At 41.6% G+C, this 144,179-nt stretch overlaps 1 protein-coding gene across 1 annotated transcript; it reads left to right on the forward strand.

Annotated features, from left to right (window-relative positions):
- Positions 1-14,729: 14,729 nt before the first annotated feature.
- SAMD12 (sterile alpha motif domain containing 12) lies at positions 14,730-113,340 on the forward strand. The gene is made up of 6 exons (XM_075144529.1): positions 14,730-14,760; positions 33,578-33,756; positions 62,579-62,708; positions 101,413-101,553; positions 112,705-112,776; positions 113,228-113,340. Exons 1-6 carry the CDS (start codon positions 14,748-14,750, stop codon positions 113,338-113,340), a joined length of 648 nt encoding a protein of 215 aa, XP_075000630.1. The 5' UTR covers positions 14,730-14,747.
- Positions 113,341-144,179: the final 30,839 nt, after the last annotated feature.

Here is a 144,179-nt window from a genome sequence, read left to right on the forward strand (position 1 = left end):
CTTGGATGTAATGTGGACTTACAGACCAATGAAGACAGAGCAAGATAAAAAAATGTGTTAGAAAACATAAAGATGATGCCCTAGGAGATCCTAGAGTGAAGAAGAAAAATCCATCAACATCATATTCCTGGCAAAAGACTCCAGATGCTGATGCTTCACCATAACAGCCCTACAAGCACCAGACTGAACCCAGGGATCTGAGGACCCAGAAGGTCCCAGAAGGAAGGGTAAGCGTAACACCAGGAAAAGGGGTAGGAACTGGGAAATGTGTATACAACAATTTAACTGTATTATTATTACTATTATTGACACTTCCTTTCTGTATAAAATATTAATTTTTTATTATTCTTTCTTTCTTTTTCTGCAATACTTAAATCTGGGCCAATAGTGATTCTTGGATGAATCTATTAAGATTTCAATTGTAAAAACAATAAATTACTGACTTTACATGTAAGGTGTGTTTCTTCTTTGTCCATAGACAAGGTTTTGAATCTAACTAATTGCACAGCCTTTTTGGACAATTGTTTGAATGCTTCTCAGAAATGGTGTCCATGTTTTTCAATAACTAGTCCAAAATCCAGTATTGCTTGGATGATTTTTATTTTATTTTATTTTATCTTATTTTATTACTTTACTTTATTCGAAAAGAATGCAGAAGCACAAGCAGTAGAGGCACAGATCATCTTATAATGCATCAACTCAGCAAGACAGAAGCTGAACTTTGCCAGACGACACTTCAGATGGAGAAAGTCATTTTCTCTTAGGAATATAATTTTTCCAGCAGGACCAGAATCTAATCTTGACATTGCAAAGAAATAGCTTCCAGATATACGTTTAGAACTGCCAGAAAAATGACAGGCATACTGTTTATTTCATAGGCTTATTTCTTGCATGTTGTTAAAGAAACTTTATCCTTATCTCTGCTTGAGGTGTAGATCAGCACCACTTCAGAGAATCTCAAGTCCGCCCTGGGCAGCCCTTGCAGAAACCTGCAGAAACAGTGAAATCCTGGATCATAAGTAGCACAACACCTACCTTATTTCATCTTGTGCTACTGCAGCTCTGATTCCTGGTGCCTCAGACTACGAAGTCTGAGCTCTGCTTACTTAAGCCCTTTGGGATAACAGTAAGGCCACTATATTTGAGGCAAGAACACTTAATAAAACCAAGAGAGAGTATATTGCTGTTGAAAGACTCTTGTACATAAAAATAGAGAAACTACCCTTCAAGCCACAGATGCAAACAGCATACAGATTATTTTGTTCTTTGAACAACAGAAGGATTCAAATGAGCAGAGATGTAAAATGCCTAATGGTCAGTGAGATAACTTGAATTTACAGGCATAAATTCAGATCTTTACTGACATAAAAAGCAGGTCAGAAACTGAACACAGGACAGCTGTTTCACCAGTCTTTATCTTCACTAGGTGCCTGCATAATGACCTAATAATTGTCGGGAGTACTGGAATGGTTAGTACAATTATTTGAAAGAGATCCCTCGTCACATCTGATACAGCAGAAGTTAAGTGGCTTTCTGGCAACAAGGTGGCCTAACTATCCTAAGCACCTTAATCTGAGATTGCAAATGAATTTTCCCCAAATGCAGTTGTGCAGTGTAAGTTACTCACTGTCCCGGTTTCGGCTGGGATAGAGTTAAATTTCTTGTTATTCCATTAAAATGAAACGCAAAATATGTACAATTGGCTCATGCTAAACCTCAACTCATTTTCAGAAGAAAAACCTGACAGTGGAGTGTGTATTGGATGCTCTAGTTCAAATTAATATGAAATATTTAATTACTTACAGAATTCTTAAGAAGATAACAGTGACCAATACGCTGCCCTTCCAGCCTGACTTACATGGTTCAGCACGGCTCGGTTGACATGACGGGCCCATGAGCTGATGCACCATTTAACTGCTCTCCTCCTGATAGGAAATGCCCAGAAATAGCCTAATGTCACCAGCTGCACCTGCTACTATAGCTCACTTTTCTTTCTACTGTTTTCAGCCAGGAAGAAAATCTCAGAGAATCAATATCTGACCAAGGATCACAATTCACCGTCGTAGGGTTTGAACTTCTTCCTAAGGGAGAAATGCACAATGCAGGGGCATCACTGGAAGCTTACCTTCAGGCAAACCAGAGAACCTGAAATCAGTCAGTAGAATTTTGAAAGAAACTGTTAACTGAAGGAAAGCGGGAAAATCTTCACTGGATACTTTCTATAAACCCTTTTATGGCATAACAGTAAGAGCATGTTAAGATGTGGCTTGCCAAACATTTTTGAAAGATCTATTCAGCCCTCAGTCAGTGAAAGATTCCTTGCTTCTGACATGGGGTGAACTCACCACGGGGCAGAAGGCACCACAAAGCAGTATTGATAGCTCGTTTGGAGGCCTTATTAAAGGCATGTCCTTGCACAGGCTCTCTGCAAAAGGGTAAATTTCATTTTGCGGAAGATATTGCACCTTTCTGTGTTCATGAGATCTGCACACACCGCATTGCCGTGTACTGCTTTGCCTTTCTGATACGGTGTCTTCAGATAAGAAAAGACACCGTTGTAAAAAACAGGCACACCAGCAAACATCATCCATGTTGTGGTAGGAAGCTTGCATCTATGTTCTGCAGCTAATAAGTATTTAGCTCTAAAGGCTTTTTAGTGTAGTTCTGGAATAGGCAGAGGTGAAATACAGAATAAAGGACTTAAAACTTACGCTAAGAAGACTTAAGAATTCTCTCAGAGTACAACAGCAGCAGCAACAGAGGAGCAGTTCAGAGGACAAAGGAAAAATGAAGCAGTCTTATGAGAGAAACGGAAGGAGACAGATGGCAATTAGGTGTCAGTAAATCCTCATTAAAAGTGGATGGTTTCCAGACTCAATTAAAAGAAAAAGATCTTTGAAAAGATCTTTCAGAGCAGTAGAGAGGAAAAAGGAGAAGTATTAAAACCCTTGCAAGGCTGTTGTGTATTGCAAAACCTCATCTTTTCACTGTTGTTTGGGAAAAGGGTGAAAAAGTCATATTTGGAATCGGTAGTTCTGTCACATAACAACTCAGATTTCTGATGCTATAAGCTTGCAAAACAGATGTGTTCAAACTACTAGAGAAAAGGGAGTAAAGTGGAAAAATAAAAGCATAACTAGAAGATTGTGCTTTGTTTTCTTCCTGTGTATGAAAAATAATGAACTCATTACAGCTTACATTCCTAAAACCAACCTACAGTAGGGATATTAGAAGAATGCGCAGATTTCTTACAGGTAAGACACACAGTAAAAGCATACTTTTGCCTGTATTGTGGAGAAATAATGCTATGAAAGCCATTAGGCTCAGAGCTCGGTTGCTTACTGCCCTCAGTACTCACACCAGTCACACCAGCCCAGGCTACAGTTCCTTGAGTCGCGTGGGTTGAACCAACAGCATCTCCGTGGATGACCGCAGTGCCTTCCTGTCTGCACGCCTGCGCTCAGAACGTGTTCATCGGGGCTGAGCGCGGGTCAGAACTGCGCCCGTGTGCACCGTGACCTCCAGCAGGTTTTGCCCGTGAATGACCACACCGAATGCGTCGCGCTGCCCGGCGCTGGGGATGAGCGTGGCCTCCAGCTCCTCTGCGACGCACGCAGGGTGGAGTGCAGGCTGACGAGGCTGAAGGCTACCAGCACCTTCCACACAGGGCTGAGGAGGAGGGGGCTGAGCCATTCCCCAGTCTCTGTTATTCCTGGCAGGCGTTTCCATGCAGCTGGGACAACAAACGGTAAGTACACAACTGCTGGGTGTAGCCTCATCCCAGGTTCCAAGAGGACAGTCACACCAGCTCCTGCTGCTCAGTAGGAAGCCAGACTGTCATGGAAAAGTCCACCACAAGGACTGTCAGAGATGTCACTGAAAGAATCTCAAAGGGCACCAGACACTTGTGTTTAGACAGCTGAGTTGATGCTGGAACATCTCCGCACCAGAGTCACAAACACCATTTGCATTTCTGGGCTTGCTGCACGTTTCAGAGCTTCTCCATTGCAATGTGTCAGAGCAGGGCACTCGGGGACGCCTTAACCCAGTTTGGTACAGCTGCATAATGTCTGTGAGGGCACTTAAGTAATGTACTTAGCCTGCGATGCTGTCTGGCACTGCTGTCTTCCATAATTTCTTTCTTTTTCCCTCTTCTTTTCCTCAAGGCTTCTCAGCAGCTCAGGCAAAGCCACTTGCAAAGGCGAGCACAAAATAACTTACAACTTATTTTGTGCTTACCTTTGGGGTGGCAAAACCCAACTTTGCAATGGAATGGGGTTTTGGGGTTACCGTAAAACACTGGATTAAGAAAGCAAAATGTCAAGGGATTGTGGGAGGTTTTATGGTCATACAGATGGAAATGGAAAAATTTAATATTCTTCTCTCACTAACAATCCTCCATCTGACTATCAATTCTGCACTGAAGAAACCATGTTCAGCTCCACATAACTATGTGACAGAGAGAGACAGCAGGCTTCTGCAGTCATGGGGAAGCGTGAAAAGGGGCCAGAGAGCTGGAGTGACAGCTCAGAAGAGACTCGGTGAGCTGAGCTTGTTGCTTCTGCTGTTGGGTGACAGTGGGAAAGGTGCACTTCTCCCCCAGAAACCAACACCTCTCATATCCCCATTCCCACCTGGGCAGCAGTAGTGCCTAAGCTGGGCATGTAGTTATGTGCTGTTCCCCAAACTGGTCTTTTCTCCTGCTAGGACAGGCAAATAAGTATCACAGGACACTATTTGGGTTATTTAACTACTCTCAGCAGTCTGTTACCTACCCTCGACCCTGACAGCAAGACCCATGTACAGCCACTTCAGCCAGTGTGAACAGAGATTTCTGTTTTCCTGAGCTGTGGTTGAACTGAACCAGGCTAAATATTGCAGTCAGATCCTCTTCTTGCTTCTCCCCCCATCTAACCCAAAATAAATCCATTCACTTTCTTGCAATGACGCTTGTGGATGCGAGAAAGTAGGAATTGAGGACTTGGCACTCCCAAAGCTTGTCTTCATTTGCAATCATTAGTTTAAGTTAATACACCTGAATGACTTCATTTGTGCTTGGCTTAATTTTAGCGAGCGCTGGCATTCAGGAAACACCACTCCAGCTACTGGAGTGATTTGATTAGCAGTGCTGAGTGCTTAGATTAGCAGAGTGGCTGGACAGAGCCGTTAATTACTTGCTGTCATTCCAGCTGATGTATCCCCACTGCACCGATAGCTTGAGCTATGCATTTGCATAGATAAAACCTGTGCATGCTTATATCCTGTTGTTTATTTGTAATTTACAACCTTGCCTCCTGTCAGTGCTTCCAGTCCCTTAGCTTACGCGGTAGAGGTCTGTGCTAGCTGTAAGCTCTGTTAGCCTGCACCGGAGATCATTGTATGGTACTGAAAATGTCAGCGAGAGAAACTATTTGTTCTTTGTCATAACTCCAGCAGAGATGTATGGCAGATTCGCTGGGTAACGCTCTTTCTGGAGTGGTGTTTCTTGGCATACAACAGTGCCTCATTGCAGAAATACTGTAGCTTTGTGATGCTGTTGCAAATAGCAGTAGTTTTCACTGTCTCTTAAGCTCTGTTGTGTTCCACATCGTGGCAAAAAAAGCTTCCTAGGAAATAACCCTAGTTTTAAGGCTGAAGCTCCAGAGAGGTGGGTGCCCACTTGCTATTTGTGAGCATTTCTGTTCAAGGACAAATGAAAACAAAGCAAGTAGGCAGTGAGAGTAGGTTTTCTCTTTGTAAACCTATTCCTCTATGAGTTACACTGGTCATCTGTTCTACTGCTGCTGTCAGGAGAGAGGATGACAAGCACCTTCAATGAATGCTGCTTTTTCTCCCCTTGGGGACTTCTAGGAAATGTAGTCTTATTGAGTGCTAGATGCTTTGATAGCTAAAGTTCAGTGAGATGAATCCTACCCTTCCTGCTCCCTGCCAAGAGGAAGCAGACCCATGCTGCTGCTCCTCTGCCAAGAAACAGCAGACGTTGTGTTTGCCCATATGGAAGCAGCACTCTGAATTCTTGTGCTTGGAAAACATGTGGAATTCCCTTTCTATTAAAAAGCAAAACAAAACAACCTGCTCAGAAATAAGTGGAAGGCTTTTAGGAACGTGGAATAGGTGTTCTTTCCTGGATGCCAGGGATATTTATGTTCTGTTGGGTCACTATAAATTCCCTTGTCTCTCTGGGTAGTAAAAGCATGCAAAGTACAAAGGGAAAACATAAAGTCATGCTGTCTGAATGATCTCAAAATATAACACTGATGAGGAAAAGTAATATAAGAAAGGGGATACGGCTGTGATGCTTTGCATTGCTGATAACTTTTCACTGCTGATGTTTGCATAGTAACGGCATCAAATCTTTCAATACTGGACCTACACCTCCTCTTCCCACCTAGGAATTTTCACTGTATGAGCTGTAAGGCTATGAAAAATCAGGGTCATAATATCCCACTGAGTTTCTGAGTCATCTTATTGCACTGAAATAAAAGCACTTTAGAAAATACAAGCCATCTGTGATGTTAAATGCAATTATCTGATTTGCCTTAATAAATGCTCACAAATTACTGCCAACCACTTGAATTTTTCAACAGTGTTCTGAGTCATTCATAAGCAGGTAAAGGTCATCATGCTAAGACATTATCAACTCTGATCATTATCAAGTTATTATCTGCAATAACACAATTGTTTCCATCCAAATCCAGCACATAAAAGATTTTTAAAGAAAGAGGCAGGTTATTTTTTTAGCTCTGACCTTCAGAGGATCACACTAGGTATGTTATTACACTATACACAGTATTGATTATTACTTATAACTTCATCCTACTGGCACTGAGGTAGGTGACAAATACTACTTTTGTTAAAGGTCAAATCCCAAGCCCTATGCTCTAGATTCCCCATGGCTGGAGCTTCTGTTCATCGGGAATTCCCCGGATAGGTCCTTTTTTCCATTTGCCTAGTAATTTTGCCCAAGAATGATAGGGCCACTGTGATTGTTCAAATTAAATATTCTGGTTGTAAGTGCACTGTGCTCAGGATGTAGCAGCCCTATGTGCATACACAGATCATGTTCTAGACAGGCTCTGTACAGATGCACATGTCCCACACTGCACAGGTTCATGTGTTTCTCTCTGGGGAGACCCACAAGACCTATGATAATGCTATATAAGACTTTGTTTCTCAGATGTTATTTACATCTGTAACAAAAGCTACCAATATGAATTTAAAACCTATTTTGCATAAGTGTAAGTGTTTCTAGCTGCCCACCAAGAAGAGTTGCGTGCATGTGTTTTACCCAAATCTGAGCACACTGAGGCTCCACAGTACAAACATCAGTGCACACACCAATCAATGTCTAATGCATGAGTGTAGCAGGAGTGGTCTGAATGCTCAGCCAGTAAAAATCAGCATAGAATTGCCAAAATAAGGACCTTACGGAAGCAGAATTGATTTAGTTCCACAGCAAACCAGGATCCAGAGGTCCAGGATCCTCAAAACAGTGGAGAAGAAAATTGTTATAATTGAGAGGAATACAGAGACACTGTTCAAGCACGCAGGGATAGTGTTAAGAAAGCCAAAGCCCACCTTTGGCTTTGTATCTGGTGAAGGACATGAAGGGCAACAAGAAGAGCTTCTACAGTTATGTCAGCAGCAAATGGAAGACTAAGGAAAATGTGGGCCCGCTGCTGAATGGGGCAGGGGCCCTATGATGAAGGAAATGGAAAAAGCCAATGTACTCAATGCCTTCTTCACTTAATCTTTACTGGTAAGATCAGCCTTCAGGAATCTCAGGCCCCTGAGAGCAGTGGGAAATTCTGGAGCAAGGAAGACATATCCTTGGTGGATGAGGATCAGGTTAGGGAACATTTAACAAACTGAACATATATAAACCAACAGGACCTGATGGGTTGCACCCAGCAAGTGCTGAGGGACCTGGCCGACATCATTGCAAGACAACTCTCAATTACCCTTGAAAGCTCATGGTAGTTTGGGAAGATTTTTGATGACTGGAATAGAGCAAATGGCACTCCCATCTTCAAGAAGGGCAAGGACGATCTGGAGAACTACAGACCAGTCAGCCTCGCCTCGACCCTTGTGAAGGTGATGGAGCAATTAATCCTGGAAACCATTTCCCATATTTAGGATGGAAATGCCATTAGGATGGAATCCATGGTCAAAATGGATTTGCACAGGGGAAATCGTACCTGACTAACCTGAGAGGCTTTTATGATGAAATGACTAGCTTGATGGACAAGCAAGGCTTTCAACACTGTGTCCCATAACACCTTCTTAGAAAAATTGATGAAATACAGACTAGATAAGTGGTTGGTGAGGTGGACTGAAAACTTGATATGCTGGGCTCAAAGGGTTGTGATCAGCAGCACAAAGTCCATTTGGAAGCCAGACACTAATGGTATACTCCAGGGGTCGATACTGGGGCCAATACTGTTCTTTCATCTTCATTAATGATCTACTAGGATGATGGGACAGTGTACACTCTCAGCAAGTGTGCTGATAATACAAAACTGGGAGGAGTGACTGATATACCAGGTGGTTGTGCTGCCATTCAGAGGAACCTGGACAGGCTGGAGAACATGGAGATACTGGAGTATGTACATTAAAGGGCCCTGAAGATGATTAAGGGATCAGAGTATCTCTTGTATGAGGAGAGCCTGAGAGAACTGGGCCTGTTCAGCTTGTAGAAGAAAAGGCTTGGGGGGGATGTCATCAATGTGCATAAATACTTGAGGAGGGGGAATAAAGAAGATGGAGCCAGACTCTTCTCAGCAATGGCCAGTGAAAAGAAATGAGGCAATGGCCACAAACTGAAATACAGGAAATTCCATTTAGATGGAGGAAGAAACTGTGAGGAATGATCAGACACCGGAGCAGGTTGCCCAGAGAGGCTGTGGAGTCTTCACCCTTGGCAATATTCAAACCTGACTGGACATGACCCTGAGCAACCTGCTCTAGTTGCCCCTGCTCTGAGCAGGAGGTTGGACTAGATGATCTCCAGAGCTGCCTTCCAGCCCCAATGACTCTGTGATTCTGTGATTGTGAGTTACTGAGAGCACTGAATTGTTCCAGCCTAGATCAAGTTGCAGTTCAGCAAATAATAGCAGAAGTCAGGATTGTTTAAACAAGTTATCCAACTGTTTGCCAACTGGTCACATGGACCTGCCATGGTTGATTGTTTCTGGACCTGCTATGGTAGACTCTTTCTCTAGCTCTGTTTACGTATACATACTCTATTAGGTATGGTTCTTTCATTTTCTATGAAGAATGCTTATGTGGTAAGGCTCAGTGATTCACACTCTCCAGTCAAGAGCAAGGAGGGCACTCAATGTTTTACTTTTCACTGAAGAAAAGGGACCCAAGCATTTTTCAGGAAACCATAAATCTCATTCACTGCTCTCAGATCTCCAGTACAAACTCATCTGAGGCTGTCACTGAAACAGCCAAATTCTGCATTGGTGACACTACCCTCACTTGCTTGTTCCCACCTCATACTGCCCAATTCCTTGTGCTACCATGTGCGTTTGGGCAGTCACCAGTGAATGAGAGCAGGTAACTGACGGGGGAAACGCTCAACAGGCTTTGTGCCAGGTTAGTTTTCAGTAAAAAGGAAGGCTGTTTGAGGCTAGTGATAGCAGTAGAGAGTAGGAAGGTAAACCACTGCTTTAGATAGCAGTGCTAGCCCAGGGTAGCTAAAAGTGTTCATAAGATCACAGGATGATTCAGGGTGGAAGGGACCTCAGGAGGTCTCTAGCGCAACCTCCTGCTCCAAGCAGGGTCAGGTGTGAGATCAGAGCAGGTTGCTCAGGGCTTCATCCAGTTGGGGCTTGGAAATCTCCAAGGATGGTGACTGCAAAACCTCTCTGAGCAACGAATCTGGGCCAATCCATGACTGTCCTCCTGGTGAAAATGGTTTTCCTTATACCCAGCCTGAACCTCTCTTTTTTCAGTTTATGCCTAATTTCTCCCAACCTCCCACCATGCACCACTGTGAAAAGCCTGACTCAAACAGCTGTTGTCCAAGGCAGCCACAGCTGTGGCCTATGCATGCAGCCCCACTGCTGATTTTGGATTGTCCTGCTGGGCAAGTTGTCACAAACTTGCTTTGGGAGGAAAATGTGTGGCATGTTTCCACGTTTGCATAAAATTTCTCTTTAGTTTACCACTAAGGAATGAATGAAATAAACAACTCATCAGATCATTTGGTGACAGCAAAAGTCAGTACCACTCTCTGCGCATGACTTAAGACATAGGTGTTACTGGAGAGTGGAATTAACGTCACACTTATAACAGGATAGACATTTGTCTATACCGCTGTCCACCCCAGACATGTACAGATCATATTAACCCACCTGCTTCCCTTCCCCAGTATTCTATCATATGAAATAAAACATAATAAATTCTGTGGATCTTCTGAGTATTTTAACACCCAAATTCCATTTTTTTCCTTGCAGCTAAGAGCAGAAGACATTGGCTATTTAAGAATATAATTTTTTGTTTAAAAAAAAAAATCGATTACTGAACAGACAGAATAAGAGAAAACACCAGAAATTGCAACAGTAATGATAAAATACACCTTGAAGACATTCTATGATCTTTTCTGAGTCTCCTACAGACCCCCAAATGCACTTCCTGTAGTATTATGGATTATCATGCAAGATATTTTTGACAATAAGGGAATACAGGTGTGTAAGATAAACAACACTAAAAGTATACTTCAGCAATAATATAGACAAAGAATATTAATTATACAATTACACTACCACGCTGTTAAAACCTGCTTTTCAATGGTTTAATGACATACTGTTGAAATCATGTTCATTCTTGGTTCATTCTGTAATGGTAGGATTGGATCCACACAAGCGTAAGAATCTGTTTCTGTGGATCAGAGCATGGAACTTAAGTTTAAACTCAGTTTCTCCCCTTTTCTCAGTATATGCTTAGTTGAGTTATAGAACACCTTTTTCTCTTCAAATCAAAAGCCTGCAGAACATTAATAACATGAAGTTGGATACTGAAAAAAAAATCAGCAATGAACCCAGCATTTTCTCCCTGTGCCTTTCAGGTATTTGCATGAGACTCAGCAGATCTTCTCAGGAAATGCCACTTCCTACAGCAAGAAACAGAATGCACAGAAACTCCCCACCCTCCTCCTCTCACTCCAGATCTGGCACCCAATATCCCTGAGGCTGTTTTTCCAGCCATGTGGCTGGCTCTAACGAAGGGAGGGGAATTGGACTTGGACGGGAATTCTCTACTTACCGCTTTCACACCTGAATTTCCAGCTACCTCCTACACTGTAGTGTCCATAAAATTTCTGCTGAAACTTCCTTGTTTTTCATTACTAAACCAGTGCAGCTCGCGGCCTAGGGCGTGTGCTGAGAGTGTGCCTGAACCACCGTAAGCCCTTCCCTCTTCCTCTTCCAGCCCTCAGTACTGGCAGAGGTACTGAAGTGGAAAACCCCACTTCTTCTTCCCCATCAGTATCAAATCTGTATAGTCCTATGCACGTTCCTCCCACACCTTCCCGCAACCTAAACGCACTAATCATCAGTTACCTTTGAAAAAACCCACCCATTTCCATGTACTGATTCCCAGCAATAGGCAAGGCAATGCAAGAGTCCAGATACTGAGTGGTTAGGCAGGTGGGATGGTCCTGTGATAGGGCTACTTCTGTCACACTTGAGCTTGATGACAAACTTTGAATGCTTTTAATCTCACCATCACAGCCTAGGCCCGTTCAGCTAAGCGAATCACGGCCAAAAATGTTCAGTCATGGCTGTGATGCTGTTCACCACCGGAGACACTTGATGCCTGACTTGAGGTCAAAGATTTTCAGATGTTTCTTCCACTGTCCTTGAAAGATGGCTCTGTGTGTGTGTTTGGGCACCCAAAATAATTCATTGTGTTTGAAAATCCTGGGTCACAACGATATGGCAGAAGTACCTCGCTAACAAGGTCATCAGATGAAGATGAGTGAGAATTTCACTATGTTTTACAAAAAGAACTTAAGAGCACAAAGGGATGCTTAAAGCTTAATGACTGTTGAATTTCTGAAAGGTGAAAGGGGAATAAAAAAGGAAAAATGATGATGGATGATAGTGTACTGAAGTATACAAACCTAGCATCTTGTTTAGACTTCAGAACTCTTCTAGTAGAGCTATGCTGTTGATGGATGTACTTTCATCTAATGTTAGCTGGCAGAAGTCCTACCTAGAAATAATTCGAATGGCTAAGGAGCCTCTGGTCAGTATTGTTTATTTCATCTGGTGACCTAGGGCAAAGTAGAGCAAATTGACTTTGGCTGTGACAAACCAAGTCTGTTTAAAGGGAGTTTGCTACACTTTTAAGAGAAAGTTAAGAAGAAACCTGTCTGGAGAGAGGCAAGGTAAAAAGAGAAGCAAGAAAGCAAGGAAGCGTGATGAGATAGCTCTTTCTGAGCAGAGAAAGCTGGTTTTTTTCTACTCTATAATTTAGCAGGGTGTTTTTAGAAAGTTAGCTCACTCTCTCTGAAGTTTTGAAAGCTCTGCTCAAAACAGATTGTACTTTACCACAGATTAATTGAATCAATTTACAGCCTCTTCTCTCTAATGAGTGACATGCATTAAATTACAATTTGCCTAGTCTTGACCAGAATTTGAGAAGTTTCTGATGTTTTAGATACTGTTAAATACTAGGTTTCACTACCTATCATGTAACATTAGGTATCAAACACTACACCTTTTAACATCTGTCACGCCCTATTTGCTATCTAGTCACAGCTGTAATTTGCTGTTCTTCAGCAGGCACAAAGTTGTAATTAAAAACTACAGGGCTGTTTAAAGGGCTTAGCAAAATTGTACTCACTGGGGATGTCCTCAGGGCCCACAGCTGAAATGTAGTTACCAGTCAGAAATTCAGCATCCTAACAGGGATAGGACTCCAGCTCTCCACATCCATGCCACTTGAACTCTGAGCCTTGATTTATTCACTCTATGGCTTCTAACTTATTCTAACCAAGAAAGCACTGCTTCACATATGCATTAGCCAGGTAAAATATGAGAAAAAACTGCTGAAGGTTGTATGTGTGTATTACATATATTTGAAAACTGTGAAATCCAGGAACACCCTATTTTCTTGACAAAAAGTATGTGAATATCAGCCCATTTCACCCAGTGTATGGGATCAGGTGTGTGATTGTATTGTGCTCGGGAATACCAGCATATCCTCTCAATTGTTATTACTGATAATACACTGTGAGTATGCCTACCGCTTTGCAAACACGTGAAAGACAAGGCTGCTGCTCCAGGGAGCTTGTATCTTGACTCATATACAACACAAAGGCTAATAGTTCAAATGCATATGAGAGGAAAGAACAAGTGAAGTCTTCAGGGCAAAGTTGGTAATAGAAGGCTTCAGGAAAGAGTTGGGCTTTAAGGCCATTCTGTATAGGTTCTGGTTTTCCTTCATAAAAGAAATAATGAAGACCCCATTTTAATTTAATTACTTTAGATATTTCAAGAATGTCAAAATTCCTGGTGTTTATGAAAACCTTATGCATCTGCACATTGTATGTTGTTGCACTCTAATTTGAACTCATGGAGGTTTGTTTTGCAAAAATAACCTGCCACGAATAATACTTACTAGCAGCAATAACCACTGCTAACAAACAAAAAGAAACACGTGAAAATGTTTTTATGCCCTATCTATATTTGCCTTTGTATACTTGGTCCCTCTGCTGTTCCTCTCGATTTTAGTAATGACATTGGTGAGTGAAGGAACTCAGACTCTTTCTGGGTAGGTTAATATTTGTTGATACATTTGAAACAAAAAAATGGGTATTTTTGAAGGAGAAAAATCTTCGAAACTTAATTTTGATATCTCAAAATGAAACTGAAAAGGGTACAAATCCACAGCCGTTTTTTGGACAGCAAACATTTTAGGACAGATCTTGAGGGTGCCAGGTTGTTTGGCGTAAGATTTGTGAGGAGTTGAAGTAAAGGCTCAGTTACCGTGTCCCTAATTGCCTTCATTTTCTGGATTTTTGGACAGTTTGTCAGAGTTGGACGGGATAAAGCTGGTGAATGGAGAAAGACTGAGGCCTCGCTCCGGGGTGAGGTGCTGACGGGAAGTTCCCGATGCTCTCTGTGTGCCTTTCTCCTTCCCTGCGGAAAATCTCCGGCCGCGCTAGGGAGAGCAGTGGGACGGGCTGGCACCCGAGCCGTCTGGAGCTGCCAGGCTGGAAGTCGCAGGGACTGAAATACCACGACAGAAATACCCTGTGCACCTGTGAAACGGCGTGTTCTGCTGGCAGGGTACCTGCTCAGCCCCTTCTTCCCACACCTCGTGGTGGTCACCATCCCTCCAGCCTCCCACAGCCCGACCGACGCCACTGGCCACTGCCTGCGCCCCGCGCCGCTCTCCCTTCTCGGCAGGTAAACGCGGAGGCGTCCGACGCCGCCAAGTCCCCCCAGAGGCCTGCGGGGCCTCCCCGGCCGTAGGGGATGCCGGTGCTTCGGCCAGGCGCTCACAGCCCCCCGGGGATGGCGGGCCTGGGGCAGGCCGGCCGGCCCGCCCGGGACTACATTTCCCAGGGTGCCGCGGGGCGGGCGCGCGGCCCCGCCCGCCTGTCAGCGGGAGCGCTGCAGGTTGATCGCCGCGGCTGCAGATGAGCGGAGCCCGCGCGCGGGCGGGGGGGCGGCCGGGGCAGCGCCGCCGGGGCTGGGTCGGCGGCCGGCGCACTATGCGAGGCCGGGAGGATGGCGGTGGAAGGTAAGGGCTCCGCGTCCCCTGCCGCCGCCCCCGGGGTCCCTCCCCTGTCTCCTCCCCCGGGCACTCACCTGCGCCGCGGCGGGGCCGGCCCGGCTCGGCGGGGAGGGGGGAGACTGTCCCCGCCGGCGGGGCCTGAGGCGGCGGCGGCGGGGCCGCTCTGCCGCCCGCTGGCACCGGCCTTGCCCGCGGGGCGCCCGGCCGCCTCCCGTCCCCCTCGGCCCGGCCGCCCCCAGCGCCGCGCCTGCCCTTGGGCCAGGTGGTGCGGGGTCGGGCCGCGGCGGCCCGTGGGAAGGGCGCCCGCCGGTGGTGGCCGGCGGCGGCGGGGGAGGCAGCGGGGGCTGCCCGCGCAGCCTGCGGCAGCGGGAGGCTTCAGTCCGGCAACTTCCCGGCGGGCCCGGAGGTGCCGCCTCTCCCGGCAGGGGCGGCAGACCTGCGCCGTCTCCCGCCGAAGTGGCCCCGGCGGCCCCGCTCAGCTTGCCGGGCGTCTTCTCCGCCCCGCCGGCGGTCTCCCGCAGGAGCCGAGGCGCCGCCGTCCCTCCGTGCCGCCCAAATCCCCGACGTGGCCTGAGGCCGTCATACCCACGAAGCTCAAGCACCCCCGGCAGTCCTCCCGCGTGGGCGCAGAGCTGTGGGCGCCGGGGTGTGCCTGGCCCCTCCTTCACCCCGTAGGAGATGCAGAAGCCCGAGGGCCGAGGTGCCGCGGTCCGGGGGAGCCGGGAGCTGTGAGGTGTTCGTGAGGTGCCCGGCTCCTGGGGAAGTACCGGTAATTGAGGTGGTGCCTACCAAGAGCTGGAAAGGTGGATGCTTTGCTGAGGTCTCCCAATAGATGCTGGGGGCTCCTGCGGCAGTCTGATGTTGACTGTATGTTTCCTTTCCATGGGGCTTTTGGGAAGTTGGAGGAGGGATGCGACTAGGTGTATGGGAAAAGGCAAATCCACTTTCCTGCTGTCCGCTTCCAAAATTCACTTTTTTTTAGTGCTTTAGAGCTAGACATTGAGAATCCTGGGGTTCGTGTCCCATCTTGCTTTCTTCTGTGCCCTTGGGAAAGTTTCAGAAGTCCACAGTATGAAAACCAACCATCTGACCCCTCTCTTATGCCTAATTTGGGGTATGTTGGGTTTTTTGGCGTGCTCATCTTGAGACTGCCTTGAGCTTTGTTTCTCAGATGTGCTGAGATCTATAGTTCCATCAGAGACCACTTGCTTTATTGCTGAAAATCATGCTGAAGCTGTCTTTTGCTGAGTACCCAAGTGAGCAGCGCAAATGACAGTCCAGCAAAAACTTGGGCTTACTGAAGGCAGTGGGCAGCTTAACATCCCTGAAAACCAGCTTCCTAGGCAAACTCAAATAAAGGTAAACAAAACCACTATGTCTCAAAAGACGTCTGTGTACATCCAAAGTTGTCCATCCTAAGCCGTAAGCCTCTCCATGAGTCAAACAGATTTCTTATGCACAGGCTGCTTTACTGAATGGCAGTTTTGAAGACTGTAATGATATAAAGAAGGCAGGTAGTGGTCCTGAATAAAAACATTGCTTCTTCGGTGGCAAAAACTTAGCAACATGAACTGGGCATGCGTGCCCAGTAGTGGGTAAGTAAGTAAATAGAACGGACTGCCATACACCAGATGGTTCATATGCCAGCAGCGACCCCTATTTCAGTGTGCTCTCTAATGTCACCCTCCTTTATTCACTTGAAGTCCTTCTCAGTCTGTTTGCTAGATCTTTTCAGGTCTGTAATAATTCCTGTCATATCTGCAGTGCCTTCCATCTGAGAATCTCTAAAAGCTTCGTAAATATTAATGAAGGAAAGCTCTGCTAAAGCTTTGGGAAGCAGTGCCTTTCCCTTCTTCTGAGATGGGATTTTTTTTCCTTAACTCCTTCTTCCCATTTCCTTCCCCCAGGATGCATCCTGGCTATGTTCTCTCAGAACAGGCTTTCTTGTCTGTATGTTCTGCTTTCCTCCCATTTTGGGTTTTTCTCCCTCAACTTTCTTGCCTTTGCATAATTCTATTACCCTTGCACTAGCACAGCAAGATGACTACTTACTTCTTCAGCACAAATAGCCGTGTGGCTGTGACTGCCTTGTGTGAACATACTACGTGCACATTTAAGGCCTTTTCTTATCCATCATTTTCTGTTGGAATTATATTTCTTTGTGTGACTGTGCTTAAAAGCATGCTTTTATCTTAACGCATCTTCTGCCGATTGGAGCCCTGGGTGTGAGCCGTGTTCTTTTCATGAACTATGACTTTTGGCAGGTAACATGTAGCATTACAGCTTCTGTTTGGGAAGCTGAGAGGTTGCTTGTCCCTCATGGCTCTGGTCACCACAGTGTGTGGCTCCTACTCTAGTCAAAAGTAAAGTTGCCGTTGAATCTTCTAAACTGATAGTTTTGTAGACAAATGCCAATTTTCTGAACTCAAAATGTCTTGGACTCAGGAAACACAGACTGCTTTTTTTTTTTTTCCCCTAGTTATTTGATTTGTTTGTTTTCATCAGAAAAACATTTTCCTGGTTTGCTGCTTGGGATCCTGAGAGCATAACCTGCTGTATATCAGCTCTGGAAGCTTGCAAATAAGGAAAGCCCTGAAAACCTGGTTTGAGCTGAGGTTGTCTGGCCTTCCAGTCTCTGCGGTAGTTGGCTGGGAGCTCAGCTAGGATGGGCTTCCTGGGTCTTCAGACCTTTTTGTAGAGTGTAACAAGGCTTCTGGACAGCTGGGCCAACTGGCTTCTTGTGCAGACTCACAAGTGTGTGGCTCTGGGATGCAACTGGCAGGGAGTGGAGAGGTCCCTGGGGCGCAAGGGAACCACAGATCCTGGAGCATGGGAGTTCCTGGCGGAGCCAACATCCGCTGCCCCACCAGCTCCGCCACGGCTGTTGGTCTGTGGAAGCTACCCGTTTGTCAGTCTCAGCCACTAACCCAGAGACTCTTTGTTTCTCCTTTCAGAAATGCTCTGTGTGGCTAAAGTGAAAATATTTTGTAACTTCTAGTTTGTGGAGAATCTTTGAAAAATTCTGATTTCATTTAATCTAACAAACTGTTGAAATTTTCCTCAAATTTGATTATTTTAATGCTGTCTTAGCATGGTGTGCTGGAGTTTAGTTATGGCAACTAATGTCCAGTGGTTTACTTAAGGAAAATATCCCAAATTTTTTACTGGGATAGCTGACAGTGATGGATTTGCAAATATGAAATAGGAATTTGGAGGATACTATAGTTCCTTGCCAGTTATATATAATACATACCTGAATGTCCCAAAAGAGATTATGTGGCCTGGGAGGTCCTTTGGGCTGCGTAGTACCAGTGCTTCCTGATTGATGAAAGGATTGGTGTGTTTATGGGGAAAGTGAGTTTGCACTCCTTAATATGAGCCCATCTAGATGGGAGCACTGCCAAGGTAAGTCTATTTTTAGACCTAACAGTTTTGACAATGTTCCTTTAAGTGTTTTTTTTTTTCCCTCTAGTAAGAATGAAAGAACTAGGTCAGAGCCTGTAGAAAAAGGCTTTTGATCTCTGCAACAGTGTTCTCAAAAATTTTTTTCGTTTTGCTCTTCTGCAGCAGAGGTAAAGGGGAAGAGAGAAATGGTGATTTCTTCCCCCCCAGTGTTTATTGCACAGGACAGTGAGAGACTGACAGCACCCACCAGATAATGTATGCATGCGGGTAATCCCACACAGTTCTGTTGGATCCCCTGCAGCTCAGACCTGTGGTGTCTTTGAGATTCCTGAGCAAAAAAGTGCTAATTATATCATGGAGTTCTTTCATAGTAAGTGTTTAATGAAGTTTGGTCTAATGCCTTTCCTGCTGTTTATAGGCTTTGGAAAGTGCATACATACATTTGTTGCTGGTCTCCTCCTGCAAGTTCTACTGTCCTATGGCTCTTCTGTAGTGGGCTCATGCTATGAGACCCTGGATCTACCTACAGGAGAATATTTTTTACTAAGAATTGGAGCCTTGCTGACATAAAATGACAATGACTCTGGCCTTATCCCTTGGTAATCCTCAAGGGGACTAGAGACACAAAGGAGGTTAGGGCATTCTGGGGTGTGGCATCAAGGTTAACTGCCATAAGACTGATGTTATTTGTAGCTTGTGACCAACTTCTATCAAAGCAATCCTCTGAATTTCAGCAATGTTATATACTTGGGTGGAAAGCCTTCAGTGCCTACCCAACTCCAACGGATATTGAATGCTGCCATGTGTTTCCTCAGAGACTTGAGAAATGGTGAGCTCATAGATGTGCTATGCCAACTCTGCCAGGAATGTTAAAGTGAGTTCAGGACCATCCAAAGGACAGCTTTGAAGTGGGTTTCAGTGTAGGTACCTATCATGCTGGTGTGCTGAAAAGTATAACTCTTTTGACAGGTATTCAGTTATTCAACTTTGTCTTATTCCTACACCCACTCCAGGCTCAGACTAGATGTCTCCACATCTAAGTTTCCAGGGAATGTGATCTAATAGATGGGTTTTCAGCACACTTAATTGCCTGTGGAGCAAAGAAGTAACAAACCCTGTCATTCAAAAATAGTGTGTGCTTCCATCAATGCTCTTGTTTTCTTCAATAGCTCCTTAGCTTGAGGGACTCAGACATGCGGCTTGGAAAGAGCTGCCAGTTGGAAGCAGGGCAGAGATATGCATCTACCTCTCCAGTTGAAACTGTCACATCGGGTCATAGCAGAGGAGATGGATAAGACCAGTGGTGGAGGTGCACACAGGACAGAGAGGAGTAAGACCTGAACCCCAGCCTTTGGTCTTGGTACCAGTTCTGCATGTTATTTAGTGAACATTTACTGCAAAAATGCATCAGCAATTACGGGATTCCAGACTGGAACGCAGGTCTCCCATCCCCATTCATGTGTCAGCCTTCTTGTTGGGCTGTAACATCTATAGCCTTCTTTCTTGCTCATCAACAGCACAACTTCGGAAGATGGGGCTTCCCTTCTTGACGCACCACCACCGTCCCACCCCCGCAGCTGCATACAGCTTGATGGCAGTGTGTGCTCCTCTGCTTTCAACCACTGCTCAGAGCTTTCCTGTAGTACCTAGATTGCTACATTTGAAAAAGTCACAGTTCATTGCATCTGTCTTTAACAAGATAGGTAGTCAATGATCCCTCTCCAAGGGAATAATATAGCTATCTAAGGCGAGGAGTCTGTTTTGGACTGCAAGTTCTCATTTTGAACAGATATGCTACGCTCCTCAGGCATCGTATAGGGAGACTGTGAGCTGAGTTCAGAAGGTGCATTCCACTGTGGGAATTGGAGACCCCAAAACGAAGCTATGGCAACAAAGAATGTCACCGCACTGAAGTATCTTTGGGTGTATTCAGACTAAGTGGAGAGTGGATATGATTGAAGGTTATGTGGTTGTTTTCCCCTCCCTGCTTTTAGAAATGAACCCATATGAGGCAGGAATCAAGATACAGTATAAACTTGGTGTGTCACTGCATTTCCCTTGGATGAAATTTGGTTGTAGGATAAGAGCGTACCTGGAAATTCAGAAGTGCTTTCAGGTCAACCAATTTAGATACAATCCCATGAGTGTTTGGCCTTATCCTTTAAAATACTTGGAAGACTTAGAAGCTCAGGGAGGACATTGATGAATATAAATTGGCTGTTTCAATGCAATCAAATCCCATCATAGGGATAAAACTTGTCAGGTGGTGGTGATGTATGGGCAAAGGAAAGGAATGGTGCTTTGGAAGTTCATGTGCTTTCTGCACCAAGAAGAGAAGGCAAGTGAGCAAATGACAAGAGTTACACATTAGATGCATTTCCTAACATACTACTGGAAGGTACTGACAAAGTCTGTAGTGATGTTGTAAGATCCCATGTTTACTGCCTAAATGGAAATTATAGAATGGAGTTCTTGAGAGGTTTTTGTGTTTTTTTTTTTTTTCCTGAGATGTCCAAGCACGGTGGGTAACACCCAAGGAGGCTGTGTAGCTTTATTCCCCTCCTTTACAACTCAGTGTATGACGCCAGGGCAAGCTGTTCGGAGGCAGTCTCTTGTGCTTCCCAGTATCGCTGTGTCACAGGGGTTATGGGAGGAGAGCAGCAGTGAGAAGCTCAGAGTAAGGCACTGAGGTGGTGTCAGAGTTGCAGAGGTGCAGGTTGTTCAGCTGATAACCCTGGAGAAGTTTTTGTCCAAAACATCATCTGTGCAGGCTTGCTAGTGAGTGCAGACCTAGGTATCTGGATAGTACCATAAGGTTTTGTTTTGCCCATTGGACTCTGAAAGTGCTACAGAGATAGTAGAGCTGTTGAAGGGCTACTGCTCAGTACACTGAGTATTGAGTTTCTGGGTTTGTTAGGGATACTGTGTCTGGTTCTGGTGCCAACTTTCTCTGCTGTCCTGGCTGAGACAGCTTTACCCTCTTGTGTCCTGTCCCATCTCTCTGGTGTCTGTCTTTTTGTCCAAACTGTATGATCTGTGAGGCAAGGACTCCCTTTTCTGTGCACAAGAGAGTGTCAGAGGTTGGGACTGAGCAATCCCATTGTGGGTTATTTCTCATGAAAGCTGTTGCCTTTGAATGGATACAGGTATTTACCTTTGCAGATTAACAGTTGAACAACTCAGCCCTCAATTATTTGCTCAAAGCACGCAGAGAATGTGGAGGGAGTAGTTCTGGGGTGCCAAAGGCAAAGGTGGAGAAAAGGGCTAGAAAATGGAGTAATTTTGAAGTCCTCTGAAACTGTCTGGTTGGTGGTGGTCAAAATAGCAAATAGGAATTCAGGAACTATGAGGAAGAGCTCAGAACAAGGCAAGAAAGACCTTTGTTTCTATATCATTGCATATTGCTCTTGTATTTTGTATGCTCCCTGCAGTTTTGCTTGCCACACCCCAAAAAAGGGACAGGACTGGAAAGAATAATAAAGGGCAGTCTGCTGGTCAGAGACGCAGTGTGTCCTCTAAGGGCAGGTTACAAAGATTCTGATTCTTTAGCTTGGAAAAGAGATGACCATGGAAAGAATCCTTAGACACTGATGAATGATTTGGAGAAGGTGAAAAAGGAACTAGGTACAAGGCAATGAAGCTGTACGGTTTTGTGTTTAAAATAAAAAAAGGAAATAGTTTTTCATATAACACACAGTTCCGCAGGTGCAGCTTTGAACCTTGGGTCATTCCTAACCTGCCAAGGAAGGATCAATTCATGTACGCCTGCTCTCATAGAACCATAGAATCATTAGGGTTAGAAAAGACCTTTAAGATCATCAAGTCCAACTGTCAACCCAACACCACCATGACCACTACACCATGTCCCTAAGCGCCTCATCTACACGTCTTTTAAATACTTCCAGGGATGGCGATTCAACCACTTCCCTGGGCAGCCTGTTCCAAGGCCTGACCACTCTTTCAGTAAAGAAATTTTTCCTAATGTCCAATCTAAACCTCCCTTGGTGCAACTTGAGGCCATTTTCTCTCGTCCTATCGCTAGTTACTTGGGAGAAGAGACCGACCCCCACCTCGCTACAGCCTCTCACACTGTTTCTTAAGCAGTGGCATAAAGGGCTAGACTTTTAGTCTGACCCAGCCTGATCACTTTTATGACAAAGTCTAGCTCATCTTATGTGCATCCAGAACAATTCCACTTACCACAAGAGCTTGATTTGCATCAAGTAACTGAGAGGAGAATTCGGCCAGGACAACCCAGAAACAGAGAGGAGATGGGGAATTGGGCACTGAGCTATAAAAATGTTAACAGACAGGGTCATGATGTATAAGATATGTAGCTCTCTTTTTCCCAATATATAAGAACTGATACTGTTCTGTAAGAGGAATTGTCTGCTATGTCAGGTCAATGGGATTGGGGGGGAAAGGAGGGGCCCCACATTAGGCTGCAGCTGTAGAAATGCCATCCTGGAAAATACCAGTTCCCCACAGCAGGTAGGGTTGGAAACTGCTGTACTGACCTGCATAAATGAGGTGAAATATGGTCTGAGAGATACCTTCAGGAGAGCCTGAAGCAGATTAGATCTACAGATCTCACCCGTAGTGGCTTTTGCCTTGGGTAGGTTGTATGTTCCCTCACCTTTGCGTAGGGTCCTCTTTCTCTCTCCAGAAGGGTCCTGTGGCAGAAGGACTACAAAGAGAATGATGAGGGAGTTGCTGTCAGTAGCTGCATGCTCTCCGTGCAGCATGAGCTAAACTTGGCATTAAAGAGCAGGTTCATTACTCGGAGCAGCAAGAATTCGCACTAATATGTGCTGCTCCTGGATGAAGAAAGCAGGTGGACAGGGGAACTGAACTTGGGCAGAAGTGAACTCTGCATTCAATTACAGGATCTAATATGCTTGCAGGGAGTATGTGAGTGAAAAGGAAAAGGGCGTGAGGAAGACATTTGGTGTGGATTGTAGCCTGTCTCTAGTGCAGTCCTATCTGTCTCTATATAACGTGGAACCTTGCTAGCTCATGCTCTTCAGCTGAACCTTCAGGTCATTACTTCTCTCCATTCTCCCACTCGTTTGCTCTCCTCTGCCCTGTTTTTGTGGCTTTTTCTTTCCTTTTTTTTCCCCTCCTAGAGGGGATTTTAGCTGAGTTGATTTGCTTTTCTGCAAATAACCTAGTAAAAGCAAGAAAGAGGCTTTTAATAATGCTGTTTCAGAAACATAAAGAAAGACGAATTGTAATCTATGTAAATAGAAGCTTTCTCTTGGATTTTCCTCTAGCAAAATAATTGCATGCTCTCAGCTAACGGTTTGTTGCTACACAAATCAGCTGAGGTACTAGTGTGAGTAGGATACAGTGGTATGAGTAAGCAGTAGGAGGTGAAGAATTTTACTGGAGGAAGGAAAGAAGGCATTTCCAGGCTCTTCAGTTAAATGTGCAAGGGAAGGGGTAGCCTCGAACAATGATAAAGGAGGTAACTTTTAGGCAGTTGAGAGAAAGCCAGGACTGAAAACAGAAGTTAACTGCCAGATTGCAAACTAGTTATGATAGTGAGAATGAATAAATATATTTTCCTTTGCATTTTGATGACTTTATGCATCATTCATGGGACAAGAAATAAAGCCTGGATCCTCAGTTGAATTGCAGCCATTTCTGTGCTACATGTTCAGCAGACACCAGCTTTCATGAGGAGGGCAAAGGCAGAGATCTGTGATGCATGTCTGGGACAGCGCACCTCTGATGCTGTAATAAAGACTTAACCTGTGTGTTTCTGAGCCGTTCTTTGTATGCTGGATAGGCTCACTAGTGTTTAGAAAAGGTTTCTGATGTAATGCTGGCTGATTATAGAATTGAATAGTAGTGCTATTAGGACTTGAGATGAGGCATTCTTAGAAATATAATTTGCAGTGGAGCATGACTAGCTAATCTCCTAAGCAGTGACTGCAAGACAAGTTTCTTCCCAGGAATAGTAGAACTAATGAAGACTTGTTTCTTACCCCAGTGCGTTCTTTATCTTTACTATCTACTTCCTCTCCATAGTCACTGTGAAATCCTCAGAGGGCAACAGTGGTACCTAGTCTGGAGTTTGCCTAAGTCAGTTGGTGACTGACAATTGCAATGTATGGTGGATACTTTTCCTTCAGAGAGAGCATTATTTTAGATCTCTTCCTCTCTATCTACCCATTGATTTTTTTGTTTTTCATGCTTCTTATCTCCTGTAGCACCCTCTTTGATTGCAAGTCTGTGCATCTCACAAACCTGAAATCCAGAGGAGTTGCTTCACTTTTCAGGAGAAGCTTTGTAGATGCTCGCACAAGCCTTCTTATTAACAGAGGGTGAAATTAGTTTGCAAAGCAAATTACCAACTGTTTTGTACTGTAATCCATTCCTCAAATTATGTTCCTATTTACATGGGATGCGTGTTACTTACTGACCTTTATGACTTTGTTCACTAAGATCCATTTTGCTCTGAGCTAATTGCATAGCTTGCTAGTCCCTTGCTTTGCAGTATTCTCCCTTCCTCTATACCCGTACAGGATTTGTGGTAGACTTGCCTTACTTATTCACTGAACTGGTCCATTTTTCAATGAGCCTCTCTGTTGCTAGTGTGAATTCAAGAGCTGCTTGTACCAACTGTACATTTATTAAAATGGAATGAGAAAATGCTTCAGAAATAATTTGGCTGTCCAGTCATTGTGCCTGCTTTTTATCACGAAATCCCATTGCTGTTACAAAGGCAGAACTTGCATTGCTGAGGCTCCAAGGTCTATCTAGCATAGTGATAATATGCAGTCAGTCTCCTGAAAAGCAGGTGTAACAGAAACTGTCTTTTATGTTTACAGCATTTGCTAAAGTCTATGAGATAAGAGATGGCACGTGGATATTGCCATACATAAAATAAGTAGTTTCCAGTAGGGAAATTGTCAAAAATGCACAAGTAAATTTCTTCACTGAGTAAATTTAAGTACATACGCATCCTGGTGGGATGAGGGTCTTAAAAGGCAAACTTAACCCATACAAGAAGAGAATTTCTTATTCTGGCCTTAGAGTTTCTGTTCTGTAGACAACTAAGGAGTCTTTCTTCTCTCTATACACTCAAGATTTGCATTGCCTTCAACCAAATTATGCGTTTAGTCTGATTCCAGATGAAACTGCTAAGTTACTTAGTCTGGTTTCTTGATATATTTCTGATGCTGTACAAGACTCTTTACCATCAACTACCTCTTACAGCTGAGGTGCGTAAGAGATATATGTGGAGTGTAGTAGATTCACGTTTTTTCTTTCTGTGTTTGTCTTTGGCTTTAGTTTTGGGCACTTTTTCATTGTTTCTGGAGAGAGCAAATGGCTTGTAGTAGTAAGTGGCTTGGTACCGTGGGACGACTACCCCGTTGCCCAGCTAGAGATGTTCAGGAATAGTTGCATCAGGAGTACAGTTACTTTAAATTTTGTCTTGCTGATGATAATTCTAAAGGAGTAAAAAAGGCAAAAGCCCCATGATTTACAGTTACAGACTAAAATGAACACCCGTTCTCTGAACACTTCATCCCCTTCTGCCTCTATCCTCTTCCTACACCTGTCTCCCCTTTGCTCTGCCCTCCCTGCCCATCTTGACCTGGTTCAATGTCCTCTTCCTTGCTGCAGAGCTGTCTCTTCTCTTGCCCTTCAAGATACCCTCCCAGCTGGAGGGCATGTCCTACTACTTGAACAAACTCTTGATTGTAAAATTCATATGATGTGAGAAGTTTATTGTTTGTTAAATTGATTAATCCAGTAGATGATTAATAGTCATGATAAAGAGAGGTTAGAAAGACAAGCAACTCTCTGGAGGGACCTGAAGGTATGGCAGTCTGCGGCTCTGTCTGCCAAGCCTTGCTGTCTATGTCTATCTGAGCTTTGAACTCAAACCTACTGGTACAGCTCATCAGCAGCAGCAGTTTACAAAGCACCCCACAGCTCAGCACTGGCCTGGCTTTTGGCACAGCCTATTTGTAATCGCTTAATGCTGATTTTTGATGCTGACCAACAGAAGCAGATAGCTAGATGCCAGTATTACTTCAGTTAATTACTTTGGGACTTCAGCCTTAGAGGAGGTTGCTGATAAATTCGTGTTGTCTGTACTGAAGTAGAAAAGGTCCTGGCTGATTTGGTGGGCTTCTTTGCTCTGTGTGAATGCTGCTGATTTGGTGGCCATTAGATAGGCAGATTCGAGAAACAGAGTGGGCAAATCTTGAAGCCACTTCCTCAGCAGGTTGCCAGCAGCATTTACTAGGTGACAACATAAGCAGCAAGTTGCATTCATATGAAGCTTTGACTGCAGTTTCAGCTGGTCCACAGTGATGGGTTGGGGGAACTGTGCCGATTTACGTTAGCTGGAGATAGGACTTCATGGAGAAGTAATTCCTATAGGCAAAAGTCAGACAGTTTCTCAAAACTAGAAACTGATTGGTGAGGCAGATGGACCATCCATGGGGGTTATAGAAACTGATTACTGTGGAAAAACATTCTGCTAGATAAAGTAGTCAAAATAATCCTAAATTTTATGGTACAAATTAAGGTCACCTTTATTAGCTGTTTTTAATCTTGTTTTTTAGTATTGTAAAAGTGGTACTAATTGCTCGGGTCAGACATAATCTTTGAAATAATCCCACGTTTTCTAGGGATGTTGAGAGTTACTATTGAAGTACAAGGTTCTGGAAATACGGGAAGGGTTTTGCAGTGCGGATCCTTCTTGCTCGTTTGGTCAGTTTGAGCAGCCATCTCAATCTAGAATGAGATCTCAATGTTCTGAATGTGAATTCTCCTCTGTGATCAACCCACTTAAAGCAGGTTTGTGAATGATGGCAAGCAAAAAGCCCCTGGGATGTTGTTTGACTACTCGGTATTGAAATGCAGCATCTGGAAGTGTACAGAAGTCTGACTGAAAGCGCTGACTGCAAAATTTGATGTGGTTGGAGATTTGATTTGCTTTTGACAAAGAACTGGGCAGAGATGGAAGGAACAGGTCCAGTGAGAGCTGCTGTCCAAAGGTCTTGTAGGATCTCCTTTCCTGGAAATACCTGTTAAATCTTTATGACCTTCTTGAAGACTTGAGATGACTGAAAAGATATTTGGATCCTTTTTATAAGGTCCCTGCTATGTCCAACCTGAGTTTGTTAATGATCCAGCTGTACAGACTAACTTCTGTCTGTCTTTTTCAACAACGTGGCATTTTATGGTGGGAGTAGCAGGTGGATTGTATGGACTTACCTCTTAGCATTGTGCAGCTAAGCCTGTGGCACGAATACATAAAATGGTGCTTGCATGTTTGCCAGTATTTGACACATGAAAGTTTTCTAAGGATTGTTAGAAGTTGGATGGGTATCTCCCATGCCTGCTTTCTGTCTCCGAATAGCAAAAGCTAGCATATGACTGTGATGCACATAGAACAGGGCACATGAGTAAGAAGATGCTATTTTTACTGGATCGCTTTTTAGAATAGAGCAATTGTTATTGCATGTAACTCAAGTACTTGCCAAATATGCTTTAATGTAGTCTTAATTGATTTGCTTAAAATTTTAAGCAGCCAGCAGTATTCCCACTGAAACAAGCAGTTATGAAATGTTTGACACGGTAGGCAGTAGAGTGCACAGAGGTAGCGATTGATCATAGATTTGATCTACTAAGCCTTGAGCCTACAGATGGAGAGACAAAGACTTTGCATCTGCCCATGCAAAACTTTGGCTATATCAAGGCTGTGTTTTGAAGAGTGCCTTCAGGCTTTTCTCAAGACAGGATTCACAGAGTACCCTCTAGTAAAAGGCAAGGCTTGCCCCCAGATGCCAGTAACTTATTATGGCTCTTGGTGACTTTTGTGTACCATCAAGCGTGCTCAGACAAGCTGTCTCTTGGCTGCTTGCCATCTGGGAGGCAGGCATGTATGGGGGGAGGTAGCGAGGGGAGCAGAGCATTCACATTGCCCTGCGAGCTCTCCTTTCGAACTGCATACGCATGCTGTAAGGGATCTGCGTGGGCACAGAGCTCGGCTCACATGTGTCAGCTTCTGCAGGGCAACAAATTCTCTTGCTCTGTATACATGGAAAGGACTTGGGTTTGTGTTCTAGCATGTGGAAAAAATACACTGTGTATTGCATTAATTTTGTTCCTTCCCTAGTTTTTTAGGACAGACGTGGTCATTTTTCCATTTTGGGTGCTCCACTTACTATTTTCTCACAGTTTTTGACTCTCATAACTTGGCAGATCTCAGCAGTCTTCTCTTTAAAGTTCTGGAAAAGTGGATATTTTCCTGTACACTCAGCTCTACCATTGAGCTAGGAGTACAAGAGCACTTAAGTACCTTTGTTTTAAATAATAGTTTGTTTCGTAAATGTAATCTGTGGATCTATGTTATTGTGTCTGCCAGCACCATTTGTCATGTGCTTGTTACTGTGCAGTCGGAGCATCCACCCTCCCTCCCCAAAAGAAAACAAGTTCCCACCACAGAAAGCTTTCAATCCAAGTTAAGTGACAATTGTTGGGGAGCATGAGGAGAGACATGGCATTAATCAACTGTTAGGTGGGGTTTTCAGCAGGGAAAGGAGAATGTAAGTGCTCTGAAACTGGATGAAGAGTTGTATTACTGAGACATGTGGATGATATACGAATATTGAGATTGTATGGAAGAATATTGGAAGAGGTTCTGTTTCAAAATCTAACTATACAGCTGATATCTAGTGGTATTAGACTGATACTATCAGTTGATTTGGAGGTAGGGTTTCGTGTCTTGGTGGACGTTTAAAATCTGGGCATGATGAGGTGGATTTAATTTGGTAGAGTGAAGACGTGCTGAGACAGTAGAGATATCGTCAAAGCAGTGGTGTAGGAAAATGGTCTGAATGCAGAGGGTGGGGTGAGCTAGCATTAGCTAATACCAGGGCAATGAGATGTAACAGCCTGGACAAGTATTTTAGCAAGAAACTACTTTGTCTGTCAGTAGAATCTTTTCCAGACGAATGCCATTAAGTCCTGAAGAGATTTAAGAAGAGTCAGCTAAGAGGGTCAGAGCAGTTGGGTTGTGATCAGGTTGGTGATTCGTGATTCTTTTGTAAGAGCTGCTTAGACTCAGTTCTACAGGACGTTAACCCTGGGTGCTGTCAGGCCCCCAGCCCCTTTAGTTCTGCATAGTCGATCCTGAGTTTAGAGCTGGTCTTATCTAGCTAAAATTATATAAGGTGCTGATTTAAGAAGAGAATATGTTATTATTGACCAACCCTTGACCTCTTTCCCTGCTTTTAACAAATCTTGAAAGAGAGCAATTATGGTTTGTATTGACATTTAAAAGGAGGCAAGAGCTCCACCTCTGTCTGCCACAGAGATGGAAATATGTATTTCTGCATGGTAACAGGAAATAACACCCATGCAAGCAAATATTCTTACCTTCTTACCCTCTGTGTAGCTGAGAGTTGGAGGCAGCACTAGAGGGAAACCATAGAGCTGACTACCTGAAGATGGCTCACGACAAAGAGAGATTAGCTTTGCCAAGTGACTGAGATACTTATCCTCACCTCTGCTTTTTTTTCCTCCTGCCCTTTGGTCTGCCCTCTCCGCATGCTGAGGCTCTTGTTCTAGGTGTGTCTTCCTTAAGGAACAGATTCAGTCCAGGTGTATGGTAAGCCAAGACTAATTGGGGTGAAGGAGAGAGATGAACTCTTTCCTTCTCCCTCTACCCCTAGGAAATAAAAAAAGTTGTCTTCTCCCCCAGCCCCCTCCAATATCAGCAACTTCGGAAAAGTCTTTCCTGAAGCAGCCTGTGTTTCTTTTAACCAGTCATCTCTCTCCAATAAAAAGGTAATGAGCGTGTATGTAATCGCTAGCAGCCCCTCCAATTTTTTCTCTTTTGTATCCTGAAGGAGCCCAATATAAAGCATTGCTGGAACAGCACTAACATTCATTACTCTTGAAAGAATGATGGGCTAAGAGTTAAGCAGCATCTTGCCATGTGATTTATTTCTTTTTTTAAGCCATCTAGGTGATGCTTGTGCTACCATGTTATCAGAAATCTGGATCATTTGCTCCCTGTAATGCATAGTAAATCAATGCTGTAACAAGGCTTTCCTTGTCCATCCCCTACCACCCTGCTCCCTAATCTGTTTGGGGGTACTGGGAAGGGAGGAAGTTGCAATCCACAGGAAGCTTGCTGCTGGCAGTGTTCTTCCAGGCATGTTAAGTCACACTGTGCTTTGTGATTTCTCTCTAGTAAGCACTGGAAGGGGGCCGACAGCCAAAACCTGCCTGTTTCTGGATGCTGCTGAGGTGTGTTAGTGTTTCAAGGGTGTATGCAGGAAACTTCCTATTCAGCTAGGTAAGGTCCTTGCAGAAGACAGTTGGAGGGATTTTTACGGACCGCATTCCATACCAAGTGTCTTTCACTGCTAATTTCCAGCCCTTGCTGGAGCGCAGTGTGCTGGGAGTACTTTTACAGGTTGGTTAGGATATCTCCCATTTTTTGTGAAGGAGGGAATTAGTTGTCTACTAACAGAACTGTTTCCATCCTCATTGGGCTGCAAAAAAGTCTGTCTTGGTGGATCACATCCATCTTTTCTGTGGTCTGGAGGATAAGCAAAGTAGTCATTAGTAATTACTTGTTTCTTTCGGGTAGCTAAATATGATCTAGAGGAGATAGATAATGATAGGTGGATATGATCTAGGAGAGAGAGAGAGAATTTTTTGGTGTCTTAAGACACACAGGTGTAAATTTAAACCACAAAATAATATCTCTTTGAAACAGCCCTGCGAGCTTAAAAGCCCCAAAGACTCCCTTCATCATAACAGCTTGGCAGGTTCTGGATACCTCCCCATAATGGCTGTACAGCCAGAGCAGGTGAAGCCTGTTAGCTTCACTGCAGAAGTAAAAAGGATTTTGCATTTTCTCTGACACAAAGAGGTCCTGCAAGGGAAAAATCAAGCAGCAGCTGTGTTCATGTTCAGTTCCATTGTAGTCTTGTAGCCATGACAAAAGCAAAATCCAGGAAGGGGAAGGTATGGAGTGTACCTAGAAATAAAGGACTTAAAAGTTAGGAAATGCCTCTACAAACATTATTAAGGTTTAAGTATTTATGTTTTGGATTGACTCACTGGTGTGGCTGGGAAAACCAGTAGTAGGAAAGGAGTGACCTGAAGAGAGTCATCTATTTTTCCCTCCTCACCACTGAGAGGCAATGCCAGAACGATGGGAATTGGTTTTGCATTGCCTTCAGCCAACCTACAGAATTGGTTTGAACCAGGGAAGAAAGAGACTTGCAAGTAGAAGAGCTGCAGCCAAACTTAGGGAAGAGCCCCTTAGGGTTCTGGAAACGAGGCTCTGTAGCAGCTCTCTAGGTATCAGGAAGAAATTGCAGATGCCTGCCCTACTAAAATGGGACAGAAAAATGACAGATAAGAGCAACAGTGACACAGGCTGCTGCAGACCCCTTTTCCTTATGTGCTTTTTTTCCCTATTAAAATAAAAAATGCTCTTGTTTTTGAGAAATTGGTGCCTGAAGGGGAAACTCAGGAGTTCCCAAAAAAACTTGTCAGAGGGTCTTCAGTGCTTTTAAAGCAGAACCACAACTCTCTGCAAGGCCTAAGTAGGTGGAGGATCCCTTTTGAGAAAGAAGGGATTTTTAGCTGGAAATTCTTTTCCTGTGGTGGTCCCTGGGGTAGCCAGTAGAAACCCTGCCTCACCTCCAGAAACTCTGCATCGTTCACCTCTTCTGTTTCCTTCCCCAGAAGTAGGTCTCTGCAGGGCTCAGCTCTGGCCATGATGTAGTCTAATGATTCCTCCTCCTCTTCCTCTCGGGCTGTCTGCTAAAGAATTGACTATTTGGAGAGGGATCTCTGTCTCTTTTACATACTTGTAAAAGAATTCCAGGACTAATCCCCTACAGCTACTCACAGCGAGACTGAAATTTAGTTCCCTTCCCATTTTTAGTTTCATTTACTAGTTTTCTGTGGGCCAGTGACATATTTTTCTATTCTTCTATACAAAATGGCTGCAATTTGTAATAAAGCATGTTGCAATTCTTTACTGCTTTCCATCACTCAGTGTTGTTAATGAATAATGTTCCTTTGTCTTGAAGGTAGGAGATGTTTCCATTCCTAGCTTGCAGATATAGGTATTATAGTACTTGGACAGATCACTTATCTTTTACAAATATTTGTATGTTTTTAAAAATCCGAAGGAGAAAAGGCCAACTTTTTTGCCTTTGCGCGAAGGAATTGCTGTAATTTAGGCTCAGTTTTCAATTAAGACCCTGGGATTTCAGGTGAGTGGATTTTCAAAAGGTGCTGTAATTGAAGGACCCTTTGCCTTCTCCAGCTGCTTGAGCCTGTTTCCCGTGAGAGGCTTTCAAGGGCTGATCCGTAGCTGGTAGAAACTGGCAGTTCTCATTCCTTCCCCTGCTCCCCACCCTTCGCTTCTAAGCCAAGCAAGAGTAAAAGGGCAGCTTTTATTTTGGCTTTACATTGTGTTTTGGGTTTCTATTCAGGTCTGTCAAACATTGCACCACAGTATCTGAGGAAGGTTCCTTTGCGTACAGCGGAAGTTGGGACCATTAATTATGAGTAGTGCTAAAAGTAGCACAGTTACCCAGGAACATGAATGCAAAAATCGGATACTCGCGTGAAGGGGAAGTTGCCTCAGTATTCACATATTTTAAAATTGCTACACGTGCCAAAAAGGTTGTTAAGGCTGCTCTCTGTGTGAGTGCTGGAACTGTGAAATTTCGGACAGAAAATGATTAAACTACTGCCGTAGTTTTAAATGTGCATTTCTGTGATATGATTTGCATTTGTTTTATTTTTTTCACTGTCTGCTTTCCTTATTCTGCTGTCATTAGTCCACACCTCATTATATGCTCCTAGAGAGTACATCCCTCTTGCTTGTTAGGATGGTGTAGGAGGTAATTTGCGGTGGTACAAAGTGCTGAAGGAGAGATAATCAGCTGGGTAAGTCATTACTCTGTGCAGAGACCGACTTGCTGACTTGCTGTGCACAGCTTACTTATCCCACATTGTTTAGGACCTAGAATGTTGTTGTAATTGAAAATGTAACTTGCTTGCCTAGAAAAGAAAAAAAGGTATGGATGAATGATGAATACATGGCATATATTGTCCTGCTCTAGTAAAAGCTGTAAGTTGGGGGTCTTGGACACTGTAGTGAATCCAGCAGAGCACAGTTCAACACAGTAGTCTGCACGAAATAGCCTTATAGAGTGCTGCATTGCCTCTCATTTTCTTTCTCAAATATCTCACCCTGAATCCATGTCAAGGTACAGACAGTTCTTTTGCCATGATCTGACATGGCTCTGCTTACCATGTGGCGCTTCTTAGTACTTTGTGGTAAATGTTTGTAACATTGGGTTCTTCTTTCCTAAGCAGTGTTTTCTCTTTCTCATATTTTTTTTCCCAGCTATCCATTGCAATCTGAATCCAAATGGTATTGATCACCCTGTCCCCACAGAAGGTATTAATCTGCAACTTGAAGGTGAAGGAGTTGAATCTCCCTCTGTTAAGAACACTAGTGCTCCAAAAGGGCCTGAGTCAAAAGAGACACCTAAGAGACAACAAGTGGAGCCAGAAATATCTAAGGTAGGTAGGACTGGGTTCTTATTTATTTTGGTGAGTCTTAAAGAATCCAGGCTTCCTGAAGTCCTGGCTACTGCTTAAAAAGCATTTATCAACCTGTTAAAGACATTCAAAGGTGCAAAAGTAAATGTCTGAGGAAGTGGGTGTTCCAGAAGCGAGGTATTGCCATGGAGTTTTAGCCCACGCACATCTCGGACATTGCACTATTATATTTTTCTCTAGATGAAGATAATTAAAATTAATGGAATATCTCTTTTTCAGGCACTGTGGAGACTTTTTTCCCAAATGACTTGGGTAACAACCAGAATGGGAATAGATATGTTTTTCTTGAGTGTTTTTTGTTTGCTTGTTTACTTTTTCCTGGGGGAGGTAAAGGAAGAGAAAGGTTCTATGGATATATGAATATACATGGGTGACTGAGTTTGATAAACTTAAATAATTTTAGGTAAAATACCAGGTCAATTCTTCCATGTCTGGTACGTCAGTGAATAAATATACTTCAGAGGTAAATTCCTAAAGACAAATGAAGTGTCTGTTCTCATTCATAAGCTGCTGTTTCTTGTTTGTGTGCAGCAGACATGACTACCAAGTGCAGGTGAATGTGCGCGCTCCAGACACTTTGGGTATAGGACAATAATTTGTCATGTTAGATATGCTTTTAACTGGAACGAAAAATAAGAGAATGTTTAAAAAAAAAAAAAAATTGGGAGAGATTCTTTAAAAGCCTTATCAGTCTTTTTGACCTTTAAAGGCCTAAACCCAGGGTTTTGTGGGTGATTTCTGCAGAGTGGAAAATTGAGCTTATACTGAATCTGACACTTTGGGAGTTAATAGAGCAAATAAAATGAGTGTTGGTTTTTTTTTTAATGTCCAAAAAAGGCAATAACAATTAAGTCAATGACTGAACAAATAGAGTATTTCCTACTGTCATCAGTACAATAAATCTAACAAATAATACGCATACAGTTGTGATGTATTTCACTTTTAGAATAAAATAGCATTAAACGTTTTGAGCAGTAGCCTTGACACTAAAAGCTTGGTATGAGTTCTCCATTCTGATTTCAATCTAAAATATCTAGTTTTAAATCAGTACAATTTAAATTCATTTCATTCTGTCTTTAGTCATTGAACTAGATCCAGTACAGGTTGGCATTGATCAAAATCACTGCTACTTGCAGTCTGTTTTGTGGCCAGTTACCAAGCACGTTGCTGATTTCTCTTGAACCCTTGGAGAATGGGTTTGTGCTTATTGCTTTGAATCATCCATTTGGTAACAAGACCACCAAATTTTGGATGGGCTTTGAGACAAAGCTCAGCTGATAACGCATTTACCCAGCTTTTCGCAGACAAAGGCAAGCTACCCTGCCCAAGTTTCAACATCACCAGATGAAAAATCTGCCCTGTATTGAAAGCTAAGGAGGTATGTTAAGCTCAGAGGAGATCTTACAAGCTTGGACATGAAGAAGTTAAATGATGCAATGGGGATTCCAATTGAGAATGGGCTCATGTGTAGTTGATGCGGAACACAGGCAGATCAAGCTTGTCTTTGCTTGCAAAAGGCTCATCCTAGCGGAAAATTAGGGTAAAATATATTGGTTATTTAATGTAATGGAGCCTGTTTCCTGTCTGAGCCGTACTTGTTGGATTGATGAATAGAAAACCATTTCCAAGGCTGTCCCTGCTGGAGATAGCCAGGGAAGAGAGGAAGCATAGCGCCCTCAAAATAGTGAAATCAACTATTGGTTTCCTACATCTAATTGCAGTAGCTTTATTTAGAAAGTTGGGCATGCTTCAGGTTTAAAAACAAACTAACCACCAAACAACACTAAACATTTTGCTTGATGGAATAAGCTTGGCATAATAGTATCAAGCTAATGAAATAGACTGTTTTTCTGAATGTATTGCTGCCTTGTTAGTAACTTTGGTTTTTATGTGTGATATTAACTTTGTGATGTTTTTCATCTGGATTCATATGTTATAGCCTGAGGTGGCCTGTCTTTTCTGGCTTGCTCTGCCTTAAATTTAAAAATCATGTTGCTTTATCCTCTAAAATGTGAATATAGAGTTGGGTTTGTAACTTGTGTGGCTTTAGGAGTTGAATTAAGCTGTCATTATGAAACTTTATCCATGCAATCATATCTGTACAGTAGAAAGAGGAGCTGGAATAGAGGAAAGTATTGTAAATAAAACATTGTGGGCAGATCCATTTGTTTTATATTTCTTCATTGCTCAGTTGTTTTTAAAAAGGTTTCTTTGCGATCCTATGTATTCAGATAATATTAACACATACCTCATATCCACAGTAGTAAGACTTACTGCACAAAGCAATGCAATGTATTGAATGCAATTTAAGATGCCTTATAGACCACCTTCTCTACTTTCAGCTTTCTGATTTGTCTTCATTGGGACCAATTCCAGCACTTTAAACTCCTGGCTGCTTTAAGGTTTTGCTGTCCAAAGAAACAAACAAAATCTCTTTTCTAATGCAGTGTGTCCTCCTTTTTCTGTCCTCACCTATGGACTTGCAGAACAGTAGTAACTCATGGGCTACAGATAGATTTAAAGTTCCTTTTTATGCAGCTACTGTAATGTAAATAGCGGAGTACAAGTATTTGTGTGTATATTTTGGAGCTATGGACTTGCAGAACAGTAGTAACTCATGGGCTACAGATAGATTTAAAGTTCCTTTTGATGCAACTACTGTAATGTAAATAGGGGAGTACACGCATTTGTATATTTGGGATGCAGACAGCAGAAGGTGTAGCGTGAGTGAAGGATCACTCATTTTAGAAGTTCCTGATGAGTATGGAATGTAATTTTTATAGGCTGACTGAGGTAGGATTTTAATGGAAAACGGAACAATGATCTTAGTCTCCCTCAGCTGGTTCCCTAAGGAACCACATTGTTACAAATGTGAGCAAGTCCAGAAAAGGCCAAGATTATTCATAGCTAAACTGATGTGTATAATCCAGTGAGACTCTGATAATGTACAGGATATAATACAAATTAAGGAAATTATATGAAGTGTAAAAATATTTAGCTGTTTTGTTTTATATATTTATTTTATAATATACACTTTCTTGGTCAGCAATTGGTTTTTCAGTATTCATGGTATATAAAAAAAACCTCAGGCAGTTGAGTGGACACTTTTACAGAGCAGAAAACTTCATTGGAGAAAGCAAGGATGGTTTTTAATGTACATTTTTTTATATATATTATTTCTTTAACACCTTCTACATCTGTTGTGTGTGTTTTCTGGAATTCTGTTTTCATTACAATGCTACTTCTGGCTCTTATGTCTGGTCTGTTTGGTTTTAATATCATGGTTATCTCTAGATAAACACAATGAGTCAGGATATTTGGAGTTACACAGTAGAGTTCTGTTAAAAAAAATTCAAAGTTTTAGTATACTTTTGAAGTCCTGTAGTTGTCTGAGTATAGGCTTTAACAGAAGGTGACTTTCCTAACAAATCTGGTCTGTCACTTATTAGAAGAAGATTATTTATTCAGGGAGTTTTGATTCCGAAGTAAGGTGTGCATATCTGGTGACACACTTTGTCTCATTATGTGGTAGCAGCAGTAGCAAATAATAAAGGCTTTTCAATGGCAACCATTATAGTTAGACTGTTTATCTTGTGTTAGCAACGGCAGGGTGTTTTTTCTGACTCGGAGACAAACTAACAGTCCTTTAAAATGTTCATGAAAACTATGAAAAGAAACTGGTAAAAGAAGTGAGATGCTTTTTTATCTTGAGTTCTGTTGATAAGTGCTATATAGACACTAGTAGACTATACTTCTTGTTGCAGTGTAGCTCATTAATTCTTTTGGTTGCTTTTGCTTTCTTAAAAAAAAAACTTTTTTTCAAAATGACATCAGACAACACTGATAGGCTGACCGAACTCAGTAACAAGAGGATGAGGATTTATCTCGGCTTACTGGGCCCAGTTCAGGACTGATTGGGGTGGAAGCAGCTCCTCTGGTTTCCTGGGGAGTTCTGCTCTGCTCAGGAAGTATTTGGTGTGTGTGTCAAGTGTGTGATGAAATGTCCAAGCACAAAGGAGTGAGGCTTCTGAGTAACAAGGTTGTTATAAAATTCTTCTTAGAAATGTAAGTGTTTTGTCAGTTATTTAAAAAAAAAAAAAAAGTCCTGGTACTGCTCTCTAATGAGAGCATAGAAAAAGTAATTTTCTAGAAGAATTCTCCAGGTTTTTTAATCAGTGGCTTCCGCTTCACAGTGTTTATCCTTTTTGGTCAAGCTTATAAAATGAGTTGGATGAGAAAGACAGTATTTGCCAAGCAGTTGTCCTGGCGATGAGTATAATGTAACTTACGCATTCATCAGCATAGTTGCTTGATATGCTATGGCCATTTTATTTCCCCCCCCTTTTTTTTTCTTTTTTTTTTGCAATTGGTTGAGAAACACCAATGGCCACTGAACTGGGGCAATGAGATTTTATCATTTTGCTTTGTGTTTCAACTATCACCCTCTTGTGAAACTTCTGGTGGCCACAGGATACGTGAACAAAAATCCAGTTGGACTGTCTGAAGTAAACCATTGAAGCGAAGGTTTAGCATAACGCCAGCTGGGCTGTTCTACTCCTCCAGGTTTTACTTTAAAATTGTGCAGCAGGATGGGAGGGTGTTTGAATTGCAGATCTCTACATGTATCCCAGTGGAGGTGCAGACCCCGGATGGTGAAATGTTACTTTACTGACAGAAAGTTTGCTTTTCTTAGTTGATTTTTGTGGAGAAGTAGTTAACAGATTACCAATGTCCACATCAGATCACCACAATGAAAGCCAATGGATACAGTGTGAGCGTAATCTTTTTAAAATTTTTTTTTTTTCCTCTCCCCACTCTTTGACTGCAATAGTGACAAAACACCACGTATTGCATTGGGCCTTTTTTATGACTAGCAAAAATAGGTACAGAATCTGTGTGTACAGTATGTCTGAAGTGGATTTAAAAATATTTGGTGAATGTTAATATCAGCTGAAATAATTACACGTCAGGGCAATGTGCCTTTCTAATGTCTCATTCTGCGATTATTAGTAATACACAATAATTAGTGTGCTCGCTTCTATCTTCATTTTCAATAGACTTTTTCTTTCATATGTTGCATAGTTAGAAATATGCATGTTGTCTTGCTGTCAGGTATCTAAATTGGGGGCTGAAATATTTGATGTGTATGTATCTCTTCCTCTTTCAGCCTGTCATTCATGATTGTGACCTCTGGCTGAAGTTTCAGAACTGTGCAGTGAACAAACCTTCTATCCTGAGCGGTGAAACAGGAGTGCTGGGTGACCCTGTACATTTCAAGCAGCTGAGGCTGATGTTTTGTTTATCACTCTGGGGTTTTACTGGTGTGAAGGAAGTGCTGGAGTAACCCCACCTGTAGTGCAGAATATAGCTTCTTGGTTCAGAATTTACATTGTCACGAGCCAGGAAAACAAGAAACATCTCTCTCCACTGGGGTCCTGTTAAGCCAGCTTACCATAGGAGGACGAATGCCTGATTCAGAATCCAAGTGTATTCTTGCTGTAGCATGTTTTTCCCCACTGCTATATTATCCATTCTTGTTATAAATAGTGTAATGTGAAGGCCCCCATTTTTGCAGCGAGGCTTCTACATTCAGCATAAAAGATCTGGCTTCTCCTGTTCATCCTGTTCGCCCTGACTGCGTGCCTGGGGATTCTGAAATATCATCTGCCCTGACAGCAGCCGCGTGTAAGTGGGAGATCTTGCCTGAGTTAGTTTGTTGTGCTCTGCCCAGGACAGTGAGGGGAAAAGAAGGGCATCTGCAAAGGACCGTTATTAATTTCCTTCACCCCCCCATCACAAGGTGGGATTATTTTTCTATTGTTTCTCTTCATTCTCCCCATAGGAAATCAAAATAATTAGCTCAGACTAATACTTGGCTCTTTAGATGGGTATAAGTAGAACAGATGAAGTTTACTCACAAAGACCACTATTGATTGATCTTCCAAACTATTTAAAGGGATCCTTCATGAATTTAATCTGTACAAGCATGCTCTATCTATTACTTCAGTCCATCAGGTGATAATAGGAAGAGAAACTTCTGTTTGTCAGGCTTTTTACAGTTGGACTTTCACCGAAAAATCAATGATGAAAACACTTTTAGTGGTTGCATGCACATAGTACATGCATGTGAAGGACAGCAAGGTGTTGGCCCATGGGAAACGGTGCAGTCTGTGACCCTGCGGTGTGCTAGGGGCTGCACAAATGCACAGCAAAGTGATGGTTTCTGCTGCAGGGAGCGAATGCAGTCCTCCTCTAGGGTAGGTGAGAGCAGATGGTTACAAAGAGGCAGCTGAAGGAGCATAAGGAGGGAAATGTAGTCTGATCTGGCTCCTGTTGTCCTGTGAAAGCTATCAATGTGAAATTTGTGTTCTTTCCCATAACACTAGTGTGAAAGAGAGCAGCAATTGCAGTACGTATTATCAAACATAAGCAGTAAAAAGCCATGGTAGCACTCTAGAAATAAGTGGGATGTTTAATACTATAGACACATGTAGACACAGACACATTATTTAAAACTTCTCTTCGGGGAAAAAGAAATATAGATGAAAAGATGGAGTGGCTTTTAGAGGAAAAAGCAATTCCATACAGTGTGTGGATGTATAATATACTTACAGTGCGAGTTCTGCTGCTTGCCTCATTGCGAAGCTGCTTCACAAAGCCATCCAAACCCTGTGCTTTCACTTTGAAGCTACTTTAAGGGCTTCGTAGACATTGCTTCAAAAATAAAGCAGCATTTTCATGACACAGCTGCCTTGATGGGGAAGGAAAAATATAGAATCGCCTGGTAAAGAAGATAATAGCATTGTGATTAGAGCGATTACAAAATGTATTCTAGAACCAATTTAGCATTTAAAATGGGAAAGCAGTTTAATGCTCCACTGCTGGCACTGCAGGTTCTGCAAGTAGTGCATCTCATCTGAGTTAAAACAATAATTTCATTAATCTGCCACGTGTGTTCGCTGGACACTTCTGACAAAACTCGTTAGCAGTTGCTGTAGTCCACCTTTCTCTCTACAAGTGGGAACTTTTTTCTTTTCCATTTTAGAATCATAGAATCATAGAATCATCAAGGTTGGAAAAGACCTCTAAGATCATCGTGTTCAACCATCAACCCAACACCACCATGCCCACTACACCATGTCCCTAAGGGCCTCATCTACACGTCTTTTAAACACCTCCAGGGATGGTGACTCCACCACTTCCCTGGGCAGCCTGTTCCAAGGCCTGACCACTCTTTCAGTAAAGAAATTTCTCCTAATGTCCAATCTAAACCTCCCTTGGCGCAACTTGAGGCCATTTCCTCTTGTCCTATCGCTTGTTACTTGGGAGAAGAAACCAACACCCACCTTGCTACAACCTCCTTTCAGGTAGTTGTAGAGCGCGATGAGGTCTCCCCTCAGTCTCCTCTTCTCCAGGCTAAACAGCCCCAGTTCCCTTAGCCGCTCCTCATAAGACTTGTGCTCCAGACCCTTCACCAGCTTCGTTGCCCTTCTCTGGACACGCTCCAGCACCTCCATGTCTTTCTTGTAGTGAGGGGCCCAAAACTGAACACAGGATTCGAGGTGCGGCCTCACCAGTGCCGAGTACAGGGGCACGATCACCTCCCTGCTCCTGCTGGCCACACTAGTTCTGGTACAGGCCAGGATGCCATTGGCCTTCTTGGCCACCTGGGCACACTGCTGGCTCATGTTCAGCCGGCTGTCAATCAGCACCCCCAGGTCCTTTTCCTCTTGGCAGCTTTCCAGCCACTCTTCCCCAAGCCTGTAGCGTTGCCTGGGGTTGTTGTGCCCCAAGTGCAGGATCCGGCACGTGGCCTTGTTGAACCTCATACAGTTGGCCTCGGCCCATCGATCCAGCCTGTCCAGGTCCCTCTGCAGAGCCTTCCTACCCTCGAGCAGATCAACACTCCCACCCAACTTGGTGTCGTCTGCAAACTTACTGAGGGAGCACTCGATCCCCTCATCCAGATCATTGAAAAAGATATTGAACAGGACCGGCCCCAATTTTGAAAAATTACATAATTGTTGAGCACCAGGAGTGAAATGTGTCACAGTCACAAAAGGAGTGTGGGACTGTAATAGCCTTGACGATGTCTGAGGAGTGTTTCTTGTGTTATCAATCTGTCAAGCTTTCCCTCATTGCAGAAGTGCGCTAAGGGGGGGTGGGATTTCATTAGGAGAGTCTGGAAAAGGGTGGCCTGGGGCAGAGTGGAGTCTGTCTTCCCCTCAGTTACCGTGGGTGGAATTGAGCTTGCTGATGAGGGCAACTTAAATTAAGCGTCTATGTGTAAGCTAGGTGTCTAAACTCCTATTACATTTGGTGAAGATCCAGTCAATGTGCTCAGAGGAGCATAGAGAGGGATCAGACTCCATCTGAAGTGAGCACCACTCAGCTGAATCTGTCTACGCTTTGGGGACTGCATTGGCACGTAGGTTTAGGTACTCAGATCTCAAACTCAGTTCTGTCCTCTGCCTTACTAGCTAACCAGCCTCTGTGTTTGATGTTGAAATGGTTATGTCTGATGGAGGTGAAACCTTGCATTAGGAGACTGTATTTCAGAAGCTGCATTTACCTCAAAGATTGTACGTTGAACACTTAGGATAGACCAGTCCCATGTATACAGCTATGTTCAAGACGATCTTCTGGCAAGCAAATACTGCTTAATCTGAAAAAAAGTCTGTCTTTTGGATTAAAAGGAAATAATTGGAGTGTGTGTTTCATTTTTCCCCTTTCTTTTAATTGGTCTTGGACTTTCACTGAAGAGCCTGTCGCTCTTCAGTAGAAGTGAAGTTCTTGCTCTGTGGTTCAGTTTTTCCAACTGTAGAAGAATGATGACAATTAGAACCAGTTAAAACTGTTGTTTCAGTAGAAAACTGAGATGTGGAATAAATTTGCTACCAAAATTTTGTCTTTTGTGTGTGTACGTAGGTAAAATCAATTGTCCAAAAGCTCTTCGATGTGTCCCTGAAAACTAGAAAACATTGGCTTGGTCCGGCTGCCCAAGAATAACAAATTCAGCAGCATGTTTGCTGCCTGTTCCCCTTCTTCTCCATGGGACAGATTTTCCAGCTGTTTTCCGTGGTGGGTAGTGGTGAAGGCCTCCACTGGTGCCTTGTCTGTGTCATGCCTCTGATTTTGATTGGAAGTATTTGGTGGATGGGGAGTAGGGTGTGCATGGTGTTTGGCTCTGAGGGATATCTTGTCTCATTTGGGGCCTCTAGGCACTGCAAAAATGCCAGTAATAATGACCTGAAGTCAAGGAGGCTTTTCAGTATGCTTTCATTTCATACTTTGCAAATACTAGTTCTTTTTAGCTATTTCTGAATGTGGACTTCAGTCAGAAGTGTTTCTGTTTTATCTCTATTCTACGGTCAGCTGCAGATTACTGTGTAGCTGATGTGCCACTGCAGGGAGCAGGGAAACAACTCCCAAATGTTAAAGCAGACATTTTCTATGATGCTGTGTATTATCAGTGGGGCAAGCAGAAGGTAAGGAGAATGTCATGTTTAATGAGAGACAATTCTTCCCTTTCCCTCTTTAATTTTTTTGACCAACTGATTTGTAAGTAGCATGGGGTTTCCTTGGCTGTGATGCCAGTAAGCGAAACTTTGATACAGTGATTCAGCATGGGGATGGCTTTAAGTGCCTCTGTCCTACTTCTAGTACTTCTGTGCTTCTGGTTATGTTGATGGGGTGGTTTTATATTGTAGAAATCATAGAATCATACAATCATAAAGGTTGGAAAAGACCTCTAAGATCATCGAGTCCAACCGTCAACCCAACACCACCATGCCCACTACACCATGTCCCTAAGGGCCTCATCTACACGTCTTTTAAATACCTCCAGGGATGGTGACTCCACCACTTCCCTGGGCAGCCTGTTCCAAGGCCTGACCACTCTTTCAGTAAAGAAATTTCTCCTAATGTCCAATCTAAACCTCCCTTGGCGCAACTTGAGGCCATTTCCTCTTGTCCTATCGCTAGTTACTTGGCAGAAGAGACCAACACCCACCTTGCTACAACCTCCTTTCAGGTAGTTGTAGAACGCGATGAGGTCTCCCCTCAGCCTCCTCTTCTCCAGGCTAAACAACCCCAGTTCCCTCAGCCGCTCCTCATAAGACTTGTGCTCCAGACCCTTCACCAGCTTCGTTGCCCTTCTCTGGACATGCTCCAGCACCTCCATGTCCTTCTTGTAGTGAGGGGCCCAAAACTGAACACAGGATTCGAGGTGCGGCCTCACCAGTGCCGAGTACAGGGGCACGATCACCTCCCTGCTCCTGCTGGCCACACTAGTTCTGGTACAGGCCAGGATGCCATTGGCCTTCTTGGCCACCTGGGCACACTGCTGGCTCATGTTCAGCCGGCTGTCAATCAGCACCCCCAGGTCCTTTTCCTCTGGGCAGCTTTCCAGCCACTCTTCCCCAAGCCTGTAGCGTTGCCTGGGGTCGTTGTGCCCCAAGTGCAGGACCCGGCACTTGGCCTTGTTGAACCTCATACAGTTGGCCTCGGCCCATCGATCCAGCCTGTCCAGGTCCTCTGCAGAGCCTTCCTACCCTCGAGCAGATCAACACTTCCACCCAACTTGGTGTCATCTGCATATTGTCATTAACTACTGTCATTAACTATTGTTATCTGCATATTGTCATTAACTACTCTGGGCATTTGCAGGGTTAGTTCAAAACTAAGAATGATATCCAAGTATGACAGACTCTTAAACTAAAAGAAGTGTTGCAAGTTTCCAATGGGAGAGCAGAGGGAGGGAGGAAACAGTACAACAGTATGTTTCCTTGAATTTGGGAGGTGTCATTGTTAATGTACAACTGAGGCCTTCGGCACTTGGGAAAGACAAATGCTGTTGGTGACAGTGGCAAAAAAAAGTAATTTCCCTTAAGAGATTAGGGAATGTGAATTCAATTCCTTCAGCAAATCCACAGTTTAAGAAGAGAAAAGAGATTACCTTCTGTTTTTAGGCTATGTACTTATTTTAGCTTTTGAACTGTCTCTTGTTCTGTTCATGCAAACTTGTGATGTTTCCTGTTCTCCAAGTATATCAGCTGTCATCTTCCATCTGCCAGCCCTGTGAGACTTTACAGGCCGACACATAGCCATCTTCTGCCCAACAGTTCAGTCTTCACTTCACCTGCCAAACTGATCTTGTTACCCCTAGAGCCTGTATCTTTTCTCTTCATCCACCCCTGCTATGGAGAGCAAAGAGTTCGCTATAGTCAATGAGTTAGCTATGACCAGTTAAGACTGATGTAGTATTCAATCTTGCTTTGCAAACTGTTGCCTGAAATGGGAGATGCTGATCCTGGTCTCTGTGGTGCAGTGCTACTAAAGCCCGCCTATGCCTGATTCAGATTGAATAACCAGCAGAATCTGCTTAGGGCTTCCCACCAGTCTCACTGCGAGTGTGCAGTGGGAGAAGCTCAATATGGGTTTCAGGAAGCAGCCATGCCCATCTTATGTCCCACAGCAGCTCACAGATGTCACCCTTCTCCTTGCAACATCAAGAACTGCAACAGTAGAAGCATCTAGAGTGTGCAGCCTGGGCTGTTGGGGAGAGGGAGCAAGGCCACCGTTTTGGGTTATAGGAAGCTGTTAAATTGCCCATTTCTTACAGCATAAACATTGCATTTCCTGTATACCTGGAGGTTGCCACACAACTGCTAGCAGTCATTAACATGATCTGGAGCATCAATTCTTCCATTTCCCTTACCTCCTAGTTCCTCACCCAGAGATCATAGTTATTACTGGTAAAGGCTGTTCTCAGAAGATGTACTTGGTAGAATGAATATTTCTAATTTTACCAATATCTAGGAATGAATATTGTGATGATGCATCAAGCTGCACTTCTAGGGTTAAATGTGTCCTTGACATGCATATCTAAAAATAGAAAACGTTCAACTCTGAACAACGTAGAGTTACTGCATATCTTGAGGCCTTTTTTCTATCCTTAACATAGAGAATCTCATAAGTGGGTATTATGTTCTGTCTATTTTCCTTTTTTCTCTAATGTCTGTAAGTGCATCCATCAACTACTGATGACTTTGCTGACCTAGACACCCTCTACTTTTTTTGCCTTTTTTTCCTTGCTTTAAACAAAAGCATGACAATAAAGTCTGTATCTAATGGTTTTAGAACTGCTATTAATTCATCTTTCATTCAAGGCTGATTGCTTTCAATCTTAGCAGTGCACTTTAGATTGTGAAGGATTTTGTGAATGTGTTTTCATTATGAAAAGGTAGATGTGACTGAACTTCAGCATACCTATGCTGATAATACAGTTTTTTATCTAAATAAAGCTTGTGTATGGGTTTGAAGATGTATTTTTAAACAATCAATATGCTTGCTGATTAAATAGAAAACCTTTTTCTCGAGATAAAGACTGTCACAATTGTATGTTCTCCTTCAGATATAAGACTGTCTCAAACTTACTTCTCTTTTGGTGATGCAGAATTTTTGCTTTTTTTCAGGTTTGTCCTAAAGAACAAACAGCTTAATTGTCAACATTTCAGCATTAGATGGTGATTTGATGAGGAAAACTGAGAGTGTTATTCCATGTACTAAGCTTTCCTGAAACCTTTATTGTTGACTGTAGAAGAAGAATCTGAAGTGCTTGTTAAGGTTCATGCTTATTAAACTGTCACTACTGTTTTCTTTTTCTGTAGGGAAGGCTACTTTATGGCTTGCAAACTATAGTTAATTGTCCATAGTAACTGGTAGCAGATTATTTTGGAAAAGTTTTTTTGCCTGAATAATTATCAGCTTTGTTTTCCATAGCTGTTGTTTCATGTTCCCTTACTCTCTGTTGAAATAATTTAGTATCGGAAGGGTTTCATTTTTAAACAGTATTTTTGAAGGGGAGAAAAAAATAAAGAACAGTGCCAAATGAATGCTCAGATCAGATAAGTGTTCAGCATGTTGATTAAACTCTCAAATTCAGATGAAATTCAATTAGTTGTATGTGTCCATTAGTACATATTGCCCCTTCTGACTTTTGCTGGGAGGAAAACAGTGTAAGATATTATTCTCCCTCCCCTCCCCCCCCCGACTCTTTCTCCCCCGCCCTGGTTCCCAGGTTGTAAAGGACACAAAAATGCTGATAAAAGCCAAAAAAAAGAATAATTGGAAAGGAAGTTGTCTTAGCTTTTGATGCCAAAAAGAATACTGTAGAATGTAGTCAGGTTACATGAACAGGCCTGACATTTGGGGGGAAAAACCCCACACCAGAGTGCATCCTATTGTTGTGCTCTAAAATATTTTATGCAAATTGCAAGTGATTCTAAAAACACAAAATAAACTGAACAGATGAAACTGAACTTGAAAATTTAATTAGCTCCTGCATACATGGCACAACAATGGCAAATAAAACCCGGTCATTGTTGATGAAATTCTTATTTAACTCTTTTCTGCATGTTCCTCATGTTCTTCCTCCCATACCCCTCTCCCATGGTTAGGTTTGTATTCTGGATTTGGGTGGTTGTTCCCCCACACCTTTTTTTTTTTTTTTTGGACAAACCTGGTTCCCCTTGGGATCTTACCACACTTCTACCAGGTTGGAGACGGGGCAGGATGGAGTGGAAGTGCAAGTGTGTCTTAGCTGAACTGAGCTGATGATGGAGCACCGCATTTAATGGTGTATTTCCTGCAGCACGTTTCAGTCCCCAACCCCTGTTTTCTCTCATTCTGTTGAGTTAACTGCTCAGTTCTTTGACTTCAGTGAGTTGATCAGTTTATCATCTACCTGAATTATATCACTCTGGCTTTTATTAGTGATGGAATACTCTGTACTAGTTGGTCAAGAGCAACCAGTAAGGCAACCAGTAAGAACTGTCCCCTTTGGCAGCGTTTCCTTGTTAATTTGGCTTATTTTAATCACTTTGCCATGCTGGCAGTCCTTAGGGAGGGTATTGCTTTGCTGCTTTTGCTGCTGAGAGAAAAGTCTGAGGAAGTGCAGTCTAAGTAGAGCTAAGGGGAGACTGAATCAGATTAGGAGAAGCAACACGAGATATCAATCTAAAAGAGTAGTAACCTTAATAACCAAATGTGTTTTGATTTTACACTTCACCAGCTTTACCAAATGCTTCAGTTTGTCCTAATGTGTAAGAGATGAGAACTGGGTGATCTTACAGTGAAACAGGAGATTGCAAACATTTTTTTGTTCAGAGAAACGTAGCAGCCCTCTGCGTCCAGTGCTATAATTACATGAACAATTGAATGGGGAGCAGTGAAATTATCCATCTTGTAGCCTGGGATATATGATTGAGCTCAAAGGATCAAAAGAAAAAGCCGAGGAAGGCATAGGCTGCAGGGATAGTAGGTGGATGATGGAGGTCAGGCAAAGCAGTAGAATATGTGCAGCAAAAGGGAATTTGACTGCAGAGGATGAAATATAGTGTAAAGGAAGAATAATTTCTAGAATGAGTCTGAATATCCCACTGTATTTATAAATCTTAGAATTGAGGAAGAGATAAAAACAGAAAATTGTTGCTGCTGCATGCAAATACACTAGAAGAATAAGACTTCTGTGCTGACACAAGCAAGTAGGGCTGTAAAACAAGGTAGAACTTGAAACTTTCCTACCTGTTAGAAAGTTCCTCTCATAATTTTATTAATGGGTATTAATCTGCCACATGTATAAACAGATTGACTACAGCCTCTCCCTTAGCAAAGCTCTTATTGGTTGTTCTCTTTTAACCCTGTTCTAAATAGATTGACAAGGATTATTGTATAAAAACAGTAAATTGAATTTCATTGACCTTTGGAATCTGCATGAAGTAGAAAAATGTAAGTGATGAGCTTTAGATGTGTTATTGATGTTTTAATCAGTGAAGCAACACAAAGCAAAAACCATACGTGAACATTTCTTTTCTACTTTCACTTTCGAGATTAATTATCACAAGTGGTTCTTATGTTTGATAGTGAATGCCTTTAGGACCAGTGAATTTTGACCAATTTGTTAGAAAAGTTATTCTAATTTACTATTTTTATTCTCCAAATATATATAAAAAAATAACCCAGCTCTTACTGTGTTGCAACACAAATCTTAGACGGTAAGTAATTGCCATAGTGCTGGCAATTAGTTTCAAACAACGTGCCATAATAGTTCAGTGCATTTCTACCGTGTATTATGCCTGGGTTTAGAAGTGATCAAGATGTTAAATAGCATTCCTAAAGGTTATATCTGATTATACTAGCTGAGAGAATAGCATCACAACCATTTGTGGATATTGATAATATTTTCTTGTCTGTCAGGAAACAGCCTTTTATTACGTGCATCAGCTAATGATTTTTTGTAGTAAAATAACAAAAAGTTATAATACTCAATGTGTTATTTCAAAGAAATAAAACAGGAGTAGGATAAAAGTGAGGAAGAAACCTCCACCTCCCTGTAATCTCTTCCATGAGAACATAGAAAGATATTTCATCTCCTGAAGTAAACCTTGAAGCTTTCAGTAATCACGAGGGGATTGCATCTCATCTAGGGACAGTTCAAAAGTGTTTGACTTCAGCGGAAAATCCTTGTTGACTAAGGGGGTTTTCGAAACATGTCCTCATAAGCAGCTGGCAATAAAATGTTAATTTATAATTCTAAAATGGTGGTATAGCAGCTTTATACAAGGGGTGAGCAGCTCCATGTAGGAAGCTTCAATGAAAAAGTGAAATGGGAGAGAAATGGGAAGATGGGGGGGGCCTGACTGCTAGAACGGTGTTGCTGCATCTTGGAGCGAGGGGGCTGTCTTATGAGCCGCAAGCAGAACAGCGTAGATGGCGTAGAAGGGACAGGGCAGGTGAGAGAGAAAATGTGAAAAGTACTACACATCTCCAAGAGAAAGCTGAATTCCTTAAAAGCTAGATTATCTGGAAGCCCCATGCAGTGCCTTGCAAAACTAACTGGGTCTGTCAAAATGCTGCCTGTCAGTAGATGGTGCTCTTTGTATCAGCTATTTACTCATGCTGCCTCTGTTTGGCTGTGTTTTCATGTAAAAGGTCTGGTAACATTCCTTAACAGTTCATTTCTCTGAATTCTGATGTCTGGGAGATTAGAAAACGGAGGCTTTTGAAGGACTGCCAAAAAAAAAAAAAAACAAACCAAAACGTTTTGACTAGGTTCCTTTCAAACATTCTCCATCCTTGAATTTTTTTTGCTTGTGAATGTGTATTGTTTTGAACTTGGACAAATTCAGAAGCTTCCAGCATAAAAACCTTGAACAAACATTGTGGATTGGAGAACATATAGCAGACTAATTCAGTTTGGCAACTGACCTGTAAGACACTGCAATAACTGGTCTAAAATAAAACTGCAAAGCAGATTTGGCAAGTCATTTGCGGTTCTAAAGTTTTCTTTTGCGTACTAACTTTGCAGTTTTACCTGCTGTTTCTGGATAGATAGGAATTAGTTTATTTTTAAATGAAATGCTTCTTAGAAAGGACTTAAATGAATCAATGCAATTGTGAGTTTTACCTGGAGTAATTTATTCAACGGTAGTTGGATGGATATAAAAAGCTGCATAAAAGTGAAGATTTCTGTATTAATGTGATTGAAGTATTATTGGACCTGCCTGCATTTTTTATTATTCAGAAAATATGCCAGCTCTGAAGAAAAAAAGTTAAATGTGTTAACTGTGTAAAAATATCACTTGCCAAAGGCTGCTGTTGAGACGAAAGCCTTGATCTGGGCAGCAGAACAGCATGGCAGACCTAATGGGGAATTTGAGATGTTTAATGTTACATGTGCCTTTATGCAGTGGTCTGTGTATGGAACATCAGCTACTTAACCAGGAGTTAAATTTTGGCTTGTGAGGTTAGTTTGCCCCTGGAGTGAATCTTGAGAACTGCCTGCTGTTCACTGCCTGACACAACTGGTCTTTCTGCAAACAGAAACTGAAGGATTAGCGTAAATTTTTCATGTAATCTTAAACTACAGGCAAATGATCCAAGAAAGAGAAGGGAACTGAGTTCCTTTCAGAAATGTAATTAAAATATTTCTTATTCAGGGCCAGTTTGTCTTCCCAGCACATTGACTTAGATATCCCTTCACAGGTCTCTCTCCAGAAAGGATGTATACATCAACACATTATAGCAGATGAATATCGTTCCTCACAATGCTTAGTTTACCTTCTCTCAGCCCTTCTTTAACATTCATCTCCTTACGATCCAAGTTCCTTATATTGAGGTCAGGTGGGCACAATATTTTTGCTGAAAATCTCAACTCCACGTTTCTAGGGACATCTCACAGCTGCCTTCCCCAGGAAGATGTCGCTGGGACATTTTGGGCTCAATTTACAAATAGTACCTGGAACTGAAGATGCAAATCTTCACTTGACTGGCATTTCTCCCCTGCTTAGCCTCTTTGTTGTGCCTGCTGGGATGTTCCTGGGAAAGTCCCATTTTCCCATGAATGGCCTGATCTAAGAGAGATGCTCAGAGCATGGCAACATTAACCTCTGCCTTCCTTCCCCCCCGTCTCCCTTTTGAATCTGGTCTGCCGAGTCCCATATATCTGGGCTTTATAACTCCAAATATTCAGGGTTTTGAGCAGAGATGGTGTTGCTGCCACATCCTTTTGTTTCCTTTTAAAATAAGGACAAGCTTCTGACCTTTCTTTTGCCTTTGAGTTTATTTGCTGCATTACAAGAAGAGATGCTTCCTGTGAGTGAGAAGAGATGTCTCCCTTTGGCCTTGGCTGGCCTTGAGGTGAATATGGGACTTGTGCTCTGTGGCTTTTTGTGTATCATCTTCTTGTTGGCAAACTTAGGCTGCTTCCTAGCCAGGAGGGGCTGGCCTTCATGAAACTCAGTTTGAGGCTTTTTGCTTTCTCTAATAAAGGGGATAAAAGGGCATTGTAGTGCTTAAGCTCTTTTTATGAATATAGGACTTCATTGGGATGATAAGAGAATACAGGAATTCCCTTATTAGGGAGAGAAGACTAGTTTCTCAAAAGTAATTAGCAAGAAATTACATTGACGTCAGAAATGCCCTGCTTGTTTTGAAAAATTACTACTGTATCTGCCTTCTAGATATTTATTTAAGTTGAGAAATCCTTTATGACCTTCTACACAGGCATTGCAATGCTATTGCATGAATCAGATGGCTGGGCTAATCTGCCTCTTCTATCAACATTTGCCTTTTTTCTCCTGCCTTTGCTGGAAGTGGAAGCAATGTCATATTGGGAAGCAAGAGGTTGACCTGTCAGCTGAGGCTCAGAGACCTCTTCTTATTCATACTCATGTACACGTCTGACCTATAAAGTTGTTCTCCTCAAAATGTATTTGGCTCAAGAGAACATACTTAAGAGTCAACTGGCAAAGATATCTAGAAAACTTTGATTGCTGTTGGGGTATAAAATGCCTTGGCTGCTGCACTTGCCTTCTGCATATGAATGAGCCTATCCATAAAGACTGAAAGTTGGCATGGAAAGGTTATACTACTTCTTACAGTACAAGCCTCTTAATTGGCACATCTGCTGGAAACAAAGGTGCCAAAAATGTGATTCACTCGGCAGGAGTAAACCTTGTAAGAAAGCGACCTGTCATTATTTAATAGGGATTAAGATCCTCTCAGGTTGTTAGATGTTCTCCGTGTACAAATGTACTGTTGTTGAGCTAATGGTGGAATTAACCTCACTACCTGCTAATGCTGAAGTAACAGTTTCTTTTATAGCTGTTCTCATATAGAAATGCTTCACTGTCTGTGTCTTTAAGATCAAAAAATTGACTCTACCCTTCACCTCTGACATATAACAGCTGTTAAAAAAAATACACAGCTACTTCTCAAATCCTAGGTTGTGACATGTCGAGCATCTTCTCAACAGAACACTGTAATTAGAAATGGAAGATCGAGGTGTGGTCTGTGCTGGACAGATTTATTATGTCAGGGTAACTCCACCAGTAAATCCCAAGAACAAAAAAATTCCGCCAGTATCATTAATGACAACTCCCGCAGAGAAAGGTACACTGCGTTGGCAAAAGCAATATTATGCCATAGATGTGTTTTTCTTTAAAAAGTTTGTCACCACAAACCACATAACCCCCACTGACACTGTTAGGTACATGTTTCTGAGATTAGGCTTAGCCTGTATTTGAATAACCTTTTTATTAGAATATCCTGAACATTTAGAAACCTAGGGAAGATTTTTTTTTTTAATTTAATTTGTAAGGAGAGACTTGGGATTTTAGATATACATTTATGTTTTGTTATTCGTGTTACCTGAAATCTCTGGAAAGACCAGAGTACTGCTCTGTACAACCTCTGTTTTCTTTTTCCCATTAAATAAAGACCTGTTTGTATTACAGTAGAATTCCTAGTAAAGAAAATTAATTCTTATAAGCCTTAGAAAATTCTACCATTAAGCTACACATCATAATTTTTAATTGACACATTTCAATTCATATCCATCTTAGTATGGGTAATGTGAATATGAAACAGGTACATTTAAAACAGTCTAGTTCTTCTCATTTCAAGGCAGCTTGTTTTGTGATTCTTATTTCTAACTATTGATAACTGAGCTGTTTTTGAAAGAATCCAATTAAGTGACTGAAGAATTGCAGATAAGGCATCACCAAATATATGTGCTTATGAGTCAGAAGCATTCTCGTGATCCACAAAACAAATACAGGCTGACCAACTTCCTTTAACTCTTATTATTGAATTAGCAAGTATAAAATCAAAACTTTGTGCTGTCTTTCAGATCTTTACATTTTTAGCTCTCGTCTTTTGCTGTTTATTGTTCTGTAATTAAAGAGCAACAAGATTTCAATGTATTATTGATATTTTCATGCAAATTAAACATTTTTCCAGTCTAGTTTGGCCAGTGGATTTTGTTGCTGCTACAGGCTGTATTTTAGCTAAATTCTTCTATATGACCATCTTTAAATTAGTATGTGAGAAATTCCGAGAAAATCAGTGGACCTACTTACATGCCTGGTTTGTGTTTGTTTTGATGGAATTCCTGATAAGCAGAATTGGTTTAGTTCAACTGCCTGAGATGCAACTTGCAGAGGTGCCAGGATTGGTTTAAAAAAAGAAAAAGTGGGAATGGAGACTCCTTTGTAATTGTCAGATTTGTAGTATAGGTAGGTTTTGGGTGGTGTTATTTTTTTATTTTTATTTTAATCTAGACCTCGAGAAAATATGTTTGACAAATACTGAACTTCCTCAAAAGCGGAATTTCAGTTGCTCTGACTGACTCAGTATTTCTGAGTTCAGGACAAACTGTTAGAAAAGGGGGAGCTACATTTTATCACTGTCTTAGTTATTAGATATTCCTGTTTGCTTTCCTACGTGTACCTGCATGGATTTGAACTTACAGCTTTCACCAAGATGGGGCACTCTCCTGTGCCCAGTACCAGTCTGAATGGAGTTACTCTGTGATGAAGACTCATGCCATAAATCTTCTTTGCAGCGGGTGTAGTACTTAGTCCTTAAGACAGGATAAAAGATGAGCTAACCTGCAAGTAATGTGTGCCATGTCGAGGGTGAATGTCTCGAATTTTTATTCTGGCTGTAGTGGATGGTTAAGTGCAATAAAGAACATATGCTTGTAATAAAGTTTAGTTAATTACTTGTTGTAAGTTGCTGTTAATACAGGGCTGTTAATTGAAATTAATTCTGTTTCTTCTTTGACTCAATAGTGGTAACAAGCAAGCTAGAGGAGTTCAAGGAGGAACCTTTTATCTTCATAGCTGCACAAGGCATGCTAATAGGGCACCTGCTGTGTGAACAGGAATTGTCCGTTCTCCAGATCTATACAGGATACAGAGTAGGTTTCTGTTTGTAAAAGCAGGAGGATTTGTCTTTACTTCTGAAGACTGTAATCTGTGATGTAAGATAGTGATGGTTAGAGCCAGACTTGGGTAGGTTTGAATTTTCTCAAGTAGAGAAGGGGAATCAAAGCCACATCAATGAGGAAGTATCAAACAATCGGCCTATCTTGTGAAGTAGGAACCCTCACCTTGACAGAGCAACTCTCCCTCTCTGCGTTTTCTCTGCAAATATCCAAAAGCAAATATTTAATTTTTGGACTGGAAGGAATCTTTGCACTGAGTGAAATGGATCTTTAGTTTGGCAAGATTAAAAATGCAGTGTTTTTAGATGAAGTGAATTTTTAAACATTATACTCTTTGATTTGGATTTGGCTGTCAAAACCTAAAATTGATTGTGCTCCTGGTCCTACTTGTGATTTTATTTTAAGCATTATTGGCCTGTCTGTCCCAGTTGTGGCTTTCAGGATTTTTGATAGCAATCAGAATGATGTCAGGCAAGCTTCTTGACAATGCTGAGGAGTGCTCTGTCTTCTCCTTTCTCGTCCTGACACTTCAGTTCTTCAAGTTTGTTGATAGTGCCACTGCCATTTATCTCAACACTGGCATCCGCCAGTCATAACTCTTGTTTTCAGAGTGCGATATTTCATTGAAAGAGAGTACTCTCATGGGAAATGTGTCACCTTATTTATCCTCACTTGTTGTTTCGATACTGTCTTTATCCCAATCAGAATAACGCTCAGTGATTTTTTTTTTTTGGACAACTTCGTACTTTCCTGTTGATGGTTATACTTGTGACAGCCTTAAGAGGGAGTTACCTTTCTGTAACAACTGCTTACTTTCCAGATCAATCTCATTATTTTTCATAATTTGTTTCCTTTTCCCCCCTTTGCAGTCTGTTTGTAGTACTCTAAGCTTGTGGCACCAGTACAGAAGGTACCGGATGGGGTCAATCCTGGTGTTGCTTGAAAGCCAGGTAAAACTTCCCTCTTCGTTCATCAGTCTTTGAACAAGTGGTGGTGCTACACTGATTTGGGACCCTGGGGTAGAAGGTTCTGCTTGTGTAGAGCTGGCTTTAAGCACTGCCAGAGCAGTCCCTTTGTAGGGACAGCAATTTACAGCAGTCCGCTGGAGGCAACCAAAGAAGCCAGTGGCTGACTTGGCCCCTGGGGTTGTGAAAAGACTCTGTAAGTGAGAGAGATGGGAGGCAGTGGACCACTGCTGCTAATACAGGAGGGAGACCCTCGTATAAGTGGCATTTGTTCCTCTCCTTTTCCTCCAGAAAGTGGGAGGATAGGAATAGCAAATCTACTTTACCTTTTCCACTTCTCCCACACCTTCCATGGCTTCCCTGCCAGTCGCCATTCTTTCCCTTACCTGGTCCTTCCTGGAGAGGGTAGACCTGGCCCTGTTCACCTTGTGCTCAGAGCCCTGAGCTGGTGCTGCTCAGGTGTTCTCATCTCCCTCTTCAACTCTGTTCTCTCCTTTCTCCCCCACAATATCAGAGGACCATCCCCCTCTATTCAGTGGCTGGATCAAGGGGGCAGTGATCTCTCTGTGTGTCTCCTTGGACTTCAGGTGTGTTTGAATTAGCTTAGAGTCAGTGAGGATGTGGTTCTTCTGGGGCCTTGGGTACCTTGTCTGGGCTTCATTTGGCTTCTGCGAGATACAGCAAGCTGGCTGCACTGAGTTGCTTCTCTTAAAAACCCAATATATTCTGAGAATGTGGATTTAGGTGAACCAGAAGGTATTGTAGCTCTACTCCGATCCTTCTGCTGACCAGTGGTGGGAAATAACTTGCTCTTGCAGGTACTTGTAACTGATGTTGTCTTTTGCGGGACCTGATGTCAGGCAGCATGGTGGGACCATGTGCCAACGGACCAGACCGGGGAAGAAGGGACTACGTGTAGGACAACATGCATGGGAGTGATGGGAAGGGCTGAGATGTGGGCTGGGTGCCGCTTCCGGCAGCATGCTTTGAGCATCAGGCTGTGTTAATAGATGTGAGTGCCCTGGGAGCTGCACAGCCTCCAAGTCTTGCTCATGGCATCATTATATGACTCTGCCATGCTCAGAGGGTCATAGATTAGGCCAACCGGTTGCATTTTGCATCTTGCCATGTGAAGCAAGTAAGTTTGGGGCTGCAAATGTGAGACACAAGCTTGCAACTCAGGGAATGCAAGGCGCTGGCTGACCACCCTTCCAGCTCAATTTGGGAGTCTTGGTGGGTCTCCCATGTCTCCATAGTTCTCATTCAAAGTGGACATTGTGTTTTGATCAGTCATTTCTTGCACAATAACTGCTGTAGTGTCTCTGTTTTAATCCTTCCTGGGTGGCATTAGGGTTTATGCCTTGGCTAAACCAAAGTTCGTGCAAAGTTGGCCTTTAAAGTGTGCTTTAAACTAAATTGCAATGATTTCAAAATATATTTTATTTGCTGTACTGATTTTTTTTGTTTTTCACAGTGATTTAAGTAATAAATTAGAATGTGACTTTGAATTTCTGATCCAATTAAAGTTTTAAACACTCAATATTTTATCAACATAAAAGGGAAGGTGTCTTACAGTATTTTCCTGTTTTTTTTTTTTTTTTAAAAAAAATAAATGTATTTCCTTTGCTTTGTCGTTTTCATCTCTTCTTGGTATTAAAATTCTCAGTAACACAGATGGGAACCCAACACAACGGAGGTTTCAGTGGTTTTATGGGGTGTCTGCTTATTACTGTAATTTTCTCTAGTCTTTGCTGGAAAAATTTGTAAGTATGACTATCTGAGAAAGTGTATTTCTAAACCAAAAGGTGTCCTTTCCAGATTCTTCAATATTTTAAGATACCATATAAAAACACATTCACAAGCCTGGTTCATTTCTTCTGTTCTTTCCAGAACTGTAACTGGCTTTTATGTTAGTCATTGATTTTGAATTCTATATAGGCAGTTTAATGTTGGAGAAGTAATTTGGAATATATAAAAAAGATTCTTATTTTCTCAATTTTAGAAATATAACCTAAGCATGTTTAAAAAAAAAAAATCATGCTTTTGAAATTCTTACTGGGCATTGCAGCTCCTGCTGTTTTTTGTCATAAACGATGAAGATGATGATGTTAATCTTGCTTCCGGAGCAGCCTGAAAGATTTGACAGTAACTTAGATAGCTTTTGGAGCTGTGTAGTTTAAGTTCTCTGCTATATGTATCTATATCAGATACACATAAAATTTTATTTTTCTAATTTTTAAATATATCATTGGCCCTTTATAGTTTGCTTGCAGAAGACATCATGTTTTGATTAAACAAATATTTCCTTCTCCACTTCATGCATGAAGTGATCCCATTTCTTTCCCCTCAGTCTCTCTCTGTGATCACAGACACATCAATGGTTTTCTGACACGTTTTAGTGTTTCCTGCCCCAAATGACTCTGCATTTTTCTAGGGGTGACAGCCACCCATCTCACTCTCTCTGTCCCTACTAGGTGGCCATGACCTTATTACTTTTTTCCTTTGCTCTTCCCGTACCTCCCCTCACAGCTATCAGCCCCCTTTTCTCTCGAACTACCTAAGGGTTAACATAATGGTTCAACATTGAGCAGTTGTACTCCACGTCTACTCCGTGTGAAGATTTCTTTGTGTCTGAAACACAGCTGGCAGAGCTCCACGCTACTGGTCTAATAAATGATGGTGCTTCTCCTTGCAGCCTTGTCTTGCTTATGTCCTTTGACCAACACAGCTGTAACAAAATTGGTCCTGCTTTGTCTTTTTCTAGTTAGACTGTAAACTCCAGAGCAGAGTCTCTTGTGATGTATGTTGGAGCAGAATCTGCCTTAATGCTTTGAACAGCGCTTCTTTTATCCATCTCTGTTTCATACAAGTGTTTTTTTTAGGCAGAAACCGTAGGGTCTGACTTTGGATAAATTTGAATGTAAATATGCATTGATTTTGCTTATATGTCAGGATCAGTATGTTGGCAAATTGGATGTTACAAATGGTATCAGGCAGCCTTCTTCCAGCAGACCTGCAACCCTGTTTGACTGAGGACCCTCCACAATTACTGGATTTTGTAATCTGAGTAGATTTGTAAATGCACAAAATGTTTGGGTTGGAGAAGCTCATAGTATGTAAAGTAGTTTTAATAATGAGATTGAATCCTTTGTCACTCAGAAATATAGAAGCCTTTCTTTCTTTTCTGGAGTAAAATACAATAAATAAAGACAAAGAAATTCCGGTGAATAAATTGACCTTCAAAATTGGCAGGCTTGGTAAACTGCACCTGGAAGGCTGAAGAGAGAACCTGTTTGTCATTGCTTAGGAAGAGCAGGGCTTGGTTGCTAATGCTATTCTGAACACTGAAATACACTCTCAGTAGTGTGCAGGCTGCAAGTTCGATTTGTTTATTTATTCTTGAGTTGGTGATTTTAAGTACTGTCTTTGCACCATGGAACAAAGAGAGCATGAAATTGTGTCACGTATTCAATACACTAATTTTTTCTTTTCTTCTTGAGAGTAATTTTTATAGTTTGAGATACACATAGCAAAAACTGGGGTTAGCAATTTAGGAGAAAGAGTCTGACACAAAATCCTGAAGAAACAGGTTTTCCTTCAAATATACAAGAAAAGATCAGAATACTGAAGACTTATTCTCATTAGATCTGTATCTGGCACATGAGTTGGCATAGCATTTGGCGGGATTAAAGCTATTAAAGTGTTGCCAGCAAAGGGTGATCTTAGCATGAGTTTATGTCAGGAAAATGAAAGGAAAGGCCAGACCAAAGATTTTTTTTTTTTTTAATATGTTATTTTATTTTAATCAATATGGCCTATTGTTTGACTGAGCTGATAAACAGAAATAAAGTAAAACATAATCTGTTTTCCACCTGTCTAGGTAGTTTATATATAGTTAGTGGCAGGGGACTCATTTGGTAGGTATGTTTGATAGGTATGGTAAGGGTAATGGTTTACTAGGAATTTTTTTTAGTATAAGATCTAGCTTTAGAGCAGGGAAGAAACTAACAAATGAATTTTGTGGGAGGAAGGCATATTTTTTAATAGCCTTTCATTTAGAGCATCTGGTTGGAAAATACTTTGGGTATGATGTTCCAAAAATGAAAGTGACAACAATATACTTTTTATAACGATTGCTTTAAAAATCTTGTATTCCTCTAACTCATCAAGTCCTTATGAATTAAAAAATTAAACATAACGCTTGTTGGTGTTAATGTAAAAATGTCCTCTTTGGACTGCAGTTATAAGTTTAAGTCAAACATGTTTCACTCATAACTCTGAACATTGGATAGTAAAAAATCAGCATGTATGTTTGCTGTGCAGTGATCTGTATATTGTACAGCATAATAGCTACATTTGAAACCGTCTTTCAGTTCTACAGGCACAGAGGGAAATGTTAAATTTGTACTGTAATTGCTGATAAACTTGTTCTTCAGATATTTGAAATGATGGTGCTTAAACCTTTTAAGAGGAGAATAGTTGCTGGTACTGAAAAGAGCAACTTCTTAGTTAAAACAAACATTGGCACTACCTGCGTGCTTTCAGCTGGGAATAAATAGCTTGTAAATCTATAGCTAGCCGTATATATTTGTATACAAATATTTGTAATTTAAGTATTTTTATGATGTACCAGAAAAGACATTAACAATTTATTTTTCAAGAGCTGACAGACTTTCCTCTAGTCTTCAAAAATTCCAATATTCAAGAAATATCTTTAATTTAAGCAATAACTCATATAAAGATACACATTGAAGTCTTGACCCTGTTATTCAGGGATTTTTATGGAATCAGAGAGACTGCTTGTGTTATATGGCTATTTTTACCTTTTTTTTTCTTTGATATATTTGTGAAGCACATGCATTTATATATGCGTGTAATAAAAATCAGCTAACTGATACTATAATATTGGGCTCTTCATTGAAATTCAGTTTCTTCTTTGACTCAAATAGCAGTAACAAGTAGGCTAGAGAAGTTCAAAGAGGAGCCTTTGACCTTCCCAGTTGCACGAGGAACGGTTACAGGGCACTTGCTCTCCCTACAGAGCTTGCCCCTTCTCCAGACCTATGGAGTGTCCAGAGCGGGATGCTGTATGGGCAGAAGACTGACGTGCTTCTCAGAAAGCATAGTCGTCGAGCAAGCGCTGCCCTGGTTATAGTGCACCATCAACACCTCTGGAAGTTTCTTTTTTTGGTGGACGCCAAGTCTGTCAGTCAGGCTTCTGCCTACTGCAGGTTGGTGGTGGGTGGCAGCTAAAGATGAGACTCAATTATTTGGGGTGATTTTGTGCATTACTGTGATACCTCTAAATGTGGATGATGCCTATTCATGTGTTTGAAACAGGATTCATGTTTCTGGTAGTGTATTTTTGTTCAAAACAAAAAAGGCTGAGCTAAGGTATGTGCATTGTATTATATATTCAACTATAATTTTCCTGCTGTTTAACTTCTATCCAGGCAATGAAAAAGAGATAGGGAAAATTGGACATGAGAAATTCAAAACATGTTTGCCTGTTGGAATTTTAGCTCTACCATATTCCCTGGCCCTAGCTTCATATCTTTGCATGATGTACTTTATGGACTTAATAGGACATGCAAAGCACTAGCTTAAATCTGCTTTGGTCCTTTGGACTTCTAGTAATGAAAAATTTCAAAGCAACTTTGTCTGTCTGATAAATTACATCTGCAAAAATTCTGGGATAAACCCTGACTGGCAATATTGAGGGAATCCGCCATGAGTCCTAATGGAAAAGGATGGTTGAGATGACATTCCCCTTCACCTCAAATTTGTGCAGAAAAATTTCTCTTGAACCTTGTATACCACCAAGGAGCTGGAGGACAGGTATTCTGCATACACAGCATGGGAACAAAGGTACTTTGATTTTATTTCGTAGACTCAGTTCTTTGACAAAATCATGAAGTAAATGGATACATTGGTGTTCACACCCACTTACATCAGCAATGTCCAATGTGAAACATTCATTGTTGATAATAACGGCCCATCTATTTAAGATTTTCGTAGTCTCCTGGGCAGACTGTGTTGCAAAAAAAAGATGAAATCACTCTGAATATTTTTTTTTGTTGTTTTGCCTTCTTTGACAAGAAGCTTTATATCCCTGCAGGTTATCTAGAACTCAGCATTTTTATATGGTTTAAAAAAAGTGTATGTGCAAAGGTGAATTGTTTGATTAAATGAAATGTGACTTTATACATATGATAATGCAAATGACTTAATTTATGAATGTTTTACATATAAACTTAATCTATTTGTTCAGATAATCTATTATAAAACTGAATTTTCAGGGAAGTATTGAACAGTGGTCTTTTATTTTTATTTATTTATAAAGGAGCAACTGTTTTAAACAGGAGTCCTACTTATTTCACATAACAGTGATTATAGGAGGCTTAAAAGTAAAAAGAAGAAAAAAACTGCTTGTAAACATCACTCTAACTAGGAACGATGTCAGCTGAAATGCTCAGCATGAACCTCTATCACCAGCTCTACCGCCATTGGTGTGTAGTCTCCTTTTCCCAGACAGAACCAGTCTTTAAGCCTGTTTGCACTAAAGGGCTTTGTTGCAAGATCTTTTCTAATTGTAGTTGAGGAACATGCCTGGCCTGAGGATACTCCTGGTCTTCCATGGTTATATCCAAACTGGGACACAATCCTACATCCCTCTTGTGAATTTGAAGGCTTCAAAGACTGCAACTATTGCCCTTTGGGTGCAGAGTTGGTCACCCTTTAAACTGTTATTCAAGTAAGACATGGTGCAATATGTTTCTGTGATGCAAGGAACATGTATGTAATGCAAAATAATGCCAAAGAACCTTTCACTATGTGATTCCTGCATAATACATTTGAATAGCTGGGTCTTGTGTAATGTGCTGGTCATTACTCGGTATCTGCCAGTCAGAGCAGCTTCTATCTTGCATTTATTATTTTAATATTGTATATGGACATCACAGATTAATATTGCTGAAACTTGCCTGCGGACTAAACATAATTTCTGGTTTTCATTCTGTGTTTCTAGTCGGGGACTGTGAAGCTGACCAAGCCTGTGGCATTATGGACCCAGCAGGATGTCTGCAAATGGCTGAAGAAACATTGCCCTAATCAGTATCAAATCTACAGTGAGTCATTCAAACAGCATGACATAACTGGTAAAGTATGCACTATCAGAAATATTTTACTTATTTAAAATGTGGCAAAATGTTTTACTTCGTTGTTAATAGATCGTGACTGTGCACTGAGGGCTTTTTGTTGATTGTGTGACTAGACAGTTGCAAGGTTTAGAGCAGGGGGAATATACCAGCTTTCATAGGAGGTAGTAAATGATTTCCCATCTCTCTAAAAGATAAATTTCAGATTATTCAGGATGAGGAATGAGGAAAGAAGTCAGTATGTGGGTAAGGGCCACACCCTGTTCATTCCAAATAAATAAAAAAAAAAACCCCAAACGTTAAGAAATGTCCTATGAGGAAAAATGTAAATGACTTTTTTTCATTGAGGTGTTTCACCTTGAGTTCATATTCTTTTTTGCCCCCCTCCCTTTTTTTTTTTTTAAATTAAACTTAGAGTCCTTACCATGTAGGATGGGAAGCAAGCCCAACTAAGCCCCTCCCTAGGGCTGAAGCGGGATGAATACACCAAGTTCATTTCTGACAGATGTTTGTCTAACTCTGTTCTGGAAAATTTGCAGTGGAGGAGATTTTCACATCTCTCTATTCTAGTAGTTTATGATCCTTAAAGTTGGTATTTTCCTAGTATCAATCTGAACTATTCTTTCCAGCCAATGAAACTGATTTCTGTCCCAAGTGTAGCTCGAGTACAAACAACCGTTCTTTCTTGCAGTCTTTCCTTTACTGGATGGGGGGCTTCCCACTTGCACATACTTTCCTTGTCTAGTCCAAAAAATATTTGTTTGTTCTATCATCGTTTTTCCCCCAAATACCCACAGCACCTCCAAACCTTCAACACTTGGTGTCTTGTCTTAGAAGAATATATTAAAAAGTATCATTGTATTTTATTTTCCTATTTACTTCAGAAGTTGATATTGATTTTGTTGATCTGCTTGACTTGTTAACTCCTACTCAGTTTGCTGTAGTGGTATTTTAGCTGACCACTTTGAACTGACATCAGTTTAGCAGAGTAACTGGATTAATATAAATACAGATGTAATTTGGGAGTTAAACAGCATTTTTGCTTATATCCCAGGCTGTAATTAATCTGTAAAAAGTTTAATGTGGAACAATAATTTGTTCTCTGAAGTGGTGGTATACAAAACTGGGAATTGGCATTCAGCCATTTAGCATTAAGCAGAGATTTTAGTTTCACATAAAAATCTCAGTCTTAACAATAATGTATTGTTAACTAATGCATGTTTCAATCAGTGTCTCTTTGTATACAGTACTTGTGGTGTTTCAAATTTTCCATTGATTCCTGTTGCTATTCTCTCCTTTCTGATAATACATGAATGATTGCAAACGTGGCAAACTAAACTACCAATATTTGTTTACTATGTAGCCATGAATATGCATACACACTTACATGTGAGAGGTGGTTTGTATTGGTTCGATAAGTGTTGAGTTTTAGTACATAGCCATTGTGCCCATTTCCTCTAAGTCATGATCTGTTGAACGCAGTCCATAGGAACGTAGTCTGTCTTCACCCATGTGTACAGAGCTGACTGCATCCAGAGTGCTATCAGAAAAAAATTGAAGCTATTTTTTAATTTTTTCTAGTACTGTTTTACTATCATATTGCATCTTTTTAGAATTAAGGCACTGTGAAATTAAGTTGAAAGGAAGAAAAAGTTGTTTTCATTTCAACATAAACATATATGGAAACCTTGTAGTTTCACTGCAGATGTGCAAAACTTCAAACTTTATAGACCTCTATGAAAAAGAAGAATAAAGATCAATCCATCTTACTTTATACAAAAGAGGTATAAGGAAAATATTAGTACGAGTGTTAGAAAGTAAGTGTTCAGGAAAGAAAATAACTTCAATTCAGTAACTACCAAAGAAAAGAAGAAACACGATCAATATTTGTACGGATTTTATAAAAGTATACTGTGGAAATATTATGAGTGAAATTAATAACTCGGGAGGATATTTCCAGTGCTGTTGGTCCCTGTAACTCCGATTATTTGAAATGTAATAAGGGGATAGAACAGTGGATTTGTGGCTCAAAAAAAGTAGAGCATGAAAGGAGCATGGAAACTAATGTGAAGATTAAGCCAAGGTAGTGTAACTGTTTCCAGATATGGCTATGGAAAAGTGATGCGATTGTTGAAAATTTCTCAGGAATTAAAGTGACTTTACAGACTGCTTTGATATGGAAAAATATGATGGAAAAGAACTTGAAGAAAGTGACATGAAAAGGATATTTAAACTTTATTTGAAAGTAAAATCTAAGGCATGGTCATAAGCCAGGAAAGTAGTCTTGGGCAAACATATCTAGTCGTTGTTAACCATAGGTGTTGAAAAGTGTGGGTTTTACTTGGGACTGTTAGTTGCTGATTACAGTTTATTGAGTTGGGGGCAAAAACGCAACCCAAAATGTCCTTTCCTTTGTGGAGATTTTATACATTTTTACTACTCCTGACAAAGAGCAGCTGCAGATGTATAAGAAGAAAATGCTTAATCTGGTGACTTACGTAGTAAGAAAAAAGCTTTTCATATTAACAGTGATCTTGAGGATGCCATGGGACAGAGTGTACTCTCAGATTTGCAGATGACACCAAATTGGGGGTAACGAGTAGTGCTGCCATTCGTAGGGATCTAGGCATAGGGACCAGACATAAGCTGGAGGAATGTGTCAAAAGGAACCTTATGAAATTCAACAAGGACAAATGCAAAGTTCTGCAGCTGGGAAGGCCAAGCCCCTTGCACCCCATTCAGCCTGGGGCTGGCTGGCTGGGGAGCGGCTTTGGTGAAGAGGACTTGTGGTCTTGATAGTTAGGAAGATGAAATGAACCAGTATTGTGCCTTGGCAGCAAAGAATGCTGACAGAATCATGGGCAGTATTAACAGGAGCATAGCGAGCTCATCAAGGATAGTCATTATTCCCCTTTACTCTGCACTTTTTAGACTCCAGTTCTTGGATCTCCGGTGCTGGAACTTGCACTCCAGTGCGAGTTCAGGTGAGGGACACCAAGATGCTCGGGGCTGGAGTACTTGCCCTGTGAGCAGGCGATTGAGGGAGCTGGGCTTGTTCAGCCTGGGGAAGAGACAGCTTGCCAGAGTGGGATGGGGGGACTAGCAGCAGCCCCCAGTGTGTAAAAGGATGTTATCAAAAAGATGGAGCCAGACCCTTCACAGTGATGTATGAGAGACACCAGACTCAAGTTGAAACAAGAGGCTGAGGCTGAACATAAGGAGAAACTTTCTCCCCATGAGGACAGTTGGGCATTGGAACAGGTTGCTCAGAAAGGTTGTGCAGTCTCTGTACTGGGAAGGTTTCAAGCCCCAGCTAGATACAACCTTGAGAAACCTGATCTGATCTCATAGCTGACCCTGCTTTGAGCAGGAGGTTGAGCTGGAAATCTGCTGGGGTCCCGTCCAACCTGAATTCTTCTGTGGTCCTATGATTTGCTGAGTACTTAGTGAGTACCTCAGAACCAGTGAAATGCATTTTGCAGCCAGTTAGGGAGAATTAAATATGGAAGGGTCTAATAAGAAATTGGGAGACTTTTTTATGCACAAAATCCTTGAGTTCAGGGAGTGGAGCATTTGGTTGACTTATTCAGCAACAGGTCAGAGGTTATTTTCATGGTGTTGGTCCCAGAGCCAGAACCTAAAGATTTGAAGGACTAATACTGAGCAAGGTCTAAGAGCACCTGATAGGAATTAGCAGTGGTAGGAAAAATAAGACAATAAAAAGAGGGGAACAAAGATGACAGTGGCCTGTACAACCAAGAAAGCAATCTAATGGTGGGCCATGTCACCAGAGGCTCTACAACTGGTGTTGGCGTTTACACCAGTGTGAGGGGACATAAAAAGTTGCTCTGACTGGCCGGCTTTTTACACTCGTTTTATACCAATATAATCCAGGGGGCAAACCTGAGAAATGAACCTTGCTTTCAGTGTGCATTTGTGGCTTTGAATTTGCCAGATGCAATACTTCTAAATGACTAGGGAGTTCTTGAGAGAGGAGTTGTTCTTTGATGGTCTTACCCTGTACCGTTGAAACAAATGAAGATTTCGCAATGTCTCAGCATTAACAGGAGCAAGACTGGGCATGGAATGACTAAGGAATAATCATATTGGGGAAAATGGTCCATTGACAAAGTAATAAAGAAGATGTCTCAGTAACTGCTTATTGATGCGTGATTTGTTGAAAGAAAGGAAGGAAGGAAAGAAACTCTGCTTCACCTCTTGTTTTTATGCCATGCTCCCCAGCGTGCTAATGCATGTCTTCAGAGCATGAGGTTTTAATGCTATGATCATTAAACAAACCTCATTCTGTCAAAGTAACACCCAAGAGGTACCTTCATCCAAGTGAAGGAATTTGATAGGTGATACCTGAAAGGACTCAAGCCTTTTTAAGTTAAACTTTTAAGGAGGAAAGGAACAGGGCTCAAGAAAACCTCTTTAGTTTTAGAAGGGATCAGAAATTATGAATATTGATTAAATACTAAACAGCACCTCAGAAAATGAGGTATGAACTGCTACTGAAAACCTGCGGCAAATAGCCTTAAAATCTGGCTAATTCTATAACCTCTGAAGATGCTTGCAGTAATCAGCTGTATTGACATATATTTTTATGAAATTCATATAAAATCTTGCTTTTAAAATCTGAATTGATTTTTTTTTCACTTCAATATATCTTTGCAAATGTTGGGGTTTATCGTATCAGCTGAAATGCTCAAGTTATTTAGATGTTGGTGAAGGGATGGTCTCGTGGTTTAAGATACTACACGGGAATTTGGAGAAATCTTGGCTCCATTTCAGGTTACTCTGGTATTCTTAGGAAGCACACTGAATCCTCAGGGTCTAAGTTACTGTCTCCGTACAGAGAAAAGCTTCTTTTTCTTATCAAAGTGTTACCAGATATCTTTCCAATTTCCAGAACAATTATGCCCTTTGTTCATGGAACTCAGCTGAGTTTTGTACTGCAACCAATGCAGTGATTTGGGGATGAAAGGTATGCAGTGGAGCTCAGGAGGCCTGGGTTTCATTCCTACCTCTGGGGCAGGAAGGGTGACCAAAACCAGGTGGCTTTATTCACCATGTTGTGACCTCCTGATTGTGTTCATCCTCCCCGTATATGTTTTGGTGTCTGTACAACAGAGATAAAGATACCAGTGTTGTTAAATGTGTTGTGATTATGTGTATAAAAGACATTGTTTGAGCCAGCTGAGTCTTCCTGTTAACAGGTCATTTCATTTGGAACAACTTCTGCTCACTTCCTGATCCCTCCCTTGGCAAGTGATTCCAACTTGGTTATCCTTCATCCTTCCATTATTCATGAGTATCACATTGACCCAAAATATCTCTTGTGCCAGTGACACAGCACACCTAATGTGAGGCCTGATGCAAGAAGCAAAATGAGGTCTTCTGTAAGGGGACCTCAATAGGTGTTCACCCCAATGCTTCCCCATCTGTGTTACATGACACCTGGCCCTCCAGAGTCTTCTCACAAATCCTACTGTAGTTACAGTGCAGAAGACTACACAAACCAGCACCTTTTCTTAGCTTATTTTATTGGACATTGTTTTATTGTCCCTTACAAACTGGTCACAACCTACCCTCTAGGTTGTTACTGGCAGAGGACTGTTTTTATGATCAGGTGTAGGACTAGTACCAAGTGAAGAAGGTCCTGGGTCAGGGCAAGGTGTAGGAAGTACTTTAGCGTCCTTTAAAGTATTACTAAAGTTTTGCTTACCACATTTTTCTCTGTTTGGTCCCAAACCTGTAGCAATTTTTGATCATTCCGCAGCACTGTCATACTTATCTCAAAAAGCATCTAGTTTATTCACAGAAGAAGAAAAGAGTTTTTTAGTAGAAACAAACAGAACCTTCATTGTGTCCAAATGGAGGGTATTTCTGATAAAATATTAGTTATCTTCCTTGTTTTGCATGTGACGGTGCTCTTCAGCACAATAGATCTCTCCTCCCAAGCAGCGTTCATCTGATAGTGGTGTTGTAGAAGCAACTTCCATCTCCAGCCGTCTCTGTGAAGCCCTTCCCTCCTCCTTGGTGCAAAGCCTAAGCCAGCCTTGCCCATGGTCCTTATTTATGCCACTTTTCCCTGTTCTTTCAGTGGGGTCTTAACAGCAATGTTGGTTGGTGGGCTGTCGGATCAATCCTGGCTACATCCATCTGCGGTTTAAAAAGTAAAATAAAATCACTGCTTCACCCTGGAGAGAGCTTTTATTCTGCTGCTTGGATAAGGTCGGACTTACTTGCAGCATTCTTTGTGGAGCTGTGATGCTCGTGTTGGAAAATGTGAGGGACTAAAGAGTTTTCCCTGTTTCATACTTGGCTGCTCTCAAACTTTTAACATGTGGAACACATCAAAGAGTGACAGGCGTTGGGATAAGGCTCCTGTTTGCATAATATGTGGCAACTGTTTTTTTTGCATGGAAAATAATATCAGAAATATATTACTGTAACGCTGTGTTTATACAGCATAGAATTGAAAGAAGTTGCATGAGCCAAATAGTTGGAAAGTGGAAATCTTTTTTTTATTATTCAACCTCTTACTGATAAAGAAAACTTTGCATGAAAGTAATCTTCTCTCATGTCTCAGCAATGGTTCTTGGGTCTGGGTTTTCAGTCAGATTATAGCTCATGCAATGTATAGCGAACTCCCACAACAGGAGGCAAAACTGTAATGGCTTGTGAGAGATCTGGTATGACCAGGAAGGCTCATGTGCAGTTGAGAAGGGGACAATGAGGCACTTGAATACTTCATGGAAGTTGTAACTTAAGTATTAACATAGTTGATTATTTTCTGATAAATTGGCTTTTGTGTGAAAAATAATCTGTGGAGTATTATGGCAGAAAGTCATCTTTTTTTATGAGGTGTTTTTTTTACTCTGGAACAGGAGAACGTTTTCTAACTAGCTGCCATGACAAAGTCTTCATTGCTAAACCAACTTGCTCCTGGTGCATCGGAGAACTAGGCCCTATATGCGTAAGACGAAATCAAGTCAATTAGTCATGAAGTGGAGCTATTGTCTCTTCCGTGCGCAAACCAGTGGGGAGTGTCTTATGCCATTATTTGTTACATAAAATCCTGTATGGAAGAAGTGATACTATCATCTGTCCTGTTTAATAGAAAAGGGAACTTTCTGAAGAGCAATTGAGGCGTTTTTGGCCTTGCTTGCCAATGACATATTAATGTTATTGCCTCTATATCTACTAAATTCAGAATGAACAGTTTCCACGCTCCTGCTCCGTTACCAGCTGTGAGATCTGCTGTTCAACTAGCTTATGAATGTTTTACACCGTTTCCTGTCTTACTTGGTTATTTCTTGGGTCTGGTTGCTTTTCCTTGGTAGCCCTCTCCACTTGTAACTACCTGGGAAGATCTCTCATGGTTTCAATAAATGATTGCTCTACAGCATACGCAGAAGTCAATTGCACTCTAGCTGCCTCTTTTTCTTTACTCTTTGTACAGAGTTCCGTAAGAGCCACTGTAGCCAGATTTGCTGTAACTTTTACTCCTACCTGATGTATTACATGGAATGCAAATCATCTTTGAACTGAAAAGTATGATTCCTGTCCTTTAGCTTCAGATTTGAAATTCCCTGTCAACTTAGCTTAGATAAGTTCTTCTGTACCCTTAGAGTGTGAGTATTTAGGTGACAGGAGAAAAAGGTATATTGCTCTTCATTTGAAGCAGTGTTTACTTGCTCCTCAGTACTTACTCCCCAAGTGCTGTCAGATGTTGGGGAATTAATGTTTCATAATTACATGCAATGATAATTGGATTATTCCTTCCCTCTAACTCCAGGTTTTTTTGCATTTTTAATTGAATCTTGTTCTATTTATTTTAGTCAACTTTTACTAACTAGAGATTGTATCATCTTTTACCCTTCTCCATGAAAAGATCTTTGTTGTACAGTCTTTGTAAACCTGATCCACTGTACTCTCTACAAGACACTGATTCACATCAGTATCGTGTAAAACTCACCCCCAGAACCTCTCACCGTGGCAGCCAGTTTCAAAATCAATTTCTGTTTCTTACTCAGAGGGGAGCTAAAAATGTGAATTAGGGTAAGATATGGAAAACTGTATCAAATGTCTTAGCAAAGCCTATTTCAGGAATTTGCAAACATATTCTAAAGCTTTGTGATATTTCATAGTTTGCTGATAAGGCAGTCTGTCTGTAAGACGACCTGAACACTGATTGTGATCCACTGACAGAGCCAAAAAGCTTAGGAGCTACTGATGTAGTCTTTGCGTGCTTAGCCTATCTATCTTAGGTGACTCAGGCATCCAACTTAAGTGGGATTTGTAAGACCAAGGGCAAGAGAGTAAGTTGCTGAAGTAATCAATGGAGGGGCAGGGGATGCCTCCAAACAGATGAATTTAGTGGACTTAATATAGCTAAGAGAAGATGTCATGAAAACACCCCTTTTATGTTCACCCCGTTTCCTTTGTCTGATGCCTTTTGTTTTGCAACTCTTCACATGTTCTTGATGAAGCATGCTTTCTATCAACTATATTTTCTTTAGCTGCTTTACAGGGGTATTTATTACTTTATTAGTAGTTCTAACACTTTGCCAAATACTGAAGCTCAACCCTGTCATTTTATTTCTTACGAAGTTCTTTTTCTATACGTTTTTGGAACCATCACCAACTGTTAGTGATTACATTATTACTTTACCATGTTCCTTGATCGATCGGTAGGCTGTGTGATCCCATTATCTACAAGCTAGGCAGGGTGAAGCACTGCTGTTACTTGGAGACCTCCAAGGAACAGCTTGAAGCCGTAGGATGTAGAATTGTTAACCCTCATGGCACTTCTTTAGTTCCTTTTTTTTATTTCCCCACTTGATCAATACTAATGAACTACTTCAGTATGGTGCATAACAGCCTGGAGTCCTTCCACTCGAAGGACGGGGTCCTTAGTTTAGAACCGGCCATTGAATACTTAGGCCTTCCTGTGAATTGTGCCGATTCCGAGTATTGTGCCCTGAGCAAAGTCTCATTAAGCTGTAATTCTGTGTTGCTTTTTTAAAACTTCTGCTGTATGTGTTGAGCCTGGAACTTATTTTTTCAGCTCAGTTAAACTGCTGGTTAGTACTGCTGGGTTCTCATTTCCCACGAAGTCAGGCTTTCCTGCAGCTCTTCAGAAGTTCTGGTTCCCATTCTCTGGGAACCAGGACAAAAATGGGAGGTATTGGGGGGGTCTCCTTTCAGATTACGGGTGCTGTTGTCTGGGAAGGAGTATTTGTCGTCTTTGCTGTGCAGACATGAAGCCAATTTTATGGCTCAGTTGTAGGTAAGGAAAACTTAGATGGGGAGAACTTCAGTGATTAAGTGGAGGAGTTGTTAGAGGACCTTACAATTCTTCACTTTGAAGAAGTGAATTAATTTGCTGCTTAGTGGGTGTGTGTTTGTGATATCAGTGAGCAGCTAGAGCTGATTCTTTTTATTTCAGCTTGTTACTTGCCAGCATGTGCTATTCATGATATGGGGATTTAGTCTTAGTGTAATCTTATAATTATTTGGCAGTGTTCCCCGGTCTAATAACACAGCTAACCTAATGATGAAATGCAGAAGGAAGCTCTCCTGAAATCTGAACCTGAAGGAAAACACAGCCGAGAGTTTGACTTCTGTTTTGTGACACAAACGAGCGAGTGCATATGTAATCTCTCTCATCTGACTGGTCTGCAATTTGTTGTGTTCCTTCTCTCACCTCCAGCTCTCACCATTGTCTAATGCCCTGCGACTCCTCTCAAGACACATGCCTTCTGCAGATTATGCTGTGATTCCAGCTTCTCTGCTGTCTCTATATTTTTATATATCTATTATCTATATCTATCTCCAACAAATCCACTCCTGCACCAAATCTCTGACGAATGGATTAACTCATATCCTAAATTTTGCCCTCTGTCGTGGCTCCGTGTTCTCAGCTGCTTTCTGCTTTCTCCCCGCTGGACCCTTTGGGCAGGGGCATTGCCAACAAGCACTGGGCTTGCCCTGCGCAGGTGCCCGCGCCCTGAATTCCCCCGCTGTTGCTGAGCAAAGGCGAACAGCCGCCTGCAGCCTTCAGTACTTCCCGGGTGTCTCCGGGTTGGTGTTTAGAAAGAATTGGAAATACACTTGGAAAAACAGTGGGTTTCTACCTCTCCCTTTCGCGAAGGCTGAAGAGCCGCTCCGCGCGGCCGGCGGGTGCAGTACCGCTGGGCTCCTCGGGGGGCCGCCGGCAGACAGGCTACGGCCCCGCCGCCCGCCCGGCCTCGGCCCGCGCAGCAGCGCTGTCCCTGCCTCGTACCGGACCGGGGACCGCCTTGCCAGGCTGCTGCGAAACTGTCGCAGCCCCTGTAAGTGACTATAGGAGGTTTTATCCCAACAGAATATCTTGTGTAATCAGTGACGACTACGCTCAGGAGGGTGTAAGACCAGCCAGTCCTTACCCCTACTTTTCACTCTCTTCTCATTGGCTTGTCAGTTCCTCATTTTCTCATTCCCTCTTTGAAAATTATTCTGGTTTTGGAAATATCAGCCCAGCCAGCTGAGCCTTTTACAGAGAGCAAAGAGATTGGAGGAAGAAGCACTCCTCTCTTCCGTACCTCCCCCATATTATAATAAAAATAAAATCCAAAGCTGCTTTTTTTTGAACCGCTGGAGTGCTAAAACAGCTGGCCTCTGAAAGTCAAGATTTACCAAGGGAATGGCTTTCAGTAAAAAAGAAGTGCCTCCCAGTGCTCCAGTGAAAATTATTGTTTGATTTGATATAGTTAATTGAACAGGTTGAAAGTCTCACAGGGTCTGGTACAGTGTACTTGACACTGAGCTTTATCCTTGTTATTGTAGAATGCACAGCGGAGGGATGTCACAAATACCTGGCTTTTTTAGCAAAGATATAAGGACCCAGCTCCAGCATTTTCCTCTGAATTCAGTGGAAGGAGCTCTTGGAACAAAAAAAAAAAGGCTGGATTCTGTCCAAGCCCTTACTGCATTCAGGAATTGATTTTCAGCCCTTCAACCAACAAGGATCTTCACACCCTGTGAAGTGTTTATCTGATTCCTCAGATCCTAGTGGTGATCAACACTTAACTGATGTAGAAAGCTTTCTGTCCTTCTGTGTGCAGCCAGAAGAATTGCTTGCTACTCAAAAAGGGGAATCCACTGTGAGAAGCTTGCATCTTTTAATTGATTTTGTTATCTCTGAAAAGAAACCCTACACTTATAAACGTGAGCCTAGATACACAAAAAAGTAGGATCTTAATAAGCCATTTTGGTCTGAAACATGGAAATGTAGATTAATCCATGAACCGTCTTAAAAAGGTGCGCTAAAGGCATGACTCTTTAAAAAAACCCAATAAAATACAGTCTTCTATCCCTTGAGATTTCATTAACCTTAGTGAGCCCCAAAGTAGGTGTTATACAGCAATCACCATTAAGTGGTTAACCTCAGATAAAACTTGGGGGACTCGTGTTCTAATGGCTTATTATTAACTACAGCTACTATCTAATGTAATCCAATATGTGAACGCATACATTGAGGGCTGTGTTGCTGCTGAAAATCAGGTGCTCTGTTCTTACTGAGCTTCAGTGGCTGCTATTACAGTCTGCTGTGGATTTTAGTCTTTCAGGACTTTAGACTTTCAGGACTACTGCTGCATATTTACTGCAGAAGCAGAGTTAAAGGATGAAAAAAACCCAAACAAACCCAAATAAAAAAACCAAAAGAAACCCCAAAACCATGTCAGAACATGAGCTATCCCACAGAAGTCTTCAGAACCTCAAGAGTGTGCAACCTGTCAGGCTGTGCAGACTTCACCCTGTTCCCCGATAACTCTGCTTGAAGCACAGCAGAATTCCTGCCCACCAGTTTGGTAAGAGAAGCCTCTAAGTTGCACAGACAAAAATGTTGCTTTTTAATCACTGACTAAAAAACCCAAATGCTCCCCCAAGGGGAATTTGAGGGTTTGTTCTGTTTTGTGAAATGCCGAACAATGATACCCCTGAGGAAATGTGTTTCTTTTGTCAGTGTGCCATGCATTTGAGACAAGCCGTCAATGTAATCCCAGTCCTGTCAACTGTACTGACAGGGCACCTGCATTGCACAGAGCCTGGTGACATTGTGCTGTGATTAGAGGGAGGTCTTTTACAGAAGTGTCTGATCCCACAAACAAGTTTATGTGTATAAACCCCAGTCACTTTCTCTGCAGGTTCTGTTGGGTGCAGTGAATTGCAGAATTGAGATTACTTACCAGTTTGCAGGTCAAAATCACCAAATCCTGGAATTATTTAGGTTGGAAGGGTCCTTTTGAGATCATCTACTCTCCAACCCCCCTGCTCAAGAGGAGGATCAGCTAGAACAGATTGTCCAGGACTATGTCCAGTTGGGTTTTGAATATTGGCACAGATGTTCTATTTAGTCAAGGTTTTCCTTGACTATCATTCTGAATGTACACTTTTTAATGTTTGTTTTGCATAGGTTATGTAGATTTTATCTTGCAGTGTATGTTCTTGATCTAAATATAACAGCTCAGAACCTGAAGATGGATTAATAAGGTTATTCAAAAAACAGTGCCAAATATGTAATAATCTCAAATGGCCTCTAAGGAAATGTTTGTAACCCATTCCTAATTTTTTGTTTTATATATATATTAAATTATATACATATATTATCATATACATATATATATATATTTTTTGTTTTGTATAAACACTGTCTGGAGAGATACCAGGAATGTGACAATCTGTTATGGGCATATCAAGTCTATGAAGTACTGCAATCCAATCCGCTGTCAAGCACTAGTTAAACTACAATGCTAAAATGCTTGTGTCCATTGGTTTATGGATGTTATACGCGTGTAGATAAAGCTTGTCATATATGGGCTTATCAAAACCAAACAAAAGACAGCTTGATTGTGATGAATGTCACCTGTAACCATTATTCTAAACTAATCTACTTCTGAATTTGCCATTCGCAGATGTGTACAGTCCTTTTTTATGTCACATTAAGCCATATTCAGACCCATATCATACTGACTCATTCTAAGTCTGTCTCATGGAGAAAGCTTCTTTCTGTTAAAAAATGATGGTCTGGGATTTTTTTCTTTTTATTACACTCAACACAAGGAGCTGCAGACCTGTTAGCCTCTTGCCAATTCTACCAAAGTAATGGGACAGTTAATTTGGGTTTCTGTCAACAAAGAATTGCATTGTATCGTTAATACCAGTCATCTTGATGCCCAGCCTGTCAAACTAACCTGGTACTTTTTTCTTTCTTTTTTCTTTTCCATTGGCAAAGGTACAAGTTTAGTAGTTAACAGCTACCACGCGGAATACAGTATCTTTTTTTGCCCCCAAAGCATACAGCTTAGGATCACATGACATCTTAATTAAACGTGTGCCTTTTAATTCCGTATGCTGCATGCTGGAGTCAGGCTGGTTCACTGACAGATGCCTGTACGCAGTAGGGAGAGACTAATGAAAAGGGCCTTTATTGGTGTCCCCTGGTTTAGCTGTTTGTGCAGCATTGTTCAGACTTTCTGTGTTGGTTGCCTAAGCATTGCGGTTGATGTGGTAGCAAACAATTAGCAGGACAGGTTAATGGTACAAGCGTGGTATAAATAATCTAGCTAAATGGTTCTGACAAAATTTGTTTTATTGTAGCGAAATGTAGTGCAATATATGAGAAATCCCCTCATCCCGCAGGTATGGCCTCTTCTCCCTTGGAAAGCAGTTTGTCAAAGAAGAAAATGTGTTGGGAGTTATTGTAGGTAGCCACGTTACATGTACTCTAAATGCAAAGCTAATGGGACTAATGTAATCTGTTGTTATAAAAGTTGTATTGAATAGCAGGGACTGTTGTAACATATACAGGTTGCTTAAGTCTCCTACAAGGATACTGTGTCCAGTAGTGATGTTTTAATTCTAAGAATAGCGTAAAAGTAGATGGAAGTGGAGCCCATCCTTTTCCCAAGCCTGGAAGGTGAGCCTTATGTTGTCATGTTACTGGAGATGAAGATGCTGAAAGGGAGATTGGTAGGTGACTTGATAAGTGGGTATAGGGACTTAGCAGGACAACAGCGTGTGTTCAAAAGCTGAAGTTGGATGCTTGAGTGATTCAGTAATCAGAAGATGAATCCTGGCTTTGCAGATCATTCAGCAGTGGAAGTGCTTACTAGGAAAAAGGGTAGACACTGACAGAATTGAGTTTTTAAAAGGTGAGAAAGGTGGGTGGAAAAATACATGGTAAGCATGTGTACATGCAGCACCCAGGCTGCATGGTCATAGTAGTCCTTTAGCAGAAATATCTGCAATCTCTAGATTCCGGTATACTCTACAACCTCATTGTGTGATTTGTATTTGCGGTTTTGTTTTTCTACTTCTTGAGAGTCCAGGCCTTCAGAAGCAAAGGCCCTTGGGAAGCTCAAATCAGCCTTAAACTAGGCACCCCACAGAGTGGGAGAAACTAATTAGCAAAACTACAGATAAAATAATCTGCCAGTTACCCAGCTGTTCTTCCTGTGTTCTATATGTGGGTTTTCCTACTTGTTCAATCAGTATGTCAGACTAGGTCTAGGGTAAAACTTTTGACATAAGGGCAACTTATCTTTGTATTCCCACTTCAAGCTGGATGTGAGCAGTCCTGCATGCAACTAGATGTACCCCTGTTGTAAACATCACGTTTGGGGTAAGTACTTGTACTTAGGAAACTACGGGGTAAAACCAGTTAATAATTTGTATGTGTAATGTGTATTTTCCCGACAGCTCTCCTAGGGTTTGAATCTATTATATTTTCCTGTATTTGACCAGAGAGCATGTTACGCTAGATTCGTGTAACATAGAAAGTCTAACTCTGAGATTTAAAATCCTCCTCTGTCTTCTGTTAGAATTCCCCTGTGACTTGAATTTTGCAAATGTACCAAATGTGACATATGCAAAGATGACGCCTGTAAACAATCTATTACACATTTCTCATGAGTCCATGATGTGGGATGCTGATACATGCTCACATACCTGCCATGCCTTTAATTCTCTTCTTAGGCATCATTTCTGTACTAAATTCTCCACATAGCCTATGAGTACCATCTGTTTTCCATGTCTATTTACACATTCTTTCTAGACCAGATAAACATTTGTTGCTGAAGCTGCATATGATGCTCTCTTGCTGGGTCAGGTACCAGAACCTACAGCCTGGTAGGAGACTGACTTCTAGAGCTGTTGCCTGGGAATTGCTGTAAAAAGCACTGTAGGGCAGATATCTAATTCTTATGTCATGCTATGCATTTCCTTAGATTTGCAACATCAGAAATGGCTCTTGCACTGTCATAAAAATGATAATGAAAATAACTATTTGAAGACCATTTATTCCGAAGGCATAACATTTCAAGTATTTTTTCTGATTCATAAATGTGTGGCCATCAACTGATATAGCCTGGATCAGATCAACAGAAGGATTTTAACCGTGGAGCTGTCTTTGGCCTCCATACGCTACATAAAGTAGTGCCATAAGGTTTCCTGATCTAATGCTGTGTTGCTGGGATGGGATTTAGAGCTGCGAAGTGCAGACTTCCAATCAATCTAAAGGAAAGCAGGGTTCACACTGGCTGTGTTTGTCCCATTTTTAGGCAAAAGTATATTCTACTTGTGCACATGCCATTGCTCCTTTTTTCTGTGCTTGTGGCTTCTTTGGGTTTAAATAGATTACATAATCTCAGGGTTTGAGATTTTGCAAAAGCTCTTGGAGGGACTCAGATTGTGAAGTTCAGGTGCTCTCTGGTGTCCATTCAGACAAGTAATTCAAGGATGTAGGCTTCCAGGAGATTTTATCTTGGTGCATGAATTTTCTTTAACAGAAGCGGAAACAGTTACCTACTCAGATCGAAAGAATACATTGGCCATAGAACTGTACAAGACTTCTTTTTTTGACAAGGCTAAATCTTAAACTACTGTGTGAGTAGTTCAAGGAGAAACACTGACACTGGATTGTCTGAGTGTAATTTCCTGCACCTTTAATATCGCTTTCATAATTTGTAGTTCTGCACTGTTGCAGCATGACACAGCTTTGCCTGAGCACAGCTCTCAGGCTAGATGAAGGATCGTGTGGAGTATTCATGAGCAGTTTTCTCTCTGGGCCGTGAGTGAGGTACAGCCTTATGAGGGAACGGTCTGTGATACTGCAATGGAGGAATACATATTTCAATGCATATGCATCCACAAACTGCAACTTTAACTCACAGTGTTGAACCGCATTGATTCCCACATTGCTCATCACCAGAGCTGAATTCAGTGGAGCTGGCCCTGACTGCTTATGGTGATTACAGATGTATGTGATGATTTCTGATCTTCTACAGGGACCAGTCACTGGAGGACAATGAGGGCTTCATTTTGCCAGTGAATTTCACAGCAACTGGCTGACAGTAGAGGAAGTCTTGAAAGTCTTCTGTTTCAGGTACTGATGAACATCCATTTAAAAGACTGCAAATTCAGGCTCTGTTTTGGTCACATCTAACTGGGACCTTCCATTATTTTCTTGTCTTAGTCTTTTTAAAATTTTTTTCTTCTGTTTTCAGATTTTTGGTCCTTCTGTTGAACAGTCTTCTCTTCCAGTAGTGGAGGGACAGTTTTTTTCTCTTATTGTATCTGGCTCCACAAAGGCGCTCTCTGGCTCGGATGACTCTGTCCCTTAGCCCGGGGTTGGAGCATGCACAATCTCTTGAAATGACTTTTTGAGTGGGTCTGTTGAGTGGTTGCAGAGTGAAATGCTTTAAAGGTTCTAACATGAACAAACATGATCTTCACGAAGACAGCAGGTTGGCACAAAGGCTTACTCTCAGGTTGTGCTTTCCAACTAGAATCTGAGGGTTTTTTTTTCTTCCTCCTAATAGTTATTTAATTCTTTTAACTCAACTGCATGACCTTGCATTGAAAACCATCAAAATTTTGGCAACACCAATTAAGCCTACCAAAAATCAGTCTGATGCAAAATAACTGACATGGAAATTTTCAGCCTCAGTGGTTGTGGTTCAGCAAGACGTGATGATTATGAAAGGTGTCAAGCGGCTATAATCATAGTCATCAAGACCTGTGCTGTATGTGTTTACTGAAACATATATTTGGTCTCCTTTGTTAGGAATATATGCAATGCCTAGTTGTTATGAGTCTCTCTATCGGCTGCATTGCACATTTCTCTGTGTAAAAGGAATGTCTGTTTAGAGGGGCTGCTGCTATACTATGAATCAAGAATATACTTTTATGGAAGCTTTCATTTTCTTCTCTTATTGCTTTATTTAAAAATTAATTTTTCAAACTAGAATTACAGTATCATTCCCTGTATAGAAGATAATTATCAGTAAGTTTAATTTCCTACAACTACTCTGTTGTGTATGCAGTTTCTATGTGTTGTAATAAGTTTCTTTGATTCTCTCTCAAACCTCAGTACACATGGTATTCAAATATATTCTATATGCATCTTTAAAGCAGCAAAATAGCTGTGATTGTGAGTATGCTTCATCAGGCTGAAGGTGCATCTATTCTAGAATCCTCCCTTTGTCCAAAAGTAGTGCTTAGGGAGGAGTGTGAGTAGAGGACAAGCGTATTTCCTCCTAATACCCTCCTGCCCTTCAGCAGTTTGTTGTTCGCAGTCTTCCACAAAGTAGTATAACTCATGTGTTTGAGCAGTCACTATATGAACACATAGCTGAAATCTCTGTGGAAACAAGTATGCGTAAAGGGCAGAGATAAGAGTGCTCATGCGACCTGAAAGCTGACATTTCCTGATTTCTGAGATCTGAGCAGTACAGCTTTAATACTGACTTTTCATGTGCTCAGTGATGGTGGTGCGTTTTATACTAGAAGAGATAAACATTTTAAGATGTGAGATGTAACAAGGGTATTTAAAAAAACCCCACAAAACACACAGGAACCCCACAAGGCTGATAGAGTAGAAAACTGTGTGCCTCCCAAGTTTGTAGTTTTTATTGATACTTAGTTAGAAAAATGGATTCTCTGGGTTATTTGATAGCATAAATACTTTTCCGTCCAGAAAATGCAACCTAAATGAGCACAGTATATGCCTACATGAGTCTGTTTCAGTTTTCGTATATGATCCAGACTTCTGGTGTTTGAGATATTTCTGTCAATGTTCATGGAAGTCTGCTTTGAAAAACTTGCAGTGTTTACTTACAGATCCCTACTGTTGCAATACAGTTCTGACCTTCAGAAACACTGCTTCTGAAGAACTCACAGAACCTTTTTATTGTGTTGAATTTGATGAATGATGCCGGGCTTTCATTTCCCTAACAGACTGTTTATTTTCACCAGGTGTGCTTCAGGACTGACCCTTTGTTTGTTTATTTTTCCCCTTATTAGAGAGCTAGTTAGTTGTCAGTAAAATAAAAATTACAGTATCTGAACATTTATTACTTGTTCTGGTATGCCAGATGTTAGAATACAACTTACAGGAAAAGATGGAAACTTCATTTCTTCTTAGTCATAGTAGTCTTGAAAATTTAGGGCAAAGTAGAATATGTTTTCTTACATCCCGTCTGAGTGAACCCTTCAGTAGTAAGCAAGTATTTGCATACTCTTTATGTAAGCAAGCTCTAGCTAAACAGCATCCACTATATCTTGTACAGTCTATTGCTGACTTGCAAAAATTGCTGGGAACTGTTACACCAATCTGATCATCCATCTGGCAGAAAAAATGCTGTAAACTGCAGTGCCGTTAACACTTTTGTATGGCAAAAGCTCTGATCTGCTGGATCTATTCTGTACCTCAATGAATTACCCACAGTAAAAGAATAGTATAAACAATCGTAGTCTGAAACACTTGTACAAACCTGCAATTATAATTGGTAGCAAGAGACTGTGGGAAGCAGTATCTTTTGATAGTATCTCTCAAAAATATATCAAAATGATTAAGTGGCTTTCCCAAAGAAATTGAGGAGTTGCTAATTCTAGATTGATACATGATTTTTTGAAAAATATGCACCTTGCTTTTTTTCAATAATTAATGGCTTTCTCTGAGTGCAGAAAAGTGAAGTTGCCAAATTTGACCTTGGACCAGAATCATAGCTGCAATATTGAACTTTTTTTGGTTTATGTAAGCCACAGTGACCAGTCATGTAATTGTCCTCTGCAGGAGGTTATTGAAAAGCACTGGAACTGATTGCCACTGCAGTGGCCCAACATGGACAACAAATTAGTTTGACTCAACTTCGAATTGTTTTGCACTAACATGCCTTATGTCCATAAACTTTGTATGTTATCTGGTTGTCAAACCACATTGGAAATGGGTTAACTTAGAAGTGGGTTGGATTTGCCCTCAACAAAGTAGGCATGGATGCCCTTGTGTCCTCTTGCAATTCTTGCAAGCCTACTAAGTTTTCTAAGTGGTTCCTTATAACTCATACTGCCAGTAAAGCAGTGTCTCTTTGCGGACTGATGTGTTCTCTCCTGTTCCAGGGGCATCCAGGCAGGATTTCATTTCTAGTTTTAAATATTGGTGTGCGGCTGTTACCATCCTATGCAATTTTAGTTTGTGGGGAGATCACATACCTCTGTCCCGATTACTCCCCAGTCATGCCTCAGGCAACTGTATTGTGGTCATGTACTGGAAATGCTTAGCGAAACTGACCCCTGGAGAGGGGAGCTTCATGTTTGCCAGCTGTCAGGCAGTAGCTTCACAGAGGTATAAAAGCAGGAGTCAGGGCAGGTTCCAAGTGAGGGGACAACCGGGGCGCTCTCCAGTGCCTTTGTAAAATGGAATAGCTGTGATCAAACTACATTGTATTGACTATTGCCTCTCAACAATATGATGAGACGTTTGATGCTGTAACTTAAAAATATTCTGCATATCTTGTTAGATGTGCTGCATTACTTTCAAAGCTTGTGGTGGTATGAATAATATAACTCATATCCCAACCCGGGTCCTACTAACCCACTGAACCAGATGGAGTCATAGAAATCTTCAATGAGTCCAAGTTAGTTAGAACAAGAGCAGAAATCTGAACCATAGATCTCCACCTCAACCGATCAAGTTTCCAATTCCTGTAAGTCTTTAAGACTACGTAGAAATAGGACTTAATGGAATAAGAAATAATGTACTTCCTGCCACACCACTGCTGGACTGAATGTAGCAGTTAAAGATGATGCAAATTCTTTATTCCTCTTTTAGGGTGATAAGAAAGCTCAGGAAAAATTATACTTATTTGTCTTTCCACTTGTGTGGGTTTTTACCACAATCCAATAATAATAATAAAGAATAAAAAATAGCAGTATCACCTGACTAAAAGAGTTTTAAGAAAGGCACTGGAGACAACTTGTGTGCTTTATTTGTAGTATCAGTGTGAGGAGATAGAGAGAAACTTAGCGGGTAGAGAAGCAATCTAGCCTCCTTAAGCAAATGCTCTTCTAGCTTTGCACAGCCGTATGACTCTACAATAAAAATGCTTTCATGTGAACAACTTTCATCTTGGTATACTATTGAGTTTTTATTATTAAAAATAATAAATAATATCCTGAAATTTCATTGCATTTGTCATTTGATGGCCTCATACTCCTCACTTTCTGTTTTGAAGCACTACTGCCATAACATCCAGGCGGGCCTTATAACAAATTCAGAACAAAGACTATGTGAAAATAACCTGGTAATAAACAGGTTATTAAAATTGAAGATATAAAATATGAATGAGAGCATGAATGCCTCAGTTATGAGTTCACACTTTACATGAGTTCACACTCAAGTAGGTAAATGTATATGGGACAATATTTTACTTTATCATACAAGTAAAATTTCCTATCGAAGAACATGGATTTCCCACAAACTGCTCCTGGGTTTGAAATGAGTCTCTCTCTCTCTCTCTCTTTTTAAATCACTTCATTTCATAGAGGCTGTTTCATGTAACTGAGATTATCTGATACTCCATATAGAAGTGCAGGTCTCTCTTGCTTTCAGAAAACCCTTGATTGCATTTAAGAAGTCAGTCGTAGCAAGAAACATTTCCATGTTAAGAGCCTGGTTAGCTGGGTGCTGATCTATCCTTCAGCTCTCTAAAAGCCATTTCCCCCAATCATTCTGGGACTTCTTAAGGCAGACTTGAATTTATTCTCTTTTCTAGGCAGGTGTTTAGTGAAAGGTTTTGCAAGCTTGGGGAGTGCATTGAATGGCTGGCAATTCCAAAATGCTCCAAGTCAGGACTTATCTCAGGAGATGCTCCTCTGTAGATGCAAATGTTCCTGTTGTCAGCATGTGCGTGGGTGTAACCTTTCTAAAATCCCGACATTGTGGTTCTTTCTAACCTCTTCCATCACCTCTCCAGGTAAACCTTTTACAGGTGTCAGTATGGTGCTTTAAAGCCCGATGAAAATATCTATGGTGAATCTCAAAACTTAGAGTGGGAAGTGGCAATAAGAATGTTTCTTATTAACAGAAACCATTGTTTGTAACATTCAGGAACCCTAATAGTACACACCATTAGTAACTGTCTTCATATCGACCACCTTTGTGACAGCAGAGTAGTTTTCTTGATATCTGTACATGCCTCTGTTACAGCAGTCCTGTAGCAGCTCTGCTACTACCCAGCCACGCTGCAACATCAGGAGGCTCTTGGCTAGCAACGAGCAGGGTTCCCATATTGGGGAAGTTACTTCGCGGAAGGTGTTCAGTCTGCGGAGTTGTAGGAAGGTGATTTACTTTTATCATGTGGTGTTTATCCCAAGTCTGGAATGATATCTTATCCCATTAATTACTGTGCTTAGGAAAAGACCAAAACCTGGTAACTATCTTCAGAACGATCAGATTTTTGTCAGTCTTCCTTTCTCAGATGCTTTTATAGCCCTTGCTTTAAAGCTGTTCCTGTGGAGTCTGGGCCAGCAGTCTAATTGTACTTGCAAGTGCGAGGAGACCAATATTCATTAGCTTTTTTCCTATGTGACCTGACAGTGCTTCAGAAGCAGTACTGGCTTAGAGGTCAGGATTGCAGAACACACTAAGGGTGTGCCCAAGAAGTGCAAGTGAACTGACACAGACATACCCTACAACTGTAATTAATGGTCCCTGTGAATCAGGCAGAATATATGTGTAAAAATCCTTGACAGCTCTTTTGACTTGTGCAATATGATATGCAGCATGTTGCCCTTCAGAAGTAATCCAAAACTGGACTTGAGATTACTGCTTTTTGGGCTCTTTTTCACACATTGTCTCTTACAGGACTTCACAGAAACAGTATTCCTTGAAGAAATGTGGTGTTGCTTTCCTCAAACACAGTATCCCAGTCATTGACACCTCTTTTCTTTTTCCTCATTTCCAGTGTTTGGAAATGTTGGAACACCTTTCTCATGTGGCATAAGTAAGAGCTGAGACAGGTCTGAAAACAGTAGAACCCTTCAAATGCCTAGAAGTGAAAATTAAATCCAAGTAAAATTGCCATAGTCACTAAAAACTTAGCCAAACATCTCTTTCCCATTGCTTTTCCTCATTTCCACTGTTGAGAGAACCAAGTTATTTAATAGTTTAGAACAGGTAAGAAACAGCAGAGGAAATCCTTTCCAACTGCTCTGACTTGTGCCAATGGACACATAGAATTCACAAGGGAGGAAATAATTTTGTCTCAACTCTGAATCTGTGGTTTCTGAGAAACCAGCTTATGCTTTTATTTTTCAGGAAGAGATAATGAATCCTGGAAGTCCTCTTGTTTTTTAAGATTGAACAGACCCTTATGTAGCAGATGTACTATGTTAGTAGAGCTCGTTGGGTTTTGCCAACAGAACTTGTGGCTCTGTAATGTTGCTGTGTTGAAGTCAGTGATGTTTCCTCAAACATCTTTTGGCACTGAGGCTGATTGGCAAGGAATGGCTCATGCCCATGCTGCTAAGGGCTTTTACTCTTCAGGACAGGATGGCTGTGTTCACATCATCTATGGGGAACAGCCCCCAGTCTCTACTAATTCCTGAACCATACCTGGGAGTTTCTGGGGAGGTGTTAAGTGGCCCAGGCCAGAATCATCCCGGGAACCATTGGGGTGATTTGACAGTAGAAACGACTGAGTTCCAGTGCCTGGACAATGATGGCACTGGTTAATTTACTGGAATGAAGAGCGGTGGAGAATGCACATTCTTGGAACCATCCACAGCCCTGTTTTCAGAGTGTGCAACATCAGCTTCAAACGGCTGAAAAAAAACATGTTTTACATGCTTAATAACCCCCATCCTTCTGCCTTTCTGACCTTGCTAGTCATAGCATTTTCTTTAGAGAAATCCAATGTCTGGATGCTCCTAGTGAGGGATACTGCAGGTGGTGTGCACTAGTATACAAACAATTTTGAGGGAGGTTCCAAGTAGCTAGGTATTTTTTCCCGTCTCCTTGGTTTGCACATTTCAATTGAATATATTGATATACAAATTATGTAAGACTGTTATATTCAGTAGTTGCCAGTTGTGACCTTGCTAACTCTATTGAAGTTCAGGTAGCCAAATTTGCTGCTCTGCACCTTCATGGAATAGAATCAGAGAGTCATTGAAGTTGGAAGGCAGCTCTGGAGGTCATCTTGTCCAACTCGCTGCTCAAAGCAAGGTCAGCTAGAGCAGGTTGTCCAGGGCTGTGTCCCGTCAGTTTTGAGACGGGACAAGAATGGAAACTCTGCAACTTTTCTGAACTTATGTTCTAGTCTTCAAGCATACTCATAATAAAAAGGTTCTTCTTTAAGTTTAAATGGAACTTCCTCTGTTTTGATTTGTGCCCATTGTCTCTTTACTCCTCCCATCAGGTATTTACACACATTGAAAAGCTTCTCCCGAGCCTTCTCTTCTCCTGGCTGAGTGGTCTTAGGTCTCTCAGCCTTTCCTTATCTGACAGATGCTCTAACCCATTAATCATCTTCGTGGCCCTTCGCTGGACTTGCTCCAGTATGTCCATGTCTCTTTTGTACTGAGGAGCCCAGAACTAGACACAGTACTCCAGATGTGGCCTCATCAGGGTGTCCTTGTTTCGGCTGGGATGGAGTTAAATTTCTTCCTAGTGCTGTGTTTTGGATTTAGTATGAGAAGAATGTTGATAACACACTGCTGTTTTCAGTTGTTGCTAAGTACCCTATGGTCAAGGACATTCAGCTTCCATGCTCTGCCAAGTGCACAAGAGGCTGGGAGGGAGCATAGCCGGGACAGCTGGCTCAGCTGGCCAGTGGGGTATTCCATACCATGTGGCGTCATGCTCAGTATATGAATGGTAGGCGTGATCCAGGAAGTAGCGATCACTACTTGGTTATCGGTCATCGCGAGTGGTGAGCAATTGCATTGTGCATCACTCATTTCATGTATTCTATCTTTTTTTCCTTCTTCTTCCCCTCTCTTCTGTTCTATTAAACTGTCTTTATCTCAACCCACGAGTTTTTCTCACTCTTACCCTTTCGATTCTCTCCCCGTCCCACTGGGGACTGGGGGGGGGGAGTGAGGGGAGTGAGCGAGCAGCTGCGTGGTGTTTGGCTGCCTGCCGGGCCAAGTAGAGGGGAAGGATCACCTCCCTCGACCTGCTGGAAACGCTCTGCCCTGCTGCAGCCCAGGAGGCTGTTGGCCTTCTTTGCTGCAAGGGCACATTACTGGCTTATGTTCAACTTGGTATCCACCAAGACCCCATGTCCTTTTCTTGCTAGCTGAATAACAAAAATGTTTCCTACACCCTATAAACGGACCTTATGCGATCTCCTTATCATTTAAGTAGCACCTGGCTGCTGAGAGCAGATACAAGGTCTTGAGGACATCACTGGGAGTGCCCATGGCTCGCTGTATGTTGCAGAAGGAATCTTGGCCTGCCCGTCTTCAAAGGTCATCAGAAAATTGCTTGGGAGCAGGCTAGAAATGACTTGATTTAGATCAGCTTCTTATGCAACTGTGCCAAAGGATTTGTAGTTGATACTTCAATCTACAGGCAGCTGTGATCCTACTTGCCATCCAGCTGATTTACTTCTGGGGTATTGACAGGATTTCACACTGTCAGTGCTCACGTGGTGCACAACATGTTCCTTAACCAGGGAACCTTTACAGTCTGAGAAAACTGCAGAAAATAACTTGTTCCAGTAGGAAGAAAACAGAAGAACACTGGTGAGGAAAACCAAGCACAATGTGTATCACAAAGAGGACTCAAAGGAGAACATTACAGAAGAAATATAAGTGAATTGAGCAAAGAGTATTTACAGATCAGGATATTTGTTTTAGAATTTTAATTATACACTGAAAGATGAAGTAAATAATTTCTTAATATCTGTTTTTGCATTTTGGGTTTGTATTGCTGCTATTCAGATCTTGCTACGTGAATATTGTTACTTGCTGAAATTTCACAAGACGTGTCTACACCCAGGAAAGAGTGTTAAGCCTAAATGTTTATTTATTATGTAGAAACAAGAAATGGTATTTTGTGCATAACCAAAACTATGTTTGAAACTAACCCTAAAATGATTTGGCTTTTGTATTAAAGACTGAGTGCAAGCTAATGAATGGAGATGAAGATAAACAATTTAGTACTTGACTAAGGATTAAATTTGTGGCTCAGTGTTAGTACTCAGAAGACATCCTCTAGACTCTTGTGGTTTAGGAAAGTTTTGCTAGGCTGAAAATGATGTATTTCTTTTCTTTGTTCTGTGTGTGTGCATAAACCAGTGCAGAAATGATTTTGTATATTTGTGTCTGAGCTCTGATATGAGCAGATGCATCTTCATTGAACCTGTCAGAATAGTCACCAGGAAAGTATCTGGCCCTGGACTTAAACAGTGTGTAACTGATACCTAATGCATACTCTATAAGTAAAAGCACTGTGCTTAAACAGTGTGTCATCTGCTCTTTTGGTCTGCTTAGAGAGCTAGTCTTCAGTATTACCATAGGAAATTTCTGTGATGATAGTTTCCAGTCTTCTTCCTCTATGTAAATTAATATATGCAAATTGTCAATAAGGGTTATAATACATTCACTAGCCATTGTTGTTGCTTCTTCTCTAATCTGATTTTATTGGTTGATTAGTGTTTGTTCAACTCAGTGCCTCTTTAACAAAAAGACTTAAAGGTGGACCATGTCGTGTGTTCAAATGTGTCCTCTCCATATACTCTTTCTTAAAAACAAGGTGTAACTGAAGATTCGTACATAATACAGTGCTTTAATATTTGCTGTTCTGAAGTGATGCAGACTCTCTGAAAGAGAAAAAATTTAATTTATAGTAGAAAGAAAACCCACTGAAGCTATCAGAAAGACAACATAATATAAAGGAAAGAACCCCTATTTCTTGAGATTTGGAGCTTACTAGTATTTGTTTGGTTTATATACATTTCTTTTTCTTCCTCTTACTCTTTCCCACACTTTTTTCCAAGGCTTTTTGGAATGCTGGATCTCATGCAGAGGTTAACAGCCCCCCAGTACTGCTGCCTCCCTCTTGTGCAGACACCAATAACCTGAGCTCCTCTGAACTGTCTCTTCCAGAAACTTCATCTGAAGACTGCAAGGACCTGAGAATCATCCATTTCACTGCTAGATGGCTCTGATTGTGAATTAGCCTCATTACTGAACTCATTTCTGATTTTAATCACTTTAGGTTTACCTTGCAGCACTTGTTTCTTGTTTTGCCCCTTCCTGCTAGGTCTAATCACATTGGGAACGGGAGAATTGTTCTGCCATTTTAAGACGTTGGTGAGGTTCCTCTCACAAGCAGCTCTAAGTATTGCTATAGTCACTGGAAGCCATCCATTGACCTTAGGCTCAGCTGTAGCTCAAATCAGCCAACTCTGTTTTTGTTAACTAGTCGCTAAACTACAAGCTTTTGGGGGCTTTTGGGAAAGTGTTTTGGGAAAGAGTATTTTGGGAAAGTGTTGTTATATTGCTTTGCTCCCAAGCTCCTTTCTAGGCATCTGCTGCTGAGCGGCCAGAGAGTGCGCGACAGATCCCATTATGCCTAATGCAGGACCTAGGTGCGATGCTCTGGATTGCAAACTGAATTATCATCCAGAACAGTCCCTTGTGTGGTTGCTGAAAAAGCCTGGAGGTGCCTGAACATCCTATTTCCCTTTTTATTTTAGCTGTGAGTTTACTTCAGTGCCTGGAGTTGCTTTTTTATGCATGCCCAAAATTGTCCCAATCTGAGCAGAAGAGCAGAAGGGAAAATAAGTCTGGCTTCCTCCTCAGCCTGAGGGCTTTCAAATCCTGCCCCCAAGATAACCACCTGCCTGGGCAGTTGGTGATTTCCCTGGCGTGCAGGGAAGGGAGGGCTGTGTAACGCTGCCGCCGCCGCGGGACACTCCCACGAGGGCTGGAGAGGGTTCTCTGTGTCTGGTCTTGGAAACAGGCTGGCAGTTGGCAGAGGTTTGTGCCTTTGCATCTCGTGTACAGGTTCCCGAGTGCATTGCAGCAAGGTCGGTGCAGCCATTCCTCGGGAGTCTTGGGGCCTCTGGCTTGGAGGAGGAGCTGGGCTTTGGCACATTCCCCTGGGAGTTTGGAGATGAGGCGTATCCCTCTTTTTGGGAGAGCTCTCTCGCTCCTAGTTATAGTAGTTACTTTTATAAAAAAGGTCACACAATGTCTTCCTGCCTTCCTGCACCTTGTAGTGGAAAATGAGCTTTTATTTTTCCTTGGGAGAGTGAGACCCAAAGCCAGAGTGGGGGTCTGGGCTGCATGTTCCATTTGGACCACAGTGCCAGGCTGCAGCCTTTGGTAAGGCTCCTGTACATTATTATTATTATTGTTATTATTATTATTGGTCCTACTTCTATATGCATGGTGAAATTTCTTGCTGAGTCAAATGCATGGGGTACAGGAGGCAGAATTTCAAAAAATAAGGTCTGGATCCTGTTACAGGGACCAGTTGCTTACAAATCAGGTAAAATAAGTCATTGCTTAGGTATCTGTTTTATTTCTGATCCAAAATGACTGTGATCTCACAGTCTTCTACAGGTCGAGTCTAAGTATTAAATAGGAGGAATAGGCAAGGAGAATAAAATCCTTATGTCCTGATTCTCCTCACAGCTACAGTAATAAAGGCTGGAAGAAATGCAAAGGAGGTCTGCAAAGTTTGTTGTACTACTGAACTAGCAATGTAGCAACAGGTTAGTGTCTGTATCTGTAAGACTGTGCGTATAATGAAGTAGAGGTGACTCTTACAATAGGAAAATTAGCTTCCCCTAGGTTATAAAATGGGCAGCATAAACTGTAAGTTAAGGGCCTGTCAGAGGTGGTATGTGCAGCTTGACAGGTGCCAGGCTTCCAGTTAAAACCCCCAAAGGGAAATGGTAGAGCAAAAAGTGCATCAGGAGAGATGTGGCCGATTGTTCTTTCAGGTTAGGAGAGCTGAAGCAGTCTACGGTGCTTAACCTATGAGCATGCTGCTTTTAATTTTCCATTTTTATTAGCATTAATTATTAACATCATGAATATTAACACAAAACCTTTCTCAATTTCATTTTTTATTAAAAAATGAAGGGTAAAGCTGGTACAGGCATGGAAGAAAGCACTACTGAAAGCTCCTTGGAGATAACAATGTGGAGCAGGAGGGAGCTAGGGGTACAGATTGGGAAATGTTGTAATCCTGTATGTACCTCAGCATTGGAATATGAAAGCTTATTTTAATAGTTAACAACATTTAAATTTTGCTCTTTTTTTTTAAACAAAGCAGTGATTGGAAAATCTTATTAGAAAATGTCAGTTCTCAAATTCTGGTCCGCTGGAACCTATGATTGGCCCAAAGAGCTTTTGTAATGGAGTACAGTAAGCTGTCTGGTCACATTACGTAGGTCCTTCTTGCTTCCCACAAGTTTGGCATTAAAAGAAACTGAGAAAATGAATTAAATATGTTCCAAATAGTACTTCTTTGTGACGGCTTTCCCCAGCGTCGCAGAATGAATGAGATGGCCCCTAAGATTGCTTTCTGAGGCATTACAAAAACATGAAAGATATTGCATATAAATGAATTGTCTTTCCTCATCCTTCCATATATTGCATACTGAAGAATTGTGTCCTTGGTGTGTATTTTGTGGCGTAGCACCTTTGGGTTATTGATTGGATTGATTAGTAGCAAATTAGAGCAAGCAGCAATATTTACTGACAATTTCTGTCCCTTGGATGGGGGAGGCAGGCTCCCAGAGCCTGGTCTTCAGCCACGTGAGTGTTTCATACTTAGTGCAGTTCAAAGAGCTCAGTACATTTGTCGGTGATAGGAGCAGGTGTTCTTCCTCACTTAATGAAATGGCAGCTTTTTTTGAATTCATGGGGCTTGCCCCCTTTGCCAGATGCACACACCAGTTCTATTTCTAGGCAGAACCCCTTTTGCTTTAGAAATGTCAGAAGGTAAGAGAGTCTTTTGTGTGATTTCAAGGATTTCCCAGTTCCATTTGGGTTGGGCACTTCAAGAATGAGTGTTGTTTTTTTTGTGTGCATGTGTGCGTGTGGTTATTTTTCTTGTAGTAATAAATGGTCCTTTTTTTCTTGAAGAAAAATGATTTTTGTAAGGTCCACCATTAGGAGTTACAGGAAAGGCTCTTGTTTGAGTTTGCTGTAAGGAGTTCAGTCAATTCTAATGCTTTCCAAATTGGCTTTCCCTTTCCTAATCTGTTCTGTGTAGAAGCCGTGCATTATAATATATGAATGTGTGTTTACTCCTGAATAAATTTACAGGAGTTTTGCTAGCAGGCATGATCTAATGTGACTTTTTTTAATTAATAAAGAAATGGGATATGTAATGCATAATGGGTAGCACACTGAGCGGCATTAGATTAACTAGGAATTGAAGAACTGTGTGTCCTGCTGATGGTGGACAAAATCAAAGGTGTTGACAGATTCACTCACTCCATCACAAACAAAAAAGACCTTGAGGTTGTTTATTTGAATAGGGGAACCATAAATCTAGCACACAGATACTAGCAAACAATAGTCCTGGATTTTGTTTCTTAAAAAATACGATGTGCAATATAATAGAAGTCTATTATTACATGTCTTTATATCTTTATATATAGCTGTAGATAATGTGTAATTTTGTATGGCCAGGAAGTAGGTTGGCAAATGTATATACAACAAGCAATGTGGATTTATAGACTGCCTGCTAAAGGTTTACATTTATCCTTAATTTACTTTGTGGGTCCTATCGGGTCCTTCCTGAGAGCACTAAAAATGGTTGTCTCACATTTTACAGTACATTTGAAAAGTGGTGTAATATGATTTGTGCCTGAATTTATATTTCAGAGGGGAATATTTCCTCCTATTAAAATCATCAGGTCCTGAATATGTTCAGCTGAAAAACAGGACTGTCTAACAGTCTTTTACTCAAGACTTGTAAGGAATCAATATAGTTCCCATCAGTACAGTAAATTACTTACTGAACCACTTCCAGTAATCACGATGCACAATTTCTCATTAACCCCTTCCCTTCTCTGTATAGAACCAATATTGTCTTAGAATAAAGTTATTTTGGAATATATCTGTAAATCATTAGACACTAGAGTAATTAATTCAAAATCTGATAACGAAGGCTGTTAGATATCTGTAACAGTCCTGTTCAGTATCTTTATCAACGATCTGGACGAGGGGATCGAGTGCTCCCTCAGTAAGTTTGCAGACGACACCAAGTTGGGTGGGAGTGTTGATCTGCTCGAGGGTAGGAAGGCTCTGCAGAGGGACCTGGACAGGCTGGATCGATGGGCTGAGGCCAACTGTATGAGGTTCAACAAGGCCAAGTGCCGGGTCCTGCACTTGGGGCACAACAACCCCAGGCAACGCTACAGGCTTGGGGAAGAGTGGCTGGAAAGCTGCTCAGAGGAAAAGGACCTGGGGGTGCTGGCTGACAGCCAGATGAATATGAGCTGGCAGTGTGCCCAGGTGGCCAAGAAGGCCAACGGCATCCTGGCCTGTATCAGAACTAGTGTGGCCAGCAGGAGCAGGGAGGTGATCGTGCCCCTGTACTCGGCACTGGTGAGGCCGCACCTCGAATCCTGTGTTCAGTTTTGGGCCCCTCCCTACAAGAAGGACATGGAGGTGCTGGAGCGTGTCCAGAGGAGGGCAACGAAGCTGGTGAAGGGTCTGGAGCACAAGTCTTATGAGGAGCGGCTGAGGGAGCTGGGGTTGTTTAGTCTGGAGAAAAGGAGGCTGAGGAGACCTTATGGCACTCTACAACTACCTGAAAGTAGTCTTCTCCCAAGTAACAAGCTATAGGACGAGAGGAAATGGCCTCAAGTTGCGCCAGGGGAGGTTTAGATTGGACATTAGGAAAAATTTCTTTATTGAAAGAGTGGTCAGGCCTTGGAAGAGGCTGCCCAGGGAAGTGGTTGAGTCACCATCCCTGGAGGTATTGGTGCTTAGGGACATGGTTTAGTGGTGGACTTGGCAGTGTTAGATTAACGGTTGGACTCGATGATCTTAAAGATCTTTTCCAATTTAAATGATTCTATGATTCTATGCTATAAGGATGTGTGGTTCTCCCACACAATTAAAATATTCATTTAAATACTTTGTTGAAAATGTGTGGATGAGTCAAGGAGCAGGAATTGCTTGCTTTATTTATGGGAGGAGTTGGGAGTCAGGAGATTCACTTCTGGAGAGGGATTTTTGTCTTTAGCATGACTTTTCAAGATACCTGGACTGTTTTGAGCTGCTTGGCTGGAAGAAAGTATCTACCAGGGAGAGAGTAAGGGTACTTTTAAAATGCAGTCCCTAAAATGAATATTCAAGATCCATGCTCTGTTAACTCACTGTCTTTCTGTATTTTTACGACTTCAGCATTACTGCAAATTTTTTGTTTTCTTTCAATAGCATAAATCCAACATCATTGTGACTGAGCAGATGGACATGCTTGAGCCTGTGTAGCAGGGCGTAGGAGCCCCAAAGGTAGTGATAGCTGGGGAGGAGCAGCTAGGGGTAGCTAGCTGGGAGAGGTCCTTGGGAAGAGCCAGGGAAAAACAGAGTGCCAGAAAAACATCTCCTAACTTGGTGCATTTTCGGAGACCATTGTCGAGTAGGAGATATATAGCTTAAAGGACTGTGTCAGAATTAAGAGAATAGAAGATGACAGCGTTATTTGATGGAATAGGGAGGGAATTGGGAAAGGCAGCGCTAAGCTGAGAGGAAGGTATACCAAGCTAAGTAATCTGAGTTAAATAGCTTCACAGGTATATTATTGACCACTTAATAAGTTTGTCAGAAACAGACAAATTTAGAAACAAAGTCATGTCTTGGTTGTTGCCAATTTTGTATTTGAAAATGCGGCTAAGTTAAAGATTGTGTTGAGTTACTTTTCTTTCATATCCTGTTCATGCTTGCGGTTCAGAAGTGTGGAGGAAGGGCAGAGAGGTGCAAGAGAACTGCGACCTGAGAAGAGTTTTATGGAAATAAACTGGTTTTACTGTAGATTTATTGGCAGCAGTAACAATAGTCATCACTTCCTCTTGTCAGAACTATAAAAAGACATGATGTGAAGACAAAGGATGCAGATAATATTCAGAAAGTGCCTTTGTTTACAGCTTCAGCCTTTTTGAGTTCAATCAGACATTAATTGACTAGTATGACAGTGTTTTCTTTGAGAAACTTTACTGTAAAGCTGGCCTCATCCAGATCCAGCAAATAATGAATGAGAAAGGGCCAGAAAATCATCTTATTCTTCTTTGATGATGTTAACAAATAAGGTGTGTCCAAAGATAATTTGATACATGAACAAATGCCTTCCTGTGCTTTCCTGCGCTTCCACTGGAGCCGTACTGGAGTCACGGGCCTCTCCCATTCCTGTGACTTACCAGAAAGTAATTCCTACAGCTCCATGGAGGTTTGCTGCATTTGTTAACAGGATGAGAAAGCACAAGAACGCTGGCTCTGATGTTGGAGAACTTCCTCAGTTGGAGATCTCTGATATTCATTAAGGTTAAACAGTCATCTTTGCTCCTTCTGGTCCCTGTCATTAGAAACTATTGTTCCCTCTGCTTTATTTCTGTACCAGTATCCCTTATGTCTCCTATCTGTCTAAGTTGGTCCCCAGTTGAGAGTTGTTCATCGTGTCAGAAGTACCAGGCAGCTACCAATAGCAATTTTGGGAGCTAATTCTCCTTCGCCTAGGCTGGCAGCTGCCATTATGCTACTAGGTAGATCGATAAAGTGTTTGCTGCTATGGTGAGTATGGTGAAAAATTAATCCATTTTTACTTTTGAAGCAAGTGAGCCACCCCTGATTAGTGAAATATTAGATAGCTGAAGTGGGGCAAAGAGGGTGGTACTGCAAGCTGCAGTTTTAGCAGGAGTATGCACCAGACTTAGGGCTAAAATGATTAGTAAGACCAGCCAGATCTAACTGCTTTTGCAAGAAAAGCTATAGATTTGCCACAAGGCGTTGACAAAGTGGCTGATGTGTCTGGTTGACTAGTGATGAGACTGGCATGAGAAGGAGAGAAGTGCTCTTAAATTCTCATGTGGAAAGCAGAAAATCTAGGACTGTAGAAGATCTGATGGGTTATCAAGAACAGCGTCATGAAGTCATATCAAGTTTGCTCTGAAAATTTGATTGATTTCTGGTTTGTACTTCTTCTTTTACAAGATGTTTCTGAACCCAGTGTCCTCAATTGTATTTATATCCATTTGTTCTTTTTTTCAGCTTAGTTCCTTAGTTTAATAGTTATTTTCTTTGCCTGTTGTTCGTCTCCCTCCACTGCCATCGTGAGGCCATTTTCATTCTGTAAATGACTATTCTTTTTCTCGTCTCCTCTCATAATTTCACCATTCCTCACTATGAAGTCATAGCTTCTCTCTCTGCCTATTCTTGTTTGAATTCTTCTTTCCTGAGTATATGATGAGAATTTTATACTTGTGTCTCACCAGCACCTGAACAATGATATTAATGTCTGTGTCTCTGTCATGGAAATTTCTTACTTGATAAGTCCTAGGAGGCTTGTTTTTAAGCACTGAAGTGAAGAGAAGCCGACAATCAGCCTATATAAGCAAGAGGAAAGCTGTAATGAGACTATTTCAAGTAGAAAAACCCAATGAACTAGAACTATGAATATGTTTGTGGAACTAAAGAGGTAAATACAAAAGCAATATGTTTGAAATTGTTCTACCCCAAAACTAGAGAAGTACATTATTATCAATTAAGTATGAATGTCCTCGTGTCAACAACAATTTAAAACGGTGTTTGCTGCATTTAAGTATAAACTTGAAAAAGTTTTCATCTTGCATAATTTAGGGACTTAGTGAATCCTATGTTCCTGTTTTTCTAGGTTTGTCAGCTGGATCCATCCAGAAATATGATTAAAAGGCATATGACTGAAGTTTACAAATCATGGAAGCAACAGATAAGCTGAATGTTAACCAAATACTGCAGTGCAAGAACTAGAGAACACTTGAAGCAATTAGTAAGAAATCAATATAAAACAGACAAAAATGGGCAGTAAGCTTCTGGAATTTGCTACCCCAGGAGGCTGCAGAGGCAGACAGCATCAGGAAGATCAAAAAGACAAATTTATGGATATCAGGACAATAAGTAGGTGCTAAAAATGCCGTACTCTCTAGTAACCCTAGTATAACAGCTCTGGATGCTGGCACGGTACAAAGGGAATGACTTCAGAAAGTAGCCCTCCCAACAGCTCTCCCGAAATACATCTCCTACTGCCACTCTGAATACAGAGCTGGGTGAGCTATAGGTCTGGCATTATGGTATTTTCTAATGTCCTTGTGTTCTCTGCCCTGTTATTTCTTTCCTAGATTCTGTGCCCCATGGTAATTAAACTGAGTATCTTGTCTTGATATTCAGGTATACCTATCATATTGTACTCAGGAGACAAGATCACCTTTCTTGGCCATATTTCGCACACATCATTTGTTCCCACTAGTGGTTTATCATTTTCATTAATTTTAAATTAGTCATAGTTTTCTTCAGGGTTTTGCATGAGACCAGCCTCTTACTAACTATCTGCTCTCATTTACCTGTATTTCTTCAGTTCTTTCTACATGTTTAATAAGTCCTTTCTTGCCTATTCATTGACCTTCATTACAAGTGTACTTTCAAGGCTTCTTGCATGGTGTCCCTCTATAGATGTCTGTGAACTGGCAGTTGGCGCAGCATCACAGGCTTGGGGAGAAGAGCAGTAGGCTGTACCAGTGCAGGGAGGTATGAGCATTTCTGATTCGGTACAGCAGACTGTGCCACGTTCCTTGCTCTAGGGCCAATGCCAACCTCATTGGACCAATGCTTATACTCATATTAATGTTCTATGGCATGCAATGTTTCTTCCTCTGTTCAAATTTTCATCTAATCCTAGCTTGATCAAATGAGATCTGCAGCAGCTAAGTCATATTAGAAAAAATTAGGCCATCAATCCATTATTAAGCTGGAAAGTATTTTATATTCTGTGTCTGCCCTCAGGGTGTCTCAGAACGTTCCACGGCTGATCTGTCCTGAGTATGAGAGGGCTAGGGTTTAGGTGCTAAAAGATGCGTACAGATACTGAGGGAGTTGTGGTTTGTTAAAGCTTTTGGTTTCCAGCCTTGCACTTAGCTAGAGCCAAGGCCTAGGTGTTCGTGACTTTTATCTTTATGGTTCTGTTGGTCAAGGTGCTTTTGAAAAAAATCTCCTGGTCTCTTTGTTGCATGTAGCTACTACATCTTAAGAGGTAGCGCCAGTTTTGTGGCGTTGGGAAATTTTCCTGAGATGTTGGTAAAGTTTCTTTACTTCTGTCCTAGCAAAGGTCAGTGTACACTCTTAGAAAATGTTACGTTTGTTACATGTTCTGCTCTTGATAATATATTCTATCCAGCACTCTCTGAAAATTAAAAATCTATCCCCAATTTTTACTGTATAGCTGTCTCTCTCTGTTTTAACTGTGACGCTTGCCAAGATGACCATCTTTTGTGTATGCTTATAAATTTCCTTCGTTAATCTTCTCTTTTTCAAAGAAAATAGATCTTTATCTTGAGATCCTTCATGCAGGTTGCCAGTTCACAGAATCACAGAACAGCTGGTGTTGGAAGGCATGTCTGGCGATCATCTAGGCCAACCCCCTATTCAAAGCAGGGGCAACTATGTCAGGTTGCTCAGGACCTTCTTAGTCAGGTTTTGAATGTTTCCAAAGACGGAGACTCCCCAGCCTCTCTGGACTACTGGTTTCAATGTTCAATAACCCTTACAGATTTCTTAGCAGCAAATTATAACTTTTTCAGATATGTACAGTACAGGAAGCAAGACAGTGAAGCATCCAAAATCATTAGCTGATTGTCAGGACCTTGGCATTAGTACCTAATTGGCTTTGGTGACTGATCCAGGCATTAGTGATATCTTTTCAAAGGCGTGACTTAGTGCCAGAATAAAAAATTGTTCCAGTTCTGACTTGGATGTTGTCGTTCTGAGTGTTGAGGGGGAAGAAAGTATGGGGAGGATTGAATTTTCTTAGTTCAGGTCACTTACTGCATTTTTGAAATACCACATTTGGATGTTTGCCTTCTCGCCTCATCACTGCCTTAACATGTCACGTTGGATTTGGTGCAAGAAAGAGTTAATGTAAGGCAACTTGTACAAGCTGCTGCAGATAGCATGAGTCAAAGACAATTTTTTCCAATGGCATCGTGCTTTGAGCCTAAGCTGTAGAGGAACTGGCGTGCCAGGAGTTGAAAAGAGACATCTCTGTTTTATGCACACTCAACTTCCAAAGGCAATGACTGGAGTAGAAAACCGATTTGAATATGAAATAAAGAGTTGCCCAGAGGAAATAAAGAGTAATGACTATATCCATGGCCAAAAAGAGGTGGAGGGCACTAGATGAGATGCATGGCCTCTGTCTGTCCTTTTATATTACTGTTGCTGACTCCCTCCCCTAAGATGACATGCGTGTTGGCACTCTTTAAACTGATGACTTGTTTGTTTTTGTTTGCTTTCAGTTGCTAGATTGACGTTACAGACCATACTTTTGGACTGCTGTACATCCTTTATAAATTGCTTTAAGATGTTTTAGTGCGATAAGACGATGTAAAAATGGAACTCATTATTATTGTCTGTATCACCAGGGGAATTGGACAGCTGGCATTGATCTGTGAGAGACTAATTTCCATATGTTGTTATTACATTAACCCATAGAATTCTTCTTGTTTATGATTTCAGAGAAAGGTTTCCTAATCAAAAGGTCATCCTCCGTAGCGTGTAGTGCTTGAAAGACATGGAAGGGCAGAAAACGTATGAACCCTGTCATTTTTTATCTGATCAATAACGTCTTGCTTTGTTAATAGCAATATCCCAGTATTTTACATTGCATTGTATCAAGATCCCACTAACCGCTTCACAGAACCGCTTGTGAGTGAAATCTAGCAGTTAGTGAAGGGTATACTGCTAAGTGCTTGGTTTGGGGCTAATATTATGCGCCCCTTTAATCCTTGGCATTTATCTTAAATTTTTTAATTAAAATAATAATAAATTGTTTGTATTTTGCTGTTTTGTAAGGAAAGGGATTGAATAAGGGCCTTATCTTGCTGTGTTAAGTAACACTTTATGATGAGCTAAATTGTACCATTCATCCAAAAGCCACGGTAATGGTAGCACAGAGGCTTCTGTGTTGCAGAGGGAGTAACTTGCTCTTTGCTATCTTCTTCTGGTTTCAGAGTAAAGCCTGAGAAATCAAAGAAGGGATTTTAATAATTAAAAATGCCATTTTCTGAGGTAGCATCAAGGTAGCTGGTATTGGCCAGGGTGCCTTTGGATAGCAAATGTATGTACTGGGAATCAAGGGTCAGTAGAGGACTGCAGGGCATTCCTCCCTGTACTAGCTCACAGCAGTGGTGAAAGTAAGAAACCAAAGAAAGTAAGTTTTGGTTTTCTTCCTAAGATAAAGCTTTGCTTCATGCTTTGGTTCTCTGCTTGGTCCAATTACTTTCTTAGTGTTGGCTCAGCCAGTGTGCTGCCTTCCTCCTGTTTACTTATAGCATAGTGATGCCCAAAAGATGGAGTCAGAGTTCCACTAGCTGAATCTGGGGAGTGTGGATTGTTTGATTTTTTTAGTGTCTACAATCTGTGTGTGACCGTGGTTCAACATTACCCTAATGGTAAAGATAAGTCACAAACTGGGAGTGATTGCCTGCAAAGACCTTATAGTTGGGCCTTGCTCCTTATAGTTGGGCAAACATCTTTTTCAGGAATTATTTAGTTATAACTGATAGTGTAAAGGGAAATCTCTGGCTCTTTTTTTCTGTTTTGCTGTGTTAGGTTACTGTTGAGAGGGATTTGAAAGGCTGGACCACAAAGTACAGGGCCCTCCTAAGAAATGGTGCTATTACACTATAGACATATCTGAATTGCAACAATATTCATCCTCAGTATATCTTAAATTGATTAAATTGGTAAAATTCACTTTCACTGGTGGTTTCTTGACAGTAATGTAGATGCTTGAAAATAGGTGAGGGTCTATTTAGGCACCTGGACCAATTGTAGACTTATACAATTGGTGGGAGACCAGCTGGCACTTAAGAATGGCAATTGGTTGTCAAAATGGCACAAGATACCTATTTTATATGCCTAAATATCTCACAAAGCACCAAAACAATACAGAAAATCAAAAGAAAAAAGAGGAGTGGAACATAGATCTCTGACAGTAAGGAAGTACCTAACTGATGAAACAATAACCTCTCAGACTGAGATATTTCAGGGCTGAGAATTTTTTCTGTAGCAAGTTATCCTGTCAGAGTGAGAATATTGCATTAATGGAAATCCTTGGGTGATTTTTCTTTTTGCCTTTTGCATCCAGGCCGTGCTTTACTGAGACTTACTGACAAAAAGCTTGAACGAATGGGCATTGCCCAGGAAAGCCTGCGACAGCACATTCTACAGCAAGTCCTTCAGCTGAAGGTGAGAGAAGAAGTCCGAAACCTCCAGCTGCTTACACAAGGTATGAAAAATAATTTTGATACGGACAGTTATTGAGATGAGGTAGGAGAAGTTTGCTTGAGGGCATAAAAGGTGACTTGACGTTCTCCTGCAAGAAATGATGCATGAAAATGTCTCATAGAGTCTGCTTTCCAAGTTGGGAACAAAAGGTAAAATAATGCATAAATAAATAGAGATGTTCAGCTGCCTGTTTTGTGTGATGAATAAGCTCCATCTACAGCTTGATGGTAGTCTTACTTACCTGTATGCTTTCTAAGATGAAAATAATTAAATATAAAGGGCACGAGTAGTGAACATGCTGTCTTTACAGACATTGTACGTTTTGCATTAATTGTTTACTTTCAGTATTAGATAAAAGAGTAATCTCTGTAACCTGTTTTGTGGTACGAACTGTCAGTGGAAAATTACCTGTTAGACTCTGTTTTGTGCAGATGGCTGATTCCTTTTTCATGTTGGAGTAATTTTATTGACTTGAATAGAGTTGGTTCTAATTTATGCTGCTAAGAAAATGCAAAACTGGGCTCAATATGGAGACCTTGATTAGAAGACAGGGAAGAAGGAGCAACAAAAAAGCTCGTACATATTTTCCAAATGAGGTTAAGGTGTTTTATAATGACTTGTGTTATTAGCTCTCTATTAAGGCTTTTTAACAGCTGTGGTAACACAGAAGAAAAGCAATCATTGTGGTAACAGTGTAAAGGAACATTTAGACATCCTCTACTATATATCTGCAATACTTTCTCAATGTTAAATGTTGTTTGGTGGTCCAGTGAGATAGCATAAGCCACATACTTCTGTGGTGTTTTGGTTCAGTGCCCATTATATGTCACATCATATGAAAAAAATAGGGTTCTTCAGTACATGCAGTGTATTTTTAACAAAATGTCTTTCACACATGACATTATGTTCCTGATTAAGCCTTGCTCACTGTGTTTGGGGAAAAACTCTGATTAGATGAGTAAGCTGCATTTTATCTAAAAGAGCTGATGTCTCAACTGAATTGTTCCCTCAGGTTTGGTGTCGTGTGGATTGTGATGAGGAGTGTTAGGGCTCCTTCATTTCCATGACCTGTCAATATGGCCTCACCTCATCTTGTGTCATGTCAAAAGCAGTGTACATGCTGAAGCATCAGTGCCTTCCCCAGTGTTTAGAGCCCTTCCTTTTCCCTTCATCCATTCATTCTTTCATCCATTATTCCTACGTCTTTTTCTCCAGTGTTGGCCAGGTTCTCTCTTCCCCTACAGATGGAGTGTTACTTGAGAGTTTGCTGGACTGCAAAGTTCTGGTCACCCACCGTCACTGTTTTAGGTCTGCTTATGGAAATTGGGATTTTATTGATATGGGACAATGAAGACCCACTAGCTATAAATTTGGGTCAGTTCATCATCGCAGTCCAGATAGATTTCTCCATAAACCTGTATTTGGCATTGAGGACTGTGCTTCCAGGCTTCTCCTTTATTGTTTCTCTCTGGTTCCTCTCTGGACACATCAAGTAGTGTATAAGTCAGACAGCGGTGACTGCCATTTCAAGGAATTCAGGGCAGCATCCTTTGAGATTATTCCTTGCCCATGCAGCTGAGGATACAATTTTGGACTTTGGTAAGAGCATGAATAAACACATGTGAAGGACAGTTTAGTGGTAGATGTACTGATGTATGTTTAATGTAGTATCTCTCTGCCATGTAGAGAGAACATTGTTACTTAGTCTGATCATATGAAGGCATGCCATCATATGCTTTATGAAAGCTAGCACAAGCTTACAAAAAGCTGGTGGTTTGCAGCTCCTGCTGTCTTCCCCCATAATGGCGCTGCACTTCAGCTCCACTCCAGCCTTCTTAAATAGAGCTGAAGTTATGGGGCAGCACAACAGTCCATAAAACATCCCCCTGTACAGCAGAGCTGTGTTAATTGTGTGATCCCAGAGCAGGGGGACAGTGAGTGATAGGATGACAGCAGTATTCCTATCCCTTATCACCTCCTTTACACCAAGTTTGAGTGTGTGTCTGTTGAAAGCGCTTGTTTGCAAGTACAACAGTTAAGACACAATTTCTCAATTATAGTGCAGTCTGTAAAGCTGTGTGTATGTCAGTTGTTCTCTGAAACTGGTTCTGTCCCCTTGCCCAGTTTTTTCAAACTGTGTCCACACGTATTCTTATTATGGTTTATAAGTTGCTAATCCAGGTTGTTACTGGAAGAGCTTTCTGTAAGTGCTCTTCTGTTTTGGAGAACATTTGGAGAACGTTTTTTCTCTGAAAAGTAACGCATTTGCATGCCAGCAGTTTCTGCCTTTTGGAAATTCCACTTGCAAAATGCAGGTCACAGTGTAGCTATTGCTACACTGTCCTTTGCTGTCCTCCAAAATGCCCTCCAAAAAGAGGGGAAAAAAAGCCCTCTGTCTCTCAGTGCACAGCTCAGGAGATCATTAGGTGAAAGAAGCCGTTAAACCCCCTTTCGGAATTCGTTTAGCACACAAGCTGGGTTGCAAGCAATGAGGTCCTAATTCAGAGCCCATTGATGTCAGCAAAAAGACTTCCACTGACTTTAGTTCATACCTCAATTGAAGCTGGAGCAAATGGGGAAAGTTTTAAAAAAGCATTATGTAATACTTACCAGATACTTTAAATGTTTTTGTGTTCTGTTGTCCGCAGAGAAAGTTAACCTCATTTTAAAAACTCAGTAGAGAACTAGCATTCTTTTCTACTCCTGTTTCAGAAAATGACTTAAAACTGTTTCATTCTTCTTCATTCAGGACACACCATCCAGTCTGTTCTGAGGATCTTAAAGCCAGAATAGTACGTGATTGTGTAATTGAAGGCTTGTCTTGAGTTTTAGGAAGACTTTTCTTTGGAGTAAGAACTGCCTGATTGAAGCTATTATCAGCAGAAATGCTATTCCAGCCTCCACTAGGATAGAAAGGCACAGGCCCAACTACTGATCTGTGCTTTTTTCCCAGACTTAGTGATGTTGAGGAACTAATTTGACAAAATATCTTCCAATGTCTCTTGGGGAGAGCTGCACACTGTTGGAAACACCATTATTGTACCGTTACCACTGTAAGGCTGAGTTGCAAGATCATTTTCAAAAAAAGCCTTACATAACTACACAGAGAAGAAGTTATTTTGAGATTTTTCAACGTGAGTCCTGCTTTTGGCTAGCATAGAATAGACTGTCTTCAAAGTGGTAGGACAGTGCTATGTGTGATTCTGAGCAAAGTATCCATAGACAGCAAACTGCTAACAGGGCTGAGCTTAAGAAGCATTTTTGGATTTGGATTAAATGATACCTGCATTTAAGATGATCTTGGGCCCCCTCCTAAGCTCCTCTGTGAGTTTCATATAGGGCAAAGTGCTACTTGAATATACTGCCAGACTGCAGAATGTGCCAAATTTTCTTCAAAAAAAATTTCTCCTGCGAGCAAAATGTGTTAGAATAAGGCATTATGCTTCATTGAAAACCAACACAGCTGTTGATACCTGTTGAAATTATTTCTTCAGTAAGTTTTCTGCTCATCCTGCACTGATGCTCAACTACTGAAAACATATCTGACCAATGATAAACACAATAAGACTGTATTTTTTCCTTCTTTCAATTTCCAAAATAGTCCCATTCAAAAGCTGTTATAGTACCCTGTATTCTTCCAGGAAAGGAACTAGAGGGCCTTCAAAGATGCACCTTATCTTCTGAGGAAAGATGAAGTAAGAGCCGTGTATTCTAGTGATGGGTCATTCACTGGATTTGAGAGGAATCTTTAACAGAAACATTGCCTTCAAGGTCCATGTAGTGAGTAAACCAGGATCGTGAAACCCTCCCAGCTGAAATGTGTTATAAGGATTTTTACAACATTATCAGCCTCTTAATACTAGAGTAAAGGCAGGCTTGATCAAGATTTGAGCTGTTTGGCACTGAACCCTCCCAGGCTGTCAGAAACATGATGCTAGTTCCTGTTCACCTTACCTGCTTCTTCCTTGTGAACGTTGAAGGTGGGAGGAACCTGAGCACTGCCATTCCAGTTTGCATCACCATGTCTAAGGAGATTTGTTGTCATTTTCCATAATCAAAGCCTCGAAGTATTAGACTCACTCCCACCTTCTGAATTCCCACATGTGAAGACCTTCCCTGTTGTGGTGGCTCCCATACACACCATGGATGATTGGGAGTTATACACCTGCCTAAAAAGGGACGTGAGTGGTCAGAAAATTTGAGAACATGGGACCTTGCCAAGCGCAGAACTGGAAGGTCATTTGGAGTTAAGAGAAGACGATTGCAGCTTGCTCACCCTCTGCTGTGTAGGCTTTATGGGTACAGTAGTATCTGAAATGCCATTGCCTACTGTCTTTCATGTCTCTTGAAGAAGTGTTGCTTCAGATCAGCACATTTCTTTGTCATCCCTATAAAGAAGAACAACTAAGGTTTGTGATAGAGGGTCATCCTGTTACACTTCCAGGATGTACTATTTTCTTTCCTGGGTACGTTCTGGACTCAAGGTTTTGGCACCCGAGGAATCATGAGTTCCTTCCGCCAGAAATACTCTTTTTCTTCTCCGTAAAAAACAGCAGATGTTGCCTCTGTGAGCGCTCCAGGTAGGCAATGTGTTCGCCTTCCCAGGCAGCTGGCGGGGGAAGTGTGTAACACTTGAGGAATCTCAGTTTCGTGTCCCTGTGTTGGTGTTCAGAGGCGTGCGGCATTTGAAATGTTGACTGTCCTCTTACCAGGCACCCGTTTCTTTTGTTTTCATTATCTTGACCTCACCTTTTTCTTTTCCCTAACCCTGAAGCTTCCAGCTAGTCAGGAAGGGCCTTTCTTGTTATAGCACAAATTACTATGCAAATGTTTCTTGCATATGCTGCATACATGGCATCTGTCCAAGGCACAGAAAAAAACACTTGATATTTCAGAAGAGCTCCAGCAAACTTAATTCCCAGCTGATTTCCTTTGCTCTGTACTCCTGTTATGCTCCAAAATCTCTGAGAGACCTTGTGAGTTGAAGACAAAGTATAGCATGGAAACACCGTGAGAAATTACCCAGAAGTAGTAGTTTATCCCTTGTCATAGCATCAAAACTGTGTTCCAGGATTCAACATGCTAAATTGCCTTATTATAGGTAAAGAAATCTTAACCTTCTTCTCAATATGGGTTTATTTTCGCTATACGTCCATATCCCTTGAAAAGCTCAAGAAGTGGGTCCATGTGAACCTCCTGAAGTTCAACAAGGCCATGCGCGGGGGTCCTGCACCTGGGTCGGTGCAACTCCCGGTATCAATACAGGCTGGGGGATGAAGGGATTGAGAGCAGCCCTGCTGAGAAGAACTTAGGGGTGCTGGTGGATGAAAAGCTGGACATGAGCTGGCAATGTGCACTCGCAGCCCAGAAGGCCAACCATATCCTGGGCTGCATCAAAAGAAGCATGGCCAGCAGGTCGAGGGAGGTGATTCTGTTCCTCTAGTCTGCTCTGGTGAGACCCCACCTGGAGTACTGCGTCCAGCTCTGGGGCCCCCAACATAAGATGCACATGGACCTGTTGGAGCGGGTCCAGAGGAGGGCCACGAAGATGATCAGAAGGCTGGAGCACTTCTCCTATGAAGAAAGGCTGAGAGAGTTGGGGTTGTTCAGCCTGGAGAAGAGAAGGCTCTGGGGAGACCTTATAGCAGCTTTCCAGTACCTGAAGTGGGCCTACAAGAAAGCTGGAAAGGGACTTTTTACAAGGGCACGTAGTGACAGGACAAGGGGTAATGGCTTTAAACTGAAAGAGGGTAGATTTAGACTAGATATAAGGAATAACTTTTTTACGATGAGGGTGGTGAGGCACTGGGACAGGTTGCCCAGAGAGGTGGTAGATGCCACATCCCTGAAAACATTCAAGGTCAGGTTGGACAGGGTTCTGAGCAACCTGATCTAGTTGAAGATGTCCCTGCCCATGGCAGGGGGGTTGGACTAGACAATCTTTCAAGGTCCCTTCCAACCCAAACTGTTCTATGATTGTATGATCCCTTTTACTCCTTTCTATTGTATGTCCTTTTTTCCTGTACCACTGTAGGAATCATAGCACTTATACTTAACACTGCTCTTCCAAGACTGTAAAATGACTTTGCTACCATCCGTTAGCATAAAAAAGAGCAGTGTTTGTTGTATTTTTCCCACTCCCAGTCAAGGACATTTGCAGCACTTACAGACGACGTAGGCTCTGGAGTCAGAAGCCGTGATTGTTCTTGAGAGGTTTTTCAGACTTCAGACACTGTTAAGGCTTCTGAAAATCAATTTTTTCAGGTTACAAGTGTGCACTGAGGGTTCTCTGTAGTTTTCATTTGTTTTAGCTGAAGCAGAATATCGTATGTGGAGTGTGTATCTGAGCGCAGATAAAATGTTTAAAATACATGCATCAGTGACGATAAATATCAAATTCCATCTATGGCACCAGTTATTTGAAATTCATGTGGCTGGTTTCTAACCTGAAGAATATACTTTGCAGTGCAATCAATGGTCCCTGGTAGATCATTGAATTACTATGGTTGTGTTAGTTACCTTTTAGCTATTGCTGTGATGCTAATACATATTCATATCAAATAACCGAGTGATTCAGCTGACAGGTAAAGTAAGTTCCAATACACTGGACAATACATTGTAATGCACTCTGGATGGGTTTAGCACAGAATCGTCCTTCAATATGTGTATTATATTAGTTTGGAGTATGAATAAGGAAACAGGTATGCAACTATGAAATTTGTATTGATGAACTTCTACAGCAAGATTTAACTGTATAATATTATGATGTGTTTGCATTTTTATGTGTTTCTATAAATAATATTGCAACTCAGTCTACTGGGAATGTAGTATTAGCTGTTTTGTATGATTGCAAGGACATGATTGCAGTTGTCTGGTTTTCTTATTATTTTATTAAGGTTGGTTTTTTTTCATTCCTGCTTTTCAAATTTCTCAGAAGTCAGTCTACTGGAAAATTTGGTCTGGAAAGTTTAGTCCTTCTGAGCTAATGCATACCCAAAACTCTTACATGTTTGATGAATAGATATTACATACATATGTACACACACACACACACACATATATATGTACGTATTTCCCCACTCATGTGTAAATTGGAAAGAGAAAAAACAATTTCCTCAAGGTTTAAAAAAAAAATTAAAATATTGCTGTTGTGCTGCAACTAGTCATGAAAGACTTTCAACTAAAAAGGAAAGTTTTGAGCAGTCAGAGGCTGTGATTTAGCAACAGCTGTTTGTGATCAGTGCCAGTAGAAATCACTTGTTTTCACCCAGCCAAAAAGAACAGGCTGGTAAAAGGGATTCCGGGAATAGGTACAGTCTTTCACACAGAGTTTAAATAAATCAAGTCTACATATTGTAAGATGGTGCCATTTACAATGTAATGTATTTATCATTTCTAATGAGATTTTTCCAGAAATCAGACATAAAATAAAATTAGGATTGATAGTTGTTTTATAAAAGAATTGAGAAAATCGGAGCCCTAACTATACTTCTGATCCCTTAGAAAGCACATAGAAATTTTCACTGCCGGGCTTCTGGTTCAAAACCTCTCTGCCTTCATCAACTAACATCTTTATGGTCAAACTGAGTGGATAGCGTTGAAAATAAGAGGAAATGCCGTTCTTGGCCAGATCCAGTATCTCTCTGCCCTATACTCTGCCTCTGATAGTGGCAGATGCTGTTTAGGCAGAACCCAGAACCCTGGCCCCTCTCTGTGGTCCTATCCCCTTGGGCTCCCCAGCATCCAGAATTGCTGCATTAGGACAAGTACTTCCCTGCCTAATTCTTTTAGTATCCATTGGATGTCTGTCTCACTTTGTCATGAAACAAGTTGTTCACAACAAGTTTTTTTACAAACTAAAATATAGTCACTGGCAGCCTCAGTGGTGCCGAAAGCGCCAAAGCCTAACTTGGCGTGCCTTCAGTTGGGTATGTATTTTTTGCCTTCCACAGAGACTCTAAGCAATCCTACTATTGTGTGCGCGCAGTAGTAGCTACACATCCTCTGTATTTCAGGTACACCAGTGACACCTCAGACACATCACATGAATTGTGGCTGTTGCTCTCCATTGATTATTATAGAAGCTCAGGATGACTGCCAAATGTATTTGTCTACATGGTAGACGACTAAACTTAGGTGAGATCAATTCCCACTCGCTATGCCTAGATGTAAACTCCTATGCTGGAAAAAGTTGGTCTGAAAGCTGGATGAATTGCCCTCTTCACTCACATGAATTTTGGTAACACCATCTTTCTGATTTTATGAAACTGATGTTGCTGACGCCTGTATGAATGTGTTCTGTTAGAAAAGTGTTCCACCATATTGTCACTTTTAACAAACATGAATGTCACTTAAAGCTTTTTTGAAAATATAAAATAACGTTTTGCTGGTTTGAAACCCTGAAGGTGAATGTTGCCAAATAGTTCAAAAGCATTTTTCTTCCTGTTGTTACTAGCATTTATGGCCTGTGCAATAAAGATTTATAATTATTGGAAAGATTCAAGGGAGGCAGGAGAAAAACCCTCTCCTTTTTATGCCTTTGTAAAGTTGCTTTTCTAAGTTGCGTAAAAAGAACGTGTTTTATTTAAAAGCTTCTCTTTTTCGTTCACATTCTTTAAAAGCCTTTCTGTAATATAATTTTTAAAATAGATGTGGTTCTATTCAAATAAAAGTTTACTCTTAATGGCTTTTATGCTTCATATGACAGAGCACCTTCATTTACTTATAGGCAGTCAGCCAGTGTTATGAACTGTTTCTTTATTACTAAGCAGTATGCAGATCTCTGGCATCTTCCACAAAGGAAAGGGTGGGGTTTTTAAAACTCTTTATTTGACATGATCATAAAGCACAGGTACTACCCCAGTGTTCTATGACATACTCAAGTATGATTAATAATTTTAACTATGCTGGTTCCCCCTTAAGATCAATATTATAGAATTTTTCTAGTCACTATTTGAATGGATTTTAATTGAAATTGATTCCCTATAAAATAATAAATTAAAGTGTATTAACAATGATCTTGTGGTCCTTGACGTTAAGGAGTTCTGAATTCTAACAAAATTCTGAACAGTTTTCAAAAGATACTTGATTTTCCTTTATGCAGCTGAAGTACTTATAAAGCATCTGTAGTTTTTTTATTTAAGGGCTAATTCCAGTAGGTGACAGCATAAATACAGCAGCCTTGATTTGCAACATGAATGTGAATGGAAATGTGGCAGGGAATTGTTGTTTTTTAAATAAATCTATTTTTCTGTTTGCATTTCAGCTACAGCTGTATTGTGTGATCCTAACATTTAAATATATACTGTTATGCGCAGTGTTACCTTCCAAGTTTTTATCACTAAAAATACCTCCCAGTCACCTGACATTAAAAGTTACCTGTACAAAGAAAGGATGTATTGAGAAAATCTGCAGTGAGTAGCTGCATAAGAACCTCAGTCTTTTGCCAAAGGTATCACCTGTAAGGGCATTGAGTCAGTCTTTGACTGTTTTTCTCAGTGTAAGAGTGACGGGTTGAGTTTTAGGCAGTGTGTACATGGCAATACCACACAGTTCTGAAGCTCTTCAACCACACTAAGGCTTCATCCACATCCTAGAGCTTATTCTCAGTTAAGCTCATCCAGGTAGTTGGAAAAGTAGTTGGTTTACATACATTTGGCTTGTACAATGTCTTCCACCTGAAGACAACCTGATTAGAAAATAGCCAGACTCAGGAACGCGCACATACATCATTTTATATCCAGACAGCCTGGTATAAAATGTCAGGACTCTGATCTGGCATATTCATTCAGCTATACAAGATGGCCAGAGCTCATCCTCAGGAACTGTCAGGATAAGCAAGTTAGAGACTTCTGCATGTGAACAAAAAGGCATGTCAATGTTCCCCTTCAAGCCTGAGAGCAGTCTGAAGGCAAATACATTGACATGGTCTTAGAGTTTTGAGTCCTCTCCACTAGAAATAGGATTCAAATCTTACCAGTCAGTTCATCTGGGACACCCAGCTGCCATCAGCTGGCATTTGATGATGTGAGATGGAGTTGAAGCAACTCCAACACCTGGGCCTTGAAACAAGTGATTTTGCCATGTTCTTTACTGAGACCAGTTGGGAGGCTCACTGTCAATAACGTCAGCCGACAGACTCTGAAGTTAAGTTCTTGTTTGTTGTGTTGAGAGAGCACTGTTGTGTAGGACTTTCACGAGCTGGGTTTTGAGAGAAAGACCTGAAAGAAAAAAAGGTCTTGCATGGCAAAAAGAGGGAGTACTTACTTACTCATTATGCCTTTGTTCAGGGAGCAGTAATGCAAAGCTGCTGTTGTTAAAACTCACTCTCCAAAGTTCTCTAAGCTGTATGGTTTTTGTTTTCTTTTCTCTTCAGCATATGTTGGAAGTAGACATGGAGACGGAATGGTAATCATATTTCCTTCTTCCTTTAACGTGTTAGGTCATTCCAGTCTTCTCAAGAAATAAAGAGGAAAGCCTTCTTTCTTACTCTATTTCTTTTTGTCTTTCATTCCTTTAAGAACTCCTGAGTAATTGAGGATTGTTGTTAAAGTTGGGCCAAAAGATTAGTATCTCCTGCTCTAGTTTTCTTTTGTTGATTGTCCTTTACCCTGAGTGTTTAAAGGGCTGATTAGACTACAGTTGTCTGGTGAGGAATTTCTTTATCTTGTTCCAGATACTGTAGGTATGTGAAACACTTTTCAGCCGTTCCTTGTGATTTTCTGTCATAAGGTGCCAAGATGGTCCAGCCGTATTTAAAGAATCTTGGATGCTGGAAGGAGCGATCAGCATTGTCTTAGACAATGGACCGGCTTTTAAAAGTGTCAGGCAATTAAGGATGCAGATAGACCTTTGAAAATTTCCTACGCTGATCACTCCCATGGTGTCACAGCAGTTATAATTCTGGGTCCAAACTTTAAAGACTTTGAAGCAAACAAACTATATTTCAGATGAAAGGGACAGGAAAGAGGAAGGGAGGAATAGTCCTACCTCCAAAGCTCCACTGACAAATTAGTTGTCACCTGTGTAGTTTCTGAATGCGTCTTTCTCTAGACTCAGGAATTGCTTTAATGTGTCCAGCAGTGCGGGTGCCATCCATTCTGTTACAGCTGTTGACTGTGACACTAACCACTGATATTGTTGACTTTTGTAGATCTCTACTTAAACCTGGAGCATGGTTTTTTGAGGGTCATAGAAAAGCAGCCAGTCCTTACAGCCCATCAAGGTAATGAATGTCTTTTTGCTGGGATGTATCTTCATAAAATGAGACATCTATGAGCTTTATTTGTCTTTTTCTAGAAATGTTTCCTTTAGGTGTAGAGTTTCTTTCAGCTATCATCATGAAAATGGTGTTTTATTTTCTTCTATCCTAATAAGGTCTTTCTGAGTGAATTATTATTGTTTACTGATATTTGCTTGCTAGAATTGTTTGTTAATAAATTTTCTTTCTCCCTTCTTAAATATCAGCTGCTGTGACAAGCACTAGAATGTGTGACCATTGCTTTGTCAGCAACTCATGTTTTCATTTATTATACCGTTACTGCTATTCTTGAGATCTCTTTGGTTCCATCTAGTAATGGGAATGTCACTATGGGAATTTCACTGTACTTCTACACGGCTTAGCAGATCACGTGATAATTCTGGTATAAGAATATATGTTTTACTGATTTCTTCAGTGTTTTCTCTCGATCTAGATGATCAGAACCCAGAGTATTTAGTTGAGGAATGTAAACAGATGCTGGGAGCAGAAGAGAGGAATCCTTTTATCAAGGATGTCTCTAGGAATTAGGAGCACCTAACACTAATGTCTTCTTTAAGTTTCTGCTGCTTATAATTAATTTAGCTAGAGTCTTTGGGAAAGTCTTTAGCTGAATTAAAACTTGATCCATACTCTTCATGCATACATTCTGTATCAATTCTAGCACAGTGAGAAAATAGCAAGAGTAGCTACTCTACTAAGAAGAATGTAAATTTATGTCTACCACCAGCTATGGGTTGGGTTTATCCCAATTGTCTACCTTTGAAAATCTGAGACCTCAACTTTGCTCTTGGTTTTGTGAGGGCAAATGAAGGAGTAATGCTCCATTGATTTCAGCGAAATGTGAAACTAGTTAAAATGAGAACAGGATCAACCCCATTTTTCCTCTACAGCATGAGACTATAAAGCCCATTCAAATCAGTGAAGGGTACCAATGACTTTGGTGACCTTTGGATCAAATCCATAGATCTTTTTAGAACCTTAATTAAAACTACAAATACAGAAACATAAGTGTTCTGTTCTCTAACCCAACATCGGTCTTTCTAAAATTGAAAAATATGATCCCTTGCTGATTTTATTGTATCAAGAATACAATTTTGATATTTTATTCTCTTTAGAACTTTTTTCTTAACTATATAAAGTCTATTTTTCACTTGGTCTCAAAATCTCTTTTGATGATGTGCACTCCTATGTTATTTGCAATCCTAATTTCATCATCACTGTTGAAAATGAAACCCACAAAAGTTGCTTTTGTCTTACTCTTTTTATTCATGTTCTTTGCTAAAATGGTATAATCAAAGATAAAAACACGTATACTGCCTTTTAGCTTGAGCAGTTTGAAGTGTCTTTGTCACACCTGACGTTAGACAGCTAAAAGGTGTCTGGTTGAACTCATTGCTCACATTCCTCAAATAATCAATGACAAACGACAGCCACCTCCAGAAATGATCTGTGCCCTTCTAAAACAGATGTCCATGATAGGTGCAATGCATTGCACTCTGGAGGTTTCTGCCTCTGTCAGCTGGAGGACTCGCCATCTAATTTGGGATAGCTAAAATTAAATAGAGGAAAAGTAGGCAGTAGCTTTTCCCATTTTTTGCTTCTCAGCATGAAGCATATAACAAGTGACGTTACCCACTTTTAATTTGCCACCAATCTTCCGTTGCCTTAATATATTAATTTTATTGTCTTTACCTTACCTGTTAGCAAAATTTGGTTATGCTATGCCCTTAAATTGCTTTTTTTTTGCTTCAATTGATAGCATTGTCTTTCATGTTCTATTACTTTCTACGAACATTTTTTTAACCGAGCTACCTACTGCTCACTGCTAGTAGAATTAAAGCACCAATCAAAAAGGCTAAAATTAATGAGTTACAAGTTCTGGGTTAAGAGGTTTTGGGGTTATTTTCTTACTTGTAATTTAAACGGTCCTTTAGTCTGAAGCAGACAAGGACTCATTTTATATTTGTCTTGGGATAGGTTTATAACTTACCTGTGCTTTGGCAATTTTTCTTAGACATGAGTGCTTTAGTAACTGCAGTTAGACAAATCCTAGTCCTCTGAGTTCTTCCTTTAATCTGGATGTGGTTGAGCCTGATACACACATTAAACTATTATGGTTGGACATGAGCCGGCAATGTGCGCTCGCAGCCCAGAAGGCCAACTGTATCCTGGGCTGCATCAAAAGAAGCGTGGCCAGCAAGTCGAGGGAGGTGATTCTGCCCCTCTACTCTGCTCTGGTGAGACCCCACCTGCAGTACTGTGTCCAGCTCTGGCGTCCTCAGCACAGAAAGACATGGACCTGTTGGAGCGGGTCCAGGAAAATGATCAGGGGGGTGGAATGCCTCTCCTATGAAGAAAGGCTGAGAGAGTTGGCGTTGTTCAGCCTGCAGAAGAGAAGGCTTCGGGGAGACCTTGTTGCAGCCTTTCAATGCTTAAAGGGGTCTTATAAGAAAGGTAGGGACAGACCTTTTAGCAGGGCCTGTTGCGACAGGACAAGGGGGAATGGTTTTAAACTAAAAGAGGGTAGATTTAGATTAGATAGAAGGAAGAAATTTTTTACAATGAGGGGGTGAAACACTGGCACAGGTTGCCCAGAGAGGTGGTAGATGCCTCATATCTGGAAACATTCAAGATCAGGTTGGACGGGGCTCTGAGCAACCTGATCTAGTTGAAGATGTCCCTGCCCATGGCAGGGAGGTTGGACTAGATGACCTTTAAAGGTCCCTTCCAACCCAAACTGTTATATGATTCAAAAATAATATATTATTTATATATAATATTATTATTGTTGTTGTTGTTATTATTATTATTATTATTATTATGGCTTTTGTTGCCTCTGTTGAGCTGGGTCCAGTCTTACACAGGAAGGCCAGGACCAGGCTGAGAGCCCCAGATGAAATGCTCATTGGGTAATGAATTTTGCTTTATAATTCAGAAAACTTACTGAAGACTTCTTCCGTTTCATATAATTAATTAGTACAGGCAATGAAGGTGTAAGTCTCTTGAAAACCATGAACTGCATAGTTTCAATTAAATAGAAAAGCTGGTAAAACCTATCCAAAAATGGCTTGAAATAATAACACAGAAAAACCAAGAGTGACTGAAATGCAGAAGAGTGACTGGAAAACCAAGCTTCTTCATATGTCTTTTGTTTGGTTTCTGTGTCTCCCTTAAAGGTCTCTTGCATTCTCATGCAGTTCATTTGTTTTATTGAATGCTAAAGCCTTTTACCATCTGCCAAAAGGTTTTATTTTGGGGTTTCCTCTTATGTGGGAGGGTGGTTTCCTCCTTCCCTTCGTGCTAGTTTGATTGCTATCTTTAGGACTTAGAGCCTACTGGAGACCTTCCTGTCTCCCTTTTATTACACAGTCCCCTCCTTCCTTGCTGCAAGTTCCTGCTCCCCGGGGGTAAAGAAGAAAACAAGAACTGAAGCTGCCTTTTTGAGCTGCCTGGCTGATGCAGACGGCTTTTGTTTTAAACACAGGAGTCCAGTTCCTGGAGTGCAGGGCTGTGCGTACTCAGCAGAAACATTCCCCGGAGCGGGTGTTTTTAGGAACGGTTCCTGCGTGAAGGTGCACATAACTGCCCAGTGCTTTGGCTACAGAGTGCAATGGGCTTCTGAAAAAGAGTGCTGTAACCTGTAGCGTTTAACAGCAGTTTACTCCTCTCTATTTGTTAGTTTTTTACCTCAGCACATTAATCCAACCTGTTCTGCCACTGTTAAGACATCTGTAGCCATAGCTCTTTAGTTTCTTCCTTTTATGGGAACTTTTAGATGTTTTTAGATGTTTATTATTGGAGGTGGTGTATTTGCGGAGGGATAGAATGGCATCTTTTTTTTTCTTCCTGAGAGCAAAATAAAGTAGATGCCAGTCTGGGTTTTTCAGCATAGCTCTCAAGGATGCAGGGAATACAGCTGCAGTGGGATGTGAGTATCCAGGTGCCGAGCCATGAACACGGCAAGAGGAGGCTGCGAGTCCTGATCAGGCACCTCATTTAAGTCTTTGCTGTGGAGCTCTTCAGGTACCTGCCGTCATCTCTCCTCGAAGTAGATGCCCTGTGGGGGAAACAAAGGGTCCTGCCTTTTCCCTTCAGCCTCTGCCTGCTGGCAGTGAGAGCAGTCTCTGAGGAGCGTGCAGTCCTGTTACTGCCTGTCCTAATTTGCTGTACAGCTGAGCCTGTGACCGGAGGCAGTCTCAATGTGGAGGGCGCAGGCACAGGGAGTTGCGCTGGGCGTCAGATCACCTCCTGAGAGCTCTGCCAGGATCCGTATCAACCACATTATGCCTCTGCTGAGTGCATTTCTGGCTTCCCTCTTTTGATTTTTTTTTAATCACTGGCATTACACCAACCAGCATGTCAGGTAGTAATAGGAATGTAGTATTATTTTATTTGTGATTAGCTCATTTCTTGGACTCAGAGATATTCTAATCTCTATCCTTCCATCATCACCCAGCTCTCTTTGAAGCTCTTCAGTTTATTTACTCTTCCTCTGTAGTTGAGAACTTTATCGTTGATCGCCATGAAAAATTGTCAGTGCTTAAAAATAAATGATCCATCTTCCATCCCTGCAGTGCATCTAGTTTTTATGACTATAGGAATCTAATGAAAGGTTGAAATGGGGATGAGGAGGATGAGGGTGTCCCAGGGTGTTACCTAAATGTCTGATCTACAGATGAAAAGGGATGCTGGGATTTCTGTTCAGGAAAGGACCGGTAAAACTGCCCATTTCTTAGCCCTGGATATTTTAATGACATTCAATTCCAGACTCCAAGTACAGCATTGCAGAGAGAGGTCAGTGGTGCCCATTTCTAACAGCAGAATGGTGCAACATAACGCAGCAGCCTGAGATGGCATTCTCCTGAAAAATAAGAGGGCTGTGTGAAAAAATTTCAAGCAGGAGACACATGTATCTCCTCATTTAGAAAGCAAAGCATTGTACTTCCGAATAAACACAGTTTTCCATGTTCTCTTCGTCACACAGATGCACACACATGCACACACTCTAATTGGATAAAAATGTAAACAGTAAATTAAGGATATGATTAAAAATTAAACAGCCACTGCAGAAACCATCAATAGTAAGTGCTTATTAACTTACATATAACAGCATGCTGGTGTGATAGCTTCAAATTGACTGCCGAAACTGATTTGCAGCAAATAAGGCTAGCTTTCCAAAAGGATATTTCTGGGTTTCAGTAATCAGACCCTCAGCTCTGATTGCTTGTTTTGTTCCTTCACAATTTTTTTCCAGCCTTTTTAAGTAACTGATAATATGCATGACTTTCTTGAACTACGGTGGGTGATACGCTTAATCCTTCACCTCTGGTGCTTAGCAAGAATGAGACAGTATGGGTCTGACCCAGCTTTGTCCTGTCTCATGCATTGCGAGACTTCTACGATTTGCCCCTCACCTCCGTCCCCTTTTTCTGCAGGGCTTCACCAGAGCCCATATACATTCTGTGACCCACCTTGCTGGCTGTTTGTTTATGTACATGCTGCATGATAAGCGGAAGGGCAAAGCTGATGTATGCATATTCACCTGCCCATCCGAGTGCCACATCCACACATGCACACCTGTGATCTGCAGACCAGCTCCATCTGGCACTGCATGGCAGAGGCTGCTGTTCCTGGAAAGGGCACCCCCCAGCTCCATCGTCCCTTTCCACCCTCTCGCATAACATTTATGCCCTACTCTCTTGTGTGACCTGCATGTGGAGGCCTGCATATCAGAGGACAAGATGTTTGGACGTCTTGCTTCAGAGTTAGAATCAGTGTGGTTTTGAGCTAAAGCAAGTCATTCTCAGCAGAACTGTTACAGCCTGGATTCAACGCTGATGGCTCAATGTTAACTTTGAACATTTAGGGGGAAGTTGAAACAAGGTTAAAGACCTCTCAAAATTGGGGCTAATCTGACAGGGCTGAGCAAAGCATGATCTTTTCCACTGAGCTCTGTCTTCTTCGATGTTTGCTTGTCAGGTGGGCTGGATAATATGGGTATGTGACCAGTATATGGTACAAAGGAGCTTTTGCATACTTGTTTCCTGCCTTCATGTGGCCAAAACTGGGGGCTGCTCACTCCAGAAATCAGCTGAGCTTTGTGCTTTTTATCTGGGTCTCCTGTGTTTGTTTAAGCTGGGGACCTCCTTCCCTCTTTTCTCATGCCAGTCAAAAGCGAGAAATGGGCGGGTGTTACTTGAGTTAAAGATCTATAGCCAGCCCAATATCAGTGGGTTGTATATATCCTGTAAAAAAACTTTAATTCTATCTTCCTGTGAGAAAATAGCACGTCCCCTGAATGGCTGCTGGAGTCCTTGAATGTGGCTGCAGGTGGCTCAAACGTGTTTTTTGTTAAAACACAGCTGGGAGATGATTTCTGTCATGAACACCACAGCCCTGTCACCTGTTTCTGTGCTTGTTCTGCTCCAGTTGGTATTTGGAGCCATACAGTTGTTGGCCTTTGGTAGCTGCTAGCGTTGTAGTTCAACGTTGGCTGCAGCCGCGCTTTGGGGAGCCGGATAAACGAGTAGCAAATACCAGAGCAGCTGTTGTCCATTCAGGGTTCCCCTCAGTCGCTTAGACCACTGACTTGTGTTGTGAGGGGTATGAAGGCCATCCTGATCGGGATATTCACAGTGGGAGTTTCTGGATGTAGCAGGGGAATAGTATGAGAGGGGATACTGTAGCACTAACAAAGTAGTGGAGGACATAATGGGTGTGAACGTGATCCGAGATGCAGAGCAGGGAGCCTGCGGCAGCTGCGGGAGCCAGGATCCCGGGTTAGGTGGACTCAGGATGGGCTTCTCTCTTGCTTTCTGTGCTTTGTTTCCTGACCTTGCCAAAGCCTTTCCAATATAGTTGCATCCCTGTCCCAGCCACCAATTCTCAGACTGTGGAGAGAAGGGAGGAAGCCAAGGGTTCACATCGTGCCCAGGTGGAACCCAGAAAACAGGGTTGGAAACCCACTGGCTTAGGCTGGTAGAGCTGAATTGCTGTCAACAGCAGAGGGAAACCTCTCCACAATGGTCTCAAGTGTACAGAATACCACAGGGAGCAATTCCTTTTCTTCTCGATGTCCTGAAAAACAGATGGATCTCACATGTTGATTGCCTTAAGCTGTCTTGTTCTATCAGCACGTCAGATCTAGGTGCTTGGCAGATGTGCCAAACAGAAAATAAAATTCATCCATGCTCAGTTGTGTGGGTTTTAGCATCTCTAGTTCCTATTTAGAACTATTCTCTTTATTGTCCATCTTAGCCTGTGTATAAATGGGGAGGTATTCTCATTTAAAATTAAGGGAAGACAGAGACAAATAAACTGTTATGAGTGCAAACCGATCTTGTGAGCTTTAAAAGCATTGTTTGGCATCTTCAGCTTTTTGGTTCAGAGCTGTGTCTGAGATGATAGGAAAAATGTCAAACTCAATGCGAAGAGGCCAGGTTGAACCATACTGACAGTAGTGAAGCAAGATTTTGTATATGTTACAGCTTGAATAGCTTGAGATTTTAAAACCTGTGTTACAATTGCAAAAGCATGAAATAAAAGCTTTTTGAAGTCAGCAACATGTTTGCTCAAAAGTTATTGCAACACAGTTCTGAATATCAAAAGCTGATTTTATTCACATCTACCCCATTCCTGTTTCTTCCCCCCAGCACACACTTGGATTCTGTGGGGGATGAGGCAGCAAGTGCTTCTGCATCTTTTTTCACAGCAAGGTCTCTGTCATGTTTTTTTTTTTCTTCCTCTAAAAAAATCAAAGAACTAAAAATTGTGTTAACATACTGTGGTATTTCCAACAGTTGCAAACTGTGCAGTGCAAAGTGGGTATGAAATATTTAATGTGATTTTAAATTAAAACTGTGCTACATATTTACTTTTTAAAAGAAAAGTACATTGGATTTATTTGAACTTCAGACAGCAGAGTAAAGTTAGATCTTACAGGTTCTTGTAATTATTTACATTCATATTTTTCAATGTATAGCATTGAGTATTTGCTGCTGAAATGCAAAGGAAGTCAGACCACAGAATTGGTGAAAGTCATTGGTTAAACACCTGTTGTTGAAGAGCTAAACTCTTTTTTGACTTCTGCAGGTGCAGAGATAATATCTTTTTCATGTTTGTTCAGCTATTTCAATTCAGTGACTAGTTCATTCAAAAGTAACAAACCACTTGGGAGGAAAAAAAGCTGAAAAGCTCGTTTTCCTCTTTTAATCTATAAACAAAATTTGTGCAGTAGAGAATAAGATCTTCCAGTTCTGAGATCTTGAGAAATTTGGTAACCAGAACTAAGACATTCAGTTCATCAAGTGAAGGTAATGCTTCCTTGCTTAATGAGACTGATCACTTAAAACGTATAATGATAAGATTATTTCTGCCTTGATTATGTAGCTTATTTGGAAAATACTGTTCTTCAACATTTTTAGTGCATTTCACTTTTACACACTACGATCTATTTTACAACTAGAACTTAACATGAATCCCAAAGAAAAAAGCTCTAGTCAACCCTAGTCAAAAAAACCTATCATTACTTATTCCCAAGTATAATGAGAATGTAAGGAATGAAAATCCCTCACAGCATCCTTCTGGACAAGTTGTCTAACTGTGGGATGAGCAGGTTCATGGTGCACTGGGTGAAGAACTGGCTGTAGGGCAGGGCTCAAAGGGTTGTAGTGAATGGGGCTACATCTGGCTGGCAACTGGTCACCAGCAGTGTTCCTCAGGGTTCAATTTTAGGGCTAGTCCTGTTTGATATATTTATCAACGATCTGGGTGCAGGATTTGAATGCACCATTAGCAAGTTTGCTGATGATACCAAAGTGGGAGGTGCTGTTGACTTTCTTGAGGGACAAGAGGCCTTGCAGAGGGATCTAGATTGATTGGAGCATTGGGCTATGATTAATGGGATGAAATTTAACAAGTCCAAATGCTGGATTCTGCACCTAGGATGGAGTAATGCTGGGCACAAGTATAAATTGGGAGAGGAGTGGCTGGAGAGCAGCCCTGCAGAAAGGGATCTGGGGGTGCTGGTCAACAGCAGGCTCAATGTGAGTCAGCAGTGTGCCCTGGCAGCCAAGAGGGCAACGCGCATCCTGGGGTGCATCAAACACAGCATAACCAGCTGGTCAAAAGAGGTGACTATCCTGCTGTATTCAGCGTTGGTGCAGCCTCACCTTGAATGCTGTGTGCAGTTCTGGGCCCCACCATTTAAGAAGGATGTGAAGGTCCTTGAATGTGTCCAGAGGAGGGCGACAAAGCTGGTGAAAGGGCTGGAAGGCACGTCCTGTGAGGAGCGGCTAAGGCTGGGCTTGTCTAGTTTGGAGAAGAGGAGGCTGAGGGGCGACCTACAGCTTCCTGAGGAGGGGAAGCAGCGAGGGAGGTGCTGATCTCTTCTCCCTGGTATCCAGTGACAGGACGCGTGGGAATGGTTCAAAGCTGCACCAGGGGAGGTTCAGACTGGACATTAGGAAGCATTTCTTTAGCGAGAGGGCGGTCGAACACTGGAACAGGCTTCCTAGAGAGGTGGTCGATACCCAAAGCCTGTCAGTGTTTGAGAGGCATTTGGATAATGCCCTTAATAACATGCTTTAACTTGGTCAGCCCTGAATTGGTAAGGCAGTTGGACTAGATCATGGTTGTAGGTCCCTTCCAATTGAAATAGTCTATTCTAGTCTATTCTATTCTAAAATCAATCAAGAGTTGTGTATAAGAATGGTAATTATAGAAATAAATATGTGTAGGTTGTGTTAACTGAAAAAAAGAAATACTGTATTTATGGAGTGCGTGGAGCTCTGCCTGGGGGTGGATGGGGAGCCGACCGAGGGCTTATGGGTCAGGATTAAAGGGAGGGCAGGGACAGGTGACATTGTAGTGGGGGTCTGCTACAGGCCACCCAACCAGGGAAACCAAGCGGATGAGGCCCTCTTATAGACAAAAAGGAGCAGCCTCATGTTCACAAGCCCTTGTCCTCATGGGGGACTTCAACCACCCCGATATCTGTTGGAGGGACAACACAGCAGGGCATAGGCAATCCAGGAGGTTCCTAGAATGCATTGATGATAGCTTCCTTCTCCAAGTGGTAGAGGAGCCAACGAGGAGAGTTGCTATGCTAGACCTTGTTCTCACCAACAAGGAGGGGCTGGTGAGGAATGTGAACCTCAAGGGCAACCTTGGCTGAGTGACCATGAAATGGTGGTGTTTGAGATCCTTAGGGCAGCAAGGAGGGTGCACAGCAAGCTCACTACCCTGGACTTCAGGAGAGCAAACTTTGGCCTCTTCAGGGATCTGCTTGATAGAGTACCATGGGACAAAGCCCTGGAGGGAAGAGGGGCCCAAGAAAGCTGGTTAATATTCAAGGATCACCTCCTCCAAGCTCAAGAATGATGCTTCCCAACAAAGAGGAAGTCGGGCAAAAACGCCAGGAGGCCTGCATGGGTGAACAGGGAGCTCCTAGACACACTCAAACACAAAAAGGAAGCCTACAGAGGGTGGAAGCAAGGACAGGTAGCCTGGAGGAATACAGAGAAATTGTCTGAGCAGCCAGGGCTCAGGTTAGGAAAGCTAAAGCCCTGATAGAATTAAATCTGGCCAGGGACATCAAGGGCAACAAGAAAAGCTTCAATAGGTATGTTGGTGATAAAAGGAAAACTAAGGAAATGTGGGCCCTCTCCAGAAGGAGACGGGAAACCTGCTTACCTGGGATATGGAGAAGGCTGAGGTACTCAATGACTTTTTTGCCTCAGTCTTCACCAGCAAGTGCTCAAGCCTCACCGCCCAAGCCGCAGAAGGCAAAGGCAGGGACCGGGAGAATGAAGCACTGCCCACTGTAGGAGAAGATCAGGTTCGAGACCATGTAAGGAACCTGAAGGTGCACAAGTCATAGAATCATAGAATCGTTTAGGTTGGAAAAGACCTTTAAAATCATCAAGTCCAACCGTTAATCTAGCACTGCCAAGTCCACCACTAAACCATGTCCCTAAGCACCACATCTACACGTCTTTTCAATACCTCCAGGGATGGTGACTCAACCACTTCCCTAAGCAGCCTGTTCCAATGCTTGACAACCCTTTCAGTGAAGAAATTTTTCCTAATATCCAATCTAAACCTCCCCTGGCGCAACTTGAGGCCATTTCCTCTTGTCCTATCGCTAGTTACGTGGGAGAAGAGACCAACACCCACCTCACTACAACCTCCTTTCAGGTGGTTGTAGAGCGCGATGAGGTCTCCCCTCAGCCTCCTCGTCTCCAGACTAAACAGTCCCAGCTCCCTCAGCTGCTCCTCATAAGACTTGTGCTCCAGGCCCTTCACCAGTTTCGTTGCCCTTCTCTGGACACACTCCAGCACCTCCATGTCCTTCTTGTAGTGAGGGGCCCAAAACTGAACACAGTATTCGAGGTGCGGCCTCACCAGTGCCGAGTACAGGGGCACGATCACCTCCCTGCTCCTGCTGGCCACACTATTTCTGATACAGGCCAGGATGCCATTGGCCTTCTTGGCCACCTGAGCACACTGCCGGCTCATGTTCAGCCGGCTGTCGGCCAAGACCCCCAGGTCCTTTTCCTCTGGGCAGCTTTCCAGCCACTCTTCCCCAAGCCTGTAGCGTTGCCTGGGGTTGTTGTGACCCAAGTGCAGGACCTGGCACTTAGCCTTGTGAACCTCCATGGGACCTGATGAGATGCATCCACGGGTCCTGAGAGAACTGGCGGATAAAGTTGCTAAACCACTATCCATCATATTTGAGAAGCTGTGGCAGTCCGGTGAAGTTCCCACTGGAAAAGGGGAAACATAACCCCCATTTTTAAAAAAGGAAAAAAGGAAGAGCCAGGGAACTACAGGCCAGTCAGTCTCTGTGCCTGGCAAGATCACGGAGCAGATCCTCCTGGAAACTATGCTAAGGCACATGGAAAATAAGGAGGTGACTGGTGACAGCGAAGATGGCTTCACTAAAGGCAAATCGTGCCTGACAAATTTGGTGGCCTTCTATGATGGGTTTACAGCGTTGGTGGATAAGGGAAGAGCAACTGACGTCATTTACCTGGACTTGTGCAAAGCATTTGACACTGTCCCACATGACATCCTTGTCTCTAAATTGGAGAGACATGGATTTGACAGATGGACCACTCGGTGGGTAAGGAATTGGCTGGATGATCGATCACACTCAAAGAGTTGTGGTCAATGTCCAAGTGGAGACCAGGGATGAGTGGCATTCCTCAGGGGTCTGCATTGGGACTGGCGCTATTTAACATCTTTGTCGGCGACATGGACAGTGGGATTGAGTGCACCCTCAGCAAGTTTGCTAACGACACCAAGCTGTGTGGTGCGGTCGACACGCTGGAGGGAAGGGATGCATCCAGAGGGGCCTTGACAGGCTTGAGAGGTGGGCCCGTGCGAACCTCCTGAAGTTCAACAAGGCCAAGTGCAAGGTCCTGCACACGGGTCGGGGCAACCCCAAGCACAAATACAGGCTGGGCGGAGAATGGATTGAGACTAGCCCTAAGGAGAAGGACTTGGGGCTGTTGGTTGATGAGAAGCTCAACATGAGCCGGCAATGTGCGCTTGCAGCCCAGAAAGCCAACCGTACCCTGGGCTGCATCGAAAGAAGCATGGCCAGCAGGTCGAGGGAAGTGATTCTCCCCCTCTACTCTGCTTTGGTGAGACCCCACCTGGAGCACTGCTTCCAGCTCTGGGGCCCCCAACATAAGAAGTACATGGACCTGTTGGAGTGAGTCCAGAGGAGGGCCACGAAGATGATCAGAGGGCTGGAGCACCTCTCCTATGAAGACAGGCTGAGAGAGTTGGGGTTGTTCAGCCTGGAGAAGAGAAGGCTCTGGGGAGACCTTATAGCAGCTTTCCAGTACCTGAAGGGGGCCTACAAGAAAGCTGGAGAGGGACTTTTTACAAGGTGATTGATAGATGCCAGTGTGTGAGCTAATTGCCAGAGCTTCCGTTTGTGGGTCACTCTAGGAAAAATAGGAACCATTAGAGATGTTTTATATGTGATGTTCTTTTGGCATCTACTATGATGTAAGTTGAATCTTACTCTGGGAGATCCAGATCTCTTCTCTGGAGTGGCAGTCTGAATAGATGCCTACCCTTGGTCAAGTGAATCTTGTCTAGGCTATCTAATAAGAGTTAAAATCTAAAGAGAGTTACTTTTGTTTCTGAGGGCAAAGGAAATTTACTTTATGCTTCATTCTGAGTCATCAGAAGGAAGTGGTGGAGAATTTGAAGACAGAAGGCAATGTGAGTGAAAATGATCATAAAAGAGTTTCTGATCGAAGGAGTGGAAGGAATGAGTAAAAGCAGCTGAATGATGTCAAAGGACTTTAAAAGAGCTGGTTTCTTTGAACTTTGGAATAGATAGGTAAGGGCTGGGAAGGGAGGGAAAAGAAAATTCAAGGGAACTGACAGTTTTTTGGAAGACAAGATACTGCAGACATGGCAGCAGACTGTCCCATTGAAGGAGGAAGACACAAAATATCACAAGTACTTCAGGCCCTCTGCAGTTACTTGAAAATCAGGAATACTACAACTGATGGGAACAGGAGAATGCATTGCTAAGGGAAAAATTTCAAAAGTAGCACAAATACCTAGTTTAATGAGTTACAACTACAAGGGCTATTAAAATTCAGATTTTTCAGGACTACAGAAATAAGGGAAAGATGAAGGAAATTGGAGTTCTGTTACTTTGTGGGCGAGGAGGATGAACACTAGCGTTTCTTGGATTCATTTTTCCCAAACAGGTTAATCATGACGGGGTGCTTGTAACAGTTAAATAGAGGGAAAAGATCACAAGCTGGAATGGGGGACAGAGGTGAAATATATGGAGGGAAGCTGGATGCAGTCAAGTCATCGGGGTCTCTTGAAACTGAGCCCTGAGTACCTGGGAGTCAGGTAAGACCACCCCTGAACTTTAGCGTTTATCTTTAAGAACTTGTGAAGGATGAGGAAGGGCAATCTTAAACACTAAAACAAGGAAGCCTGTCAGCTTAACTTTGATACATGGTGAAATGCTCCAGAAAATTATTAATCAATTTGTAAACACCTAGAGGATAATAAGCTGATAGAAAAATAGTGGAGTTGTTAAGAAAAAAAATGTGTCAAACCTCTCTAATTTCCTTTCCGAATGGAATAAGAGGTGTAGCAGATAGAATTGGTAGGTATGTTTTTAGTAAGGCTTTTGGCAGCATTGCAGAAAGCCACGTAGCCTTCTTACAGGTAAACGGAAAAAATCATCTAGGTGAAATTACTGTGAGGTGGGTGAAGGACTAGTTGAAGTACCGTGTTCAAGGAATAGTTATTGTTTGCTTGGCAGATGGGGAGGGAGCCTGAAGTGCAGCGCTGTTAGATTCTGCCCCAGGTCGCGTGCTGCTCATGGTTCTCATTAGTGTCTTGGATGATGGACTGGAGAGTGCAGTGTGCGAAGGACTGTAAGCTCCAGTAGGCTTTGGATATTGTGGAGGGTAGGTTTAGAGTCCAAAGTGATCTTGATAAAATGCAGAAATGGTTAAAATGAGCAAGATGGGAATTCAGCAAATATAAGTAAGAAGGCCTGCAGTGAGAAAAGGGAAACAGGTGTACGTATGCAGATGAGGGATATCTGAGTAAGTACTGTGAGAGAGCATGTGGTGTTGGGATATCACAAGCTGAATATGAGTCAGCACTGGGATTCGGCTGGGGGAGAAAATGGGGAAGAGAGCAGACTTTAGTGTAAGTGGGAGTCTTGCGTGTAACTCTTTTCTGTTGGCTCTCTCACTCTGCTGGGATAGCGTCCAGAGCCGGCTTCACACCGTGAAACAATATAGACAAACTGGAGAAAGCTAGAAGAGAGCTGTAGGAGCGAGCAGAGATTTAGAAAAGAACAGTGAGGAAATACTGAAAGAGTTAGGTCCAGGATGCAAGGACAAAGTTGGAGAGAGACACAGTCTTTCAGGTATATTAAAGGATTTGTAATATAAAATCACAATGGTGTTTACCCATGCCCTCTCTACCTACCCAAAGGTAAGAGGGAAAAGGAGGTTTAGTTTGGGTATTAGAAACTCAGCGTAAGCATATTAGAGTGGATTATTTGGGGGAATGAGAGTAGAGGAGGGCTGTAGGTGTGAGGAATAAGTAAGAGTCACCTGTGCGGATATTTGTCTTTGCCTCAAGTGGAGGGGTAGACTAGATGATCTTTTTGAAGTCCACTTCAGTTCTATCTATGGTTCAGTCCACCAAAGGAACACAAATTAAAAATGCAAAACAAGAATGCCTTTTTATTTATTAAAAAAAAAATGTTCCTTGGTGTGATAATCTCTTTGAGTATGCGTTATACAAGTAATGATGAAGAGACTAAGATGTTCTTAAAACTGTTCTGAGATATTTGCTTTAATGCCTTAGTTTTTCAGTAAATTGGCTGAATCCATACTGTAAAAACTAGACATCTCTCGAGATAATATTGTCCTAATAACTTAAATAGGTAACACTTGCATAAAGAAATTTCTCCCCTCTAAAAATGAACTGCTCTCCAAACACACAGCTCATCCAGACAGTAGCCTTGTATATCTTACTTTATCCAGTGCCGTACTGGTGACATTAATTCAATGAGGAGACCAGAATGGGAACCTGCTAGTTATTTTTCATGTTTGATTTTCTTCTCTATGAATTTAATATAAAGATGGTTATGTTAAGCTAATTATACCTTGGCTTTTTATTTTCTGCTGCTGAGTGAAATAATGTAGAAGGATTTTTTTTTTCCTTTTCCCTGAAGAATGGAACATTTGACCACAATTACCATTTTTTACATTAGATAGAGCACCTTGCTGTCTATTACCACAAGTGATTTATTAGTACATAGGGCACACCGAGGAACAGTGTCTGGCAAGCCAATGGGACATAGTAATCACACAACACAATGCCTGCAGAATCAAATTATGTTTGATGTTTAATATAAACCCAAACTGCAAAATAAGACTTAAAACAAACAAACAAAAATCTTCAAAAAAGGAAAGCCCAAAAGAAAACAGAAACCATGTAATTGCTGGGATAAATTTTCTTCTTACAGGAAATCTGTGCTGAGCAGAGCGTCCAAGGCAAGGGAAGAGCTGCTTTCTGCCCTTTTGCATTCTGTTGTCCCCGGCTGTCCTGCTTCCTCTGTCTGTCTCTCTGCACATACGTGCCACCCACCTAAGGAAACAAATAGAAACGACTGGTCCCAGTGTGGCACTTCAATCCTTCAAGTTGATTCTGACCAGGAAGATTTCTTCTGTATAATCATACGTTATACACACGCTCAAGACTTGTGCTTCTGTCAGTGTGGAGGGCACATGCTCGCCCACTGGCACAGAAGCACTATCATCCACTGAGCTCCATTTAGCCAGGTGCTGAGCACCTTTCATCTGAGAAAAAAGAATTCTTAACAGCCACTGCTAAAGATGTTCCTGACTAGTATAACATATTAACAGCAGGGATGAAAGAGTTAATTAATTTTCCATCCATAATTTTTTTCTTTATAGAACCGATTTGACACAGTGTAGCAGGGTGCAGTTATTGAAAAATTGAAGCACCAGGTGTGATTAAATAAGATCACACGTTTCATTCCCTCTTTAATTTCACATCACCCTTCAGCAGCTGTATCCCTTTGCTTTCCTATAGTTGGAGAATGCATTGCATTTACAGCAGGCAGCTTGCCGCATTGGTAGCATGCACCATTGGGCTGTTGTGAATCAAATCTGTTTGTGCACACAAATTATTTATTGTTTGATGGACCAAACTTATTAATGTGTTTATTTCTCAAGAGTAGAAAATACAGAGTGCATTTGAGTAATAGAGAGACACTGAGTCTGGTTCCTCAGTATTTCCAGAAGTTCATGCATGCAGCAGAACAGGTTTCACTCCACTGCAAAGAGAGTAAAAAGGTAAAGTGTAAAGACAGTGGTGGACTTGGGATGCTTTTTCTGTTCTTACCCAGCATAGCTCTATAGGATCTGACGAAGTCATCTGCTTTCCTGAGATTTCATGGCCTGCACTGACACAAGGAGGCAAAACCATTGCTCTCCTGGCCACTGCAGAGCAGCAATACTGGCAGTGTGCACCGACTGTACCCTTGTCCCTTTGCTACTGGGTCAGAAAGGTGGCACTGGGGCCACAATTGCTATTTGCAGTTAGAACATGATGCCAGAAAAAGAAAACAATCAGGTTTTAACTTTCCATTGCTTTAGAATCATGTTCCTATGAAAACCTGAATTGGATTCTTAGAATATTGCTGGTAATTATAGAATCATAGAATCATAGAATGATAGAATGGTTTGGGTTGGAAGGGACCTTAAAGATCATCTAGTTCCAACCCCCCTGCCATGGGCAGGGACACCTTCCAGTAGACCAGGTGGCTCAAAGCCGCATCCAGCCTGGCCTTGAACACTTCCAAGGGTGGGGCATCCACAGCTTCTCCAGGCAACCTGTTCCAGTGCCTCACCACCTTCAGAGTGAAGAGTTTCTTCCTTATACCTAATCTAAAACCACCTTCTTTCAATTTAAAGCCATTACCCCTTGTCCTGTCACTACATGCCCTTGTAAAAAGTCCCTCTCCAGCTTTCTTGTAGGCCCCTTCAGGTACCGGAAGGTTCTATAAGGTCTCCCCAGAGCCTTCTCTTCTCCAGGCTGAACAACCCCAGCTCTCTCAGCCTGTCTTCATAGGAGAGGTGCTCCAGCTCTCTGATCATCTTCGTGGCCCTCCTCTGGACTCACTCCAACAGGTCCATGTACTTCTTATGTTGGGGGCCCCAGAGCTGGAAGCAGTGCTCCAGGTGGGGTCTCACCAAAGCAGAGTAGAGGGGGAGAATCACTTCCCTCGACCTGCTGGCCATGCTTCTTTCGATGCAGCCCAGGGTACGGTTGGCTTTCTGGGCTGCAAGCACACATTGCCGGCTCATGTTGAGCTTCTCATCAACCAACAGCCCCAAGTCCTTCTCCTTAGGGCTAGTCTCAATCCATTCTCCGCCCAGCCTGTATTTGTGCTTGGGGTTGCCCCGACCCGTGTGCAGGACCTTGCACTTGGCCTTGTTGAACTTCAGGAGGTTCGCACGGGCCCACCTCTCAAGCCTGTCAAGGCCCCTCTGGATGCATCCCTTCCCTCCAGCGTGTCGACCGCACCACACAGCTTGGTGTCGTTGGCAAACTTGCTGAGGGTGCACTCAATCCCACTGTCCATGTCGCCGACAAAGATGTTAAATAGCGCCGGTCCCAATGCAGACCCCTGAGGAATGCCACTCATCCCTGGTCTTCACTTGGACATTGACCACAACTCTTTGAGTGTGATCGATCATCCAGCCAATTCCTTACCCACCGAGTGGTCCATCTGTCAAATCCATGTCTCTCCAATTTAGAGACAAGTTATTTCAGGCAACATTTCCACTTCCATATTCTGGCTGGCCTCACTTCTCAGTCAAAAGCAACTCAAAACAAAGAGATTTAAGTTTTTTTTTTTTTCCAGTCCTTGGAGGAAGAGGGGTTTGTTTGCCGTACTCTGACACTGTTATCTGAGGTAAAAAGTTTGTGCAGATGTGACAGTGCTCTGGCTTGAGATGTTCCTGTGCAGCTCTGCCATAATTAACCCAAAAAACAGAAGTCTGCTCTGCTGTGCATCATCTGACGGATTATCTTCCCGTGGTGTCAGCATCAAGGCATACAGCTCCTTGGGTGTTTCTGAAGAGGTCTACTGCTGTAGCTTTGGCTTTGTTTTCTCCTCCTACACCTCTGGTGCTGCACTCCACTGATTTCCTGCTGCACTCAGTGCTGATATCACATATTTATACAGCTATGATGTTTCATGATACAATATGGTAACGCTTCTCAGCAATTTTGAGCAGCATTTGCCTGTTGCCTGTTTATAAATGCGGGTATACAGCAGTCTTGCCTGTTCTCCAGCACCCCTAGCCCCCTGTGTAAACAGCCGGTTTTGCTCATTGAGGACTTGTCAGAAATTTATCCATCAAAATTAAACAGATGAACTGAACAAGTAAAATTGTACCTGAATACCACAGCTCTTTCATTCCCAAGTGAACAGGGTTTTGTTTGCTGTAGCATTATTCCCACATAAAAGAAAAAAGATGCCAGGGAAGGGTGACAGAAGAAGTTTCAAGGTTCTAGGGGTGCATCTGGGTCTGCATTTGAGTATAAATAATGCCTGTGAACACCTGTCCCTTCTTAAATTTGATCTTGGAATCAACATTGGGACCAGCTCATTTGATGTCTCCTTTTTTAAATCAAGCTCTGCAGATAAAACTGGCTGCTTGCAGTGCAAGGCTGTCCTTAAAAGTGAGCTGACATTTATGCAAACATGACTTAGTTCATGCAGGAAAAGATACTGTTTGATCTGTGAGAGGACAAAAAATAAAACTCCATAAAACTCCAAAGGAAACCATTTTTCTTTTCTTTATGTTAGTAGATCAGTCTTCATGGAGATGGAGGAAGCTGCTCTGACCTTTCTGTCCCTGTGTGATACAGACTGAGCGTGACTGTTTCATCATAAGGGAGGCCAGTATCAAATCAATGGTTGGAAATAACTATGCCAGTTTCGGCGTAATTATTGCCATATGCAATGGGCTGTGTTTTCTGCAAATAATTCTATAGTGACTCTGAGTTGTCTAAGATTTACTGCTGTTAACACAAACAGGATTATTTCTTAACTGCGTATTCACATATACACAAAGGAAGTGTTTCAAAAGGTGAAATTATATTTAAGTAATTGTTTCTTATTATGCTGGGGATTTTTTTAAATTATCTTTTGAGGTTGTAATGAAGGACTTAGGAAATCTTTCAGGTTGTGAAAGTTACCCGGTAATGTCAACCTAAAGTATTAAAAAACCCGATGTTGACCCCCTTCAGAAATAATGAGGTTTAAAAGGAACCCACATTTTGCTCTGGATGTTTTGGGAATTTGAGTCTTTAGGCTATTCTTGGTTTCAGGCTGAAGCACTAAACCTTTTTAGAAAAACAAAGTAGACTTTTTCATGCCATTCCCTGGTTTGTGGAGCCGTTGCTTTAAGGGAAATGCTAGATTAATATTGGGAAAGTTGGCAGTAGCCCTTACTCCTCCTGCCAATGCAAAGCAAGGTCTTATTTTCCCTACTGCTTTCCCCGTATCCCTTCTTTTCGTTAGGTGGATGAACTTCTCTTTCTTGCTCAAAAACCAAATGCCTTTGCCGTTGATGCTGCTTTTCCAGCAAAGTCTTTTAATGCTGCTCTTTTCCTCTCCACATGCAAAGCAGCCTTTGTTCACACCTGCTGTGTGATAGGATCCTTCTCCCCGAGGAGAGCACAACATCTGTTTTGTTTCCTCAACGGAGAAAGAGAGAGACATTCTCAAGAAATTCTCCTCCTTTCCTGCTTGCTGACAACAAAAGAGATTTTAAAGCATTTGGTGTTTCTGGAGAGAGGAAAAAACAGTGGAGCCATAGGCAGGAAAAAAACAGCCATGGAAAAATAAATTGAACATAATTTGAGCTATAATTAAAGGTCTTAAAAAGAAGCCAAACTGCTGAGTTGGAAAGAAAAATGTGCATCTTGAAATAAAGTACCTTTATGGAAGGATGTGCTTGGGGTTACAGTGTAGGACTGCCATTCAGGACATTTTGGCTCTATTTCTGCTCTGGGCTTCCCGGGTGATACCAGACCAGAAACTTAACCCTTATTTGCCTTGATGGTCTGTATGTAAAATTTGGTGGTATTGTGAGTCTTGGTATTTTGTAGTGCTTGTAAGCACAAGGAGGTGATGGAAGTTATTTAAATAGAAGCTGCTATGGCATTGCCGTGATGGCAGCTTTTTATTTATTATATTGAAAAGAGTTCATATCCTTTTAAATATTAGAAGCATTGTGAAACTGTGTATAACTGTATCCCTGGGGAATCTGTAGCATAGTGTAACCTGCGGCTTCAGTAAGGGGCCTGCTTCAGAATGAGTTGGAAGGTAAAGTAAAAAAAGAGTGCTCCATAGAGAGCTTCATAGAGAAGGACCTTGTGGTCTGCCTGCTGATGCCGTTCGTGCACGTTGCATGTGACTTTGAAAGCAGCAGATTTTTTTACATACAATCTGCTTGCTAGTTAGAAGCCAAACTGAAACCAAAGGCTCTGATTGAGCTGTCTGTCATCTGGATGGGGGTAAGATTCACATCTGTGAGGTTGCTTCTGCTGTGACATATAATAGGAAGCTCACAGGCTGCACGATGTGATCGGTGGGAGAGTTGGGCGCTCCTGCTGCTGCCTGGAAAATCCACATGTGCAGCTTTAAGCTACTAAATAAGCATTGCAACCTACCAACGCTCCCATTTGTGATATGGTTAGAGCTGGAGTCTTACAGATGGCTAGTTCCATCATTCATAAATTCTTAAACCCATATGAAGAAATTCAAAGATTTTTATCTTTTAAAGGTGACCCACAACTCTTTAAACTCTCTTTTACGTTTACAGTTGAATACCTCAGCCACTCTGACAACGTTATGGATTTGCACTCAGCAAATCTGGATTTTGTGAGACAAATGAAAAGTCTATAATGCACTGTGACTTCCTTCTGCAGTATAAATCAAAATAAATCAAAGTTATTCTCTCCTGTTCTCACTACTGGTATCAAAACTGTCTCCAAATCAGCATGGAAATGTGCTAAGAGGTAAAGTAAGACATGGATTTTGGTGGCATCTTGGTTTAATTTTTTCATAGCTATATTAGCAAAAATATACCACCATATTGGTGGTTATTGTGTGTTTGAAGGGCCAGTACAAATTACATTTTCAGAAATGTCAAAGTAGGAGATAGTTGTCAATAGTATTTCAGGACTCTCTTAATTCACCAAGCATATTCTTTGTATATGTTCCTGCAGATCAGTTTGAATGATCTTCTGTATTTAAAAATTCACCTAACAATTTCACAACCTGATAGCAATCTCACAGCACGGTATTTATCCTAATCTCATGAATTTGGGACACATGCTGTGGTTTAAAATAGAATAGTCAGGCTTTTGGGACCATTGGCTGTTACATTTCCGTGGTAGTCTGAACTTTGGGCCACTGGTGACAGTTCTGTCCCCTCTCCAATGCTCACTGTGATATCGTATACATTTCCCAAACCTACTGTTCACTTCCATTGTTACCTCTGTTCTAGAGGAAACCACAAGGTTTCCACCATCACCATCCACATGTCCGTGGCTGAGGACAGTATAGCTTGTGGATAAGCAGCAAAGGACTATGGAACAGAAATGCCTTTAAAAAAAGTAACAACCAAAGAAACCTTGGCTACTGGAAACAGAAAATTCAGAGCTTAACATTGGTTGAATTGCAGCAGAAGTAATGAAGTGTGAAATGTGCTATTCCCAACCAGTATGCCATGCTGCTTTAATTTACAGAATATATAATTATATAACATTAACATTCTGGTACATCAGTCTTCAACAAAAATTGAAATGAAAACAGACAAATGCATGAATCTGTTTATAAGACAATTACTGTAATAGTGGTGGATAAGAATACTTATCTTAAGTAATTTTCGTTATTTTAAGATTATGCCTTTAAGATCCTTTGATTTTATGCCCTGGTAAATACTCACATGCTGTTGCAAACCAACTTAGTTTAGTAAACCTTTAGTAAACTAAACACTTGTGTAAGTCTGTCCAGCATACTTTTAACTTTATCTGAATCCTATAAGCGTAAGACCAGGGATCTGCTTAGATATCTGCTTTAAAATTTCAGGGATAAACTGCATGTGAGATTGGTTTTCCCAGTCAAACCATGGTCCATTTAGACCAACATTCAGCCTTTGGCAGTGGCCCGAATGAGCTGGTTAACCAGATGTACAATGCTACAGCAATTACAATGAAAAGCACCACATCCCATCATTCCAGGCATCTGTGTTAACCACAGAGTTGTTAGAATAGGAGATGCCCTTTTATTTCATTTGCAAAGAGATGAAAAATTATTAATGGTTCCCACTATATGATTACAGAGAAAGAGGAGAGAATCCTTTCCTAATCTTCTGCAGGCAAATTTCTCCTCTGAGACACTGTTAGGTCCCAAATTGACCTACTGTGTTTGTGGTACAGTCCAAGTATCTTTTACTTTAACTATTTTTGAGAAAATCCACCAAGTCTGGATTGCTCAGGAGACTCTTAGTGGTCTCTGTTGTCATTTGCTTTCATGTAGCCGAGGCCAGAAGTAAACAGATGATTAAAATCAGATTGGATGGCTTAGAAAATGAATATGCTTTTCTAACATGCCCACTAATGGACAAGTATCCCCATCACAACCCTGCCACCAGGGCATCCGCTCTCCCCAAAAGGCCAAGTAACTCACTTTCCAAGGCTAGTCAACCTCTCCTCCTCCTTGGATACGATGCTTGCTCTTAGGATCAATTTAGGAGGCTGCAAATTGCATTGTTTGGGGTTTCTTTTTTGCTCATACCTTACAGGTTTTTTCAGCTGAAGAATAAATAATTCCCCAGGCTTTGTTTTGTTGTGGCGTTTTGCGTTTTTTTTTCCCCAAAAGATGTGTATTAAAAATCAGATTAGCTTTCATCTTTGTATTACTTGATAACGATTTATACTGAGCCCACAGGCAACCTAGGGGATACAGAGTGCATATGCACAGTCTGGTTGGGTCAAGAGATGACCTTTCTGAGTTCCTGTCTCCAGAGGAAGCAGAATTGTTTAGTCTCTGGGATGCTAACAGGGTAGTGCTGAGAGATAAACTAATTTTGGTAGCTTCATGCAGAAAAAAATCCCTCTGAAACTTAATGACCTTCTATAGGGGAAAAAGGCTTTAGGCATGAAGATACAAGCAGAAATCAACAAGATTGTCATCTGGGGAGTGGAGAGAATACAGAAAAAGAAACAACTGGAATACACCGTATGTTTGAGTTAACTAAAAGGTATTATTTTGACATAGAAGCACAAGTTGACAGAGAAGGTAGGGTATGATTTTCAGCATACCGCATCACTGTATTTAAAACACATTCCTTCACAAGGAATGAAGCAGGATTTTTATTAAGGAATACCTAATGGTTAGATATGTTGCATATCATCAAAGGCATTGAATCAAGGCAGCATTAAATTCTGAGAATCATCAAATGGTGTATTATAAGCAGGAGGAAAGTGGGCATCATAGTAGGAGGTTATACTGAATTTGGGGAAGAGCGGTATGTTTTTGACAGGAACAACAAGAAACTCACATTATTGAGATTATGCTGAGGAAGATAGTCAGATTTGTATGGGTTTGTGGGTATAATATTTGAAGAGGTGGATCTCGTTTAAAAAACAAAATAAAACAACTGTTTAGAATATTTTTATGAATGAGTAGTTTTCTTACATGTACAGATTATGCCAGCATTCATACAAGAGTGAATGACGGCATGGCATGGGGATGTTTGGGAACAGAATTGTTCTCTCTCACCTTGGACCACAAGTTTCTTAGGGAAAAAAGTCTAGGTTGAATACTAACGAAAAACAGATATAACGAGGTTTCACAGATCATGTAGTCCATCCCTTTGCACTGAAACAAAATCAGTGCATAGAATTTATAGTCATATTTGGAAAAGGGATAGAGTTATTTTTAGTTGGCAATATTAATAGTTTGATAGCATATCAGAAATGTCAATTATACAATGACCTATTATAATACTAATTGGACATATCATGTAGCTGTTGCTGAAGGACATGATAATGGGATGGTAACTCACTCAAATTAATTTGTTTGTCACCAGCCCCTGGCCCATGCACTTTGGTGGTGACCAAGAGAAATAAGCTTATTCTTACAGAGATGGTAAGGCTGCAGATCTGCAGGATTACAAGCCTGTGTACTGCTCCTGAGTATTTGATTCATCTCTGAGAAGAGGAGATGACTTGTTCCTGTAGCACTTCGGGAGCTCTGATATTGGAGGCTGTCTTAATGCAGAGATTGCGACATTGTCCCAAAGCAGCTACTTGGAGAATGAGTTGCTGTGGGACTTCTGTAGCTGGTGTTCCAGGTTAGACAGGAGGTACTAGGTCTCGCTGAAACTCCCTCTGTGCAAAAGGCTGACAGATGCTTTGGACTGACACAACAATAATACCAACTTTTTATGATATATGTGCCAGGGGAATTCAACATATCCCTGAGCTAGCTCAAGTCTTTCTATGTTCCATTTAAGAACTATTGACAAAATGGGCCACATTAGCACTCAACTCATTAATATATAAGCTATAAAAGGACCTGGGCAAAAAAATAAATAAAGGAAAATTTCTAAACCAAACCTATTTTCTGCTCCTATGCTCCTTCTGCTGGTTATGCAGAAGCAGTAAACAAGCCCTATTCCCAGAGCTATGCTGACAGCACTGATGATGGTGGTGCACAAATTAGGAGGTAAACAAAAAGCCGTGTTAATTTCAAGCTCCATTAGAAACACAGGCGGTAAAAAAAAAATCAATGTCTCCCAAACAGAAAAGGTCAAAATTGGTAGGGAGAGAAAGTTGGTTTTCCAGTAGGTATAAGACTTTTTAATTATTATTATTATCATTTCTTTTAAATTGGGTGTAAGCAAGAAGAAGCTACTGGACAGTGTCATGTTAATGACTAATACACTGAAAATAAACAACTATCAAAAATTGTTTTTAAAGAAAAATATACTCAGCTTTGGCTCAGGTTGAAATTTTTGTATTTAAAGGCTGGTTTCCATTTTAAATTTTGCCTGTAGTTTCTGTGGATATTTGGTTACATTTATAATCTTGGCATGACACAATTTAAGATCATTCTTCTGAAAAGTGTAATCATCAGATTTCACTGTTTTCTCTTGGCATAGTCTATTCTTGGATCCAAATCCTTGGGGCCTGTTAGTTTAAATTTTAGGCTTTGTTGTGCATCCAGATTAAGTCTGGAAATACATGTGTGTCATTTTGTTATCAAGTCGTCTAGCAGAGGATGACAGCAAGAACAGATACTGCTTTATATGTTTTCATTTTATGGTAGTGTGTCACCTTCAACTCCACTAACATTAAATGTTCATCACTTCATGTGATCTTTGCTTTGCATATTAAACTAAATTTCATATGGCCATGTTAAATTATGTATGGTGATGGAGTTCTGCAGTACGGTGTTAGGAACCAGTTCTTCAGACGTGAATGCATATGCAAAAACGTTGGCATATAAACACCACAAAGTAAATATGACCTTACGAGAGCAAAGTTACTGTCTAAGTGTTTGAGGAACTAGTGGTCTTAGTGTGACCACAGATGTTCTGAAAATTATTTTTCTAACACTTACTCATTATAGCTCTGCTATAGTTATACCCATTTAGTGTAACCTCCTTGATCAAGAGCAGTGTTTGGAACGAGGCTGTTAACGTTTCTTCGTTCTCCAGCACTAGGTAGTCACAGCTTTTTACTAATACTCATTAGTGTTCATCCCAGTGTGTTGGGCAGTATTCCCCTCCACAGAATAGGACAAAAACACAATGAGTTCAAAGACTATGTTTTATATATAAAAATGTATTAGTGTGATATGCAGATCGGTTTGAAACCATCTTCCACAAAAATATGGTCAGTATTTTTGTAGCAAAGTCAGGATCTCTGTGGTAGAGAGCACAGATAAGAGATACAGTCACTCAGCTCAGAGCTGACTCAGAGTCAGCTCAACACATTTCCGTCCAAACAGCTGCATCTCCTCATTGTCTCTTCATCTCATCCCTAAGACACAGCTTGCACTTCTAATTGTCAGTCCCTTCAGTGGACATTAGCATGCTTGTTAAATTGGCCATTTGTGTCCCAGGACTCCCCTGCCTGTCCAGTGACTCACTCAGACCTACATTTTGCACGCCCTTGGGGAGCATGGAACAAGTTATCTCTGTACTTTCAGCTTCTGGTCCTAAAACTGTTGCGCATCAAAATCAGTCCTCCCTTATTGCTTCATTAACCACTTAAAACTGCAGTTGTTGTGAGAAAAAAGTGACTTTTAACGAGGAAGAAGTCGAAAAGGATGTGTTCTTTCCTATGGATTTCAACATCTTCTTTGTTTTGTTTTGTTTTTACAAGTTACCATGTGCCTTTTTCCTCCCTGGCTGTGCTGTCCTGCCAACCTTACCTGCCTGCCTCCTGTTTCTTAACGCAGTCACCACCAAAAGAGACTTACTCTACCTGACAGTGTTGTAATTAAGGCATGAAGGTAGCATACAGAAGTCAGTTCACCCGTCCATAGTTGCACTGGGAGTATAATGCTAACGGCAGTCAAATCTTGTTTGGCCAGGAAAGTAAGCAGCAGTGATTTGAGGATGTGTAGAAAGCTGATATGTTGAGTGCCAGTTTTCAAAAGTTCCCCTGATCTGTTTACTTTCATGTTCAAGTTTCAGCTCTCTGGGTTAATGATCGCCTGTTTTGAGAACATGACATTTGTATTTATTTCAGAAAATTATACCTTTTGTCTCTCTAGAATAGACAATGGTGTGTTCTGTCAAAGCTTCAGTTATAAACAGCCTGTCTTCTGCAGGTACAAGGCCAAATACTGCACCTTGAAATCATGAGAAGCTAACTTCAGTGAGTCTTGGGGTTTGGCTAGCTGGTTTTTGTGTCTGTCTGATAATAAATTATGAACACCATGTTAAAAAGACTTTGTGAAACTAGCTTTCATGACATCTAAGTAGTAATGACTTCAGTGAAGCTTGAGGGCATACGAAGTGCTCACCGTTTACTACTACAGTGAATTTTTTCACAAGGCTTTCCTCTTCTGCAGCACAATTAATTTTATGTTTCATTTGCTGACACTGGCATGCACTTAGCTTTATAATATTAGTTAAAATTGGTTTATGATGTCAGTCTTATTTTTAGCATACTGAAAGCAGGGGAATAATTGAAGTGTACTGTTGTACAATTTAGGGCTTGTGGTGGACTTGGAGAGATGAGGATGTGTCATTCCTGCTTCAGTCGGCCTAGAGGGAATAGCTCTTCTCTTTAACATTTCATTGTAATCTTTCTGGTGATACCTCAAAATGTCAGCTTGTGCCTCATAGCTTAAGTTAAGTTCTTCCCAAAATAACTTCTGATGTACCTCAGAAGTTTAAAAATTAAATCTTGGTGGTATACACCAGTAACATTTGAATCTGAAAGGCTGTTGAAGTTCAGTATATCATTTATTTTGTTTTAGTTCTTTTTTCAGTTCTAAGTTGTCTTCTGTATGTTAATACCAACGAGTTGATTTTATAGGCTGCCACAGGGTGCTCTGCTGGTCATGCTGAAAAGCTGTACCACGTTGTGGTGTTATATTCTAGTGAAGTCTTAATAACTTTCCAGGATTAAAAGGAATTAAGAAGTTTTTTGTCTGGAGTTTTCTTCCTTGCTTTATATGATAGTGCTTTGGTTCTAAAATGCCTGTTTTTCTAATGAATCTTTAGCTTTTCTACAAAGAGATGAATGCATTAGGAGGTCAATCAAGCATTGATTAAAATCTGGTTTGGGGCTCTCACTGATTTGCACAACCTTCCTTAAATCTTATGATGACTTGGAGAAAGGGACATTCATACATGTTTCCTATCAGGAGTGATGTCTCATCAGAAGTTTGAAGGAAGAAGAACACTGAGATATCTACACGTGAATGGCATCCTGCTCGACTTGCCTTCAGGGAAAATAAAGTGTGTAGATCATAAGGTTGGCTCCGTCTTTAGAGTTTATGGAACATTTGCCTCTGTGTTTGCTTTTCCCTTTGAGATAAAGCAACCACTGGGAAGCACTGGAACTCAGTGTATCAGGATGCACAACACACATTGCTCAAAGAGCAGTAAGACCTTCATCAGCTGAACGAGTCGGTCCACGTGCTGACCTGACCTTACTCGCACTTCTTCTGTTAGAAGAGTAGGTTATTTGCCAGAGTTATTCTGAACTCTCACTATGAAACATAGTTTTTCTGCTGTGCTCATATCTAAAAGCTATCTATTTTTATTGCTGTCCCCATCTGAGATATTTCAGGCTAATGAAACAATATGATTGTTTTTATCTCCAGAGTATTTCATTTCTACTGAAGAATATCATACAGAAGAATGCAAATCTAAATCTGAGCGGTTATCTCTGCTAAGCTGCTTTTAAAAAATGAATTAGCTTAGTAAAGAACTGGCAAATATATGCCAAACATTTTGTGAGGATCGCTGATTGTAAAGTTTTGTTATACTGCGCTTTCTCCAAGCATGTACAAAAATAGCAACTTTGGAAATCATGAAGCTGTGTCTTTTTCGCAACTGAAGCCATTATGAGACTGCAGGCAGCATTCTTATTCCCTCTCTTACCCTTCGAAAGCTGAACATCATCTCGGAAATGTGAGGAAGGAGTAAGCGTGGTGCTTAATGTGACTGACTGCTCAAGAAATAGGTGCTATTTGCCATTTTAAGCATTAGCCAGCAATTAGGGTTTGCAGCACTGAGTCTCATTCCGTTTTCATTAATGAGGTCATTAACAAAGATATGATACAGTCTTTTCCTCCTGTTTCACATGCAACTCAAATAAGTGAAGACTTCAAATATTTCCAGTATTACTGTCTTTATGAACCTGGATCTGTGATGCCCGTAAGCACAAGAAAAGTGAACTTCTGCAGTCTTGGGGAAGCTGCCCCCCACAAAGTGATTTGGAATCTTTTTGAGCCCTGACTCTTGTGTGCATATGAAACCTAAGCTGCTTCTCTTTTGTTCCAGCCCTTCTTAGGTTCCCTCCCTTCCTAGCAGCTTTTATGGACTGGCGAGGTCATTCCCCATTGCTGCAATTCCACCTCCTGTCACCCATGTCTAAATGATGATATCACCTATGTTATCACCTATGGGAAGAGCTCCCTGAGAGCTACCCCAAAGTCACCCCACGGTCTCCTTCAGATCCCACCTGATGACTGTATCTTGCTGGCTGAAAGTTTGCCAGCATTTGAGCTACTGAAGTGTGCTGACTGCTTGCTGTCTTGCCGACCGATGTCTCAATGTTTCCTTGTGTCTCTGCATCTGCTGTGTTTGTCTTCTCTTCGGGTATGTCTGCACTGCCTTCTGCAGCATGATGTGGAGAACATAATGTGGCCAGGGAGCTTGGAGGAGCCTACCTGTAGGAGGAAAAGCTTTGTGCTACCATAGCTCCTTTTCTTGAGCCAGCTCATTTAAACTTGAATCACTGTACCGTCCATTACGCTTTAGCGCACAGACCTTCTTTTTGTTTTGTGTTGGGAATGCACTTGGCATGAGCAGTAGAGGAACGTTTTCATTACTAATAGGTAAATATGTTTTCACATGAATTAGACACGCAATATATTTGTATACATTACAGAGCTGCCCTATAATGACAGGAAAAATCATTAGAACTCACCTTTTCTTCACTGGTGTGCTGCTTCTGCCCCATCTGGTTTGTCTTGCCAGGCTTCAGGACACATGCAGTATAGTTGTAAGTGTAGGCTCCCTCCCGCTCCTGCAGGTCTAAAAAGTTATTAAGGGTATAATAAGAATTTTAATTTCTCCACCATGAGAGGATGATCTCTCAATGAAACTGCCAGTTTGGTGTTTCCCTGTCTCCCGAGTGTTTTGATAAATGTATTATTTTACAGAAAATTTCTACTTTTCTCTCCTTGATGCTGCTCAGATTGGACCTAAGAAATGCCTAACTGCTCTGCAATGTTGATTTTTCTTACTAGCTTTCTAGAAAAGTGAAGGGGAGGGACAGAATACAAAACCTTGACATTTGAAAATGTTTTCCAGCTCTTTTAGCTGTTGTTTTGTATTGCTGTTGTACCTGCCAGCCCCTGGTGCTGCATGGCTGCATATGCATAGTAGAAGGCAGTGGCTGTCCTAAGGAGCTCGCCTATTAACCAAGACAACTGGTAGGAAGCATCATCTGAGAGTTGCTCCTTGAAAGATGAGGTGCAGAGGCACCAAACCACACACTTTAGGTTGCGTGGGAAATCTGTGCTGGGACCAGAACTAAACGCCAGCTCCCAGTCGTAGAATCATAGAATCATAGAATCGTTTAGGTTGGAAAAAACCTTAAAAATCATCAAGTCCAACCATTAACCTAGCACTGCCAAGTCCACCACTAAACCGTGTCCCTAAGCACCACATCTACACGTCTTTTCAATACCTCCAGGGATGGTGACTCAACCACTTCCCTGGGCAGCCTGTTCCAATGCTTGACAACCCTTTCAGTGAAGAAATTTTTCCTAATATCCAACCTAAACCTCCCCTGGCACAACTTGAGGCCATTTCCTCTCGTCCTATAGGCTTGTTACCTGAGAGAAGAGACCGACCCCCACCTCGCTACAACCTCCGTTCAGGTAGTTGTAGAGCGTGATGAGGTCTCCCCTCAGCCTCCTCTTCTCCAGGCTAAACAACCCCAGCTCCCTCAGCCACCCCTCATAAGACTTGTGCTCCAGGCCC

The sequence above is a fragment of the Calonectris borealis genome, chromosome 2 (assembly GCF_964195595.1).
Source record: "Calonectris borealis chromosome 2, bCalBor7.hap1.2, whole genome shotgun sequence".
Classification (NCBI taxonomy): Eukaryota; Metazoa; Chordata; class Aves; order Procellariiformes; family Procellariidae; genus Calonectris; species Calonectris borealis.

Excerpts from the sequence above, each read along its gene's own strand:
- SAMD12 (XM_075144529.1), top strand. Across the intron at positions 62,709-101,412 it reads CAAACAGCATGACATAACTG|GCCGTGCTTTACTGAGACTT; the intron begins GTAAAGTATGCA and ends TTTTGCATCCAG. Across the intron at positions 112,777-113,227 it reads AGTCCTTACAGCCCATCAAG|TGTTTTCTCTCGATCTAGAT; the intron begins GTAATGAATGTC and ends TGATTTCTTCAG.